Source organism: Vidua chalybeata, chromosome 2 (genome assembly GCF_026979565.1).
Source record: "Vidua chalybeata isolate OUT-0048 chromosome 2, bVidCha1 merged haplotype, whole genome shotgun sequence".
NCBI lineage: Eukaryota > Metazoa > Chordata > Aves > Passeriformes > Viduidae > Vidua > Vidua chalybeata.
In genome coordinates, this window is record NC_071531.1 from 412,776 (window position 1) to 545,000 (window position 132,225).

The window sequence follows — 132,225 nt, forward strand, 5'->3', positions numbered from 1 at the left end:
GCGCGCGGGCGGGAGCGGGGGCGTGGCCACGTGCCCGCCCCCTTGGCCCCGCCCCTGAAGGGTGTGGCCCGGCGGCGCTTGGCCACGCCCCCTGTCAGCGCGCGCGCGGCGGCGCCAGGGCCCGGTGCGTAGCGCGTAGCGCGGCGCGCGGGGGGGGGGGGGGCGGACGAGACCACCGCGGCGGCGGCGGGGGGGGGGGGGGGCGGGGGTGTGCGGGGCTGTCCCGGCACAGACAGAGCGGGGCTTTCCGGGAGGCACCGCTGCGAGGAGGCGGCGGAGGGACGGAGCGGGCCGCGGAGACGCTAGCGGAGGTGGCGGGAAGGAGGGTAATCCCGGCAGAGCCGCGAGGGGCCGGCGGGGTTATCCCGGGAACGGACCACTGAGGGCGGGGGGATTGGGGCTGTCCCGGCAGAGACCACTGCGGCGGGGGGGGAGGCTGTCCTGGGAGACACCACTGCGGGGCGGGGGGGGGGCAGAGGGTTCCAGTAGCCGGTGCGCGGCCGCAGCTCGCGGCGGTGCCGGGACGGCCGGGATAGCCGGGATAACCGGGATAACCGGGACACCCCGCGGCCCCCCAGCCGGTGCCCATGCCGAGGAGCAGCTGACGGCGGCGGGGACGCGGAAATGGAGCCACGGCCGGGCCGGGCCGTGCGGGCGCTGTGCGGCCTCTTCCTCCTCCTCCTCCTCCTGCAGCATCCCGGCCGCGCCGAGCGGGCCCCCGGCTCCCACCTGGACGACTCGGCCATCGCAGGTGAGCCCCCCGCCCGGGCCCCCGGCGCGCCCCCGCCCACCCCGCCGGGCTCGGGCGCTGCCCGGGCAAGGCCGTGCCAGCCCCCCCCGCGCTCCGTTTTGGGGCCATTCCTCCGCCTTTCGGACAAGAGCTGCGCCGATCCCCGCTTCGGCACCCCGCAGGGACCGAAATGACCCCCTGTTTGCTCCTGCGGCGGGCTGCGGCTGTTTGGGTCAAAAGTTTCACATTTCAGCTCATTTAGAACATTGCGCTCCGCTCCGTTAAATCGCATGGGCTGGGAGCGCTCCGCGGAATTCAGCGTTACTCGCGTTATGTTGCTGGCTCGCCCTGCGGTGGGCAGCTCCTGGCCGGGGGCTGGGGACGGCGCGGGGGTCCCGCGGGGAGCGGTGCTCGGGGCCGTTCGCGGCTGCGGGACCCCCGCGCCGCCGGGACCGGCGCGTCCCACCCGCGGGGCGCGGGCAGCGCAGCCCGGCCGCTCCCTGCCCTGCTGCCCGGCTTCCCTGCTGCCCGGCTGCCCGGCTTCCCGGCTTCCCATCCCTGAATCGCCTCCGCCCCAAAAGGGCAGCGGCAGCCGAGCCGCCGAGGTTTGTCCCCGCCGGGACCTGGTGGCACCTGCGTGGGCTCTGTGTCCTTGTGGCGGTGCCCGAGGTCAGCCGGAGCTGCCCGTAAACCCCGCTGGGAGCCCGGGCCGGCCCGGGCCGCCAGCCCCGGGGCAGCTGCGGGCACCGGGACCCCCGAGCCGCCCCCGGCCCGCCCGGCAGGCTTTCCCCGGGGCCGGGCTGCAGCTCGGGGGCTCGGGCTGGGGCCGGTGTGTGGATGCTGGTATTGGATGGAAGGCGCCGCGTCCTGCGAAGGGCTCGGCTTTCAGCGCGGGGCTGGTCGGTGGGAGCGGGGCAAGGAGCCGGCCCTGGAGCTGGCCCTGGAGCTGGCCCTGGAGCAGCAGCGCCACGGGCAGCTCGGGGCTGAGCCCCGGGCAGCGAGGCGGGCCCGGCCCGGGCTCCGGGACTCGCTCCGGCTGCCTGCGGGGCGAGGGCTCCTCATCCCCCGTCGCCGCGCTCCGGAGCCCTCGGGCCCGTTCGCATCCAGCCTGCTCCGCTAAGGAAACTGGATCTCCGCAGTCCTTCTGAAGCGAGGTTTGTGCCTCCAAGGAATTTCCAGCGCGGTTATTTTTGGCGGCCCTGCAGAAGTGTGGCAGCCTGGGTGATTCAGCTGCTGGCTCTGCTCTTGGCGAGCCGAGGCTGCCCCGGCGGCCCGGAGCTGGCCCGGCACTGCCGCTGCCGGAGCAGCGCTTTGGGGCGCTCCGGGCCGTGTTTGGGCTCCCCAGCCCGCGTGGCATTCCTGGCTGGCTGCGGCTTGGAGCCCCCCACGTGCAGGAATGTGGTCGGGGGGATTGGTGTCCCCTGCTCCGTGTCCCGTCCCGGGACAGCCGGGCAGGCTGGCAGGGCTCCTTGCCCTCTCCTGCCCCAGCACTGCGTGTCCCCGGAGCTCTCTGGGTTTGGTTTGGAGCTCTCTGAGCTGTTGCTCCCAGCTCCCAGCAGGGAATGTCCTCAGCCGGCACAGGAGTCGCTTTTCCTGATGTTTTCCCTGGAAGCAGAAGGTGTTGGCTGCTCGGTGTGAGGCAGAGGTGAGTGTTGGACAGTTTTGAAAGTGAAAGTGCTCGGTATTGACACGTTTTCCAGCGTGCAAAGGTGCTGCTTTTATTATTATTATTATTATTATTATTATTATTATTATTATTATTATTATTATTATTATTCTTTAATTAGGATGGCAGGATTTTAATGCTAAAACGTCAGCACTGGGGAAGTTTTTCAGGCGGTGCAGGGAAGTGCTTGCAGAGAGCAGGAGCCTGAGCTGCAGCGCTTCTTGGGCTGCTGAGGTTCCTCTGCACGCTCAGGGGGTGCATCAGCAGTTTTTATAGAGGGCTAGGGAATGACCCCGATGCCTGGGAGATATTTTTAAACAAGAGTTCCAAAGGGGTGGGTTTATCCATGCAGGAAAATCAGAGTGGGTGACTGAACCCCGGGGCAAACCAGATTTTCTCCTGGCTTTGACTCCCTCAGAGGCCAACCGAGGCCTTAATCTTTGATCTCTAATCCTTTTCTGGCAGGATCCCATTGAAGTTGGGTTCCACCCGGCAGCACAGGAGCCATTTACCCAGGTGTGGGGGTTTGGAGGCCAGGCCAGGCAGAAGGAGCCCCTGGCAGCCCCGGGCCTTGCCCGAGCCCAGGTTTGGGATCCTGCCGCTGTCACAGGATGTGTGACGGGCCCACGGCATTGTTTGCACCCGCCCTGGTTATTTTTAGCCCGAATTTGTCAGGCTGCAGCCCGGCCTGGGACCTTTTCACACCCCCTAAAAGGGGGCAAACGAGGCTCCTGGGGGCAAACTGGACTTCCAGGAATTTTTTCCCCATCTCTCTCTGCTCATTTGCTGTAATCTGGCTGTTGCCCGGATCAGCTGGCTTTTGGTCCTTTTTCTGGTCCTTATCAGAACATCCTTGGGGCTGTGGACAGTGTTTTACACAAGTTTTATGTGGGCTATCAAAAATGTGACCCATTGTTTGGTTCAAATGTCTTAAATTTCATCTCATTTAAATTGCTAATTTTGCTCAGCTGGCTCTTCCTCCTGAAATCACATCACCTGCAACCAGTGTGTGGGATTTAGGGCTGTTTTTTTTTAGTGGCTTGCCCTCTGTGCAGCCCAGCACAGGTGGGCACTTCCAGGTGTGTTTGTAGGAGATGCAAGGAAAGCTGACTGTGGAGAGGTGGGGGTTTGGATGGCTGGGGTTCCTCCCTGGTTCCCTCAGTGGTGACAGCTTCCCCCTGCAGATCCTGAGCTGCCCATCTCCCTGCAATAAGATGGAAGTGCAAGTGTGCATTGCCCTGAGCCTTGTTTCATTGTGCACAGGATTCCTTCCTGAGGTCTGGCACCCACAGGCATCTGGGGGGGTCCCTGTTCTGGCATCCTTGAGGCAGGTCAGGGATGGTGGTGTGGATTTTCCCTCTTTCCTGCAGCAGCTCAGAGCTGGGCTCTGAACTGTGTGTTGGGTGGAGGCATTTTTGGGGGATGTGGAGCTCGTGCCTCAGGGGTGGCGAGGGCTGGACCCTGGTGCAGGGCTGGCACAGGTTTTTCCTCTTTCACAGCAGCTCCTCTTTCTCTTCCTTTCTCCTGCCCCGTCTCCTGCTTCCCTGTCTTGTTTCCTTCATCACAACCTTTCTTGAGTCATCTCTGCTCTTATCTGAGTGGTTTAAAAAAACAAGTTAAAACCACATCCTGACAGTGCCGTGTCCAAAGCTGGGGGGCTGTGCCCAGGGCTGTTCCTGTGTGTGCTGGAACGCCTGGAGCTGCCCTTAAACCCAGGGAGCATCCTGTGGGACAAAGGCAGGGTGAGGAAGGGCAGCTGCAGCCACAGGCTGGTGACTGTCACTGGTTCCAGAGGGGGAGAACGTGAGTTTCTGGGTGGAGAGGCTGTGCCCAAGCCCTGTCTGTCCTTGCCATCCCAAGGCTTCATTGGAAGTGAATCCTTCGCTGCAAAACCTCTGCCTTGGGAAGGGATGGGTTTGGGCTCGAGACCAGCAGTGAGGGCTTCTGTCCTGTGAGCAGGACGTGGCCTCAGTGGAGCCATGGGGAGCTCAGTGATGGCTCGTCCTGCAGGGTGGGACAGGCTGGGTCTGTGTCCCTGCACAGCCCTGGGCGAGTTCATGGGCCACAGCGACCCGCTGCGCCCTCCGTGCTTTGATAAAATGCCTTGCAAAGGAGATTTTGCTGTTAAATCAATTCCTTCGGGGGTGCACGTTCACTGAGTAGAAGTTGCACCTGTGAGCAGCGGCTTTGGCTTGGGTGAGGGAGATGAAGCAGTTGTGAGAATACCTGGAGAGCTCTGCCAGGGAACAGCCCGTGTTCTTCCCCAGCTCCGCTGGACGCCCCGGTGGATTGCACAGCCTCAGCTTCCTTCGGGAACGAAACTCATCTCGAGGAATCGCCATTCTGAGAGCTGGAAAAATTGTGTTTTGGCAGCAGAGTGGCCTCATGCGGAGGAGGAGGAGGAGGAGCAGGGCCGACTGGGCAGCGCTGGGGCTGCTGGGGAACTCCTGGCTCCTTCCAGCTCATTCCCTTCCCTGCTTGGCCCAGAAACTTGGAGTAATGCTCAGCTGGATCCGAGAGAGGATCTTAATTTAATTTCTTGTTAGATTTATTTATTTGCTCCCTTGGAAAGCAGCTGTCTCCATGTCTGCTGTGCCCCTGGGGTGGTCCCTTCCCGCAGGAGGGTGCAGGGGAGCTGCTGGGGCTGCAGGGAGCTGCAGCTCCTGCTCCAAACTGGGCTCTGGGTTGGCCTTTCCCGCCGTGGGGCAGGGATACACGCACATCCACGTGGAAGTCCAAGGCAGCAATCCTTCTGTCCTTTCCATCCTTTGCTCTCAGGAGGGCATGGAGCAGAAAATGTGTGGGGAACGAGCCTCCTGACAGCCCTTGTGGTGCAGCTGCAGGGTCTGGGATGCTCTGGTGGTCCTGGAGCAGAGCCTTATCCCAGGAGGAGTGAGAAGGACAAGCAATTTGTGTTTCTCTGGCCTGCTCTGTTGGTGTTTGGCTCGTGGGCTGCCTGGGCGTGTTGGTACATCACCATTCCCTGTGGGAGCTCTCTCCTCCCCTGGGCAGGGGCTGGAGGGATGGCTGAGTGTCCAGGGACAGCCCTGGGGAGCTGAGGTACCCTCCAGTGAGGTGTGGTTTATGATCTGCCTGGCATTTGGGGAGGGAAGGGAGCTAAAAGGCCATCCTGGTGTTTAGGGGCTGCCCAGGGGGCTTTGCAGTGCCCATCCCTGCAGGTGTCCCCTGGAGGTGGCACTCAGAGCTCTGGGCTGGGGACAAGGTGGGCATGGGGCACAGCTGGCACTGCATGGGCTGGGAGGGCTTTTCCAGCCCTAATCCTGGGATTCTGGGATTTGTTAGTAAGAAATCCCTTTCTGTGAGCTGGTGGCTGAGCAGCAGCACTTTTCCCTGGGGTTGTCCCTGTCCTGCTGCTTGTCCCACTTGGAGGCTGTGCTGGTGGAAGAGGCGCTGGCAGTGGCTCGTGTCCCTGGCGCTTCCAAGCCCAGGGTCAGTGCCAGGCCTGGGCACCCGTCGGTGCTGGACTGTGCCCAGCCTGGCATCCTGCTCCCCAGAGCCCTGATTGCACAAACTTACTAGTGCTAAGAGAGCTGTTTCCTCCATTAATTAGCTTTGCTTTGAATCCAGAGAGTCAGAAACAAACTCCTGGCAGGCAGCAGAGCTGTGGCTGTCCCTGGGCAGCTCTGGGACTGCCACTGGAACGGCCCTTGGGGACCAGGGTGTTCCTGTTCTGGCTGGCCCAGCTGTGTGGAGCCCTGCTGGGGCAGGAAGGTGCTGGAAACAGGAGTGGCACCTTCACTGCTGTGGGGTGAGGGGCTGGGGATCCTCCTGCCCCCAGCTGGACAAGGAGATTCCGCCACCCCTCCTTGTGTCAGTCAGGTCCTACTGGGGAGAAATCCTTCCCTGGCACAGGGTGCCCAGAGCAGCTGGGGCTGCCCCTGGATCCCTGGCAGTGCCCAAGGCCAGGTTGGACACTGGGGCTGGAGCAGCCTGGCACAGTGGGAGGTGTCCCTGCCATGGCAGGGTGGCACTGGGTGGCTTTGAGGTGCCTCCCAGCCCAAAGCAGTGTGGGATGCTGTGGATAATGGGGGTTTGGGCCTCTTTTCTGCCTTCTCCCTGTTACCAGGTGCAGTCCTGGGACCTGCTGCTTCCCCCTCCCACCCTCCAGACTCTGCTGCTGGAATCTGGGGATGTTTCCTGTGGAGGCAGCGCTGTCATGCTGAGTCTGCTCTGCTCCCATGGCTGATCCAGGCTGGGCTCTCTGGAACACTTTTAATTTTCCCTCACCTTCATTTCCCCAGCCCCTGCAGCTGTGCCTGATTAATTTTCTGGCACCTCCAGAGCTCCGGTTCAGTTTTAGGAGCTGGTGCTGGCAGGGACAAAGGACTCTTTAATTAAAGCCATTGCTCTGTCACTCCTGCAGCACATGGGAGCCTTGAGGAGCTCCTGCCTCACGCTGTGCCAGGGCCTCACCACTCACAAGGAACAATTCCTAATTCCCAATCTCCCATCCAGCCCTGCCCTCTGGCACTGGGAGCCATTCCCTGGCTCCTGTCCCTCCAGGCCTTGTCCCAGTCCCTCTGCAGCTCTCCTGGAGCCCCTTCAGGCCCTGCCAGGGGCTCTGAGGTCTCTGCAATAATCCTAATAATACAATTAATGGTAAGGAGTGATGGCAGGAATGTGCCCAGGAGCTTTTCCTGTCAGTCCTGGCCAAAGTGCCCGGCCCTGCAGTGGATGGAAAACCTTGAGAGGAGCATGAGAAGTCATTGGGGAGCCACACATGGTTGTGTCCCAGGACTGTCCCTGCCTGCTTGTTTTCCCTCTGTGAAATAGTACCGGGATGCTTGTTTGTTTGGATTATGGACCTATTTTTAAGTAACCTATTTTTTCCACTTTGGAAAATGCATTAACTCACTGTGTGTCACGGACTTCTGTGGGGCTTGACTTTGGGAACCACCAAGTGCTCCTTGGAAGCCTCTCACCAGCCTGGGTGGCAGAGAGCTTGCCTCTGGCACATATATATATATATTTTTATCCACACCTTGCTGAGGTTTGCCATAAGAGACATTTGCAGGATCCACAGAGGTACCTCTTTGGAAGTGCTCTTTATCCCACCAAGGAGCTCTGCAGGTCCTCAGTTCCACCACCCCTTCACCTCCTCCGGGCTCTGGGAACTGCTGATCCCAGCAGCTCTCAGAAGGTGGAAGCAGCAGCAATGCAGTTGGAAACGGGGATGTTTGGTAACACACACACACACGTTTTGCAGGAAAAGGCACTATTTTTGTAGCCCAGTGTTTGTTTTTCCCTGAAGGATGGAGTTTTAAGGTCAGTTTAATTCTTCTCTGCAGGTTTGGAGCTCCGGTGCCGTAAATTTGGCTGTTCTGGGAGGATAAAAACGCAATAAACAGGAGAACTTGAGGAATGTTCCTCTCTGAGTTACAAAGGAACAGCTTGCTGGTTGGAACAGCCTGCCCCTTCCTAGGCAAGGGAGGCTTTGGATTGCAGGAAAGGGAGGAATAATTCAGGATTAAAGCTGCTAAGCAATGCATGTGTTTAGATCTGTAAGAGTGCCAGGACATAATTAATGGGTGAGTAAGCCAAAGGGAAAAAAAAGTTATTTTTTTAACTGGATAGAGATGGATGGAGGATAGAAACTAATTTTTGGGGGGACAGAAATAATTCTGGAAGCATTCTGCTCCAAGCAGCTGCTGTTGTTGAGGGTGCCTGGGTGGGTTTGTTCTGGCAGTTGGAAGGCAGAAATCCAGGTTTGGCACCTTGTGCTGGCCTGAAGGCCTCGTGCTTGTCACAGTGCAGCTCCAGGCATGCAGGTGAGGTGAGGAGACCTCCAGGCCAGGCAGGCTGTGGAAGGGTTATTCCCTCTTAACCCGTGTGTGATGGCTTTTCCCACCTGCTGGGGCTGAGCTCAGGGGTTGCTGCTGAGGGAACTGATCCCATCTCAGGCAGGGCAGATCCTTCTGGAGCTTCCCAGCTTCCTCCTGTGCTTGGCATTTCTGGAGCTGGATCCAAGTCCAGTGTTGGTGGGGAAATGGCTGATGGAAGGTCTGAGCACCTCGGAGCGTTTTGGGAAGGCGACAGCAGTTTGGTGTTCCTGGGGTTTCACGCTGGGTCTGGGCTGTAACTGCAAGATCGAGGAGATCTTGTTTTCTCTCCAAACCTGTGCAAAGGATCAGGAGGGATGTTCTTGTCCGTGCCATGCTTTTGTCTGTGGGATGTGTGGATCCAGGTGGCACTGCCTGGGGTGTCAGTTTGTCCCCAGCCAGCACTGGGGCACAAACCCAGCACAGCTGTCGATGCTGCCAGGAGGGGTTGGGCTGTGCCAGGCTGTGCCAGAGCAGCCCCATCTCTGCTTTGTCCTCATACCCAGGGTCTCAGACCTTTCAGCTTCCCAGCTCCCTCCCGGAGCCCAGGCTGGCTCTGCCTGGGGGTGTCCCAGGAGGAGTGAGCGTGCATCCCGCAGTGCTGGCAGGATGGAGAGGAGCCTCAGCTTCCTCAGGGAGTGGCACTCCTGCAGCCCGGCCTGCTGAGGAGAGAGTCAGTTAATCGATGTGTCCTGGAGGGCCCCTGGATGAAAGAGGGCATGCTCCAAAAGTGTGGATCTGGGAAGTGTGGAGGCTAAGTTGGAATGCTGATGGTTTTGTGGGGATGGTGATGGCAGCACACCTGGCAGAGGGACCTCTTGGTGGGGCAGTGATGGGGGCTGTCCTGATCCCATCTCCTCCCACCATGGGTGCTATCCCTGTGCCACCCCAAGGCTGTCCCCATCCCATCCCATCACTGCCCTCCTCCCTCTGGTCCTGCTGCTCTCAGAGGTTTCTCATGGACCACACTGTTTCCTGGAGGTTTGCGCACTGGGTTTTGGAGATAAACAGGGTTTCCTCTTCATTTCATTTGCTGTATCATTAACACAAAAAGAATGTGGAAAGGGATATTTGGGGGCATTCATTGCTGTTCTCCCACACTGCAGGATAATTCCTAGAGAAGTTTTCCTGACAGCAATTGGTGTGAGACGTGGGGTTGCTGGTTATTTTTTCTCCCATCTTTTATTTTTCCTCTTGGGAAACGAGGAAAAATGTTTCATGCTTCAAAGGGTGAGGCTCAGCCCTTGGAGTTTGCCATGTCCCTTGATGGGAATGTCTGGCATTCCTGTGCCATCCTGCAGATGGGTATCTTCAAAGGTGTGCTGGATGGGGCACTGCTCTCCCTGCCACCCCTCCCTTCCTGAGGGCTGGCCTGGGGGGATGCTCCAGTGGCAATGACACCTCTGGAGCTCCCTGGGCAGGGGGCAGGACAGAGCTCCTTGTGTGGGACAGAGCTCCCTGGGCAGGGGACAGGACAGAGCTCTGGGCAGGACAGAGCTCCAGACAGGGGACGGGACAGAGCACCAGACAGGGGACAGGACAGAGCACCAGACAGGGGACAGGACAGAGCTCTGGGCAGGACAGAGCTCTGCACAGGGGACAGAGCTCAGGACAGGACAGAGCTCTGCACAGGGGACAGAACTCAGGACAGGACAGAGCTCTGCACAGGGGACAGAGCTCAGGACAGGACAGAGCTCAGGATAGGACAGAGCTCTGCACAGGGGACAGAGCTCAGGACAGGACAGAGCTCTGCACAGGACAGAGCTCAGGACAGGACAGAGCTCGGGACAGGACAGAGCTCAGGACAGGACAGAGCTCTGCACAGGACAGAGCTCAGGACAGGACAGAGCTCGGGACAGGACAGAGCTCAGGACAGGACAGAGCTCGGGACAGGACAGAGCTCGCTCGCTGCTGGCCGGAGCCTCCCGCTGTGGAGAACTTGTCCAGCTGGTTTGTTTTTCATCCCGGGGCTATTTTCAGCTGCTCAGCCTAACAAGGTGAAATGGCTGAGATGCTTTCCTGCTCCCTGGGACTCTGCTGGGGGGAGGTATCCCGCTATCCCACTGTCCCAGCTCATCCCAGGCAGCAGCTCCGCGGTGCCCTCGGCTCTTCGCTGCGTTGGCAGCACTCAGGGTTTTGGAGGAGCCATCTGGGCTCTGCACAGGCACCCCGAGCACAGGGAGCCCCAAATCCCAGCAGTGCCATGGCCCTGGTGCCCTCCCCAGAGGCTGAGATTGGGAACATGGGGAGGATCCAGGACAAAGCCGAGCTCTACGTGGGAGAAGCAGCAGGAAAGGCAGGGATCAGCACAGGCCTGCTGTCCCCACAGGGCTGTGGGATGTGCTGCTCTGGGGTCCTGCCAGGAGCACTGGCACTGGGGTGGAGGTTGCCTGAGATGTGGAAAAAGGGGACATTTCACCCCAGCTCATCCTTACTCCCACTGACAATGTGTAATGGCTTCATTCTCGTGATTCCTTTGGGGTTGGGAGAAAGAGAAACTCCAGCTGCTGTTCACTCAGGGAACTGGAACTGTTAAACCAAACCCAAGTCTTGCTCTGTGGTTCAAGCTCAGGTGGCTTCTTCAGTGTCTGCCAAACACCTGTGCTGGGAATGTCACTTCCAACTCCTTGGAGTTCCTCACGGGCTCTGGATGTTTAAGCTCGTGGTGCTGTGGGCTGTGAAAGCACCAGGTTTCTGTTCCCGAGGCAGGAGTAATGTGCAGAGATCTCATTGCTGTGCAGAAGTCACCTGGCAGAGCAGGGACTCGAGATCCTCTCCAAGGGCAGCGTGGTGGCACATCCAGCATTCCCAGGAAGGCTGGGGCTTCACTGACACCTGGGAGTAAATCCAGCACCTTCTGTCCTAGAGAAAGGAGGGAATTTGTGTTGGAAAGGAGGAGGAAAAAGGCTTTATTGTTCACTAGAGTCTTTGTGTGAGCATTGGGAGAAATACTCCTGCAGGCTTTGGTGCACAAGGTGAGAAAGGGCTGGGTTTACTGGGGAGTATCCTGGAATTATTTATGTTGGGAAAGCCCTTGCAGAGTTCAACTAAGCCATGTCCCCAAGTGCCACATCCACAGGGCTGTTAAATCCCTCCAGGGATGTGATTCCATCCCTGCCCTGGCAGCCTGGGCCACTTGTAATTGGTTTGGACAAGAATTTTCAGGGAAGCTGCAGGGAAGTTCCCTGTTTGCAGCAGAGGAGGGAGGAAAGCTCGTGGCTCCTTTTCCCCTTTATGCTGCTGCTGGAAAGAATATTTTCTGCCTGGAGGACATAGAGTGTTTTTTTCCTGAATTAATGAGGTGTTAAAGAAGATCCAGAGGAGTCTGGGCTCATCCTCCTGAGTCACCTGGGTGTTTGTGTTAGGATTTGGCAGGGAGCTTCCCTGGTAGCCAGAGTTATCCCTTTGGTAAACACAGTCCTTCAGCGTGGCTGTGGCTGGTGCTGAATGCCGAGTCAGCACAGCCCAGCAGAAATAACCCAGAATTTCACACTCTGGCAGGGTTTTTGCAGCCCAGCATGCCCAGGTGTTGCTGCTCAGACCCCAGGGCTGCTGCTCCTCCGGTCCTGGAAGAGCTGCAAGGAGTTAGCCCTGAATAGTGAGTTTGAAGAGTCAGATTTGGGTGAATGCAGAGCTCTCTGTGGATGGTTTGGTTTGCTGGTGCCTCCTTGGCTCTGGGAGTGGATGGGGGTTAGGAGGGATTTATCTGTGGCCTAGCGATGGCTAAACTTAGTGCTGTGTGTTCTGGCTGGGCACAGAAGTGCTGCAGAGGTGACACTTCTGCTCTTGGGAAAGAAATACCACCAGGACAGCCAGTGGCTGTCCTGTGCTGGTGCTGGCCAGGAGAGTTGGTAGAGAGAAACTCAGCTTCCTTTTTTGGGTTTTGGGGATTTTTTCAGATCAGCTGATGAAGCCTGAAGATACAAGACGTACATGAAAAAGTAACATTTATTTTTCCTTACAAATGCTTTTTTACTCTCCAAATGAAGTGTCCAAAACTCTGGGCAAATAAAGCTTCCAGCCGGCTGATCTGGGAGTGGGATTGGCTGGGATGGGCTCTGCTCTCCTCCAGCAGGAATAGCAGCTCCAGCCCCAAAACCCCCTTCCCTGGGCTGACCCCACAGCAGAGCTGCTCCAGTTTGGGGGGCTCGCAGGAAAGACCTGGAGCTGCTGAAGAGAGCCCAGAGGAGCCCCAGAGCTGCTCCAGGGCTGGAGCCAGGCTGGGAGAGCTGGGGGGCTCACCTGGAGAGGAGAAGCTCCAGGGAGAGCTCAGAGCCCCTGGCAGGGCCTGAAGGGGCTCCAGGAGAGCTGCAGAGGGACTGGGGACAAGGCCTGGAGGGACAGGAGCCAGGGAATGGCTCCCAGTGCCAGAGGGCAGGGCTGGATGGGAGATTGGGAATTGGGAATTGTTCCCTGGCAGGGTGGGCAGGGGCTGGGATGGAATTGCCAGAGCAGCTGGGGCTGCCCCTGGATCCCTGGCAGTGCCCAAGGCCAGCTTGGACACTGGGGCTGGAGCAGCCTGGGGCAGTGGGAGGTGTCCCTGCCATGGTAGGGCTGGCACTGGGTGGATTTCAGTGTCTCTTTCAAGAAGAGACCAGGTGCATTTTTTCTAGGAATTTAACTTCTAAGCTGTTCGTGACAATAATAATGTTCTATTAAGTCTCTTTTTGGTGGTGGTTTTTTTTTTTTTTTGGTTTTTTTTTTGAGTAATGATAATATTTTATTTTTAATTTTCACACAGAAAGTGTGCTGTTTTCTCAAGTTTTGTGGCTGATGTCATGCAGAAAGTCTTGGTCCCTCCCACACGTGCTTGGGAACAGGAATCTTTTTAAATAAGCCAAGGCCACTTTCTGTGATTTGAAGCACATCTCCGAGGCAGCCCCAGCTGGCTGGAAGCTGTGCTGCTCTGTAATTAACTCTGCTAAAGGAAGTGTTCTGTGTCCGTGGCAGCCACGGGCACTGCGCTGCATTCCCGGGGTGCTCCCCAGCCTTCCCCAGCTGCTGTTGGGTGCAGCCTGAGCTGTGTCTCCTGTGCTCTGTGTGCTTTGTGAGGGGGCTGTGAGTCCCGAGGCCGCTCGGGGTGGGAGCTGTTAGTGCCAGGGCACTGCTCCCGTGGGGAATGTTCCCCGTGCAGCGTGCCCAGCCGCGGGATGGGAACGAGGAGTGGGCTCCTGTCAGGGTTACTTGGTGAGACCCCAGTCCTTGTTCCCCTAGCCCGGCAGCCGAAGAAGAGGTCTGGGATACGTGGAGTCGAGTTTTCAAGGTGGTTTATTTCTCCTTATCTGTAATATTTTCTTTCTGACCTGCCAAGGTCTGCCTAGTACAGAGGCCATGGCAGTCTGGCCTGAGTCTCGGGCAGTGTCTATCTTTTATATCAAAAGTTACGTACAGTCTGTTTATAACAAAGCACCAACAGTGTGTCCCTATCCTAAACCAACCGAAAAGTGTCACCATCACAGCAAGACAAGGAGGACAAGACAGAGGTGAAAAAGGCCAGGACACGCCTAGTTTCCTCCACCTTGTACCCCTGAATCGCGTTCTAAACACCCAAAAATTCTACTTTTTCACCCTGTGGTAGTTCAAGTATCACACCACTCAAACCCTCGTGGTTTGTAATTCCTCACACAGCGTTGGCAGCCTCCCCCAGGGGGTAAAATGGAAGCCACAGGTGTTTTTGCCTTGGTGCCAAGGTCTCTCAGGGTCTGGAGGCAGCCAGGGCAGCTGGAGGGATGTCGTGGACTCCGACAGGATCCCAGGGCCCTGTCGGTGCCTCTGAGCCCCCTCTGAGCCCCCGCAGCTCTTGGTTTGTGCTTTGTGCGGCGGTGCCAGGGCCGTGAGGGGAGGGAGGGCCCAGAGCAGGCCTGCAGCTCTGCTGGGCACGGCTCCCGTGCACGGAGCTCCCACCTTGTGCCCCCCGTGTGCCCGCGGGGTCTGTGGAGCCCTGTGGAAGGTGCCTGAGGGATGTGTTTGTTTGGAGCTGCTCGGAGCGCCGCCTGTGCCGCGGGTTCCTGCCGGCCCTCCCGGCCTGTGCCCTCCCTGCTCCCTGCCCAGTGATTTATCCCCTCATGGAAGCTCCGGGGGGCATTTCCTTACCGGGGCGCCGGCTGTGGGAAGGATCTGTTTGTTCAGCCTGGCTCCGTGCCCGGGGCGCTCCTGCTCCCTCAGCTGGGGAATCGGGGACTCTGGGGCTCTGTGGGACAGCGGGATCGGGGCGTGCTGTGGGCTCCGGGGCACGTGGAAGTGGCACCTGAGCCCCCATCCCACAGCCCTGGGGCCTGAGGGGCGCTTGGGGCACTAAAAGGTGCGTGTGCAGGTACGTGGTACAAGGGACGGAGGGCAGGGATGGATTAGGAATTCTTGGGAGTTAGGGATTGTTCCCCAGGAGGGCGGGCAGGCCCTGGCACAGGGTGCCCAGAGCAGCTGGGGCTGCCCCTGGATCCCTGGCAGTGCCCCAGGCCAGGCTGGACACTGGGGCTGGAGCAGCCTGGCACAGTGGGAGGTGTCCCTGCCATGGCAAGGGTGGCACTGGGTGGGCTTTGAGGTCCCTTCCCAACTCAAACCAGTGTGGGATTCCACGGCTCAGCTGTCCCAGTCTGACTCCCAGTGACTGGGGTTTGGAAAACTGCCCCTTTCCTGCCTTGACTTCCCCTAAAACCGGCTCCTCTCCGCACAGGGCTCAGAACAAGGGCACACTCCAAACCCTGCAATGCCTCTCCAGCTGCCTGGGGGAAGCCACAGCTAAAGCATGCTTTAGGAATGATGGGGAAAAGGTGAGCTGCCCTTCTCGGGGGGAACCCCAGATCTCCTCAAATTTGAGGATTTTCTGGACATTCTACGCTCGGTGTTCCCAGGTGACTCTGGGCAGTCTCAGGGAGGCTTAAGCTGGGTTTGGCACAGGCAGAGGAGCAGCAGCTGTGGGGTGGCACTGGAGCTGGGCTCAGGAAAGGTTTGGGGGTTTCCTTCGTTGGGTTTTTGCTTACACAACATCAGTTTAAAGTGCTGAACTGCAGCAGGGGTTGTATCACACCAGAGCTCTTCCCTGTGTGCTGAGGATGGAGAGGAGTCCAATGAGTTCCCAGCTTGTCTCTTGAAGCCTCTTTATTACTGCAAAGGATTTTAGAAAATCTGTGTCCAGGGAAGGAGCACCTGAGGTTTGGGATCAATCTGAAATCCCTGCTGTTCCTAAAGCACAAGTGGCCGTGTGTTTCCTGGTCCTCAGGTGTGGGAGCTGAGGACTTTTCAGACCAAGGAGGAGGTTTCAGGAGCTGCTGAGCTGATGGAATCACCACTTGTGATCTCTGGAAAGCATTCCCTCCATCCCGACATCCCTCCTTCCCTCTTCCCCTACTCCCTTCTTCTCTCCTTCCCCCTTGACAGCACAAGAGGGAACGGCCTGAGGCTGGGCCAGGGCAGGCTCAGCTTGGCCAGCAGCAGGAATTTCCCCATGGAAAGGCTGCTCAGGCCTTGGCAGGGGCTGCCCTGCCCATCCCTGCAGGTGTCCCCTGGAGGTGGCACTCAGAGCTCTGGGCTGGGGACAAGGTGGGCACGGGGCACAGCTGGGGCTGCATGGGCTGGGAGGGCTTTTCCAGCCCCAGGGATTTGGGGATTCCCTTCTGGTTTTGGCAGCTCCTGCTCTCACCCCCAGGTTTCATGGCCTAGAGGTGACTCCTCGTGTTTGGTGTCACCTTTTGCTGCCCCAACACTGCCAGGACCCTGCTGGGATGAGGAGCCTCAGGGTTCCAGTGCTGCTCTTGGTCTGTATCTGTTCTAGAAAGTTCCTCTTTCCCTGATTACCCTCAGGAAACAGCCACTTTAGGAGAGGTGTTTTTTTATCCGAGGAGTGAGTCTCCCCACTGTCTCCTCCAAAAGTAGCATTTCCATCTTCCAGTGTAGCAAAGCATAAAATTCCCAATTTAATCGTGGTTCCACAGTGACTCATTTCAAGACTTTCTTTTTAACTTGTTTTTTTAGTAACAACCTTTTCAGTGAGGCAGCTCCAGGCAGGCAGGGCTCCTTCACTGCTGGCACAGTGCCACTCAGAGCTGGGGGGGCTTCTCATTTTCCCATTGGATTAAAAACCAGCAGCTCTCACTTTGGGGCAGGTGTAGAATTGAGGAACACCTGCCTTGTACCGGCACGTTTGGGATCATTGCTCTCTGCCCATCCCATCCGTGGATGGTTTTTTCTACCTGGGTGAGCGCCTGGGGCTGGGCCAGGGCACCTCAGGCTGGAGAGCAGGGAAAGGCTCTTCTTCCCCAGAGGCTGCTGGCACTGCCCAGGCTCCCCAGGGAATGGGCACGGCCCCGAGGCTGCCAGAGCTCCAGGAGCCTTTGGACAGCGATGCCAGGGGTGCCCAGGCTGGGGCTGGTGGGGGTCTGGGCAGGGCAGGGCTGGCACTGGGGGGTCCCTGTGGGTCACTTCAGCTCAGGATATTCTGGGATTCTCTCATTCTCCTGGCCCTGATGTAACCCAAAGTGCTTGTGTGTGGCTGGCAAGTAAGGGAAAATATTTAAAAACTGCTGTTCTTCTAATGTGAATGATCTTTGCCTGCTAGAACCAGGATTTATTTTCATTTGTGCTGCTGGTGCTGCCCCTAAATTGCTGCTTTTCTCACTCTGCCACCCCGTGTGCTGCCTGGTGTCCCCTGGCAGTGACTGGGCATGGGGAAAGGAAGTACCTGGGGCTTGGGCTGATCTTTTGCAGTGACACTCAGTGGAAAAAAGATGTGTGGGGTTTTCTTGGAAGAGTGTTTCTCCTCCCCATGTGTGAGTGGAGGTCAGGATTCCTCCTGGGAGCCGTGTGCCCACTCTCCTGCAGCTTGTCCTGCAGAGAGATGTCACTTTCTTCCCCGTTCACCTCTAAACCCTTGTCCTGCCATGTCACTGAGCTTGTCCCATGTGGGATCTGGTAGCATTCCATTGCTGAGGCACTGCACAGGCTGTGCCTGGCACATGCAGGATCATCTTCTTATTCCAGGATTCCCAACTGTGGCCGTTTGTGCCTGGAACCGAGCAGGTCTGTGAGCTCCAAGCATAACGGTGCTCACAGACCGGTGAGCAAACGGTGCTCAGAACTTGGCTTTTTTGTGGACTTGTGTTATTCACCAGCTCCTTCCTTCCTTCCTCCTCCTTTCCTCACCCTTCTTCCCATGCCTTTGGCTTTCCCCTGCTCTGTGTGCCGGGATCCACATCGGCCTTGGGTCTCCTTTTGCTGCTGTCCTGATCTTGTGAGAAGGGAATTATACAGGAGAGTGGCTTTGCTTGAGTTTGGGGAAGTAGAGGATAACGGGATCACTGGGAAGGGTTTTTATTCCCAAAGAAGTCCAGGTGATGGCTGCAGGCTGTTGAGGTTGGGTAATTGAGGGTAGGGTTAGGATTTCCTGTGGGATCAGCTGTAGGAATCTGGGGACAGGCAGCACCTGGCCCTGGCAGGGCCTTGCCCTCTTGGAGTCCTGTTCTTCAGTGGAAGGGAAGGACTCTGCTGGGAAAGCCACGAGCTGGCTGCAGCAGGGCCACGTCCCACAGCGTGGGAGGTTTGGGAGCAGCTCATTCCTTCTGGCTGGGGGAAAGGCAGATTGTGCAGCATGTGCCAGGGCCAAGGCAGAGGCTGTTGTCACCCTGTTTCCTGCTCTGCAGGGCTCCTGTGAACATGGGAATCATCAGTTCTTGGTGAGACACAAGAGGGATAAATAAGGCTGGAATTGGGAGAAGCTGTCCTTGTACGGCAGCGTGGGAATGGTGCTGCTTCCCTTGGATTAGGCACGCTCTTCCCAAAGCATGTCTGGGAAGGGACCAGGGCAGTCCTTGGAGCCTGGGCTGCTGGGGAGGAGGAGGAAGAGCCCTTCTGAAGGTCCACGTTGCTCTTGGGGCCGTGGGCTCCCTGAGCCATCCTGTGAGGCTGTGAAGGTGAGACAGAACTGGGCTGTGAGCCTGGATTTTGGGTCAGCTCTGAGCTCTCCATCCTGAGCCTCCAGCTTGGAATGGACATGGAGCTGTGGGAACAAGTCCAGAGGAGGCCACGGAGAGGCTCCAAGAGCTGCAGCCAGGCTGGGAGAGCTGGGGGGGCTCACCTGGAGAGGAGAAGCTCCAGGGAGAGCTCAGAGCCCCTGGCAGGGCCTGAAGGGGCTCCAGGAGAGCTGCAGAGGGACTGGGGACAAGGCCTGGAGGGACAGGACATGGGGAGTGGCTTCCCACTTCCAAGGCCAGCTTGGATGGGGCTTGGAGCAGCCTGGGACAGTGGAAGGTGTCCCTGCCATGGCAGGGGTGGCACTGGGTGGGCTTTGAGGTCCCTCCCAATATGAGCCTTTCTGCCATTCTTTGATTTCTCAAATTCTGACAGCAAGAGACGAATTCTGTACTTTTGTTACCTTGTCAGAGCTACCAAAATTTTTGCTTCTGTATCTCGATCCCTTCCTGCTCCAGGTGTTCTTTGCCATGGGTATCACAGACCTGGTGCCCAGAGCTGGCCCTGGGAATGCCTGGCTTTGGGCAGGCAGTGCTGCAGGGATGGATCTCCTGGCTCAGGGCTGGTGGGATGGAACAGCAGCAATGGTGTGGGTTTTTCCTTGACTTCTACGCTTTCTTTGGTGTCTTCAGTTTTTCAGGCAGGGATGACTCACTCATCCATTATGTGGTTTCCTGACTTTCAGATTTCTCTTTCACTCCATGATGATGAGTTTGGATCCCAGCGTGCAGCAGCCGGCGCTCGGTGCCGTGGGCTGGGGCTGCCTGGAGCGGTGACTCACGGCTGGGACGGGGGCTCAGAGGCACTTGGATTCCTTCCCACCCCTCACTGGGAGTCTTTCAGAGTGCACTGAGCAGAACCTGGGGCTGCCCCTGGATCCCTGGCAGTGCCCAAGGCCAGGTTGGACACTGGGGCTGGAGCAGCCTGGCACAGTGGGAGGTGTCCCTGCCACGGCAGGGGGTGAGACTCGATCTTTGACGTTCTTCCCAACCCAAACCATTTTGGGATTCTGTGAAAATCACTGGAGAGCTGGTGTGGGCCACGGGATAATCCTGTCTCTGTGCAGAGTGGGAATGTTGATCCTCGTCCCTGAGAACTGGAGCAGGTGCCACAGGATTGTCCAGTCCCGTGGATTCCTCTGGTGCACAGCACTGCCAGGGCTCTGCAGAGCATTCCCAACACATGGAATCACAGAATCCTGCAGTGGTTTGAGCTGGGAGGAACCACAAAGCTCAACTGGTGCCACCCCTGCCATGGGCAGGATGCCTTCCACTATCCCAGATTGCTCCAAATTCCATCCTTGAACACTTCCAGGGATCCAGGGGCAACCACAGCTTCTCTGGGCCACGGCCTCACCACCGTCAGAGGGAAGAACTTCCCCCAGTCTCCAATGTAACTCCCCTCTCTTAGTTTCAAACCATTTCCCCGTGTCCTGTTAGTGTCTGCCCGTGTAAAAAGTCTCCCATCAGTTTTGGATGGGCCTGGCTGTGGCTGCAGTTCAAATGATTCAGTTTTGTTCCCCACAGTGGGGCAGGAATGTGTCAGCAGTCAGATTACGTGGTTTATGGTTATGAAGTAACCCAATCTCCAGTTTATTTCAGCTCCTTAGAACTTCCCTGCCCACGGGATATTTTGGCTTCTGCTGCTCCTCAGAGAAGGCCCTGACGTGGTATTTTGGAGCTGCCCGTGGGCAGAGCCGCTGTGCCTGGCAGGGTGGTTCCAGAACAACCTGTGTTATCTTATTTGTTCAGCCCAGGAGAAATGTCCCACAGGCCTTGGGCTGAGGAAAGCACACAGAGATCCTTCCAGAAGGAAATGGGTGAAGCTGGCACTTGGAGGCCGGAGCACCCGAGCCAGGGTGCCCAGACCTGCTCTGGGGAGGCTGGGGAGCCACAGCGAGGGTGGGGTCATTCCCAAAAACCCCGCTGGACACGGCGTGCTTGTTCCCAGATAGAGTGGATGGTGTGTTGGGACAGCATGGGCAGGAGGAGGGGTGGGCACTGCCAGGACTGGCAGATCCTGGGATGGGGATGGCGATGGCATGGGGGCATGTGTTCCCACTCCAACAGAAACCAGCCTTGGTTTTTGGGGGCTGTGCGGGATTTGGGGGTGTGTGTTGTTTTAATGGGGTGGAAAGAGTGAAGCACTTGATGAAAAGTAGGGTGACAAAGTTCTGGTGGGGGGACTGGGTGGAAGCCAGGGATGAAAGGGCTATGCTGCTGCTGCAGGGAAGGGAAGGGGGAGGATGTCTGGAAGCAATGGGCTGACATTAAATCAGTAAATTGGTGCATGGAGAGGATGAAAAAGGCTGATTGCACTCAGTGGTGAGAGAATTGATGGTAGTAAATAAATGCTGAGCGTGTGCCAAGGAGAGGAGCCATTTGAGGAAGGAATTTTAAGGTTTTAATTGAGTGTAAGTTCATGGCTGTACAATAACCTCAGTTTGCTGCTTAATTCATTCCTGTGGCTGTGTTCAGCTGTGGTGGTGCCGGGAGGCTCCGTGGATCACATAGGGCTTCCTCCTGTGACCCTGTGTGGCTTTGTCATGCTGATCCTGAGACACGGGGCACTCCCAGCACAGAGACAGCTTTAGCCCCAGGAGCTGGGTACAGCCTGTTTCCCTGGGCACTGTTATTAAATGGTCTGTGAACATTTAGGGTTGGCCCTTCCAGCAGAGACACCCGAGGGCGTTGGTACTTCTTTAAAAGTCTCTTGGAGATCAAACAGTTCAACCTCTGCATGGATTTACATTTTTTCTAGACTGTTTAATCTGACTTGGGTACAAGGGTTTGGTTTTTGCATTGTGCAAGGAGCAGCTCCCTTGGAGGAAAAGTCTCCTTGAACTCCTGCTAAAACTTCCACAGTCACTGAAGGTTGGAGCAACCTGGGGCTGGCACTGGATGGGCTTTAAGGTCTCTCCCAGCCCCAACCAGTGTGGGATTCCATGGAGTGGAAAACTGGCTGAGTGCAGCGAGTCCCTGTTGAACTGCTCCAAGGGTGTCCCAAGGTGATGGGAACCCAGGAGCAAGAGCATGGGAATAATTCCCTGTTGAACAGGTACTTGAATGCTCTCCTTTGTCTGCTCGGAGCAAACTCCCCTCAGCTGCCAGGTCCTACATCCCAGAACTGCTGGGAGAGTCACTCTAGGAGTTTCCACACTAGGGGGGTGGGAGCATGGATGAGGTCCGTGTTGGTCATGGAACAGGCTGATTTGGGTTGGGGGGGACCTTAAATCCCACCCAGTGCCACCCCTGCCATGGGGACACCTCCCACTGTGCCAGGCTGCTCCAGCCCCAGTGTCCAACCTGGCCTTGGGCACTGCCAGGGATCCAGGGGCAGCCCCAGCTGCGCTGGCAATTCCATCCCAGCCCCTGCCCACCCTGCCAGGGAACAATTCCCAATATCCCAGTATCCAGCCCTGCCCTCTGGGTTGCTGCCTGCCCAGAGCAAGACTCGGTGCCCTGGCTCTGCACCTCCCAGGGAAGGAGTTTGCCAGGGAAAGTAGGCAAAAGGTACAGGAGTATGAGCATGTGCTAAAATTCCGATCCTGTTTGGTAAATCCTTTTCTTTTTTTTTTTTTGGACAAAACGGATTTATGATTTATATGTGAATTTCCCATGTGTCTGCGGTCAAGTGTGGTGCATTACACCTGGAGTCTGACAGTTCTCTCTGTAGTAAACAAGCTGTACAGTGTCATCTTGAAGTATAAAACCACTCTGAGGGCTTTCCTGACAGTGGGAATGGCTGGATACTCTCGTAGCTCCATCAGGCTCTGATGTTTGGGAATCAGAGCTGCAAACCCAGGATTATTACTGTGCCCTTTTAGCCTTGCTCTCTGTGCTGCTGCTGTGCAGCCTTGCAAGATGTCCCAGGGCTCCCCTTGCTATTCCTTGCCCCTCCAGAGGGAATGGAAACCTCTGCATACATCCCTCACAGCTTAATGCCTTCGTTAAAATTCCTGAAGTTGTCCTTGGCATTTTTTAGTTGAAACCCAGAGTTCCAGGGGAGGAACCCTGAGCACGGAAGTTCAACCGAGCCCTTGTTTACACGGGTGAAATATGTAAACAGTTCTTTTTCCCCAAATATAGGGCTTTTTTCCTTGGCTGCCCTCCCGGTGTTTATAAAAGCCAGTTATGTAAATGACAATTGTAATAATTAAGCTGCTGTTCAGTGCTGTCCCCGGGGCTGCTGCTGCTGCAGAGCTCGAGCTGCAACGAGCATGGGGCATTATTGGAGATAATGGGACCTCGCAGGAGGAAATCAAGGGAAATTAAACAAACAAAATCCTCGTTAGAGAGACTCTGCCATGAGAAAGGAAAGGTCTGGAATAAAGTGATGTTACAGGGGAGCTCTGGAGATCGTCCTCTCCAGCCCTGCCCAGGCAGAGCTGCTGGTCCAGGGCCGTGTCCCGTTGAGTTTTGGGTGGCCCCGTGGCTGGAGCCTCCACAGCTTCTCTGGGTGGCTCGTGCCAGCCAGGACCACCAAAGGACACATCTTTGTCATCTGTTACAAAACCAACCCCAACTGCCTTCCATGGTAGGTGGAAATGGCTTCAAACTGCGCCCGCGAGGTTCAGGTTGGATATTGGGAAGAATTCCTTAATGGAAGATGTTGTCCAGCCCTGGCACAGGTGGAGTCACATCCCTGGGTGGATTTCACAGATGTGGCACTTGGGGACATGGTCAGTGGTGGCCTCAGCTGTGCTGGGGAGAACAGCTGGACTCGATGGTGTCCAAGGGCTTTTCCAAGCCCGACGATTCAGTGAAATTCCAGCTCTGCTTTAGCACTTGGGCCTCAGTGTCCTTTGATGGTCTGGGTGGTGGAAGCAGGACCCCCTGAGCAGAGGCTGCAGAGTGCCTTTGGTGGGGACAGCGAGCCCCGAGGAGGGAGGGATGGGAGGGCAACAGGAGGAATGTGAGGGCAGGAGGAGGGATGGAAGGGGCAGCAGGAGGGATGGGAGGGCAGCAGGAGGGATGGAAGGGGCAGCAGGAGGGATGGGAGGGCAGCAGGAGGGATGGGAGGGCAGCAGGAGGGATGGAAGGGGCAGCAGGAGGGATGGGAGGGCAGCAGGAGGGATGGGAGGAACAAACGACTCTTTGTTTGGAGCCTGTGAGTCAATGGTGGGGAGATAAAGAGCAGGCTGGAGGCACCAAACAGAGGGATGGAGACAGAAGGTTCCCGATGACTCAGAGGGGTGGGGTGGGAGTGGAGGTGATGCTGGCGCTCCTCAGGACTCCAGGAGTCACAGCCCTGGTGAGGACCAGGCAGCAAGTGTCTCTTGGGGAAACTGCTGGAGCAAAAATCAGGGCTGGACGTTCTGGAGAGGGAGATTCACTTAAAGCAAATTTCACACTCATTTTAAAGCTTTTCTTCCGTGAAGGTGTGTTGGAATAGCCTGCTTGAAGTATCCAAGCCTGCTAGGACAGGACTTGGAGCAGCCTGGGACAGTGGAAGGTGTGGATGAGCTTGAAGGCCCCTTCCCACGCAAAGGACAATTCTGTGCTATGATCTTTAGGTTTAATCTTCCATCAGTCTTAGGCAAAGTGGCTGGTGCTGGGCTTTGTTCCTTCATGTGGGTATTCCTGCAGCTGCAGCCCGTGGAGATAACAGGGAGAGGAAGGGAGATAAGAGGGAGGGGGGAATGCACAGCCCGTCGTGGCTGCTGAAATGTTGAGACCATTCTGTTATCACCTCAGGGTTGTCTGCTGATTAAATCACTTGTGCCCCATATTCAGGTTCTTTTTGGTCTTGATGAAAGCACCAGATTCCTCCCGGGTTTGGTTTGATTGCTGTTGATGGTGCAGTTGATTATCAGCACCTGGCAGCTCTTGAAAGCTTTGTTTTACTGCTCTTGCTGCTGCTCTCAGTTCATCTTCATTCCTGGCATTTGTGCTGGAAATACCCAGGGGTTGTCCTTGGGGTGGCAGGAAATCTTGACTCCCCAGTCCTTCCTCCCTTCAGGTCTCTTTCCCTGGTTGAACCCCTTGGACAGACGTGAGCCAGGGCTCAGGAGTTCCGTGGTCAGGAGGAGGTTAATCTGGATAAACCCACTTTTACAATAACACGACCTTCCCTTCCTATAATCCAAACTTTGCTACAGCGTTGCCACGTTCTTCCCTGCAACAACAAGCACAGGCTGGGAACAAGATAACCATGTAATATTTTGGGAGATATCGTTTAGCCTGGCTTCATTTTTCCTTCTGGAGTCGTGTCCAAGGGCAGCATAAACACAGAGACCATCTCGTGTCCCTGCTCGCTGCCTCGGCAATAACAGGAGCAGCCAGCACAGAAAGGCCCAGCCAGAGTTCTGAGCCACGAGAGAGCTCTTGCAGGGTAGGAGAGGACCCCAAATCTCTCCAAATCAGCCTCAGGGCATCCAGTGTTCTTCAAGATCCGTGTGGTTCTGGGTGTCCCTTCAGGAGTGGCCTGGGGGAGCAGAGAGCCCTGGGGAAGGTTCCCAGTTCACTCACTGGTTTGGTCACCAGTTCACAGCACTGCTGGACTCCCCTGGCCACATGGACAGACATGAGTTAGCATGGAGTAAACTTCCCGAGGTTTGGGAAGCAGCAGGACACCAGCCCTGCCTCTGCAGGAGGCTGCATCATTGTCCAGGCCATCTTGTCAGTGGGAAGCCTTTCCCTTGTCCCCAGTCCCTCTCCAGTTCTCCTGGCACCCCTTTAGGCCCTGAAGGGGCTCTCAGGTGTCTCTTCTGCAGGTGAACACCCCAGCTCTCCCAGCCCGTGCAGTGCCTTGCACTTGGCCCTGCTGAACTCCATGGCCGTGGCATGGTCCCAGCTCTCCAGCCTGCCCAGGTCCCTGAGGATTCCCCATCCCTGGGTCTCGTGTCACCACTGGCAGTGCCATGGAAGGGCTGGATCAGCCTGGTTTGGTGCTTGCATGGACGCGGGCACGCAGCAAAATGTGAAGCTTACTTAGAAAGTAGAAAATGATGTGAAAAGCAGCCAGAAGGGCCCGTTCCATAATCAGGAAGAGGGAAGGGTTTTAATTGCCATGTTTTATAAACACACAGCTCTTCCTCCCCAAACGCCCCGGCTGCACGCGGTGCCAACACCAACAGCCTCCAAGGGAGACGTGGAGCTGGGGCCGTGGGCAGGAGCCAGCCCCTGCTGGGAGAGCTGCCCCGGTGGAGAGTGGAGGGCTGGGCTGAGAGGAGCACCCTGCCCTGCCCTGCAGGAGCCAGCCCCTGCTGGGAGAGCTGCCCCGGTGGAGAGTGGAGGGCTGGGCTGAGAGGGGCACCCTGCCCTGCCCTGCCCTGCCCACTGTGGCTCCCCCAGCCCGGGCAGCTGCAGGGGCATGCCGGGGTTGGTGCTGCAGGGGCACACCGAGGGTCGGTGCTGCAGGGTGGTGCTGCAAGGGCACACCGAGGGTTGGTGCTGCAGGGGTTGGTGCTGCAGGGTCAGTGCTGCAGGGGCACACCGAGGGTTGCTGCTGCAGGGTCAGTGCTGCAGGGGCACGCCGGGGTTGGTGCTGCAGGGGTCGGTGCTGCAGGGACACACCGAGGGTCGGTGCTGCAGGGGGTCGGTGCTGCAGGGGTTGCTGCTGCAGGGGCACACCCGGGGTCGGTGCTGCTGCCTGACGTGCTGCCGTTCGCCCCAGCAGAGTTCTGCCGCATCGACAAGGCGCTGTGCCACGACGAGGACGAGCAGCTCAGCTTCGAGGCCGTGCGCAACATCCACAAGCAGATGGACGACGACGCCAACGGCAACGTGGACGTGGAGGAGAGCGACGAGGTCAGTGCGGGGCCCTGAGCAGCTGGAGCAGAGGCTGGATGGAGCTCAGAGGAATAAAGAGGAGATTCATTGAAGGGCCTTCAAAGGCCACACCCTGGCGCCACCTGAGCCACAGTCGTGGCTCTGCCCAGATGGCTCCAAGATGGGAGCACAAGAGGGCTTGGTCAGGAGAGCTCACATTTTTGTAAGTTTTAGTCCATTTGCATACAGGAGTTACCTGTCCAATTAATAGCTTCAAATAATGAAGTTTCATCCTCCTTGCTCACCCTCCTCTTTTCATGTTGTTTGAGCTTTGGGCCTGACGTTTGGAGAGATTGTCCAGCTGGACAGAGAGATTCCAGCTGGAATAGGATTGTTTTGTCTTCCCCACCCTGTGGAAAGACCCTAGTAACACTTCATATCAAGCTAAAAGCTGCACACCAAAACAGAGCAGAGAAACTTAGAACCCAAGGTATCACCAGGGCCTTGTCCAGCCCAGTGCTGGGGCTCTCTCACAGTCAGGCTGCTGTGGCTGGGGCTGCACTTGGGCTTGGTGCCTCCTCCTCAGCACAGAGGAAGCCATGTGTCACCTTGAGAGGATCCAAGTGGTGTCTCAGCACTGTCACCAGTTCCAGCTGGGGCTTCTCCTCGCTGCTGGGGATTTGTAGCCATTTCATTGTTGTCAGAGCAGCTGTGGCTGCTCCATCTCTGGCAGTGTCCAAGGCCAGGTTGGATGAGGCTTGGAGCAACCTGGGATAGTGCTAGGTGTCCCTGCCCATGGCAGGGGGTGGAATTAAATGAGCTTTAATGTCCCTCCCAACCCAAACCATTCCATGATTTTATGTTTACTGCATTCTTCCACCAGCCAACCAAAGCGGTTTCAGTCTGTGTGTGCTCACTGCTAAAAAAGGAGCAGCTTTTTGTTGTGTCAGCCTTGGACATTTTAGCTGTTAAAGGATTGAAGAGAAAGAGAGTTGTTGTTCTTTGTTTACACAAGCAGGGATGGAAATAAGTCTGCTGGAAAAGGGAAAGCTCTTTGTTTGCAGTGTTGCCTCAGTTGTGGTGGGTGCTCGTTGGAGGTGAGGAATTCTGTCTTCTAGGGAGGACTGGCAGCTAAGCAGGAAAGTCAGAGTGTTGGAAGCTGAGAGGAAGCACGTGGGTGCAGGGATCTGCTGCCACTCATGGGTAGCTCTGCAGTCCCAGGTCACAGAATCCCAGACTGGTTTGGCTGGAAGAGAACTTAAATCCACCCAGTGCCACCCCTGCCATGGTGGGGACACCTCCCACTGTCCCAGGCTGCTCCAAGCCCCAGTGTCCAACCTGGCCTGGGACTGTCCAACTGCCGGGGATCAGGGGCAGCCCCAGCTGCTCTTGCAAATCCAGCCATCACAATGTCCCTCTGGAGCAGTGACAGTCCCCAGGGACTCAGCAAAGGCCCTGGTGCCAGGAGCTGCTGGTTTTGGGTGACTGTCCCCAGCTTGCAGGGCTGTTCCCTCTGCCTCGATCCCACTTGACTGAGTAGTGAAAACAATTGAAAAGCTTCCAGTTGCATTTCCTGCACCACTTGAGGTGTTTTCCTGGAGGCACTTCCCTGCACTGGGTGGCTGGAGCTGCAACTCAGCCTCTCCCAGGGACTGGGGCAGCCTCGGGCAGCCCAGTTCAGCCCAAGTGTGCTGCTCCCTGGCATTAAATGAGGAATAAGCCTCGTGTCCTTAGGGCTGGGCAGAGCTGGCAGTTTTGTGTCTCTGAACAAATCTTGCCCCTGCTCCCACTGGAGTCATTGGGAGGTTCTGGTACAAAACTCTGCTGGGAACGTGCTCAGAGCCTTGGCACAGAGACACTGCCAGGGTGGGAGGATTCCATGGGTTTTTCCAAGAGGCCCCAAATCACTGCCTTGGTGCTCTTACAGCCACTCCCCAAACCCCTCTGAGCTGGATCTGAGCAGTGCTGAGCCCAGGCAGGGCTGCTCCTGCTCCCAGCACCTCTGCTCTGCTTTTAGGAGGCAACAGGGCTGGAAAAGGGTCTGGAGCACAAGAGAGGCTGAGGGGGCTCAGCCTGGAGAAAAGGAGGCTCAGGAGGAGAGGGAACTGCCTTAATTGAACCAGGGGAAGTTCAGGTTGGACATTGGGAAAGTTCCTCCTGGAAAGGGCTGTCCAGCCTGAGCGGGACACAGGGGCACAATCCCCATCCCTTTCCTGCTGCCCACACTGTGGGATCAGTCCAGGGCACAAGGATTCCAGGTCCCAGTGCTCGTGGCCAGGGCCTGTGGAGCTTCTCCCAGCAATGCCCAGCTCCTTCTCCCCAGGGCTGCTCCCAGTCCCTTCTCCCCAGGCTGTGTTTGTGCTGGCATTGCCCCCAGCCAGAGCACTCAGGTTGTTGCATTTACAGTTGGACTCCTCCATGATTTTGGAAGTCTTTTCCAACCTCGGTGATTCCCTGTGCCTGGCTTCTGTCCATGCAGTTGCTGCTTTACCTCTGCTAAGCTTTTATTGAAGTTGCATTAAGTTCACCTGTCAGTAAGCTCTGGAGCCACTCAGTGAGGTATTGCAGGAATTTCCCTCTCCGAGCTGGCTCCTGCTGCGTTCTCCCTGTCAAGGTTATCACTCTCCCCCACATGGACCCTGCAGTCAGGTTTAACTCTGAGCTGTGGGGGGACAGCTGCAGGGGGATTATTGGGAAGAATGCAGGAGGCTCAAATTTAAACCTTTTATGGGGTTCATGGACTTCCAGGATGGGCTGGGTTGGGAGGGACTTTAAACCTCATCCAGTTCCACCACCTGCCGTGGGCAGAGACACCTTCCATTATCCCGGGTTGCTCTAAGCCCGGTCCAGCCTGGATTGGAACACTTCCAGGGGTGGGCATTTTCCTGGTTGGTTGAGAACTTTATATTTTCATTTATTATTTTGGCCCCTACCCTTTGGAGGTAAGTGATGGGAGTATTTTGTTTGGACTGAAACTCCTGCCTGGGCAGAAGGGGACACACGGACAACAAAAGTATTTTTAAAATAAATTATGGGTGGAGTTTTGTCCCACAGCTTCAGGCTGTCCATAAATCATCCTCGCAGTTTTCCTGCTGGGAAGTGAATTTTCAGTGAAGTTTCAGATGACATCAGTGGCCTCGATTAAAGTGAAAGAACTGTCCCTCATGGGGAAATCTTCTAATGAGGGATCTATTCCTGTCTCCACGCTCACAGCAAAGGCAGCTCCGGCTCTTTGGGATGTGGGTGCCCGGTGCCAGGGCCCTGGGATGCTGCCAGCCTGGTTTCCTCAGGAAACACGGTTTGTGTTGCTGCTCAGTCTTTCTCTGCCTCTCCCCAGGGCCAGATCCTGCTGCCTGGGGTCGCTGGGCAGGGAGAGGCCTTGGAGACAGGAGTTTTCTGTTCCTCTGGAGGAGTTGGGAGCTCGGAGCAGCTGTGGAAGTTGGGGAGCACAGCGAGCTCCCGGCACGTGGCCGGCTCTGGCCCTTGGCTCGGCACAGCGGGAGCTGGTGCTCGGGAGGGAGGGTGGCACACGTCCAGGGATGTGGGAGGGATGGGAAGCTTTGAAAAATCACTTCAGTAGCTGGAGTTTCTGCAGATAAAAAAAACACAGAACAGCGTTCAAGGAGAGGTTGGACAGCACTCTCAGGCACAAGGTGGGATTGCTGGGGCTGTGCAGAGCCAGGACTTGGACTTGATGGTCCTTTTGGGTCCCTTCCAACTCAGGACATTCCGTGATTCTATGGAAAAAAACTCTCCAGAAAATCCCATTTTGCAGATCTGCTCATTTCTGAGTGTGCCTTCAGCCAGCAAGCTTGTCCCCAGTCCCTCTGCAGCTCTCCTGGAGCCCCTTCAGGGGCTCTGAGCTCTGCCTGGAGCTTCTCCTCTCCAGGTGAGCACTCCCAGCTCGGCTCCAGAGGGGCTCCAGCCCTGGAGCAGCTCTGGGGCCTCCTCTGGACTCTCCAGCAGCTCCAGGTCCTCTTACTGTTGGAGGCCCCAGAACTCCAAGATTAGCATTCCCAGGCTGAGTCTTCCCACTGTGATCCCAGCTCCTCCTGGGGTTTGTAGCAGTGGTTCTGGTCCTGTTGCTTTTGGCTGGTTTGACCAGGGATTGTCTTTCCCTGAACTTGGTGTGGAGACTTGGGTTTGACTCAGTTTCCTTGTGGATTCACAGCCTGGCTGAGGCTGGGGTGGTCTGGGTGGGATCTTGGAGATGGTCTGGTCCACCCTCTGTCCAGGGCTTGGAGCTTTGGGCGTCTCCAGGCCCGGGATCAGTGGGATCTTTAACACTTGGCAGTGCTGCTTTTCGGTGGCTTGCAAGCAGGACAGTGCTGTGTGCAGTGGTTCTTGTGCCTGGGGCTTGGACTACCTGGGACACTGGAAGGTGCCCCTGTCCACGGCAGGGGTGGGACTGGGTGGACTTTAAGGTCCTTCCCAACCCAAACCAGTCTGGGGTTCTGGGTGGAAAATGTGCTTTGAGGTCTCTGGGCTTTGGTGGGCTCAGCCCAGCCCCCCCAGCCCCATCCTGCATCCTCTCCCTGCTCACTTTTCAGGACATCCCAGCCCAGCTCCGTCCCCTCCGCCGAGTCCTTGGGTTTGTTTTGGCCGCCGTGAGCCCGAGGGAAGCTGAGGGATCACTTTTCCTTTCTCTGCTCCCGAGCTAAATATACAGAGCAGCAGCTGAGCGGAGCGGGGCCGGTGACACCGGTGACATTGCCGCGTTCCCGCTCGGTCACGGCGGCACCCACGGGGGGACGGCGCCCCTCGGCCAGGGACTGGCACAGCTGGAGCCCCGAGGCTCAGCCCCTGCTGAAACCACACGTTTGCCCAAATTCTCCCATTTCCTGCTTTTGGGCAGCAGGGCAGAGCCCCAGGCTGGAGCTGCCTGGGCAGCAGCTGCAGTGGGTTCGCAGGGAGCCTGGAATCTAAAGCTGCCCAGAGCTTTTCCGTGCCCTGTCTGATGTTAAAGCACCATCTCCAGATCTAAGGGTGTTTTTTGGGCCTGGAGCCCAAGGATGAAGCTGCCTGTGTGGGGATTGTGTCCTGGGGGATGGGAACGTGGAGTTATCCTTGAGCTTGGTTCCATCTGTTGGGCCCTGGCGTGTGAGTGGTTCTCTGTCTGCTGGTGGATTTCACAGCCTGGTTTGGGTTGGGAGGGACCTCAAATCCCACCCAGTGCCAGCCCTGCCATGGCAGGGACACCTCCCACTGTGCCAGGCTGTTCCAGCCCCAGTGTCCAACCTGGCCCTGGGCACTGCCAGGGATCCAGGGGCAGCCACAGCTGCTCTGGGCTCCCACTGAGCTAGGATACATAGATTTATCTGTATTTTTCAGTGGAACTTCCTCCCCTCCTGCCCATGGCACTTGTTCCAGCTTGTATTTGAAGGTGCAGATCAAATCCAGTAATAATTTTTGGGTTCTTAGACCATTGACACAAAGCTGGTTCCATTGTGCCACTTAGTTGAATTTTTGGTGTTGCTATAATTCACTATAGAAAAGTTACTATAATTACTATAGAAAAGTCTGGAATCCCAAGACCAAAGGTTCTAATTAATTATCCCTTCTTTGTATTAAAATGAATTTAACATATTTACTTACTGAATATTCCCTGGCTGGTCTCCCCAGGAACAGAAATATTCAGGGGTACTGCAGGGAATATACTTATATCTGTATAAAAGATACATGTGTATATCTTATATATCTAATATATCCATTATGGGGTTTTAATTCAGCTTTATTACGACTTCCCCATCAAAATTATTACTATTCAGAATTTTTTTTATGCTCCTCATCTCCCTAAAAAATGAACCAAAGCTTAATCCTGCTGTTAATTCCTCTCCTAGTTCTTGAGGGAAGACTTGAATTACCATGACCCAGCAGTCAAGCACAGCACTTTCCATGGAGAGGACAAGCTCATCAGTGTGGAAGATCTCTGGAAGGCCTGGAAAACATCCGAAGGTAAAAAAAGGGCAAAAAGCCAAGAAATCCTTTCCCAAGAGTGCCAAAGATTTCAGATGCCCTGGGCAGAGCGTGCAGCTCTCAGGAGGAATGTGCTGCTTTTTTCCTCCCTTGGACCAGGCCTTGTACTCTTCCAGCTCCCTTTTTGAGGTGTGGATTCCCAGGATTTCCTTGGAGTTGGTACTTCCAAACTGTTCCTGCTGCACCTGAGCGTGGCCACCAAAGGCTCAGTTCTTCTTTTGTTCCTCTGCCCTAGAAATGTGTGTTAAATACAGCCAAGTTCCAGGTTCCTCAAACACCCAGTTCCAGATGGAATTGTAATGGGGTGATAACATCCTAAATATTCAATAGAGCTGCCTGGGAGCTTTCCTGCAGGTTGTGTTTTCCTTAGGAGAAACTTTCTGAACCTGAAGAGCTCCTTCACAGTGAAAAGAAGGGAGAATAAAATCCAGGAAGTGACATAAATACAGTCCATGTAGAAATAACTTCTAGCTGTTCCAAAATGCTGTTATTCATCCCAGCACCCAGGGAGGTGGTGGGAGTTCAGCCTCTGCTGGGAAACTTCCTGAAACCTGGGAATCTTGGAACAAACTTTTCAGATTGGCAAGTTCTTCCCCAGTGCTTTCTGTGTGAAGAATTCTGTGGAAATTCCACAGAAATTATTAATCCATTTTTTTTTTCAGTGCTCCTCATCTCTAAAAGAGGAGTTCTATCTACATCCACTCATTGAAATACTGGATATTAATCTTCTAATCAGTTCACAGCCGTAGCAATTTCAGTTCCTCATTTGTGTTTGTATTTGACTTTTGTGTATTAGCCCTTCAGTTCCTGTGGTGGGATGTGCTCTGTGTTCCCAGAGCTGTGGCTGCAGCTGCAGGGAGTGCAGCAGTCCCTCCCATCCCCAGGAGCACTGAGTGGACTCTGAGTGCAGCATTTGCAGCGTGGATTGAACACACAGTGGGGTTGTGCATGAGGAGAGAAGGCTCCAGGCAGAGCTCAGAGCCCCTGGCAGGGCCTGAAGGGGCTCCAGGAGAGCTGCAGAGGGACTGGGGACAAGGCCTGGAGGGACAGGAGCCAGGGAATGGCTCCCAGTGCCAGAGGGCAGGGCTGGATGGGAGATTGGGAATTGGGAATTGTTCCCTGGCAGGGTGGGCAGGGGCTGGGATGGAATTGCCAGAGCAGCTGGGGCTGCCCCTGGATCCCTGGCAGTGCCCAAGGCCAGGTTGGACACTGGGGCTGGAGCAGCCTGGCACAGTGGGAGGTGTCCCTGCCATGGCAGGGTGGCACTGGGTGGGATTTAAGGTCCTTCCCAATCCAAAGCAGTCTCTGTGATATCCATGTGATGATTCCAGAGCTGTGTATCCCAGACCAGACTCTGCCATGGAGCTGGACAGGGATGTGTTGAAAATTCTTGTCCACATCACTTCAGGAGTGGCACAATTGCCCAGGACAGGGATGGAAACACCTCCTGGGGGGATACCACAGCTCTGTGGCACTTGGGAACATGGTCAGCAGTGGCCTTGGCAGTGCTGGGGATGGTTGGACTCTGTGGGCTCAGAGGGATTTTCCAGCCTCAGGGATCCAGTGGTTCCATGACTCCGAGTCCCTTTGCCTCCTCGTGTAAGAAATATTTATCCCATTACAGGGCTGTTTACACTTGGCTTTGCCTGGAGTGTATTTTGCTGTCAGCTGGGAAAGGGTAGAGATCGTTAGGGGATGGAGGAGAACATGCCTTGATACTTGCCAGGCCCCCTAATTACTGAGCTGTCCTGGCTCTGTCCCTGCCCCTGGCACACCGGGACCTGCCACGTCCCTGCCAGGGCTGCCGTGGCACTGTGGGTGTCCAGTGCTGGACTGAGCTCCTGCTCCTGTTTTCCCTTTCATCATCTTGTAGATCTGGCTGATAGAATAAGTGGCTGCTTTCTGAAGGGTGCTCTGATGTCATGGAATCACAGGAGTTTGGGCTGGGAGGGACCTCAGAGCCCACCCAGTGCCACCCCTGCCAGGCAGGGACACCTCCCACTGTGCCAGGCTCCCAGCCCTGTCCAACCTGGCCTGGGACACTGCCAGGGAAATTTGAAGCCTAATTTTGGAGTTTGAGCTGAAGTCGTGAATCAGGCTTGCAGGAAAGGTCTGCTCCCTCCTGTGGGTGTGAAAAGCAGCTGTGAAGGGCACTGCCATCCCGCAGGGATGGGGGGGCTGGGCCTGTGTCATTTGTTCTCAAGCCTTTGCTTTTCTTCCCTTCCATTGCTGCTGTTCCTGGTCACATGTGGAAAGTAAAAAGATATTTCTGCCCTTTAATTGTGACAGAATTTAAAGGCTGTGATGCTGTTACAAGGTGCTGGATCTGAGGGGTGGCACCTGGGTGAGCCTGGCTCTGCCAAAGCCGTGGAAGCGATGCCAGATCAGCCCCTGGGGTGAGGAGGCAGGCCAGAGTCCTGCTCATCTCAGTGCCTGTGGTTCTCAGGGACTTCTTCCCAAAATAAACACGGCTGCACGTGGAAGTGAGAGGAGCCAGGGGCTCTGGAGGAGCCCAGGGCCAGCAGTGCTGCTGGCTGGGCAAGTGGCCTCACGCCCTGTGCAAGGTGCTGGTGGTGTCACCATGCAGGGCCTGTGGCTTCTCCCGCCCTTCCATCGCTGGCATCCTGCTGGTGCCCACAGCCACAGGAGTCCCCCGGTGTGTGGGACAGTGAGCAGGACTGGAGGGAGCTCCCTGCAGCCAGGGCAGGTTGGTGGCCTCGTCTGTGCCACCCTGCAGCTGGGTCACCGTGCCAGCGTCCATGGGGATGGCACCTTCCTTTGGGGCCCTGCTGTCCTTGCTCAGTGCTGGGCTCTGCCTCTGCTTCATCCACTCAGTTAGCTCTGAGCTCCATCCCTGAGCTCACTGATCTCTACCAGATCCTTCATCTCCCTCATCTCTCTCATTTCTCTGAGCTCCACCTCCCTCATTTCTCTCAGCTCCCTCAGCTCTGTGAGCTCCCTCAGCTTCCTCATCTTCATCTTTCTCCATCAGCTCAATCAGCTCTCTGAGCTCGCTCATCTCTCTCATCTCCCCCATCTGTCACAGCTCCAGCTCCCTCATCTCTCCCAAATCTCTCATCTCATTTCTCTGAGCTCCATCTCCCTGATCTCTCTCAGCTCCCCCATGTTCCCCAGCTCCCTCATCTCTCCCAGATCACCCATCCCTCCTGTCCCTCGCCCCTCAGCTCCCCGTGGGAGGCTCCCTGGAGCTTGGGAAGATGTTTCTGTGCTCGTGGGCCCAGTCAGGGTTGGCACTGCAGCAGGGCCATGCAGCCCTGCCATGGACAGGGCCAGGGGATGATAAATTCAAGTGTAACAAAGCCCCTGTCCACTAAACACATCTGCTGTGTCCCAGGCCAGGCTGGACACTGGGGCTGGAGCAGCCTGGCACAGTGGGAGGTGTCCCTGCCATGGCAGGGGTGGCACTGGGTGGGCTCTGAGGTCCCTCCCTACCCAAACCAGTCCGGGGTTCTGGGACTGTGTTTGCCTTCAGAGCGTTGCTGTAAGTACAGCACAACAAAGTGGCAAAGGCAGGAGCTTGATTTCCTAAGGTTTCCTCATTTGTGGCTCTGGAGCTGCATGACAGCTCCAAAAATAATCCACAGATGCCCAGGGGAGGAGGTTAAGGAGCAAAGTTCAGCGGGTTCACTGGGGCTGCAGCACCTGCTCCACCTCCTCCCACAGCTCCTTTCTCGAGCTGCTTCCGATGGATTTTTCCCGGCATTGCTCCATACGTGCTTTCCTTAGTCAAAGCTCAGAGGGAATCCCAGAATCACAGACAGGTTTGGGTTGGAATGGACCTCAAATCCCACCCAGTGCCAGCCCTGCCGTGGCAGGAACACCTCCCACTGTGCCAGGCTGCTCCAGCCCCAGTGTCCAACCTGGCCTTGGGCACTGCCAGGGATCCAGGGGCAGCCCCAGCTGCTCTGGGCACCCTGTGCCATGGGTCTGGAGCAGGGTTGAGGCTTTGGGAGCTGCCCTCACAATCCAGGGCCTTTGGGCGTGTGCTGAGGATGAGCATTCCCTGTTGGGAGTGTGGAGGCAGCAGGATCACCTGGCTGGTAGAAATCCCAGTGATCCCAGCTGTCACCCGCAGTGCTTTGGGCGTTGGCCCTGCCAGGATGCCCGGCCCAAGCCCTGCTGGTGCCATGGCAGGAGGTGGAGCCTCCTCTGCTCCTCTATCTGATGGCCTTGATGCATGTTTTAATTTTGGGAACCGGGAGCATGGGGGCTAACCAGCCCTGGGAAAGGTGTGTTGTCACAGGAAAGCTCCAGGCAGCTCTTCCCATGCCATGTGGGGTCTGTGGGGGCTCAGGGGCAGCAGAACCTCAGGAGCTCCTGAGTCTGGGCAAAAATGGTCCCACGAGGGGGAGGCTGAGGTCCTGCAGGACTGCCTGGAGTGTCCCCCTGCCAGGGGGCAGGGCTGGATGGGAGATTGGGAATCGGGAATTGTTCCCTGGCAGGGTGGGCAGGGGCTGGGATGGAATTGCCAGAGCAGCTGGGGCTGCCCCTGGATCCCTGGCAGTGCCCAAGGCCAGGTTGGACACTGGGGCTGGAGCAGCCTGGCACAGTGGGAGGTGTCCCTGCCATGGCAGGGTGGCACTGGGTGGGATTTGAAGCTGAGTCCCTGGTATGTCGTGCACCTGAACGAGCTGTGGGCCTGTTGTGCTCTCTGCAGTGTACAACTGGACGGTGGACGAGGTGGTTCAGTGGCTCATTTCCTACGTGGAGCTGCCCCAGTACGAGGAGACCTTCCGCAAGCTGCAGCTCAGCGGCCACGCCATGCCCAGGTCAGTGCCAGTCCTGGTCAGTGCCAGTCCAGGTCAGTGCCAGTCCTGGTCAGTGCCATGCCCAGGTCAGTGCCAGTCCTGGTCAGTGCCAGTCCTGGTCAGTGCCATGCCCTGGTCAGTGCCATGCCCAGGTCAGTGCCAGTCCTGGTCAATGCCAGTCCCAGGTCAGTGCCATGCCCAGGTCAGTGCCATGCCCGGGTCAGTGCCATGCCCAGGTCAGTGCCAGTCCTGGTCAGTGCCATACCCAGGTCAGTGCCCATGCCCAGGTCAGTGCCCACAGTGTCCCCGTGGGATGTGTGCAGGGAAAGAACCAGGGCCTGGCAGGAATCAGCTGCTCTCATCCCCTGCAGTTCCTTGGCCTGTGCACTGCCCAGTTCTGCTCCAGCTGTGAGTGAAAAGAGGGAAATTCGGGCTAGATACAGGGAAGGAATTGTTCCCTGGCAGGGTGGGCAGCCCTGGCACAGGATGCCCAGAGCAGCTGTGGCTGCCCCTGGATCCCTGGCAGTGCCCAAGGCCAGGTTGGACACTGGGGCTGGAGCAGCCTGGCACAGTGGGAGGTGTCCCTGCCATGGCTGGGGTGGGATGGGATGGGATTTAAAATCCCTCCCAACCCAAATTATTCCATAATTCCATGGAAGAGGAGCACTGGCTGGGACTCAACCTAAAGTTGTAACAGGTTTGAAAAACCTCAGTGCGTTGTTTTTAGGTAAGGTTCCTGTTGCTGAGAAAGGGCCTTTACAACTGACTGGGAAGGAGGGATTAACTGGGGATAAAATGAGGATGTTTTTGAGGCAGCACAATGTGTCCACATTCCTTCCAAGGGAGAACTGTGGTTTGTGGTCTGTGACACAGGATGTAAAGGCAATGGAGATTTGCTTAAAAAATAGTTGTTAGTGATTGGTAGGACACCAAAAGATGGGTTTTGATGGGAAATCAGTCTCTCATGCTGTCAGGTTAATGAATTAGGCCCGGCCCTGTTTTTTCCTGCGCTCTCCCAGTCCTAAACATGCTGCTGCAAAGTGTTCAGAGACACCCTGGTTAGAGACCGCAGCAGCGAGGGATCTGCCCTGGTAGCAGGGAGCTCCCAGGCCCTGCTCTGCCTCCCCTCATGCCTGCTGTGTCTCGTGTCTCCCGTGTTCCCAGGCTGGCAGTGAACAACGCCACCATGATGGGGACGGTGCTCAAGATGACCGACCGCAGCCACCGGCAGAAGCTGCAGCTCAAGGCTCTGGACACGGTGCTCTTCGGGCCTCCTCTGTGTGAGTACCCAAATCCAGCTGCCAGGCTTGGCAGAGACCCCCCAGGCCACCAAGTCTGCTCAGACTGGGCACCAGAGCCAGGCTTGGGTGACCCAAACTGTGGCCTCAGCCGGGGAAGTCATCCCAGCACGGCTCCCCTGGAGCAGGAACGGGTTGGTCCTGGATTTATGGGAGCAGCTCTGTAGCCTGGAGCATCCTGGGCTGGCATTCCCATCCCAGAGGGCTCTCCCAGAAGTGCAGCTGGCATCTCCCACTGTCCTGCTGGGATCCCCTGTGTGCACAGAGTAAAACCTGCTGCCCTTCCATGGTGCTGATGGTGGGGGTGAGATTCTGGAGGGCAGCAATCCTGCCTGCTCCCAGGGCAGCTGCTGCCATGTCCTGGAGCTCTGTCATTGTGTCCTGGGCTTTCCTGGGGCTCCCCTGTCACGTCCTGAGGCTCTGCTGGTGACTCACCAGCTGTGGGTAGGCTGTGACCTACCCACCTCTGGAGGAGGGAAGGAGCAGCAGGCTGGATGGGAAGTTTAGGGTGGCTGGTGGGAGGCCCTGGGCTCCTTTGATGCTTTATCAGGATCTGAAGCTCTCTGATGTGTATCTCCACGCTCCAGGTGCTCCCAGTTCCCTCTGGCTCCTGTCTGCTCCCTTCTGAAGGTGCTTTTGTCTCTCTGCTTCTCTGGCATGGCTTTCTCCTGGGCTTTGGGTGCAGAGGAGTGGAGTCCCCCCCTTTCCTGCTGCCCGTGAGAGGGAACACCACAGGAATTTTGGGGTCCCAGTGCTCGTGGCTGGGGCATGTCTGGCCTCTCCCACTCCAGCACCCCCAGGTCCTTCTCCCCAGGGCTACTCTCCAGCCATTCCCACCCAATCCTGGGAAAACTGCCTGCACGGCGTGACCCACAGTGTGAGGCTTGGCAGAGCCATAGAAAGGAAATCACAAGCCTGGCTTGTACAATCAGCCATTTTTGCTCACAGTTATTGAGAAGCCTCTTTTTGCACAGACACGGTTTGGTTTTTATTTATTGCCTATGTTAAATGTGAAGGTTTTTGATGAGTTGGTGGCCTGGCCAGGCCTGGTGGAGCCGTCCTGGGTGAGCTCCTCCAGCAGTGGCTCCAGCCCAGCGACTCCTGCGCTGGGGGTGGAATTTTTCCAGAGTTGTTGTGCTGTGTAAATTGCAGAGTGAATGGCTTGTACTGGCTGGGAATTAATGTCTGTTGCCACGCTGGAGCTGTTCGTTCTGCCCTGCAGCTCCCTGGCCCTGCAGCCTGACCCTCCCTGGGGCCCGGAGATCAAAGTGTGCAGGGAACCGTGGTGCTCCGGAGCCAGGGCTGCTCACACACCTCTCAGCTCCTGCCTGGCCCTTTCCAGGCCAGGGCTGCTCACACACCTCTCAGCTCCTGCATGGCCCTTTCCAGGCCAGGGCTGCTCACACACCTCTCAGCTCCTGCCTGGAGCTTTCCAGGCCAGGGCTGCTCACACACCTCTCAGCTCCTGCCTGGAGCTTTCCAGGCCAGGGCTGCTCACACACCTCTCAGCTCCTGCCTGGAGCTTTCCAGGCCAGGGCTGCTCACACACCTCTCAGCTCCTGCCTGGAGCTTTCCAGGCCAGGGCTGCTCACACACCTCTCAGCTCCTGCCTGGAGCTTTCCAGGCCAGGGCTGCTCACACACCTCTCAGCTCCTGCCTGGAGCTTTCCAGGCCAGCCTGGGGCTCGGAGCAGCCCGGGCTAGTGGAAGGTGTCCCAGCTCACAGCAAGGGTGGAATGGGATGAGCTTGGAGGTCCCTGCCAACCCAAACCGTTCCATGATTCTATGACTGTATATTCAGGGTGTGTGAGAAGAGGAAATACACTTTAGATCTGCTGCTGAAGGAGAGATTGATCCCTTTTCAGAAGGTAAAATTTGCTGGTTTCTGGTCATCTGAATGGCTTTGTCTCCAGTCATGGGGAGAGGTTGTTTATCTAAACCAATTCCTTCAGGAGTGGATTGCAAAACACCTTTCAGGAGGCACCAGCAAGTGGCAGCTTTGGGCAGTGCTCAGTGACCTTTTAAGCTGCAGAAGCTGCTTTACACCTCCTTTCCCATGGTCAGGGGAGGTGGCTCTGGAGGGGAGCTGGGCTCTGGGGGTCTCTGAGCTGCTGACAGTGGGATGTGGTGCACAGGTGCAGAGTTCCAAGGGTTTGTCTCCTCTCTTGAGGCTCTGTTCACCACAGGTGTAAAAGTGTTGATAAAAGCAGCCTGCATTGGAGCCCCAGTCCTCCTGCAGGCTCCTAAATCCTGCTGCCTGTGGGGATCCCAGCAGGTGGACACAGTGCTGACCCTGCTGCTGGGTGAAGCTTTTCCCAACGCAGGGCTCCAGGGGTGGATGTCTGGCTCGTGGCAGAGGTTTCAGCCAGATTCCATGGCCAGTTTCCATGTGGATCTGCAGGCTCCTGCCGTCCCTCCAGGTCTGGTTCCTGCTGCCAGACTCCAGCCCTGCCATCTCCTCCAGCAAACAGGTCTGACCACTTGAGCTCTGTAATTAATCCAAGTGCAAGGGAGCGTGGTACAATTGTAATCTAAGCAAGATGAGGTGATTCCATCTGTGTCTGTCCCTTTGGGGTCCTGTTCCTGTGGTTCAGGGATTTATCTGGCACAAAATAGCACAACCTCAGGTGAAACATGCAATCCTAGAATGGCCTGGGTTGGAGGGACCCTAAATCCCACCCAGTGCCACCCTGCCATGGCAGGGACACCTCCCACTGCCCCAGGCTGCTCCAGCCCCAGTGTCCAACCTGGCCTTGGGCACTGCCAGGGATCCAGGGGCAGCCCCAGCTGCTCTGGCAATTCCATCCCAGCCCCTGCCCACCCTGCCAGGGAACAATTCCCAATTCCCAATCTCCCATCCAGCCCTGCCCTCTGGCACTGGGAGCCATTCCCTGGCTCCTGTCCCTCCAGGCCTTGTCCCCAGTCCCTCTGCAGCTCTCCTGGAGCCCCTTCAGGCCCTGGCAGGGGCTCTGAGCTCTCCCTGGAGCTTCTCCTCTCCAGGTGAGGCCCCCCAGCTCTCCCAGCCTGGCTCCAGCCCCGTGGCTCCTCTGGGCTCTCTCCAGCAGCTCCAGCTCCTCCTGCTGCTGGATCTCAGGGCTGGAGGCTCTGCAGGTGCAGCTTTGCTGCTTTTGAACTTGGGAGAGAACTTTCTGTGATTTCAGCTCCTTCCCTGCTGCTCCTGTGCCCTGGGCCAGGGCCCAAGGCAGAGCCTCAGATTGTTCCTGAGCAGCTGATTGTGATTTCAGTCCCTCTGGATTTGTCCCTGGCCCACAGCGGGGCTGGCACAGCCTGTTCTGCACCCGTGGGGCCGTGGCTGCTCCCAGCAGCAGGCAGAGCTGAGCTCACCCTACACCTGCAAAGGCTGCAGGAAAAGGCACGTACACCACGGAAAACAGATTTCTCTCCCTTTCTCATTTCCTTTTTTTTTTTTTTGGGGGGGGGGAAAGGAGGGAGAACAGGCACAGTTTGATCACAGACTGATTGTTCTGCTCAGCTGCAGGACTTGATGTCCTGCTGGGTTTGCAGCTTTGCCTGGGCTTGGTGTTTGAAAGAAGTGAAATGATCGAACAAGGGGGGAAGGTCTGGAGCTGCAGGAGGGTTGGTTGGGATTAGATACCAGAAAAAAGCATCTACAGTGAAGGTGAGAAAATGGAGATGCTCCCAGGGCTGGAGCCCCTCTGCTCCGTGGGGCCAGGCCAAGGGGGAATGAGGGATGGGAGATTGGGAATTGGGAATTGTTCCCTGGCACGGTGGGCAGGGGCTGGGATGGAATTGCCAGAGCAGCTGGGGCTGTCCCTGGATCCCTGGCAGTGCCCAAGGCCAGGTTGGACACTGGGGCTGGAGCAGCCTGGGGCAGTGGGAGGTGTCCCTGCCATGGCAGGGGTGGCACTGGGTGGGCTTTAAGGTCCTTTCCAACCCAAACCATCCTGGCATTCCATGCTTCTACATTTCCATCCAAGCTGAGTTTTCTCACAGGTTCCCCATCCCTGTGTCCTTGGGCAGTGCTGGTGCAGAGGAAGGGTGTGTGCAAGGCTGCTGTGCTGGAGCTGAGCACAGCTGGCACCAGGGGCAGCACAGGGACCAGCGTGGGCTGGGGCTGGCAGGGAATGGCCCCGGGGGGGGCAGGAGAGCAGGGCTGGGGTGGCTGTGGGAGGGTGGAACACAAAGCACCTGAACACGTCAGCCCCGCTGCTCTGCAGGTGGGAACTGCAGGGATTCAGGCTGAGGGATCTGCAGGCACTTGCCAGGATCTGCTCCCTGGGAAGAGGATGTTGTGATAATCCATCCGGAGGGGGAGCGGGGCCAGCGCTCACCTTGTTTAGCTCTGAGTGTTGGATTTACTCTGGGTGTTTTCGGGGAGTGATGGATCACAGGTGCTGGGGGAGATGGTGCTTGGCTGTCCCCTGGGCCTCTGGGGAGGGGTCCTGTCCCTCTCCCTCCTCAGGGAAAGCCTCTGCATCGTGGGCAGGGAGCAGCAGCCCTGTCCCCACATGTCCATCCAGGTCACTCCGTGCTGTGCCCTGCCTTCCCAATTCGGGTTTCCACCTCCCAGGTCCCCTCCTGTGTCCCCCCAGCTCTGCCAGTGTGACAGATGTGGTTCAGCTGGGGAGGGGCTTCAGCTCCTGTCCAATCCACCCCTGCCGTGGCAGGGACACCTTCAGAGCCACAGCTTCTCTGGGCACCCTGTGCCAGGGCCTGCCCCCCTCAGTACAGGTATTTTCCCCTGTCTCTGGTGTGAATTGCCTGTTGTTTGGTTCAAACCCAGTGGATACTGATCACTAAGCAGCTCACTGGACTGAGCTGCTCTTTTATTTGTGGCTCTTCCAGCACACACTTGGTTGAGTTACAGGAAAAAAATCTGCTTGACTCATCTTTTTGGGCTTTGTTTAGCACTTGAGCCCCCACTTAATTACTTTCATCCTCTCCCATGCGTCTACACCTTTTTTTGAATTAACTGTTGAAAAAGGGAATTTCCACACCGAGTTGTGAGTCTGATGGAAAGTTTGGCAACTCGACAGTTGGACACTTGAGCTGCCCCAGCTCTGTGATCTCAGCAGTGTTTTTCCAAGTGTTTATTTTGTTCTTAGTTACCTGTGCTGCCCTGTGAGATCACAGCCATTCTGGAGGGGTTCCTATGTGCAGTTTCCCCTGTAGCACTTACTGCCAGGCAAACTGGAGCTGGAAGATTTGGAATTTCATCTTTTCGTTGTTGTGGCTGTGTCTCCAAATTGAATAAATGTTGTCAAGCTTCTGGTTTCCCCCTGAAATGTCGACACAGCTCAACTTCTCCCTTGGTGCATCCTGTGCCGCAATTCCTTGTCAGACTGCCCTGAGTTCTCCTGTCCCACTCTGGAGCAGGCAGAGCCCTTTGGAGTTCTCCCCGTGGTCCTTGGGCTCCAGCAGTGCCTCTGTCTCTTGCAGTGACTCGTCACAACCACCTCAAGGACTTCATGCTGGTGGTGTCCATCGTCATCGGCGTGGGCGGCTGCTGGTTCGCCTACATCCAGAACCGCTACTCCAAGGAGCACATGAAGAAGATGATGAAGGACCTGGAGGGTCTCCACAGGGCTGAGCAGTCTCTCCATGACCTACAGGAGAGGTAGGTTCCCACTGTCCATCCAGCTGGAGCGCTCAGCTCTTCCTGCACGGCTCTATTCCTTCAGATTTCAGGAAATGCTTGTTTTTAGCTGCCTTCCTGAGGGACCTGGCAAAGCTGCCAGCAGCCTCTGGAGCTCGGATGGGGGCCTGGCTCCTCCTGCAGGGACTCCTGGACCAGGCTGTTCTTTCCCAGTCACAGAACCAGGGAAGGCTTTGGGTTCAAAGGGACCTTAGAGCTTGTCCAGTGCCACTCCTGCCCTGCAGTCCAGCTCACGTGGAATTTGTCATCCAAGGTTGTTTCACCTTGGCTTTTGATGGTGAAAAAGCGTGTTGGAGCAGTGGGAGCAATCAGGGATTTACACATCCCCTCTTGAATTCTTGGAGCTGTGTGGGGAAGCAATACCTGAGTCGAAGGGTGTTGCTTGGAAAGCGAAAAAAATACATAGTTTTGAAGTAAATAGGAATATCTGGGCTTTTGGCATATGGATCAAAACCTGCAGCCTCAGGAATGGGGTCTCTACTCCCAGGAATCACTGCAATGGTTCCAGTAGAGCTACTGATGGGAGAACATGCTCCAAGAGAGCCTCTGGACATAGGGATCTTCTGGGACAGGGAAGAGCCTTCAGCCCTGGTGATGACAAACCCGTGGGGTGCTCTGGCAGTGCAATATTTTAAGGGCAGATTTAGCAAATAACAGAGCAGGATAGTCTGGGGCTGGAACGATTTTCTGTGAGGTTTCAGTGGAGTTTGGGAGGATAAACCTTAACTACCCTGCCCTGCGAGCTGATGGCTGCATTTCCAGTGAGTTTGATGCCAGGCACTCGTCGTGGGGTGTGGTGAGTGCCCTGTGCAGGCACCAGGGTCCTGAGGATGTCAGGCTGCCCTGCAGAGCTGCAGCCAGCCAGCTTTTGGGAGTCTGTACGGTGTACGGCCAGGTCTGCAGCCCCACTTCTTGCCTACGAGCCCATTACAGCCTCCAGGGGTTCATCCTGCCCGTGAGGGTTGCTGGAAGGGCTCCTGGTCCCCAGTGAGGTGGCACCAGCTGGTATCTGTGAGGAGAGCGAGCTCCCAGGTGATGGAGAGTCCCCTGGCACTCCCCTCTGTGCCTCCAGCCCACAGCTGGTTCCACACAGCCTCGTGGAGTTTTATGTTACAGCTTGGGAGCGCTCCCAAAGAAAGTTTGGTTTGTTTTTCCTGCATCTGGAAGGAGACAGGGATCCCTTCTCCGTGTCCATCCCTGGAGCAGCTGGGTGTCACCTTCGAGCTCCAAACTGGGACTGTGCCTGCGGGGAACGACCTTGGGCCCTGCTGCTGAGGGCAGAGCCACGTAAACAAGTGGATGTTCCTGGGAAGTTCAACTAATGCCCTAAAGCCCCTCAGGAAGAAACACAAAACCACTGGTACTGGGCACAGCCTTAAGCCGGAGCAGCCTGGGAGGGCTCGTCCTCCACAGAGGGCACCGAGCAGGAGCTCAGCGACTGGGAGGTGAGCTGGGGGCCTTGGGAGGCCTCCTGAGGGGAAATACTCCTCCTTCACTTCCTCATCCTTGCCCAGCGGGGCCCAGCTGGGACTTTCAGCTGCCACAGGAACAGTGAAAACTCCAGAGAACCCCAGTGCTCCAGGGCTTGTGGAGGAGTTGTGCTGGAGTTCTGCTCAGAGATGACTTCTGCAGGGCTTGAAGGGCCCTGCTGTAGTGGCTGGGTGAAGCTCAGTGCTGAGCAGACCTCTGGAAGGCACGGAATGCCTCTCCAGTGCTGCTGGAATTTGCTGAGCAGCTCAGACACGCTCCTGGGGAGTCGGGAACGTTCATTGCAAACCCCAACCTTTATTCATCTTCAGAGCACCTTTGAGAACACCCTGCAGCACTGACACTTCCCAGTCCATTAAGTGACTCATCAAGATCATCAAGTCTTGGCACATCCTACTGAAGCCTGGAAGGAGCGGGCAGGTCTGTTTTGGAGATGTGTGGATCCTGTGGAAGAGCTGATTGTGCGGAATCTCCTGGAATGTGAGCCCCCAGAGCAGCTGGGGCTGCCCCTGGATCCCAAGGCCAGGCTGGACACTGGGGCTTGGGGCAGCCTGGGACCGTGGGAGGTGTCCCTGCCACGGCAGGGGTGGTCTCACTGCTGGTTCCTGGTGCTGGGGACGGTCTGTTCTGCCCGCAGGAGCCGCTGCCTCGGGCCCTGCCCCGGCCCCGCGGGAGCCTCCAGCTCGGCCCGGTGCCCGTGCATGGCCCCGTCCTTGCCCTGCCCTAACCCAGCCATAACGACCCCCGAGCCGTGCCCCCACATCCCACGTCCATCCCCGTGGCCAGGCGCGAGGGGCACGCGTCACCAGCCTGTCACTTGCGTGAGTGGGCATCGGCCGTGGGGCACGACAGGGCCAGGGCAGCGCCAGCAGGGCCTGCGGGGTGTCCTGGTGGCTGCAGGGCTGTGCCAGCCTGGGCAGGGCCTGTCCCAGCTGGTGTCAGACACGTGCTTTCGGTTCTGCAGCACCTCTTTGTCATCTTCACTTTGGGACAGCTCTGTGTCTCTGTTCAATTCCTCTTGGTAATGGTCTTGGCTAACTGCATCTTCCCCTTGGGACAGCTTTTTGTTGAATTCCCCCTGGAACAGCTTTTTGTTGAATTCCCTTTGGGACAGCTTTTTTGAATTCCCCTCGGGACAGCTTTTTGTTGAGTTCCCCTCAGGACAGTTCTTGGTCTCTGTTGAGTTCCCCTGGGGACAGCTCCAGGTGGGTGCAGTCTCCCCTGGCACAGGTGATGCTCAGATCCTCTCCAAGGGTCACTGGCCCAGCTGATGCCCTGCCAGCCTCACAGCCCTGCTGGGAGCCTCAGCGCAGGGCAGCTCCTCATGGAAGATCCCACTGATCCACAGAGATCCAGGGTTTCATTGCTGCCACAAATTCCTACTGATCCAGCTCTGTCACGAGGAGGAATAAGAACGTCCAGGCAAGATGAAGACATGTCTGAATTTGCAGGATGCTTTGGGAGGAACGTCTTCCCCTGCTTTGTTTTATCAAAGTCCTCACTGGGGTGAAAATACTGAAAATCGAGCTTCATTTGACACTCATTAGAGGAAATCTGGGTGTGCTGTGGGAAATGAAAACGCATCCGGAATATTTGATAAACGAGTCAAATTGAGATGAGCACTTGATAATTTCCTTTCTTCCCAGCCACGGTGAACTGTCTCCCTGCCATCCCCAAGGGCACAGCAGGGCACAGGGCTGGCTCTGGAGGGCACAGCAGGGCACAGGGCTGGCTCTGGAAGGCACAGCAGGGCACAGGGCTGGCTCTGAGCACAGCAGGGCACAGGGCTGGCTCTGGAGGGCACAGCAGGGCACAGGGCTGGCTCTGAGCACAGCAGGGCACAGGGCTGGCTCTGGTGGGCACAGGGCTGGCTCTGGGCACAGCAGGGCACAGAGCTGGCTCTGGAAGGCACAGCAGGGCACAGGGCTGGCTCTCATGGGCACAGCAGGGCACAGGGCTGGCTCTGGGCACAGCAGGGCACAGAGCTGGCTCTGGAAGGCACAGCAGGGCACAGGGCTGGCTCTCATGGGCACAGCAGGGCACAGGGCTGGCTCTGGGCAGAGCAGGGAAGGACACAGGGCTGGCTCTCATGGGCACAGCAGGGCACAGGGCTGGCTCTGGGCACAGCAGGGCACAGGGCTGGCTCTGGGCAAAGCAGAGCAGGGCACAGGGCTGGCTCTGGAGGGCACAGCAGGGCACAGGGCTGGCTCTGGGCACAGCAGGGCACAGGGCTGGTTCTGGAGGGCACAGCAGGGCACAGGGCTGGCTCTGGAAGACAGAGCAGGGCACAGGGCTGGCTCTGAGCACAGCAGGGCACAGGGCTGGCTCTCATGGGCACAGCAGGGCACAGGGCTGACTCTCATGGGCACAGCAGGGCACAGGGCTGGCTCTGAGCACAGCAGCGCACAGGGCTGGCTCTCATGGGCACAGCAGGGCACAGGGCTGGCTCTGGGCACAGCAGGGCACAGGGCTGGCTCTGGGCAAAGCAGAGCAGGGCACAGGGCTGGCTCTGGGCACAGCAGGGCACAGGGCTGGTTCTGGAGGGCACAGCAGGGCACAGGGCTGGCTCTGGAAGACAGAGCAGGGCACAGGGCTGGCTCTGAGCACAGCAGGGCACAGGGCTGGCTCTCATGGGCACAGCAGGGCACAGGGCTGACTCTCATGGGCACAGCAGGGCACAGGGCTGGCTCTGAGCACAGCAGCGCACAGGGCTGGCTCTCATGGGCACAGCAGGGCACAGGGCTGGCTCTGGAGGCCAGCCCTGGTCCTGGCTGCCTGCAGGGCCCCTGGAGCTGCAGCACTGGCCCTGGCTCCGTGTGTTGCAGGCTGCAGAAGGCGCAGGAGGAGCACCGCTCCGTGGAGGTGGAGAAGGTGCACCTGGAGAAGAAGCTGCAGGACGAGATCAGCATTGCCAAGCAGGAGGCACACAGGCTGCGGGAGCTGCGCGAGGGCACCGAGAACGAGCTCAGCCGGCAGAAGTACGCCGAGCAGGAGCTGGAGCAGGTGAGGGCTCACCTGGGGCAGGCACCTGCACTGAGCCATGGCACTGAGGGCACTGCTGCTGCATCCCTCTGGGGAAGCACAGAATGGCTGCATATGGGGGGGCTTTAAATCCCACCCAGTGCCACCCCTGCCCTGGCAGGGACACCTCCCACTGTCCCAGGCTGCTCCTCAGTGTCTAACCTGGCCTTGGGCACTGCCAGGGATCCAGGGGCAGCCACAGCTGCTCTGCTCTCATCTGAGCAGGGCACAGGGACACAATCCCCCTTTTCCTGCTGCCCACACTGTGGGATCAGCCCAGGGCACAGGGATTCCAGGTCCCAGTGCTCGTGGCCAGGGCCTGTGGAGCTTCTCCCAGCAATGCCCAGCTCCTTCTCCCCAGGGCTGCTCCCAGTCCCTTCTCCCCAGGCTGTGTTTGTGCTGGCATTGCCCCCAGCCAGTGCAGGGCCTTGCTGAGCTGCTCCTGCTGAGCTGCCCGAGGCTGGCACGGTGCCAGCTCTCCAGCCTGTCCAGGTGCCTCTGGGTGCCCCATCCCTTCCTGCAGAGTGTGCCCACAGCTCCGTGTCGCTGCCAGGGCGTGGGGCTGCCCTGGATCCGTGTCCCTGTCACCAACAAAGACATTTCCCAGTGCCACTGCCAGTCCTGGCTCCTGAGGGACAGCAATCCTCACTGCTCTCCACCCCCCTGAATCCAGTGATGCTGCTGCTCTTCTGCCTTTGCTTTCCCACTCCCCTTTGTGGAGGAAAAGCCCCAAGCCTCTTTTCCTTAGTGTCTCTTTTCCAGTGGCTGCTGTGGTGCTGACCAGGGCAGGTGCTGGCACCTTGTGACATCCCAGCAGGAGCAGAGGGCTTGGACTTGCCCTGGAGCTGCACCCTCTGGGATTTCTGGCCCCCTCCCCACTCCATACAGTCCTTCTTTATTTGTGTTCGTGGTTTTAGGGCAGATTTAGAATGAGTTCAGTTACGCTTTCCACGTTTTCTCGTGGTTCAGAGGGGTGTGTAAGGCTTGGGTTGGAACAGCCCTCTGAGACCATCAAGTCCAGCCATTCCCAGCACAGACAAGGCCACCACTGGCCGTGTCCCCAGCTGCCACATCCTGTTAAATCCCTCCATGGATGTGACTCCAGCATTGCCATGGGCAGCCTGTGCCAGGGCTGGACAACCCTTCCCATAAGGAAATTTTCCCAGTATCCAACCTTAACCTCCCCAAACCCACAGGAAGTCCAAACCCACAATCCCAGCAGCTGCTTCCTGTCTCGCCTGAGGGACAATTCTCACCTGGCTCCAAGTTACAGATCAGTTTAAACTGAACCTGGGAGCCAGACCTGCACGAGCCAGGCAGGTTCCTCGGCTGTTCCAAGGCCACGTGTGTGTGTGTGTGTCCTCCCAGCTGTGTGCAGTCTCTTTTGCCACCATGGAGGACGGGGACAAAACCAAGGCAGGAATCCAGGGCTTCCCCTGGCAAGGCAGGACCAAGTGTCCCGGGTTGCTCGTCTCACGCAGATCCTAGGGTCCGAAGGTAGCCAGCGACTCCCGAGGGTCCCTCGAAGCAGGTGGTCGAGCTGTCCAGCTGTCCGGGGGTCCTCTTTGGGCGTGGCTTTCCCGGACGAGCCCCCAACTGAAATGAACAGGGCTAATGCCTTTATTAATGTTCAGCTCTTTATTAAAGGGATCAGCTGGGCAGGGGGCTCGATGCAGAGCTCACCCCTGCAGTTGTAGCTTTCCCAGGTGGCCGAAAGGAAGGAGGCGTGCAGAGTCTGTCACTGGAGTCCCGAGCAGCAGCTGTCCCGGGAGCCCTGGGGCAGTGCAGGGGTGAAAACAGCAAATTCTCTTCCTGCCTGGGACAGCAGCAGCCCCGAGCCCCTCAGTGCCTGTTTCCAGGAGTGCTCTTACCCAGCCTCCCTCCTGTGGCCCTGCAGCCTCCCCACGGGGCCTGGGATGTCCCTGCTGGCACAGGCACACACTGGGGCAGTGTGTCACCAGAGGACACAAGGAAAAACAACTCACCACAGCTATGGTCACGATGAGGAGCCTAATTTATTTCCTCTGACTCCAATCATTTATAGTTCTCAAAAGGTGCCAGTGGATTGGAGGGTGAACGTGCCACCTCTCCAACAACACTGGACAAACTACCTGTACATCAAATTTCTCCGCCTCTATGAAAGAATGCAAAACAATAGATTGTTTACAGAAAGTGTGTGAGAAAGTTCTCTACAAGAATGTAAACTCAGAAGGCTTTAGAAAATCTTAAAGAAATCAGGGCGACAGGGCAGTGTGCTTTGGGCACCAGGTGGGGCTGGGTGGCCTCGGGTGCCCCAGCCCTTGGCCCCGGCTGGCTCCCAGGGGGCCCTGGAGCAGCCCAGCTCTCACCCCTGCCCTTGCCCTGCGTTCCCATAAGGAGCCCGGGAGCTGACGTGACTCTGTGTTGCCCAGGCCGTCGGGAGGTGAGTACTGCAGTGTCCCAGCAGCACCGTGTGACCGTAACCCCAGCACCGCCCCGCGCTCCAGGACACTCGTGACATTAACCTGCCACCCCCCTGGCCCCACAGCTCCTCCCAGTTCAGCACGGCCCCTGCTCCCAGGAGTAGTAACCAAGACCTTCTGCACCAGCTGGGTCTGATCACCTGAGCCACGCCGGAGGGTTTGGAGGGTCCTGCTGGAGTTGGGTGTACGGGATGGAGAAGTGTCCCAGGATGTTCATCCATCCCTCCCTGCTCACTGGGTCACCTTCCACAGAGCCCAGCCAGGCCACGGACCCAGAGAACACCGAGAGAATTGTGGAATAGAATCCCAGACTGGTTTGGGCTGGAGAGACCTTAAATCTCATCCCATCCCACCCCTGCCATGGCAGGGACACCTCCCACTGTGCCAGGCTGCTCCAGCCCCAGTGTCCAACCTGGCCTTGGGCACTGCCAGGGATCCAGGGGCAGCCACAGCTGCTCTGGCAATTCCATCCCAGCCCCTGCCCACCCTGCCAGGGAACAATTCCCAATTCCCAATCTCCCATCCAGCCCTGCCCTCTGGCACTGGGAGCCATTCCCTGGCTCCTGTCCCTCCAGGCCTTGTCCCCAGTCCCTCTGCAGCTCTCCTGGAGCCCCTTCAGGCCCTGCCAGGGGCTCTGAGCTCTCCCTGGAGCTTCTCCTCTCCAGGTGAGCCCCCCCAGCTCTCCCAGCCTGGCTCCAGAGGGGCTCCAGCCCTGGAGCAGCTCTGTGGCTCCTCTGGACTGGCTCCTAGAGCTCCACATCCTCCTGATGTTGGCCCCAGGGCTGGATGCTCTGCAGGTGGGGTCTCACCAGGGCAGAGTATAATTTTTATATAAATTTCCTTATAAATTGTTGCTCTTAGTGATCCAAATGGGGTCTTAAAGATCTTCCCAGGAGAATGGAGACACACAAAATAACTCCTGTTTGCATGGATTCCCTGCAGAACCACAAGAGTTTGGGTTGTGGACACTCATCTTAGCCACTGGTCCTTGCCTCTTCCACAGCACTTCCCTTTCCCACCATTCCCTGAAAACATTGTTCCTGTGAGTGGTACGAGCACTCCTCTACCCCAAGCAACCAGTGACAGATTTCCTACCCATGTTTTCTCTGTATTCCCAAACCCCAGGTGCCCGTGGGTGATGGTCAGAGTTCTGCTGAGGTGGGAGCAGCACCTGACAGGTGCCAAATTCAGTCCCAGACCCTGGGTTCTACCTGGCTCTTCCTGTCACACACCAGCAGCACCTGATGGGAAGAGCCAGGAAAAACCCGGGGTCTGGGACTGAATTTGGCACTCTGGGACTGATTTAGGCAGTTTTATACTGAACAACCCTAAATCACACACAAGTGGTAGAAGTGTTTGACCTCTTGTGTGTGGTGCCTCGGGGCTGCTCCTGGATGGGTGGTCCTTCTGGGTAAAATACAGAATTTCATGGATCTGCCTGTACCCCGGGGCTCTTGGCTCCCTGAAACCCCCCTGGGCTGGGCTGGGTGAGACGTGACCGAGTTACAGAAGAACACATCCAGGGAAAAGCTCCAAGTGTGAGCAATCCTTCACACAAGCGCTGCTCTGCACCCGCCCACGGCCGCCAGGAAAGGGCTGTGCCCGTGGGCTGGCGGCTGCAGAGCAGCGGGAGCTGCTCGGGGTGGGAGGCAAAGCTGTTGTGCAGCTTTGTGAAGCCACGGCCCCCCCGAGCCCCGGGGTGCTGCGGTGGCACAGCGCCCCATCCCTGCACTGTGTCCCGGGATTGTGGTGCCATCCTGGCCGTGCCCCGGGCTGGGACACCTTCCCTTCCTGCAGGGCTTGCCGGGCTCCCGGGCTGTGGGAGCCCCTCCACAGGGTGGGCACTGCAACGGGCGAGTTCATTCCTGGTGCTCTGCACCGCTAAAGGCTTTTCTGTGGGGCTGCAGTGTCCTCAACTGGCTTCTCACCCAGTCCCTTCTGGTCTGTATCTCTGTGGGGTGTCAGGGTGTGCAGGAGCCCGGGCTGGGGTGGAAGGAGAGGCCTCAGGAATGGCTGATGCAGCCAGGCTGTTTCTTTTCCTGACCAGCAGCACATGTTTTGTGTCTAAACATTTTTCTCACTTTCTCCAGTGTGGAAGTTGTCTCCTGACGAGCTCCCTGGGCTTGGCTCGGAGCTGTGCTGAGACAGGGATTGCCTGTCAGGGGTTCTGCCTCAGCAGGGGGATCTGGGGGATTTACAGACAGGCAGCAAGCTCTGCAGAGGTTCTAGAGGCTGCAGAACGCCCCCAGAGCGTCCTCTCTGCCAGCCTAATTCCCTTTGAACAGCCTCGTGCTCCGTGCCATCAGCTCCAGAGGGTTTTGCTGTGGCCCGTGGAGGGGTCGAGAGGGCGCTCAGCACGGCGCGGGCTGGGAATTTCTGGGGAAGGGGCTCAGCTGCAGGGCGGCAGGAGCCGTGCGCGGGAGGCTCTGGTGCTCGCAGCAGCAGCCTGCCGTGTGGGTGGCTCCTCTGCCGCAGCCCCCGGGATGGCAGCGCTGCTGCAGGGGAGGTTCCTGCTGCCAGGAGCAGTGCAGCTGCCCGGGAAGGGGGCTGGCAGCAGAGCGGGGGAGCCGCGGCAGGGCCGTGGCCCCGCGGGCGCTCACGGTGCCGCGGGCGCTCCCCCCAGGTGCGGATGGCGCTGAAGAACGCGGAGAAGGAGCTGGAGTCCCACTGCAGCTGGGCTGCCCCCGAGGCCCTGCAGAAGTGGCTGCAGCTGACCCACGAGGTGGAGGTGCAGTACTACAACATCAAGAAGCAGAACGCAGAGAAGCAGCTGCTGGTGGCCAAGGAAGGGGTGAGAGCTGCAGCGGCCTCGTGCTGCGTCCCTGGGGAGGTCTGGGGGGTGAAGCCTGCAGAGCTGGTTTCTCTGCATCTCCTTGGTTGTGTGGCATCGTGGAGTCCCACAAGGGCTTGGGTTGGGAAGGACCTTAAAGTTCATCTCATTCCATGGGCAGGGACAACTTTGGTCATATCCCAGGGTGCTCCAAGCCCCAGTGTCCAACCTGGCCTTGGGCACTGCCAGGGATCCAGGGGCAGCCCCAGCTGCTCTGGGCACCCTGTGCCAGGGCCTGCCCACCCTGCCAGGGAACAATTCCTAATTCCCAGTCTCCCATCCATCCCTGCCCTCCCTCAGCTCAAGGGCAGTTTCTCTCTTCATGCCTGAAATTTATATCTTGTAAAAGTACGGCACAAGCGAGGTGTGAGCAGGGGCTGAGGATGAGGATGAGGATGATGCTCCTGAGCCATGGGCTGTTGGGATGGGCAGCTCCCAACCTGGGTGCTGTTGGAGCCTGGAGCCCTGGGAATCTGGGGCAGGGATTGCTGTGCTGGGTGAGCAGGAGGCTTTGCACCTCTCAGCACCATCCCTGCTCCAGGTGAGGAGCATGCACAGGCAGTGGGATCCCGAGATCCTGAATCATCGCTGCATTCCTGAGCTGGGATTTCGTGTGCCAGCCCTGAGGGATGAGCCCAGGGAGCTGTTGTGACTCGTCCTCATCCCCATGGCCATATGGAGCAGAGCTGGCAGGAGGGAAAACTGTCTGCCTTAATCTGCTTTGATTGGGAACATTTTAACATTCCAGCAGTTTTCCTTTGGCTGTGTCAGTTCCTGCACCCACATCCTTGGCTTTCCTGAGTCCCATGTTCATGCCACTGGAGCTGGGAATGGAAGAGCTGTGGGAGGAGACTTTAATTTTTGATACAATGGCACAAACTCAACCTCAAACCAGAAATCCTCCTGGGCACACACCCTGGGGTGTGTTTGGTGATTATTCACGGGAGAGACCAGCCAGTGTGTGAGAGCCCTTCCCTGGGTGAGGTACCTGCTTCATGGAATCATGGAATGCTTTGGGTTGGAGAAACCCTCGGAGACCTTCAAGCCCACCTATTCCCCGAGCAGTGCCCAGGCCACCATTGCCCCGTGTCCCCAGGAGCCACATCCACAGGGCTGTGAAATCCCTCCAGGGATGGGGACTCCAACCCTGCCCTGAAAGTTCAGCCTTCCCTCTGATTTTTGGGAAACTGGGAGAAGGGAGCATGAAATCTCCAACCTGCTACTTGCTGCTCGGGAATCCCTTCACCCCAGTGTCGGGGAGAACAACATTCCTCAGTGACAACACCATTCCCACCATTCCCACCATTCCCACATGTGCAGGCAGCTGCAGGGACTGTTCCTGTCCCAGCCCATCCAGGATGTCCATGGCCTGGAGGAAACCTCAGGTTGTCTTCTTCCTGTGACCTTTCTCTGTTGATATTCCAGGCTGAAAAGATCAAAAAGAAGCGAAACACCCTTTTTGGGACGTTCCATGTTGCTCACAGTTCCTCTCTGGATGACGTCGATCATAAAATCTTAACTGCAAAGTGAGTGTCTGCTCAACAGCTCCCTTCAGCCCTCCCCTGTCCCAGGCAGGAGTGTCCTCACCTCTGCAGGGGCTTTGGGCTCCTTTTGCTGAACTTCTGTTGTCCTCAGTGACCTGGGGTTGGACTTGCTCCTCTTCATCAATGACCTTCTGATTTTACATGTGAGAAACGGGATCAGTTATGTGGAGCAATTAAAAGTCCTGCCAAAACGAGGTTCCAGGAGGCTGGAGGATACTTAAGGGATTGTTATGGAATGCTTTGGGTTGGGAGGGACCTCAGAGCCCACCCAGTGCCACCCCTGCCATGGCAGGGACACCTCCCACTGTGCCAGGCTGCTCCAGCCCCAGTGTCCAACCTGGCCTTGGGCACTGCCAGGGATCCAGGGGCAGCCCCAGCTGCTCTGGCAATTCCATCCCAGCCCCTGCCCACCCTGCCAGGGAACAATTCCCAATTCCCAATCTCCCATCCAGCCCTGCCCTCTGGCACTGGGAGCCATTCCCCCTTGTTATTATCCCTGGATACTTCAGCTTCCAGTGCGTTTTTTAATTGCTGTATTCCTGGAATTGGAATGAAAAGTGTCTCAAATTTCAGGATGCACAGCTGACCCCAGCTGACCCCAACATCTCTCCCTTCTTTTTAAACTATATAGACCTTTTTAATCGTTTTGTTAATTATTTGTTGAATGTATTGGTGAAAACAAGGTATTATGATTAGTACAACCATTATGATGACTAAAATTCATTTTTAAAGTCTTTTTTTATTTATGATGTTAAATTTTATTTATTAAATCAACTATTTAGCTAGGTTTTGTTACCAACTTTAGTTTTTGATACACTTTCATTGGGATGTTTTTGCAAATAGATTCTGAGCGATTAGATAGCTTTATATAATACATTTTTTTAATCTTCACGCGTGTGTGTCCATAAAAGAAAACCAGTTGTAGGCTTGTTTTGTAACAAACCCAAATCCACGGCAGGTGACGCGGGGGTGCTTTCCCCTCAGTGGCTGCCCGCATTGTCCCGTGTGTCCCGTCCCCAGGCAGGCGCTGAGCGAGGTGACGGCGGCGCTGCGGGAGCGGCTGCACCGCTGGCAGCAGATCGAGCTGCTCTGCGGCTTCCAGATCGTCAACAACCCCGGCATCCACTCGCTGGCCTCGGCCCTCAACATCGACCCGGGCTGGATGGGCACGCCCCGGCCCAACCCCTCCCACTTCATCATCACTGACGACGTGGATGACCTGGACGAGGAGCTGGTGTCACCCATGTCCATCCAATGTACGGCAGCCCTGGCAGCGGGGGGCTCCCGGGAATGGGGGATTCCTGGGAATGGGGGGTTCCTGGGAATGGGGGGATTCCTAGGAATGGGGGCTCCTGGGAATGGGGGTCCTGGGAACGGGGGGCTCCCGGGAATGGGGGGTTCCTGGGAATGGGGGAACTCCCTGGGAACGGGAGGCTCCCGGGAATGGGGGGCTCCTGGGAATGGGGGACCTCCCTGGGAATGGGGGGCTCCCGGGAATGGGGGAACTCCCTGGGAACGGGGGTGTTCCTGGGAACGGGGGGGTTCCTGGGAATGGGGGGATTCCCTGGGAACGGGGGGTTCCTGGGAATGGGGGGCTCCTGGGAATGGGGGGTTCCTGGGAATGGGGGGTTCCTGGGAATGGGGGGCTCCCAGGAATGGGGGAACTCCCTGGGAACGAGGGGGTTCCCGGGAATGGGGGGGCTCCCGGGGAATGGAGGCTCTTGGGGCTCCCTGGGAATGGGGCAATGGGGGCTCCTGGGGAACAGGGCTGCTCCCGGGGAATGGGGGCTCTTGGGGCTCCCTGGGAATGGGGCTCTGGGAGCTCCTTGGGAATGGGGCAATGGGGGCTCCCTGAATGGGGGCTCTGGGAGTTCCTTGGGAATGGAGGACTTTCTAAGAAGAGAGGAGCTCCCTGGGAATGCAGGGGCTCCCTGGGAATGGGGCTCTGGGAGATCCTTGGCACTGCGGGGTCTCCCTGGGAATGGGGGGCTCCCTGGGAATGGGGGCTCTGGGGGCTCCCTGGGAATAAGGAGCTCCCTGGGAACAGGGGCTGTGTCTGCTGGGGCTGGGGGCTGTGGCACAGAGCAGACCTGGATCTGTAGTTCACCTGCGTCAGGAGGGATTAATTGATCCAAGTTGGGGTTTCCATGCCCAAAGACCACCGTTGGTCCATCAGGGTCAGGAACATCCCTAACAGGCCAGGCCCCACTGCTGGGGTTGTTTGGAGCCTGTTCATTCCAGCAGAACTGGTAATTTAGGAATTGTTAATCATCATTTCATTCTATCTGTGCTGTTCTGGTCAACTCAGTGATTTAAGCATTTACCAAAAACCCCAACCAAAGGCATGGGTAGACATGGCAGTGGGACAGGAGGAGGGATTATCCCGATGTCCCCTTGGCCCGAGCACTTTTTTGGGATTTAAGGGACTCAAAGCTGCCCCATGCAGAGGCACAGCTGCATCCTGCAGCATTCCAGGTGGGAGCAGCAGTCTGCCAGCCTCAGGGACCTGTCCAACACTCCCTGGAGCAGAGGCTGCCCCACTTGCCAGCTCTGTGCATGGTTGGGGTCAGCCAGGGGCACCCCCTGTCCCTCTTTGTTGGTGACAGAGAGCAGCACTCCCAGGGTGGCTGTCCCTGCTCTGCCAAGCCCAGACCCCACGGAGGGAGGGCTGGGCATGGATCACCCTGTGCCTGTGACCCCCCAGCTGCTGAGCTCCGGGGCTGGGTGGCACTGTCACCTTCTCTGCAGCAGCTGGGGGTCAGCCCTGGCTGCTGTTCCTGCCTGCAGCTGGCCCAGGTCCTGCCTTGCTTCTCCCAAAAGGGCATTTTCCAAATAGTTTCCCCTTGGGTGTTGCAAGGGGAATACCCTTGCATTGGGAGACTGAGAGAGCTGAAGAGCAGGGACAGGGCCTGGGGGCACAGGAGCAGCACCTGGCAGGGCACAGCACCCTGATCCAGGCACTGTCATGGAATCCTGGAATCACAGAGTGGATTGGCTTGGAAGGACCTTAAAGCCCATCCAGTTCCACCCCCTGCCATGGGGACACCTCCCACTGTCCCAGGCTGCTCCAAGCCACTGGCCTTGGGCACTGCCAGGGATCCAGGGACAGCCACAGCTGCTCTGGGCCACTCTGGATGACTTAATCCAAGCCAGGGCTGCTTGGGGCAGCAGGAGGGAGGAGCAGAAGGGTCTCAGGGCTGGCACTGTGAGCTGCAGGAGGTACCCTGTGTGCCAGGGCCACGTCCCCTCAGCCTGGGGGAGATCCAGGGGCAGGGACCAGGGGAAGGCAGAGCTTGGAGGAATGGGGTACCTGTGTGTTCCCAGGGCTCTGCAGACATGGGGGCTGGAGCCACAGTTTGTGGGATCAGCTGTGACTGGGGACACTAAAGCTTCAGGGAAGGGAGACATCCTGCTCCTTGCATTACCAGTCGCCCTCAGAAGCGAGCTGGACATCCCTGATAAAGCCCTGGCACAGCCCCAGCTGGACACTGATGGCAGGGATGCTTGGACAGTCCCAGGTGACACCTGGGGACCTCAGCTGGGCCAGGTGTGAGCCCTCAGCCCCGATTTCAGCCTCAGCTTCTTGGCACTTGAGACTCCTTGAGTGAGAGATGTCCAGGGAGCACCTCCAGTTCCATCATCCCAGAGCTGGGCAGAGAGCCTGCCCACCCTCCTGCCCACCTGTCTGCCCAGCTGCTCACCTGCCTGCCCCTCCTGCCCACCCACCTCCCTGCAGGTGATACACCTCCAGCAAGCACGGGGCACTCCAGTTCCCAAAGCAAGGGAGCCTTTCCCTGTAGGATTTTCTTCCTTTGTGTACAAACCCTGTCTCAGGAGAGCAGTGCCGAGTTTCTCCTGCCCAGGTGTGTTGCTGAGGACCCGTGGTGCTTCTCCCAGTAAATCCCATCTCTCTCTTTCCTGTTCCCACCTGGCTGCCCCCTCCAGATGCAGCCTGGCTTTTCGGGCGCAGGTTCAGCGACCGCTCCTCGCTGTCCTCGGAGGATCAGTCCCTCTGGAAATACCCTGGTTTGGTTCTCTTCAATTTTATTTTCATATTTTTTATTCTGCCCTCTGGCCTTATTCTGGACTAAAATACATCCACCAGTTTTCCATCTTTCTGGCACGGGAACTAATGAATGTATGTGTCCTCACTGAGCCATCGCCACCCGTACTAACCCCGGGAAGAGTCTGGTGGGATGAAGAAGAATCTCAGCTGCAGCTCCCACGTGCTCCTGGGTGTAGTTAGGGAACCTGGGGGGTTGGACTCATTCCATTTTACTCCTGAGGTGGAGATGAAGGACCCAGTGAGGCCAGGAGGAGGTGACAGCGTTCCCTGTCCCATCCCACCTCCTTCCCTGCTGCCCCGTCCCTCCCCGCAGGTGCTGCTGGTGCCGTGTTCCCTCAGAATCCCTAAATAAACTGGGCAATGCCAGCCTTAGGGAAACCTGTCCCCGGGGCCCCAGTGCCCTGGGGGTGGCACACAGCCTCCTGGCCTTGGCTTCCTTTGGGAGCCTCCCCTCCGGAGCACGGCCGAGCGCCGGCTGCCGCGGGACAGAGCTGGATGTGCCAGCCTCGTGCAGGGAGGGCTTTTCCTTGGGGTGCTGGGCAGGGAGTCTGGGGAATGTTGGCAAAACGTGTGTCTGGAGGGAAGTGGTGGGTCTGGGAAGCGAGGTCCCCCTCCAGAGCTCATTGCAGGGTAGGTCTTGGAGAAGGAGAGCACAAAGGTGGGAAGTACTGAGTTGGGAAATGAGGGGTGGAGCACCGGGAAAAAATGGGGAATCCTTAGGGAAAAAAGCGTGGCCCAAGGGAAAAAGAAACCTGTAGCAGAAACCCATCAACCCAGTGGGTTACTCTGCAGTCAGATCCCTGTGAACCCTCCACAGTGAGATTCCCAAACTGGAATTGCAGTTCTGAAGCTGAAAAAAAAAAAAATCTTGCAATAGAATAGATGGTGTAAAATTCCAGGTGCATGGATGAGCACTGTAGGGAGCAAGGAGCAGTGGGAAAGACTGGGATTCACCTTAGGGCTGTGGAAACAGCCAAGTTGCCAGAATGATTCCTTCTTATTCCTTCTTCCACTGGAAATATGTCCCTGTGGATCTTTCAGTCCTGAGTCGTTGTGCCAGAGGAGCCCTGTGTGTCCAGCTGGGATTTTCCAGAGCAGGGATTGCTGGTTCTTCCATTCCCAAAGGAGCTCTCCTCCTCCTCCATTTCTGAGCTTTCCTGTCTCTGCATCTTTTTAACCCATTTGTACATTAATTTCTTATGCACAATCCTGAACACCTTATCTCCTGCCCAAGGAGGATCATCTTGTATGGAGTGGCAGCAGGGGGATGGAATAAAGCCAGCCTGGTTGGCTGGGGACGGGGCTGCAGCCCTGGCATCCCACTTTCCATGATGGAGGGGAGCATTCCCAAGGCTCCAGGCAGGTGAAGGGGCCTCCCCTGGCTCTGGGGGTGACCCTGGGGGCAGGTGTGGGGTCCAGCCAGCTGCTGGGCTCCAATTCCAGCCAGGTGTGACCACAGGGCTGGAGAGATCCCGAGGAGCTTTGAAGGCAGTTCAGGAGCTGGTGCTGGGACTCCAAAGGACATTCCCATGTGGTTCCCCAAACCAAGGGGAATTGGCAGCCAGAGGAGGATATTTCTCAGGTTAGGGGGGGTCTCTGATCAGTCACAGTGGTCATGGAAGAGGCTGGGAGCAGGTGAGGCCACTCTGGGGCCAGAGTCACCAGTTCAGGCATGGAGGAATCAGGAATGAATCCCAGAAAGCCTGGGTTGGGAGTGACCCTAAAGCTCATCCTGTTCCACCCCTGCCATGGCAGGGACACCTCCCACTGTCCCAGGCTGCTCCAGCCCCAGTGTCCAGCCTGGCCTTGGGCACTGCCAGGGATCCAGGGGCAGCCCCAGCCCTGTGCCAGGGCCTGCCCACCCTGCCAGGGAACAATTCCTGCCCAATATCCTCAACCCCAATATTTTCAACCAAACAGGGAACTGCCCCTGGATCCCTGGCAGTGCCCAAGGCCAGGTTGGACACTGGGGCTTGGAGCAGCCTGGCACAGTGGGAGGTGTCCCTGCCATGGCAGGGCTGGCAAGAGATGATCTTTAAGGTCCCTCCCAACCCAATCCCTGTATGATTCCATGCTGCCAGGGCTCAGCTCCTGGTGCTGCCCCTGCACAGTGAACCGAGCAGAGCTGAGCTCTGGGAGCAGAGCTTCAGGTGCCAACATTGACCTGCTCACCTGGGCTCCTGCTTTGGGCTGTGAAGGTCCCACCCAGGCAGCAGGACTGGAGCCATGAGATGTCTGTGAGGGTGGAATGGCCCTGGAAGTGCCCAGTTTTGGCTCTCCAGGAGCCGGGTGGTGGCTCCAGGTGGGATGAATCACGCAGCCGCTCTCTGCGTCAGGCAAGATGCTCAGATAAGGTGTTCAGAGGCACCTGCATCACCAGTGCTGGAGTTCTCCATGGGCTGGGCATTAATCCAGCATGTTCAGCACCAGCTTAAAGCTGCTTCTGCATTAAACAGGCCTTAACTGCTGGCACGAGGTGGGACAGTGCTGGTGGCACTGGGACAGTTGGGATGGTGCTGCTGGGATGGTGCCAGTGGGACTGGGATGGTGCCAGTGGGACTGAGATGGTGCCAGTGGGATGGTGCTGCTGCGGGGGTGCCAGTGGGACAGGGATGGTGCCAGTGGGATGGTGCCAGTGGAGTGGTGCAGCTGTGCTGGTGCCAGTGGGATGGTGCCAGTGGGACTGGGATGGTGCCAGTGGGGTGGTGCCAGTGGGATGGTGCCAGTGGGACAGGGATGGTGGCAGTGGGGTGGTGCAGCTGTGCTGGTGCCAGTGGGACAGGGATGGTGCCAGTGGAGTGGTGCAGCTGTGCTGGTGCCAGTGGGACAGGGATGGTGCCAGTGGGATGGTGCCAGTGGGACAGGGATGGTGGCAGTGGGATGGTGGCAGTGGGATGGTGCAGCTGTGCTGGTGCCAGTGGGACAGGGATGGTGCCAGTGGGATGGTGCCAGTGGGACAGGGATGGTGGCAGTGGGATGGTGGCAGTGGGATGGTGCAGCTGTGCTGGTGCCAGTGGGACAGGGATGGTGCCAGTGGGATGGTGCCAGTGGGGTGGTGCTGCTGTGCTGGTGCCAGTGGGACAGGGATGGTGCCAGTGGGACAGGGATGGTGCCAGTGGGACAGGGATGGTGGCAGTGGGGTGGTGCAGCTGTGCTGGTGCCAGTGGGACAGGGATGGTGGCAGTGGGGTGGTGGCAGTGGGGTGGTGCTGCTGCGTTGGTGCCAGCGCTGGCGGAGCTCCGCGGGCCGGTCGCTCTCTCCTGGCAGAGCTCCGCGGGCCGGGCCGTGCCCTCACTCTGCCCCGCGTGTCGTTGCAGCTCCGGCCTTGCCCAGCACAGTCCGGCAGCGCCTGGTGGAGCCGCAGCACGGCCACGGATCGCAGAGGTTGGTAGAGAGTCTCGTGCCGGGGCAGCCCGAGGCGGGCCCCGTGGCCCCGCTGCGGGCGGGCCGAGTGTCCCTGCGCCGAATGCACAGCCTCAGCTCCGGACAGTCCTTCAGCTCCGACCTGCCCGGCTCCAGCCCATCGCCTGCCTCCACCTCCTCCACCTCCTGCTCCTCATCCACCACCACCGCACCTGCTCCTGCTTGCCATGTCCACCCTATCTATTACCATCACACCACCTCTTATTTCCTCCAGATGGATTCCATCCCCGACCTGCCCCCTCCTGATGTCACCTCTGGAGTTCGCTGTCGCACTGGGAGCTTTGGGTATATTGCTGTTTCTTTTCTAGCTGCCTCCTGCCTGCCGTGCCTCAGAGCTGATGCTTGCTGGGGTGCTCTTTCTCTCACGTTCCTTCTGCCCTTTTCTTTTGGGCCTTTGTTCCACGATCTATCCGCTTTCGTTCCTTCCGCTGCTCTCCCGAGCCGCTGGAGCCTCTAAGGAGGATTCCGTGGGCCATCCCCACGCCCACGAGTTCAGTGGGGGCATTCCCAAGGTGCTCTGGTGTTGTTTTACTGCAGCTGAGCAAATGAGAATTCCCAGGTGCTCGGTATTCCCTAAACAAGGGGATGTGAGGAGGTAACAGAACTGATCACCAAACCTGGCTGATTTGAAGCCTGGACCTCCTTGGGGTCCTCACGAGTGAATTGCAAAGGGAACATGATGGGTGGGGACCACGAGGTAGCAGTTGGAGACATTTGGGATTGTTTTCAGAGGTGCTGGAGTGGCAGTTCAGGAATGTATTCTGGAGTGACTCCGCCTCTGGTCTGGTAGGGATGAGGAACGGGGGTGTTTTGGCTAAGGAATGTCTGAGGAGGGACTTGGAGCTGCTTTTGTTGGCTTTAGCTTGGTCCCTTTCAGCTGGCTCTTTGGAGAGCTGGCACATCCTGGGGACTGCTTATCCTCCATCCCTCGATCCCAGAGCTGTCCCAACTCACGGGGCTGCTGACAGGGAGGAGCAGGAATCCTGCCTGGTGCTCCAAGGGGGCCCTGACAGCCCGACAGGAATGTTGTGTGTCCCAAGCACAGCATCAGGCTCCTGGGGTGGCTTTCACCCGAGTGACATCCCGGCTGTCCTCATCCCACGGCGTCAGGGGTGCAGCCAGTCCCAAGGTGTTGTGTCCCCGTGGGATCCCCCTGGGATGTGTGCTCGTGGCCTCAGGTGTGCCAGGCACTCGATGCAGGCAGTGGGAAGGCTGTGATGGACCAGGGAATCCTGTCCCTGCCAGGTCATTCCGTTTCTGCTCCATGCTTTCTCCATGGCAAAATTAAAACCAGTCTGCTGATGCTCAGTACTGGGGAGCAGACTGCTGGGAGAAGGCTGCAAGTCTCTAGGTGAGGCAGAGGAGAGGGGAAATGTCCTTCCACCATCATTTCTCCAGGCAGGGAAACATTCCCAGTCACCACATCTTCACCCATCGCAGCACGTTGTCCCATTGCCCCCTTACCTGTGGGTGCCCCTGCCCTCAGGTGCTGGGATCTCTCCTGGCCTTGTTCACAGTCTCTGGTTTGGATGTTGCACCCCCTCCCTGCCCCGTGTGTCTCCAAGCTGAGCAGCCCCAGGCACATTCTGGAGTCTGGAATACCGAGGGGGAAATTCCTGCACCTGCTCCACAGTGGAGAATTAAAGAGCAGCATCTCAGTTAATTCCGTAATGGTTGATTGGGGATGATGAGAAGCAGTGTAATTAATTAACTCCTACCAGTGGGAGCTCAATTGCAGCTGTCCCAGTTTGACTGGTAAAAGCTGGGAATGCTGCTGGTCCCTGCTTCCATTGCCTCCCTCCCTCTGCAGGAGGGAGGGCTCATCCTGGCAGCCTGGGGCTCATGTCCTGTGTCCAAAGCAGCTGTTTTAATGTGATTATTCCCACTGAGGCCTGTGGCACGTGGAGTTCCTGCCCGGGACAAAGCCTGATCCCTGCAGCCCCCCTGAGAGTGGCAGAGGGAGACGGGATCCAGTGCAGGGAGCCCAGGGAGAGAAGGGGATAGTGGCAGAGGTCGTTAGGAGGGAATGAGTGGGGCCTGCCCTGGTCAGAGCCCAGCTGGTCACCACTGGGTGCCAGCAGGACAGTCCTGCCCCTGCTCCCGTGGCAAAGCCCGGCCGGTGCAGGGGAATGGTGGAGTCAGAACCTCCCCCTGGGGTTTGCTCCAGCTGCACCACAGCAGGCAGCTCCCCTGCCCCGTCACCCCTGCTCAGCCCAGCAGCAGAAATGAAGAGCTGGGTGCCCAAAGACGTGGCTGTGTGGTGTGCTGATAATTGTTTCATCCAGCTGCATCACTAGCAGACCCTGCTTTGATGCATCCCTAAAAGCGCCGCTGCCAGGCCCGTGGATTGCTGCTCCTCCTTGACATCCCCGGTCCTGGAGGCCTTTCCTTACACCCCTCAGCCTCCCGGGGAGGCAGGCAGGACAGTGGGGAGCCTCAGAAAGGCCTTTCAGGGAGTCACTCCAAGGACCAGAGCAGAACCCCAGAGAGTCCTGGCTCCCTTGGGAGGAGGAGTGTGCCACCCTGGTGGCGGGGGCTGCTGGAGCCTCTCCCCCATCCAGCAGAGCCAAGGCTGGGCAGGGCTCGCAGGAGAAACATCTCCAAGGAGCTGCCCCCGAGCGAGGCTGGGGATCGCTGTCTCCGGAGTCCTGCTGGGGTTATCCTGGCAGGGAGCCACTCCCTCAACTCCTCACTCTCTGCTTCTCTTTTGCAATTGGCTTCAGAGGATCCGGCGCCAATAAGGTCAGAGCGGTTCCGGGCCGGAGGTGGCTGCGGGATCGGGGGGTCCCCGGGGGGAGAGGGGCTGGAGGGGCTGTGTGTGCACAGAGGTTTCTGCTGCCAGTGCCTGCCTCGGGTGGGTAAAACCGATGGAGATGGGAGAGTAGCACCGAATGCCCGTGCCCAGGCCCTTCTCCAGCCGGGAAGGGAGGTGGCAGCCAAAGCTCAGGGAAGGGAGAGAGTCAGGAGTCCAGGGAAATGAGTAATTCACAGCTCTTGCAGGGTGGAAGGGAGGAAGCTGCTGTTGGGTCTTCATTTGAGGCTGCGCCAAGCTCAGCCCCACAGCAAATTTGGGACTTTGCCTTAAGAAAAGCCTTGGTCCCTGTTGCCACGTGCACGGAGCCCGGCAGCCGAGGGTGCTCCGAGAGCCAGACACAGAGGGTGAGGCAGCCAGGGCTCTGTGGCTGCTGGAGCACACCCAGGGCAGCTCCTGGGCCATGCCGGGCTGGAGCCCAGTGGGAACACCCAGAGGAATCCCTCATGGGCTGCAGGGCTGGGGAAAAATAGGTGTTGGTTCTCCATCCTCCTCCTGCTCCTCCCCTGCGCCTCCTCCACTCCCAGGCTTCCTGTACTCCAGGCTTTCCTTATTCCATGCTTTGCTCTCTGCTTCTTCTGTTCACCATCCCCATCTCCCCGCCCTCCCTCCCAGCTCGGGTGGATCCTGGTGGGGTGGGAGGGAGCCAGGAGGAAGCAGATCCATGCTGCCTTAGGCAGCTGAGCGCTGGCAGGGTCGCTCTGTGGAGCTGCTGGAGTGCCTGGATCCATGGAAAAGAGCAGGGAGCACTGCTGGCGTGGAGGAAGGCTCGGGCTCCCAGGTATTTCCTGTCCAGTTGCTGCTCTGTGGTTTCCAGGAGGGATGAGCTGTCGGGGGCTCCTGCTGCTCTGCAGAAACACTTCCTCTGATCCCTTCCTGGGATCCCATCAAGACCAGCCTGTCCTGGGATAGCTTTTCCTCTTGAAAATGTGCCAGAACAGTTCAGGAGCATGATCCTCATGGAAATCAGTGGGATATAGGCCAGGCCTAGGCTGAGCCTCATCTGGGATGATGGCAGTATCCTGGGAATGCTCTTTCCTTCCTCTTGTCCTGGCATGGACTCAGGAGTGTCCACTCCTCTTGCTGCCTCTGACCCAGCCCGTGTGATCCCAGGAATCCTGTCCCCGCTGTTGCGCACTTCCTTGTGGGATCCACCAGGAAAAGGCTCATTTGGGGCTGAAGAAAACCCCAGAAGTTCCTGGCCATTGGCGTTCAGCTCCCGAAATCAGCCCCAGTAGGAATGCAGGAGGTCTCTGTGCCAGGTGTCCCTTGGATTGTCCCCGGCGTGCTGGGTGTGTCCTGTGTGCCAGGATGTCCCCGGAGCCTGGCACAGCAGGGTGGGCACTGCTGCTGCTCTGGTGGTGCTGCTGTCACCAGCTCTTCCCTGTGTCCTTCAGGAATATATTCCTGACTTACAGCTGGAGAGATTGTGCATGAGCAGAGCAGGAATATTCGGGAGTTGTGCGCTCTTGGGCATCAGCTCCTTCAGTCCCCCCGGATGAGCCCCGAGGGGTGACCTGGGGCTCCAGGGAGGTGGAGCCCATGTGGTGCATCCACTGCAGGGCCGAGGACCCCAGAGAACAGCCACAGCAGGAGTGGGGACACGGACCCCGTGCTGCAGCAGGAGCGGTCCCAGGAGGTGTCAGCGAGGCCCTGCCCAGCTCCCGCGCTGTGGGACCAGCTGTCCTGGGATCGGGTTCCCAGCGTCTGCTCTCGGGCAGAAAATCCTCCTGGAGCAGGGCACGGCTCTCCATCTGCTGTCGTCATTTTCTGCACACGCTGCCAGCGCTGCAGGACTGCTTTGGTCCCTGCTGGACTGAAACCTGCCAGGCTTGCGGGAGAGGGAGCAGCTCTCTGGAGCCCAGCAAGGAACACTCACGCTCTTCACACATCCTTGAAGTCTCCTCAGTTGGAAAAAAATCCATTTTCTCCTGTATTTGCTGCCCTCTTGCTGTTTGAAAGGGTTTATATCACCGACCCTCAGCCGGATCTCTCCTGTGGGATTGTGGCAGCCAGAAGGGATGGGTTGGATTTCCTGGGAAAGAAGATTCTTTGGTGGAGCTGGGACACTGACTGTGCAGGGAGCAGGTGTTGCTGTGCCCCCATCCCCAGCCAGGGCACGCGGGGTCCCTCGGGGCTCTCCCACCTCCTCCACAACCCGAGTCCAGAGTGGACACTGCATTCCTGCCAGGATCTGATCCTGCCTGGCCCTGACCCTGGCTCTGACCAGCACCATTCCTGTGCCAAGGTTCTGCCCCACAGCCTCGCTCCTTCTCCAGCTCTGCTGGGACCCAGCGCCGGCCACTCCCGGCCTTGGCCTGGTGCCGACCCCTGCAGCCAAAGTCTGCTTTGTTCTCCTGGAAAGGGGGCACTTCCCAGGGGTTTGTGGAGGAAATAAACCTCCAGAAGTGCCACCCTGGTGGCATCTCAGCAAGGGCTCAGCATGTGCAGGTGGGGGCTTCTGCCACCTTCCCTGGGAGAGGAGTGTCCAGGCAGGAATTCCCCTTTGCAGGTGTGGTAAGCCCTGAGTGAGAAACATTTGGGAAGGGCAGGAGATTCCTGAATTCCTTGAGGGAGCTGGAGGCTGCGATGGCAGTGACATTCCGTCCGCGGGCACTGGCAGCATCCCGAGGTGTCCCAGCCCAGGGGTGTGGCTGTGTCCACGTTTTGGAGTTGGCTCCAACACCCTGAGTTCAGCCCCACTGTGTTCCATGGCTGCTGCTGTTCCCCAGTGACCCCAGTGACAGCCGTGGGCCACCAGCCATGCCCGTGACCTTCTGCAGTATCCGCTGGTGGCCCTGGGAGCTCGGTGCCTCCACACGTGTGACCGTGGCAGTTGTGTCCCTCGGAGGGGCTCCAGCTGCTCACTCGGAATATCCTGGGGTTTCACACCACTGGATTGTTCCATTCTCCCGGTGGCTCAGCTGGGATGTGGCACTCGGACACCGCCGGGCTGGGCTCCATGAGAGGACAAGGACCATGCCAGCAGTGCCCAGGGCTCTGTGCTGCTGGGGAAGAGGAGAGCTGAGGTGTTCTGCACAGCTGGGCTCCCCCAGGAGATCCAGGGCTGAATGCCAGCCACCCACAGGATCCCCTTTTCCTCTGTGTGTTCCTGGAGCTGCTCAACGAGGGCCCAGCTTTATTCCGTGGGTTCTGTTAAAGAAATGCTCTTGTTCCAGAACGAGGAGAATGTTCTGGGCCTGCCCAAGCTCCCCGTGCCAGGACAGCCAGAACTCCAGCGTGTGCCATCATTTCGTGGAGAGCAGCAAGGAGTGCCTTCCTCAGAGGGCAGGACTGGGAAATGTCTTTGTTGGTGACAGGGACACGGATCCAGGGCAGCCCCACGCCCTGGCAGCGACACGGAGCTGTGGGCACACTCTGCAGGAAGGGATGGGGCACCCAGAGGCACCTGGACAGGCTGGAGAGCTGGCACCGTGCCAGCCTCGGGCAGCTCAGCAGGAGCAGCTCAGCAAGGCCCTGCACTGGCTGGGGGCAATGCCAGCACAAACACAGCCTGGGGAGAAGGGACTGGGAGCAGCCCTGGGGAGAAGGAGCTGGGCATTGCTGGGAGAAGCTCCACAGGCCCTGGCCACGAGCACTGGGACCTGGAATCCCTGTGCCCTGGGCTGATCCCACAGTGTGGGCAGCAGGAAAGGGATGGGGATTGTGCCCCTGTGTCCTGCTCAGGTGAGAGCCCACCTGCAGAGCTGCCCCAGCCCTGTCCCAGCCCAGGGAGGAGCTGGAGCTGCTGCAGAGAGCCCAGAGGAGGCTCCAGGATGAGCAGAGGGCTGGAGCAGCTCTGCTGGGAGGAAAGGCTGGCACAGCTGGCATTGTTCACCTGCACAGGAGAAGCTTTGGGCTGAGCTCAGGGTGGCCTTGCAGGGCGTGGAGGAGCCCCAGGAAAGCTGGAGAGAGACAATTTCCAGGGGATGCAGGGACAGGACACAGGGAATGGCCTCAAAGTGAAAAATTACAGGTTTAGAGCAGATATTAGGAAAAATTTTTCCCCTGTGAGGGTGGGCAGGCCTTGGCACAGGGTGCCCAGAGCAGCTGTGGCTGCTCCTGGATCCCTGGCAGTGCCCAAGGCCAGGTTGGACACTGGGGCTGGAGCAGCCTGGCACAGTGGGAGGTGTCCCTGCCATGGCAGGGCTGGCACTGGGTGGGATTTAGGGTCCCTTCCAGCCCAAACCAGTGTGGGATTCCTGAACATCTCTGCAGTTCTGCCTGGACGAGTCCAGCTCTCTTGAGGAGGTTTTCCCTTGTCTGGCCGGTCTCTTCAGCTGCCTCCAGGCTGATGGTGGTGGTGGTACCGTAGCAGATGATCTGGGGGCTCCGTGCAGTGCCAGGCAGGTTTGGTGAGCCATGTGCAGGGGTCTGTGCCAGGAGCAGAGATCAGGGGGGCTCCAGGGCGAGGAACAGGTCAGCACCTCCCATCTCTTCTCACCCCTCTCGCTTCTCTTCCCCTCGCTCCTGTCCTTTCCATCTGCCTCCCATCCCGCTGTGCGTGGGGCAGGGCCGGGGCCCCTCTCTCACCCCATCCCGCTGCCCGGGCAGCCTCTGCCTCGCTGTGGCATCCCTGGGGAGCCCCGGAGCCCGGGGGAGGGGGGCCAGCAGCCATCCAGTCGGGAGGAGCGAGCTGTGACTTGTCATTTCCCTCGTCCTCCTGCCTCCCGCGCTCCAGGGAGCCGCGTTGGCCGTCACCGGTAGGCACAGGCTGGGCACAAACCACGTGCAGCGGCGGGGCTGGGCATGGCTTGGTGTGGGGACGCCAGGCTCTGATTCCTGCCGCGGGGATGAGAGGCTGGCCCTGGCTGAGCCGGGCAGGGGGCAGGGGCGGGGGGCTCGGGGGGCGCGGGCGCACACACGGACGTGGCGAGGGCTGAGGGACCCTCCGGGGAACCCGGGGGGACACCGGGCTTGGGGCGAGCTGGCAGCGCTCTCGGGTCCCCCTGGGATCCATGGGGAGGCACGGATCCCATCCCGGAGTGAGGGATCCCCTGGGATCCATGGGGAGGAGCAGATCCCATCCCGGAGTGAGGGATCCCCTGGGATCCATGGGGAGGCACGGATCCCATCCCGGAGTGAGGGATCCCCCAGGATCCATGGGGAGGAGCAGATCCCATCCCGGAGTGAGGGATCCCCTGGGATCCATGGGGAGGGACAGATCCCATCCTGGAATGAGGGATCCCCTGGGATCCATGGGGAGGAATGGATCCCATCCTGGAATGAGGGATCCTCTGGGATCCATGGGGAGGCACGGATCCCATCCCAGAGTGAGGGATCCTCTGGGATCCATGGGGAGGGATAGATCCCATCCCGGAATGAGGGATCACCTGGGATCCATGGGGAGGAGCGGATCCCATCCCAGAGTGAGGGATCTCCCAGGATCCATGGGGAGAACAGATCCCATCCCGGAGTGAGGGATCTCCCAGGATCCATGGGGAGGAGCAGATCCCATCCCAGAGTGAGGGATCCCCTGGGATCCATGGGGAGGAGCAGATCCCATCCCAGAATGAGGGATCCCCCGGGATCCATGGGGAGGCATGGATCCCATCCCAGAGTGAGGAATCCCCTGGGATCCATGGGGAGGAATGGATCCCATCCAGAATGAGGGATCCCCTGGGATCCATGGGGAGGAATGGATCCCATCCCAGAATGAGGGATCCCCTGGGATCCATGGGGAGGAGCAGATCCCATCCCAGAATGAGGGATGTCCCAGGATCCATGGGGAGGGATGAGCCTCTGTCCCGGTTCCCTGTCCTCGCTCCCTCGAGCAGCTCAGGCTGAGTCCCCGGCCGGGCATCCCTGACGCTGGGGGCACAGAGAGGGGCAGAGCCGGGGGTGGGCAGGGCCTCACCGCCAGCCTCTCCCGGGGTCTCTGGGGTCCCCTCGCCCCCTCAGCCGCTGCTGCCGTCCGTGTGTGCGGGCCGGGCCGGGTCGGGCCGGCGCTGACCCCTGTCTGTCTCCGCGCTCTCCACCGCAGAGATTTAACTCGCTGCGACTCCGACTCCTCCATCCCGCACCTGAGCGACCACCAGCGTATCCCCAGCTCGGCGCCCAAGCTGCTGGCTGCCCGGCCCACGCTGCTGACCAGGTCCATGGAGGAGGCTGTCCCCGGGCCCCCGGGCCCCGGCGCGCCCACCCCCAACGGCGGCAGCCGGCACGGGGAGCCCTCCGCCCTGGCGGCTTTGCAGGAGCGGCTGCCCGAGAGCCCCATGGTGATGAAGAAGATGATGATGGTGAACCACGGCATGGAGAAGTCCTCCAGCCTGGGGGAGATCAGCCACCCGACGGCCGGCAAGCCCAGCCACTCGGATTCGTCCCGGTCGCACAGCCCCAGCTCCACCGACCCCGACACCCCCTCCCCCATCTCTGACTGCCGGCCCAGCGGCGCCAGGAACACCCGCATCCCGCAGCTGGCCGCCAAGAAGAGCCCGGGGGACGAGGACAGCAGCCTGACGGGCGACGAGGTTGACCTCGGCCAGAGCAAGAAAAAGTTCCCCCTAAAGATCTTCAAGAAGCCCAAGAAGTAGGGGGGGGACACCCCCGGACGCGTCCCGCCGGGCCCGGGGCCGGCCGTGCACCGGGAACGCAGCGCGGCCCCGGCACCCTCCGCACCCCGAGTCACCCCAGCGCCGGCATGGGAGGAGCTATTTAAACTTATTTATTTCCTCATCTCCGAGACGAAGAAGCGCGACGCCGCCGGCTCCCCGCGAGAAGAGCCCCTGGCCTCCCTCCGACCGCTGCGGTCCCGGCTTTGCTGTGCATGGCTTCCAGTTACTCCTGCTCTGCTCAGCCACGCGGCCTTTGGGTTTGGTTTCAATGTGGTTTTATTTTTTTTTTTTTTAATTTTGTTTTATTTTTTTATTGTTGTTATTAATTTGTTTTCCTGCCTCCTCCAACTTTTGCACAGGCTGAGGGAGGGTCGGGGCGGCGCCGGCCGCTCCGCGCTCCCCCCGGGGTGACTCCGGTGGCAGCGGTTCTCCCTCATTTCCCCGAGTCACTTTTCCACCGCGGCCCTGGGAAGGGGATCCCCTCGAGAGCAGGAGCAGGCAGGGCTCTGCCCTTGCCGGTACTTGTGCGCTCCCCGAGGGGACGGCGCTGCCCCTGGCTGGGGAGGGACGGGACACGCGGAGCCCCCGGGCACCCTCCCCAGCGCCCCGCACTCCTCCCAGTGCCCTGCCCTCGGCTGAGGAAGGAGCCCGCTGACAGGGACAGCGAGGGAAGCGCCATCCCGAGGGGTGCTGGTGCACAGCCAGGTCCACACGGAGAGGAGAGGAGAGGGCTCCCGGGAGCAGGGCTCGTCCTCCGTCCCCGTGTCCCCTGTCCAGGCCGGGCAGGGCCAGAGGGAGGGACCAGGCCACAGCGGGGCTCTCCAGGGCAGGGGACAGGCTGTGCCTGGCTGGCAGGACCATGACAGAGTCCTCCCCTGGGGCAGGCCGGGGCTGGGGGCTCTGTGCCCCCGCAGGAGGCTCACTCGGGCAGTGTCGGTGTCCCCCTTGCCCTGAGGCCACACGCCGGGGTGTCCCTGGCTGTGCCAGCCTGACCCGGGGCTCAGTCCGTCCCGAGCCGCTCCCAGGGGCTCTCCCGTCCTCCCTCAGCACATTGGGGGTCACATCCTGCTGCTCACCTCGGGCTGTCCCCGGCACAGCCCCGGCCACTCAGGGGGTCCCCACTGAGGGCAGCAGCTGTGGCTGAGTCCTGCTCCCTGCGGGGGCCGAGCCTGTCCCGAGGGATGAGCCCTGCCCCATCCCCGGGGCTCAGCCTTGCCCCCCTCTCCCAGCTCCTCCAGGAGCATCCCCCAGCCCCGGGGCTGCCAGGGGAGCCCCCAAACCCCCTCCCAGCCCAGGGTCCCTGTCCTCACCACCCCTCCATCCCCGGACCACCATCCCACACGTCCCTGGGGGTGGGCGGGGGGCTGCTGCCGAGGCAGAGGAGGATGCACGATGGGGGGAGGAGGAGGAAGAGGAGGCCGGGCCAGATGCCGAGAGCCCCTGGGGCCTTGCTTTATGCCAGAGTAATATATTTGTGTCTTGACAATTCAGGAAGGGCTACAAAGGTGTTTTTTTGTTCCGTAGGTGGGAGTTAAACAATTCCACTGTTGCTTTGGGATAAGTGAAAAATTCCTCTCAATGACTTTTAAGTGCCTGCATTTCCCTGGGGACGGGGGGACGCGCTCGGCCCCACAACTGGGGCTGCTGCCTGGGCACCCCGATTCATGGGCACCCCGATTCGTGGGCACCCCAATCCGTGGGCACCCCGATTCATGGGCACCCCAATTCTGTGGCTACCCCAATTCCGTGGCTACTCCAATTCTGTGGGTACCCCGATTTGTGGGCACCCCAATCCATGGGCACCCCGCTGTCACGGGCAGGGCCCCACGGGAGCGGGGCCAGTGGGGTCGGGGCTGGAGCTGCTGGTGGTGGCAGAGACCTGTGGATGCTTCTGGAGAAGGGGTTGGGGATCCACCAAACGGCAAACTGTTGATGCATCTGCCAACTCTTGATTTAAGGTGGTTTTTGTTTTTTGTTTTTTTTGTCATTTCATAAAACTTTTCAATCCAATAAAGCATGTAGTCTATTTTACGAGCCCCTGGCTGCTGCTCTCTTCTTGCAGCCCTTCCCAGGCTTCCAGCACGGTGGGGTCGGGGCACTGCTGCCTGCTGGGGATGTGTTCCTGGCCAGGTCGGTGGGGACAGAGGGACACCACGGCTGCCCCCTGCACCAGGGCCCTGCCATCGTCCTCTGCCATGGGAACTGGATCACGGCTTCACAGGGACAGTGGATCCACCCCAGGGACATCCTGGCACTGCCACTGCCGTGGGGACACTGCTGGCAGCCGGGACAGGGACAGGCAGCCACCCCCAAACTGCTCCAGGAGACGGGACAGCTCCGTGGGCAGCGGGTCACAGAATTCACAGAATCACGGGGTTGGAAGAGACCTCCAAGAGCATCGAGTCCAACCCAGCCCCAACCCCTCAGCTCAGCCCTGGCACCCAGTGCCACATCCAGGCTTTGTTAAACACACCCAGGGATGGTGACTGCACCACCTCCCCGGGCAGCCACTCCACAACTTTATCACCTTTCTGTAAAAAACTTTTTCCTGATACCCAACCTGTGTTTCCCTTGGTGCAGCTCGAGGCTGTGTGCTCTGGTTCTGTCAGTTCCTGGAGAAGGAGCCCAAGCCCAGCTGGCCACAGCCACCTCTCAGGAGCTGTGAGAGTGCTGAGCTCAGCCCTGGGTCTCCTTTTCTCCAGGCTGTTCCTCTCCGGTGCTCTGACATCTCCATCTGCACTCCCTTTCTCGGCACCGCCCTGCTCGGGGGAGCTGCCGCTGCCCGCAGCCCCTCTGCCGTGTCTGGGAACTCTTTCTGCCGCTGCCCGCAGCCCCTCTGCCGCTGAAATCACATTTTCCAGGGCACAAATCCGCCTTCCCGAGCCCTCCCGGGGGCGAAGCTCCCGCACAGCCTTCGGCCTCATTCAAACCCCGCAGCCCCTGGGGGGGGGGGGGGGGGGCTCCTCGTTAGCCTGGCGCTCATTAGCGCTCATTAACGCTCATTAGGGCCGGCTGCCTCCGCGTGGGTATCCAGGGAATCTCCAGCGGGCTCTGGCAGCGCCGGGCAGGGCTCAGGAGACATGGACAGGTCTCTGGACACCCTGGGTGGGGCTCAGGACACATGGACAGGGCTCAGGACACCCGGACAGGGCTCAGGACACCCGGACAGGGCTCAGGACACCCGGACAGGGCTCTGGACACCCAGGCAGGGCTCAGGACACATGGACAGGGCTCAGGACACCCGGACAGGGCTCTGGACACCCAGGCAGGGCTCAGGACACATGGACAGGGCTCAGGACACCCGGGCAGGGCTCAGGACACCCGGACAGGGCTCTGGACACCCAGGCAGGGCTCAGGACACATGGACAGGGCTCAGGAAACATGGACAGGGCTCAGGACACACGGACAGGGCTCAGGACACCCGGGCAGGGCTCAGGACACATGGACAGGGCTCAGGACACCCGGGCAGGGCTCAGGACACATGGACAGGGCTCAGGACACCCGGGCAGGGCTCAGGACACATGGACAGGGCTCAGGACACCCGGGCAGGGCTCAGGACACATGGACAGGGCTCAGGACACCCGGGCAGGGCTCAGGACACCCCTGGGACGGTGGCACCGGCGTGTCCCTGCCCTTGGCGCTGGCAGTGGCTCTGTCCCCAGCCCTGCTGGCAGGGACAATGTCCCATTTCCCTGCGGGAGCAGGGCCCAGGGCTCCTGGGCAGGGCTCAGAAGTGGTGCCAGGGCTCTGGCCCTGCCGTGGGAGCTGTCCTGGGCAGCAGCGAGGCTTTCCTTTCCCCTGCAGCCCCCTGGGCAACGAGCCAGCTGCTCCACCTGCTCCTGCCTTCAGAGCAGGGTGGGCAGAACTCAGAGGAGAAGAACTTCAGGGCCAACATCTGGGGGTGCAGCTTGGGCTCCAGCCAGACCAAGATGCCATTTGGGATCATTTTCCTTCTGTAGGCCCTTTTCCCATAAAACAGAGGCAGCACCCCGGCCTTATTCCCATCTCCTGGTCGGCTCCAAACATTCCCTGTGTCCCATCCTTGAGGGGAGGGCTCTCTGGGCTGGCTCTGAGCAGGACCAGGCTCACCTGGTGCATTGGGCACCTTCCCAACCACCTGGGGGTGGAGGAACCCCCAGTGGTACCCGGCTTGGAATCTGAGTGGAGCCAGTGCCCCCACCTGGGAAGGGACAGAGGCCCATCCACGGGCAACAAAAAGGGGAATTTCCGGCTCCTTTGAGCCCTGGGATGTCTCTCTGAGCCTCTCAGGGTCAGCCTCAGCCCGGGGGCAGCTGCCCTGCCGATGGTTCATTGTCCTGTGCTGGAGCAAAGCCCAACATTTCCAGCGTGGTGCCACATTGGGCTGTGCCAGCGCGGGGAAGGGGCACCTCGCAGGCTGCAGTCACAGGCAGGAGATGCTCTCCTGCCAGCCTGGGCTCCCCAGGGCCACAGCTCCTGCTTCCCGGGGCGCCCCGAGCGCGGCTGCCGCAGTTTGGGGTCGGATCGTGCTCAGAGCTCGGCAGTGCTGCAGATCCGTGGAATGGTTTGGGTCAAAGGGACCCCAAATCCACCCAGAGCCACCCTGCCATGGCAGGGACACCTCCCACTGTGCCAGGCTGCTCCAGCCCCAGTGTCCAACCTGGCCTTGGGCACTGCCAGGGATCCAGGGGCAGCCCCAGCTGCTCTGGCAATTCCATCCCAGCCCCTGCCCACCCTGCCAGGGAACAATTCCCAATTCCCAATCTCCCATCCAGCCCTGCCCTCTGGCACTGGGAGCCATTCCCTGGCTCCTGTCCCTCTATCCCTTGTCCCCAGTCCCTCTGCAGCTCTCCTGGAGCCCCTTCAGGCCCTGCCAGGGGCTCTGAGCTCTCCCTGGAGCTTCTCCTCTCCAGGTGAGCACTCCAGCTGAAATGCTGGCACGAGGCTTTCCCTGATTCCACAGGGAAAACAAAGCAGGGAAGAGATGTCTCTGATGGCCTCCAGCACCTCAGGGATCCTCGTTTCTCTCCCTGGATCTTTGCTGTTTTTGGACTTGGGAGAGAACTTTTGTGATTTCAGCTCCTTCCCCGCTGCTCCTGCGCCCTGGGCCAGGGACCGAGGCAGAGCCTCAGATTGTTCCTGTGCAGTTGTTCCTTGGACACCTGCAGGGTCGGGGACGCCACCGCCTGCCTGGGCAGCGGGACCCAAAGTTTAATCACGCGTTTCACGCCGGGGCTTTGATTTAGGATAATTACAATTAACACAGTTACTGGTTTGGCGTTTCAGGACGAGGGTGTTTTGTCCCTTGGCGGCCTCTGTCTTTGGCGCCCTCGGCCCCGTCCTGTCCCTCTGGCTCCTCCCCCGGCGGGGCGGGGGGAGCGCTGGCGCCGCCATCTTTGAAGCGGGCGGGACTCGCGGTGTTCCCCGGCGGGGCGGCGATTCCCGGCGGGAAAGCGGGGACAACATCGGGATGAGGGCCGGGATTGGCGTCCGCCCGCGGCCTCGGGCAGCGCCGGGAGCCGGGCGCCGCGGGAAGGGGCAAGGCAGGGGGCCGTGCCCGGAGGCAAGATGGCGGCGGCCGCCTCAGCGGGGCGGGGCGCGCGCGGCGGGCGCGGGAAGCGGCGGGCGCGGAGGCACCGGAGGGACTGAGGGGGACCGAGGGCACGGGGAGGGACTGAGGGGGAGCCGCCGCCGCCATGCACGTCGTGAAGCGGGGTGAGCGCTCCCCCCCGGCCCGGGGGTGCCGGCGGGCCGCGGAGGGGGCGCCCCACTGCCCTGGGGGTACCGAGTGTCGGGGATGGGGGGGCTCTGTCCTGCCCAGGGCACCGGGGTGGGGGATCCCTCGGCTTTAGGGGTCCCTCGCGGCAGCTGAAGGGGAGTCCGTCCCCCGTTCTGGGGTTCGCTGTGCTTTGGGGGTCCCTTGCGTGGCACCCCGGGCGAGCAGATGGAAATCCCCCCCAGTTTGGGATGGTCCCTCACGGCACGGGAGGGACGGGTCCCCCTCAGCTTTGGGGGTGCCTTGTGGCACATGGTGTGGGGGGATTAGACGCCCCTTGGCTTTGGGGATCCCCCTCATGGCACCATAGGGAGCAGAGAGGGTGCCCCCCTCTTTTAGGGGAGTCCATGGGAGGATGGGATCCCTGAGCTCTGACGGCACCCGCTGGGAGGAGATGGGCCCCCCTCGGCTCTGGGGGGAGCCCAGGGTGCGAGAGCTCCCCCAGACACCCAGAGGGAGGGCTGAGACCTCTCCGCTGGCTTTGGGCCCCATGGCAGGAGCGCTGGCCTTGGTCCCCACCCTTGGGTGCCAGGGGTCCCCGGGCTGAGGTGGGGGTGACGCTCAGCTGGGTCCCCGCCCTGGGAATTGGGCTGGTGCAGTTTTGGGTGGGAATTCTTGGGGTATTCCAAAGGGGGAGCCTCCCCTTTCCTTGTACCCACCCAGGCGGGCTGGTGATTGCCACACCGAGTTCTGCCAAGGGAGGGGCTGGGCAGGGGTGCTCTGTGCTGAACTGGGGTGCTCTGTGCTGAACTGGTTCTTACTGGGCTGCTCTGGGGTGTTCTGTGCTGAACTGGTTCATACTAGGGTGTTCTGTGCTGAACTGGGGTGTTCTGTGCTGAACTGGTTCATACTGGGCTGCACTGGGGTGTTCTGTGCTGAACTGGGGTGTTCTGTGCTGAACTGGTTCATACTGGGCTGCACTGGGGTGTTCTGTGCTGAACTGGCTCTTACTGGGCTGAACTGGGGTGCTCTGTACTGCGCTGGCTCTTACTGGGCTGCACTGGGGTGCTGTGTGCTGCACTGGTTCTTACTGGGCTGCACTGGTTCTTACTGGGCTGCACTGGCTCTCACTGGGCTGCCCTGGCTCTCACTGGGCTGCCCTGGCTCTTACTGGTTCTTACTGGGCTGAACTGGTTCTCACTGGGCTGCTCTGCCGTGTCCCAGACGGGCGCCAGGAGCGGGTCATGTTTGACAAGATCACCTCACGCATCCAGAAGCTCTGCTACGGCCTCAACGGCGACTTCGTGGATCCCGTGAGTGCCCCTGCCCTGCCCTGGGGGTCCCTGGGGGTTCCTGGGGGTCCCCTCCCGCCCAGCACGTTCTGTGATTCCGTGAGCTCTCGGCAGACCATCCCAGAATGGCTTTGTGTCCAACCATGACAATTGTGCTCTGAGGGGCTTTGCTTCCCGGGTGCAGAGGCTGTGGAGGGGAAACTCCCCTTTCCCTGCCGTAGATCCCGTTCTCAAACCTCGGGGAAGGCACGGAGCCCCTGGGAGTTAAAAAAAAAACGAGTTGTGTTGCTCCAGTTCCCATATTTTGGATTTGGCAGGCTGTTCCCAGTGTCAGTGTGCAAAGCTGGAGCTCTGGATCCCCTCCTGGTCAAACACCAGGACAGAATTCCCTGCCATTGCCACATCCCTGGTTTTCTGAGCTGATTTGGGGTGGGCATTGATCCCACTCATGGAAGCTTCTCCTTCCAAAGCCTGTGACTCCCCGTTGGATCCGCTGGTGTCTGTAGGTTTTTGTGCAGGTTTCAGACCCAGTCTGGCTATTTGGAGTCACCAGTTGAGGCTCTTCCCATTTCCAAGGTTCTCATGATCCGTTCTCCAGTCTGAAATTCCACCCATCAGACAGTTTCCATTGGTCCTGTGCCCAAAAGTCTTTGGGATGGATGGCAGGAGGAGGACACTGGTGACTTGGTGACCACAGTATGAGGTGCCCTGACTTACCCCCTGTGACTGGGAGTTGATGGTGAGGACAGAAATGGTGAAATTCTGAGTCCTCCTGCCTCCTTGTGCCCCTGAATTCTTGTTCATTCTGCACTCGTGTGTGAGCTCTTTTCCTGGAGCTCACTTTCTCCTTTGGGACTTGGATCTGCTTGTGCCAGAAGCTTCCCAGGCCAGCAGTAACCCTCCCAAACCTGTGCTAATGTTCCCTGCAGGGCTGTAAATCCCACGAGCTGTGCAAAAGTAGCAACAGTTCACAAAGGTTCAGTAGAGACCGGTCAGTCCTCCTGCCTGGGAGCCATCCTTACACAGAGTCCCAGAAGGGTTCGGGTTGGAATGGACTTTAAATCCCACCCAGTGCCAGCCCTGCCATGGCAGGGACACCTCCCACTGCCCCAGGCTGCTCCAGCCCCAGTGTCCAAGCTGGCCTTGGGCACTGCCAGGGATCCAGGGGCAGACCCAGCTGCTCTGGCAATTCCATCCCAGCCCCTGCCCACCCTGCCAGGGAACAATTCCCAATTCCCAATCTCCCATCCAGCCCTGCCCTCTGGCAGTGGGAGCCATTCCCTGGCTCCTGTCCCCCCAGTCCCTGTCCAGGAGCATTCCCAGCTCTCCCAGTCTGGTGTTCCAGTCCGCTCTCCTCGTGCCGCACAGCGAGCGGTGCCGCGGGCGCCGGATCCACCTGAGCTGGGAGCTCCGGGGAGCTCCGGGGCTCCCTGAGCTCGGCATTTCCCTCCTGCAGGCACAGATCACCATGAAGGTGATCCAGGGGCTCTACAGCGGGGTCACCACGGTGGAGCTGGACACTCTGGCCGCAGAGACCGCGGCCACGCTGACCACCAAGCACCCCGACTACGCCATCCTGGCCGCCCGCATCGCCGTGTCCAACCTGCACAAGGAGACCAAGAAAGTCTTCAGTGGTGGGTGAACGTCTCCAGCTGCTGGGGGCAGAGACAGAGGGAGAGCTTTGGAGCACAGAAACAGGGAAATCTCTCCAGCGGCAGCTCCTGAGGGCCCAGGCTGGCTGAAAATGCCACCGGTTTCCCAAGGCAGAGGAGCTGCCTGGTCTATGAAAAGCGGTTGTAGAAATGGAATGGTGAAAAATGTGATGGGTTGAGATCGGGTTGTACCCGCTTTCCTCCCCATTTGTTCCTTTTTGCAGTGGGGTTTTGACAGAATTTGTAGAAGTGGATTGTTCAGGTTGGCAGTGCTGAGCAGCAGAAGAGCAGTTGTGTGTTTAGGGGCTGGAGAGGGTTATTCCCAAGGACTTTCCTGCCTTGTCCATCCCTGAATCCCAGTGCCACGTGCTGCAGGGACAGGCCTGGATATGCCCTGCTCACATCCCTTTCCCTCACAGATGTGATGGAAGATCTCTACAACTACATCAACCCTCACAACGGGAAGCACTCCCCAATGATCTCCAAAGAGACTCTAGACATAGTTCTGGCCAACAAAGATGTAAGTAGTGGGTTTTTTTCCACTTCTGAACTATTGCACTGAATTTTGAAAACTTAAATAATTTGCTTTTCTTATTTTTTAAGTGAGCCACATTTGTTTTAGGGTAAAAAGCCAACACAGAAACCAGTGCAGGGCATGAATGGAGAGTGTAAGAGAGGATGTAGGAGTTTTCTTCCTCTGTGGATGTTTTTGTAGTAAAAATTGTTTTCTTAGGTGTTCCTATTGCCATGATCAGCACAAGTAATTATTTTGAGAAAAAATACCTTGTGCTGGAGCAAAGTGAGGCAGCACAGGAGGGAGAGAAGTGATTTGGGTTCAGTTCCAGATCATTCAAGGTCTGTGTTCCGACCGGGAAGTTCCTTTTGCCCTTTGGTTCTGTGTTTTGTTTCTTGTTGTCCAATCAGATTTCAGTAAATTCAGCCAAAAAAACTGAGCGAAAAAACGTTGTTGAAGCTGTGCTTTTGTTGTTTTGGGGGAAGTGCTGTTCCTGCTTCATTCCTGTGCTCTGGTGCCCCTCACACACCAGAGCTTTGGGGCCAGGAATGCCAACAGGTATAAATAACATTGTTACACCTTGTAAATTTTGGTATTTCCTGCCAGCGCCTGAACTCTGCCATCATCTACGACAGAGACTTCTCCTACAACTACTTTGGCTTTAAGGTAAAGAGCTCCTGGGTCTGTTGGGAAGCATGGGAATGCTTGTGGAATCATCTGGACTGGGCAAAGCGGGGCACGGGAGGGGGTGGGACATCAGTGGGGCTGTGAAGATGAAGGGCACCTGCACAAAGCAGCTGCCCAGTGGGATAAATCATGGAGTTCTCTTGCTGCTGGAACATTTTTACTGTTGGGTTTCACAGCAGATCACACTGAGTGTCGTTGGATGCCATTCCTGAAGGAAATACTCTGATCCTCAATAAGCCACAGAAGGGATTTTTGCTCTTCCCATTGTTCAGTGGAGCAGTTCTCTCAGTGTGTCATCCCACACATTTATCCTGCCCGTGCTGCTGGAGCCTCTCCCCACAGCACCCCAGGGGCTGCTCTGCTGCCCTCTCACCCAGCTCAGCTGTGCTGCTGTGGTTTGGGTCTGCCTCAGGTTTAGGGCTCTGGAGGGCTCCTGTGGGTTCAGGACAGTGTGGAACCTCCAGCCCATGCTCCACACTCTGTAATCCAAAGCAGTGTTGGAATCTTCTGTCATTAATCACCTAATTAAGCTAATAAAGAGAAGCAGCAGAGTGCAGGGCTGGTGAAGCCTGGGATGAGGGGTGTGGAGATGATTGAGTTTGGAGCTAACAGGGTTTTTAAAAAAATGAAAATCTGCCTGTCTGCTAAAATCCATCCTCTCTTTAAAGACTCTGGAACGCTCCTACTTGCTGAAAATCAACTCCAAAGGTAAGGGCTGTTCCTAGTGCTGAGCACTTCTTAAAAAATTTGAGTTAATTTAAATTAAATTAAAGCCAAGTTTAGCTGCTGTGCTGCCAGTGATGCAGGCCCTTGGCTTGGATATCCTGGGACACCAGAAAGGTCAGAGATTAATTACAATATCATAAAGTTGAATTGGATTCTGGACTGCATATTTGATTGAATTTAGCTGTTAATAGAGGTAGAGGGTTTTCCCTCCTCCATGAGAGCAGCTGAGCATTGGAGCAGATTGTTCCTTGAGCTTTTCAAAGCCTGATGGGATGAAGTCCTGAATAAACAGTCCTGGTGCTCTCTGAGCAGGAGCTGGGCTGGAGAACTCAAGTTCCTTCCAACCCAAATCACTCTGTGATTCCATGAAAGCTCTGGCTCCCACATGTCCCATGGCAGCGTTTGGAGCTTGCTGCCGTGACCTCTGTGACTGTCACATGGAGTCTTCTTCCTCCCTGCCTTTCTGGCTCTGCTTGGGCATGCCCCAGCTACGTGCCTTGGCATCCCAAAATCCCTGTGCCCTGGGCACATTCCAGTGTGGGCAGCAGGAAAAGGGGGATTGTGCCCCTGTGTCCTGCTCAGGTGAGAGCCCACCTGCAGAGCTGCCCCAGCCCTGTCCCAGCCCAGGGAGGAGCTGGAGCTGCTGCAGAGAGCCCAGAGGAGGCTCCAGGATGAGCAGAGGGCTGGAGCAGCTCTGCTGGGAGGAAAGGCTGGCACAGCTGGCATTGTTCACCTGCACAGGAGAAGCTTTGGGCTGAGCTCAGGGTGGCCTTGCAGGGCCTGGAGGAGCCCCAGGAAAGCTGGAGAGAGACAATTTCCAGGGGATGCAGGGACAGGAGCCAGGGAATGGCTTTAAGGTGAAGCAAGGCAGGGCTGGATGGGCGATTGGGAATTGGGAATTGTTCCCTGGCAGGGTGGGCAGGGGCTGGGATGGAATTGCCAGAGCAGCTGGGGCTGCCCCTGGATCCCTGGCAGTGCCCAAGGCCAGCTTGGACACTGGGGCTGGAGCAGCCTGGCACAGTGGGAGGTGTCCCTGCCATGGCAGGGCTGGCACTGGGTGGGCTCTGAGGTCCCTCCCAAGCCAACCCACGGAAGTGCCTGGCTCTGTGTCCCTGCAGTTGCTGAACGTCCCCAGCACATGCTGATGAGGGTGTCTGTGGGCATCCACAAGGCCGACATCGACGCCGCCATCGAGACCTACAACCTGCTCTCGGAGCGCTGGTTCACCCACGCCTCGCCCACGCTCTTCAACGCGGGCACCAACCGCCCCCAGCTCTCCAGGTGCTCTCCCTCTCCTCAGTGCATCCTGGCCACAGGGAGGAACTCAGGGAGCATCACATCTGCTCAAGCGAGACGCTTGCACAGCCTCTGAAACGAGCAGCTGAGTTCCTGCGTGTGCTTTATGGAGTTTTGAGCAGCTGCCGCCAAGTTTTAGCTGTCCTTGGGGAAAAATACCCCGGTTTCTGTCAACTCTGGAGATATTGGAAGCCTTTGCATGGCTTTATTATATTGGAAAGTTCCTGATGTGCATAGTCTGCTGCAGGCTACCAAATTAATCCTGGTAATTTTTTTCTAAAAGCAGCAAGCATAACTGATAGGTTTTTGATATCGTATCTATCAGGAAAAGGATTATATTTTTATAAAGGTTTGTATCAATGTATTATTGGGAAAAGGCTCTTCCCCAGAGGCTGCTGGCACTGCCCAGGCTCCCCAGGGAATGGGCACGGCCCCGAGGCTGCCAGAGCTCCAGGAGCCTTTGGACAGCGCTGCCAGGGGTGCCCAGGCTGGGGTTGTGCAGGACCATAAACTGGACTCTGATCCTTGTGGTTCCCTTCCAGCTCAGGGTATTCCACGATTCTATGATTGAAAGTGTTTGATAGCAGAGGTATCAGCAGTACAAGTATTGCTCACGGTGTTGTCTGGTTTGTCCTTCATTCCACACCTGTGGGATTGCTTTGTGGAGCACGCTCAAGGTCCCATGTTTGCCCTGGTTTTTGCAGCCTGATGAAACAGGACTTTTCCTTCCCATCTTTGTCCGCTGAAACCGTTTGTTTCCTTCAGCTGCTTCCTGCTGTGCATGAAGGACGACAGCATCGAAGGCATCTACGACACCCTGAAGCAGTGTGCCCTCATCTCCAAGTCTGCTGGGGGCATTGGCCTTGCCGTGAGCTGCATCCGTGCCACGGGCAGCTACATTGCTGGGGTGAGTGTCCCATTGTGGGTCACCCAGCACAGGGACAGCACAGGGACACTGCTGCTGCTCCTGGAGAGGCCAAACCAGTGCTGCCTCTCACTCACTCCACACAGCACTGAGCCTCCCTCAGCAGGCCCGTGGCCTAAGGCAGGAAGGTTGGTTTTCCTCGGTGTTTTGGCTTCCTAATAGAAACCTTTCCAAAAAGAAGATCTTATTCCAGTGTTTGGTCAGACAATTCCAATGTTTGTCTGTTAGCAGCCTATGAATATGCCCAGAGACTTGTGCACTAGCCCCTTGCCTTTCTGTGTCTCTAATTGCCCCAGGCCTTCTGTGGACGTGTGTTTGGGGTTTCTTGTCACAGTGTGTGTAAACCCTGCAAGCCTTTAGGTGACATAACATAGGGCAAAGAAGTTAGGAGGGACATTTTATTAACTCTGGGACACGTAGCTGATACGTAAATTTTTGTCAGAGAAAGTGTGGGGAAGGGACTAGAAATAATTGGTGGTGATCAGTATAAGAGCTCTGCAGCCTGAGGAAAGACCCACAGGAAGTGCAGGCCAGCCCCTGAAGGAATTTGCTTTAAGTGATGGTTTTCCTGTGCCTCTACAGACAAACGGGAATTCCAACGGGCTCGTTCCCATGCTGAGGGTCTACAACAACACCGCCCGCTACGTGGATCAAGGTGGAAACAAGGTACCTTGAACCAGGGCCCAGAAGGGAGCCTCGGGTCATGGGAGAGCTTCCACACTGCCAAGGGCTGTCCCATGAACACCAGGGAGCTGATGGAGTGGATGATGAGACACATCATCACAAAAGGGCATTTTCCCCCTTGTGTTGGTATCTGGGGTTCCCCTGGTGCTGCCCCCCAGTTCCCAGCTAGTTTGGGGTGTTTTGGGCACTCGGGAGCAGGGCAGCAGGTTTTTTTCCGAGGACAGGTTGTTCTGATCTGGATTGTGTTCCGTGTCCCAGAGACCAGGGGCTTTTGCCATCTACCTGGAGCCGTGGCACTTGGACATCTTTGAGTTCCTGGACTTGAAGAAGAACACAGGGAAAGAAGAGCAGCGAGCCAGGGACCTGTTCTTTGCACTCTGGATCCCTGATCTCTTCATGAAGCGAGTGGAAACCAACCAGGTGAGAACTTGGCTGGCACAGAAAAGGTCTGGCAGTGGAGGAGCAGGTGAGCAGCCCTGGAAGGAGCTCAGCAAGGGCTGCAGAGCTGCTTTGCTCCTTGTTCCTTCCAGGACCTTCCTGGAAGAGCTGCTGCACCTTGTTTGAGAACTTGGCTGTGCAGGTGGAGAATGGAGCTGGGCAGCTCCAGCTCTGTGTTTTGCTTCAGGGCTTAATCTTACAGCCCATGACTTGTTCTTGGAATGTTGGGCTGTTTTGACTCTGGGGTTTCCTTAAGGCATCAGCATTTTCTCAGTAAGTTGTTCTTACGGCTGCTTGTATTTCACAGAATCCCAGACTGGTTTGGGCTGGGAGGAACCTTAAAACTCCTCCAGTGCCACCCTCTGCTATGGGCAGGGACATCTTCCACTGTCCCAGATTGCTCCAAACCCCATCCAGCCTGGCCTTGGACATTTCCAGGGATGGGGTAGCCACAGCTTTAATTAACAGAGTGCCTAAAGATTTCCTCTGAATATTTCCCCCCCGTACAGGACTGGTCCTTAATGTGCCCAAATGAGTGTCCTGGCCTGGATGATGTCTGGGGAGAGGAATTTGAGAAGCTCTATGAGAGGTAAGAAGAGTGAGCAGACCTGTAAGTGGTGCCATCCTCTCCCAGAGCTGCCCGTGTCCCGTGGGATCCGGGGCCGTGGCACAGGTTTGTGGGAGGGGGCTCAGAGGTGGCCACTGGGCTCATTGTCAGATTGGTAAAAATGTGAGGATGGGGCTGTGTCCTTCACACTGTGTCCTGTCAGCGTGGAGCTGGGTGTGGATGACCATTTCAGCCTGTTAGAGGGACAGTGTCCCTGTGAGAGGGACATCCTGGAGTGACCCCCGCTCGGGGCACTCCGTGGCTTGGTGTGGAATTGCTGTGTGGCTGCTGTGCTGAAAGACTGGCTTCCCTTAAACAAGGACAGTGCTGCTGCCCTGCCGTGAGGGCTCCCCGTGCAGGGCTCAGCAGTGAGCAGGGCCTTGGCTGCCCCAGGCCCCGAGGAGTCCAAAGGCCTTTCCCAGAGTTTGGGGCTCTGGGGCTGACAGGGCTCCGGGTGCGTTGCAGCTACGAGCGGCAGGGCCGCGTGCGCAGGGTGGTGAAGGCCCAGCAGCTCTGGTACGCCATCATCGAGTCCCAGACCGAGACTGGCACCCCCTACATGCTCTACAAGGACTCCTGCAACAGGAAGAGCAACCAGCAGAACCTGGGCACCATCAAGTGCAGCAACCTGTGCACCGAGATCGTGGAATACACCAGCAAGGAGGAGGTGGGTGCAGAGAGGGAGCTCAGAGTGCTGGGGAAGGCTGGGAGAGCTCCTGTGGCAGCTTTACCTGGCTGGGAGAGCTCCTGTGGCAGCTTTCTCTGGCTGGGAGAGTTCCTGTGGCACCTCTCTGGCTGGGAGAGCTCCTGTGGCAGCTCTCTCTGGCTGGGAGAGCTCCTGTGGCACCTCTCTGGCTGGGAGAGCTCCTGTGGCAGCTTTCTCTGGCTGGGAGAGCTCCTGTGGCACCTCTCTCTGGCTGGGAGAGCTCCTGTGGCAGCTCTCTGGCTGGGAGAGCTCCTGTGGCACCTCTCTCTGGCTGGGAGAGCTCCTGTGGCAGCTCTCTGGCTGGGAGAGCTCTTGTGGCATCACTGTCTGGCTGGGAGAGCTCTTGGGGCATCACTGTCTGGCTGGGAGAGCTCCTGTGGCAGCTCTCTGGCTGGGAGAGCTCCTGTGGCACCTCTCTCTGGCTGGGAGAGCTCCTGTGGCACCTCTCTGGCTGGGAGAGCTCCTGTGGCACCTCTCTGGCTGGGAGAGCTCCTGTGGCACCTCTCTGGCTGGGAGAGCTCCTGTGGCACCTCTCTCTGGCTGGGAGAGCTCCTGTGGCATCACTCCCTGGCTGGGAGAGCTCCTGTGGCAGCTTTCTCTGGCTGGGAGAGCTCCTGTGGCACCTCTCTGGCTGGGAGAGCTCCTGTGGCAGCTTTCTCTGGCTGGGAGAGCTCCTGTGGCATCACTCCCTGGCTGGGAGAGCTCCTGTGGCAGCTCTCTGGCTGGGAGAGCTCCTGTGGCATCACTGTCTGGCTGGGAGAGCTCCTGTGGCACCTCTCTCTGGCTGGGAGAGCTCCTGTGGCACCTCTCTGGCTGGGAGAGCTCCTGTGGCAGCTCTCTCTGGCTGGGAGAGCTCCTGTGGCATCACTGTCTGGCTGGGAGAGCTCCTGTGACAGCTCTCTGGGATATGTCTGACTGTTGCTTGGGAAGGGAGCAGGCAGCTGAGAAATTCCTGACCTGAGTACTCACAGCCCTTGCACTGACTGTGGGTTCCCTTCCCACTCCTGTGGAGGATTTGGGATGACACAAGATGCCCTTCAAAGGGGAAGTGACGAGGAACAAATCAGGCTTAAAAATTCCTTCCAAGCCAGACCTTTCTGGGATTCTGTGTAAGGATGTTTTCCAGGCAGTGGGAATGACCAGGGCAGGGTTTTTCTGGTAATACCAATTTCTACTGAACTTTCCTGAATTGTTATGACCTTTTGCACAGTGACCTTTTTCTGACATGCCAGAGGACCGAGGGGTGCACTTTCCCAGCCTGGCAGGTTCCCTGGCGGGTTGTTTCTGTGTTTGGGGCAGGGCTCTGTGTTCTGGGCCCGTTCCCAGTGGTCCCCTGCCTCTGCCCTCAGGTGGCTGTGTGTAACCTGGCCTCCATCGCCCTGAACATGTACGTGACCCCCGAGCACACCTACGACTTCAAAAAGCTGGCTGAGGTCACCAAGGTCATCGTCCGAAACCTCAACAAAATCATTGATATCAACTACTACCCTGTGCCAGAGGTGAGTGCTGGGCTGGGCTAGGCCTGAATCAAGGGAACAAGGGAAAGGACATGAGGAAATGGCCTCAACCTGTGGCAAGGGAGGTTTAAGTTGAACATTAGGAAAAATTTCTTAATGGAAAAGGCTGTCCCATCTCTGGCACAGAATGCCCAGAGCAGTGGTGAAGTCCTCGTCCCTGGAGGGGATTTAATATCCATGTAGATGTGGCACCTGGGGACATGGTCAGTGTGGCCTTGGCTCTGCTGGGGAACAGTTGGACTTGGTGGGCTCCGAGGGATTTTCCAGCCTCAGTGATTCTGTGACTCTGCTCTATTAAATGTCTTCATTTATCAGAAGGTGCTGAGTGTTCTCTTGGAAATCCTGGCTCCCTTTGCTGGGTTAAGCAATCAAGTCTGTGCTAAGGTCTGACAAACTCAGTCTGTGTCGCTATTGAGGCAGGGATGGGAATGAAGAGACTCCATCTTCAGAAGGCAAAGAATGATCTTTATTCAAAAGCACCTCTCTCTTTTATAGAGAACATCGTGAATATTCATTGGTCTTAAAGTAAAAACATTTCACCTGATTGGTACACGGGACTGGGGTCAGTGTGGCAGAACAGATCTATAAACAATATGAACGGAAAGCAAGATGATAGATTGTTTACATTCCTCCCGGACTTTCTCCCAGGCTTAGCCTGGCAGAAATCTTTCTCTTTTTCTCTCTGACTGAACCGAGACGCTCCACAAGTCTGGGCCTCAGCAAGCAGGGGCAGGGTGGAAGCAGTGCTGACGCGGAGCCCGCGGCACGTTGCAGCAGGAGGCTGGGCTCCAGAGGCCCTTCCCAGCTGTGCTGGGGCTGACCGTGTCCGTGCTGTCCCGCAGGCCGAGCGCTCCAACCGGCGGCACCGGCCCATCGGCATCGGCGTGCAGGGCCTGGCCGACGCCTTCATCCTCATGAGGTTCCCCTTCGAGAGCGCCGAGGCGCAGCGCCTCAACCGCCACATCTTCGAGACCATCTACTACGGGGCCCTGGAGGCCAGCTGCGAGCTGGCCAGGGAGCACGGCCCCTACGACACCTACCAGGGCTCGCCCGTCAGCAAGGGGGTGAGTGCTGGGGGTGGGACAGGGGAAAAAAGCTCTGGAAAGCTGATCCTCTGCCTGGGCTGCTGCAGGGACCTGCAGGGACCTGGTCCATGGGCAGCAGGATCAGAGTCAGCAGTGCCCTGGAGCCAGGAGGGACAGCCCTGGCCTGGGGACACCAGGGCCACCATCACTGCCCAGAGGGAAGGGATTGTCCCGCTCTGTTCTGGGCTGGGGCAGCCTCACCTCCAGCGCTGGGGACAGTTCTGGCTGTCTCAGTAAAAGATCAGAAGCTGTTGGAAAGTGTCCAGAGGAGGGACACGAGGATGGGGAAGGGTCTGGAGGGGCCCCCCGAGGTCCCTGGCTCAGCTCAGCCTGGAGCAGCCTGAGGTCAGAGCTCCCCGGGGCTGCAGCTCCTCCCGAGGGGCAGCGCAGGGACAGCTCCGATCTCTGCTCTGGGACAGGGACAGCAGCCAGGGAGCGCCTGGGGCTGGGCCAGGGCACCTCAGGCTGGAGAGCAGGGAAAGGCTCTTCTTCCCCAGAGCCTGCTGGCACTGCCCAGGCTCCCCAGGGAATGGGCACGGCCCCGAGGCTGCCAGAGCTCCAGGAGCCTTTGGACAGCGCTGCCAGGGGTGCCCAGGCTGGGGTTGATGGGGGTCTGAGCAGGGCAGGGCTGGCACTGGGGGGTCCTTGGGGGTCCCTTCCCTCAGGACATTCTGGGATTCTGTGATTTGAAAAGACAATCAGACTCAGCCTGTGCTGGCTGTGCCCTGGAGCAGTCACAAGATGGAGTGTTTGTTAGGTCATACCAGAGCTTCACTGAGATCTAATGGGAGGGAAGAATTAAGAGGAATAACAGGTCCATTTCCAATGGGGTTTATAAACATGGAGAAAAGAGTGCCCTCTCTAACTTGGACCAAACTGTGTTCCTCAGATCCTTCAGTATGACATGTGGAATGTCACCCCCTCTGACCTTTGGGACTGGAAGGCTTTGAAGGAGAAGATTGCCAAGTGAGTAACCCTGCATGGTTTGTAGTAGATGTCAGAAAAATCCCAGTCTTGGTTGGGTGGAAAGGACCTCAAAGCCCACCCAGTGCCACTTCTGCCCTGGACAGGGACAACTTCCATGTCCCAGGCTGCTCCAAGCCCCATCCAGCCTGGCTTTGGTTATTAATTTGATAGGTTCTGTCTAATGAGAACTAAAGGCAGGGTCCAAGTGTGAAAACATGTGTTCCCCCCACCCCAGCAGATCTTTCCTCTGAGCTGTTTTTTGGGTGGCTTTCTTTCCTTTTTGCTCTTCCAAGGCTGAGGAGCCCACCCTCACTGCTTTGCTTTAGCTGAGCTCTAATTCCATTTTGGATGCATCCAGCAGGAAGATTTGTGTTCCTATTAAACAAATTTAGTGAGGAGTGAGCCATGAGCTGGCCCTGGGGGCTCTTCCCTGCTTCCAGGGAAAAGCTGAGCCTTGAAGATCCTGAAGACAGGAATCACTGAAGTGTGAAGTGCCTGTCATGGACTAATTCTGTCTGTTTGGCTCTTAATTTTTAAATGTGGTAAATCTGTTCCCTGTCCTGTGTGCAGAGAGGTTTCAGCCTCTCCATGAGCTGCTGCCTCAGGGCTGTGGACTGTGCAGTGCCTGGCAGCTTGAATCCCTTGGGAAAGCCTCTGATGAGGGATGAGAACAGCAAAGTCCCTAATTCCCCTTGATTTGCCCCACAGTGCCAGTTCAGTGGTGCTTCCCTTTTCCCTGTGGGCGATGGGGGGCTTTGCAGGTTATCCCAGGTTTCCCAGTCCGTGCTGTTCCTGGCTCTTTTCTGTCCTGTGTCCCTTGGCTGCAGCTCCCTAACTTTGCCTGTGGTCCCCAGGTACGGTGTCAGGAACAGCCTCCTCATTTCCCCCATGCCAACGGCCTCCACTGCCCAGATCCTGGGCAACAACGAGTCCATCGAGCCCTACACCAGCAACATCTACACGCGCAGGGTCCTCTCGGGGGAGTTCCAGGTGAGCTCTGGGGAGGAGCTGTGCTCCTGCCTGCGTTTTTATGACTAAAGAAGAAAAGGGGGAGGCCTCACCTGGGGGCTCAGTTCAGCTGGATGTTTGTGTCCAAGCACCGAGGGGACCTGGAGCACTGGGTGCTGCAAGGAGTCCAGCTCTGTGTGTTCCACAGTCACCACGGAATGGGTGACATTGCAAACAAGTGCTGCTTTTGTCTGGGAAAAGCCTTTGTGGGCCCTCAAGGTGGGCTGCAGGAATAACTGCTGGGGGGATGTCATGGAAGGGACATAGGAAGAGTAGCTGAGACCATGGTCCTGAGAGCGAGCTGTGAAGCACTCAAGGGTCTGAAGGGGCCATGGAAGAGCTCCACAGGCTCAGAGGGGTCTGTCAGTCAGGAAAGGGAGTGAAACAAGTTGAGTTCTGGAGGCTGGAGTTAGCAAAGCCCCCTGTGGAGACAAGGGGAGGCTGTCCCTGTTTGGGAGGTGTGTCCATCCCCTCTGGGGTGTCTCAGTGCTCTCCATTCCTCCTGGCTGTAGGATCAGACAGGAGTGGGGAGGTGGATCAGAGGATCAACAGGAGGATCATTGCTCTGCCTCCCTGTGTAGAGCAGGTGAAGGCTGGGGGACAGGGACACCAGTCCCAGCAGGAAAATTTGGGTTTCTTCCCAATACTCAGCCTGCCCCTGTTCTGTTCTTTCCCCTCCTGACATCAGTCTTGATTGTTCACACCCTTCTTTAGGAACTCAGGTTGTGGCCAGTGCCCCTGCAACAGCAAGATCTCTCCTTTTCCCATCTTTTGGAGTTCCTCATGCAGGGCAGTTCCATACAGCCCCCTTCTAATTGGCCATGTCCAGCAGAATCCCAGAATGGTTTGGAGGGACCTTAGAGATCACGTAGTTCCAGCCCCTGCCATGCCAGGGACACCTTCCAGTACCCCAGGGTGCTCCAAGCCTGTCCAGCCTGGCCTGGAACACTTCCAGGGGTGAGGGAATGTGCAGGAGCTTGTTCAACCATTTAAAAACCTTTGGCTTCTGCCCCTCCCAGGTTGTGAATCCCCACTTGCTGAAGGATCTCACGGAGAGGGGCCTGTGGAATGAGGAGATGAAGAACCAGATCATCGCCCACAACGGCTCCATCCAGGTACAGGGGCAGCAGGGCAGGGACTCCTGCCAGGCACGTCCTGCTCCTTCTGGATTCCCACCTAGCAGGAAGATGATAAAGGGGTGGTTTCACAGCAGGGAGTATCATGGAATGTCCTCAGCTGAAGGGGACCCCCAGGGATCCCCCAGTGCCAGACCCCCACCAAGCCCACCCTGGGCACCCCTGGCAGCGCTGTCCAAAGGCTCCTGGAGCTCTGGCAGCCCCGGGGCCGTGCCCATTCCCTGGGGAGCCTGGGCAGTGCCAGCAGCCTCTGGGGAAGAAGAGCCTTTCCCTGCTCTCCAGCCTGTCCACATGCAACTGCTGAGGGGGAGCTGAGGGTGTCTGCAGGTGCTCACAGACACTGGATGTCCAGAGGAGGCCACCAAATTATCAGAGGGATGGAGCACCTCTCCTGCAAGGAAAGGCTGAGAGAATTGGGATTGTTCAGCCTGGAGAAGGCTCCAGGGTGACCTAATTGCAGCCTTCCAGGACCTAAAGGAGCCAACAGGAACTCTGGAGAGAGACAGTTTCCAGGGGATGGAGGGACAGGAGCCAGGGAATGGCTACCAGTGCCAGAGGGCAGGGCTGGATGGGAGATTGGGAATTGGGAATTGTTTCCTGGCAGGGTGGGCAGGGGCTGGGATGAAATTGCCAGAGCAGCTGGGGCTGCCCCTGGATCCCTGGCAGTGCCCAAGGCCAGGTTGGACACTGGGGCTGGAGCAGCCTGGGGCAGTGGGAGGTGTCCCTGCCATGGCAGGGCTGGGATGGGGTGAACTTTAAGGTGCATCCAGACCCAAACCATTCTGGGATTCTGTGTTTGGACTCAGGGATAGAGCTCAGCTGTACAGGCCTCAGTTCCAGTCAGGATTGCTGGAGCCCCAGCAATCACTGAAGGATTTCATTATATAATTAGGGATATCTGGGCAGTCAGTGCTTTCCAGCCTGGAAAACTCCTCCTGTTCTTCCAGAACATCCCTGAGATTCCCGATGACCTGAAGCAGCTCTACAAGACCGTGTGGGAGATCTCCCAAAAAACCATCCTGAAGATGGCTGCAGACAGAGGGGCCTTCATCGACCAGAGCCAGTCCCTGAACATCCACATCGCCGAGCCCAACTACGGGAAGCTCACCAGCATGCACTTCTACGGCTGGAAACAGGTACAGCTGGGCTATTCCCAAATGGGGCAGCAGCTGGGGTTATTGGGGTCCTTCCCCAAATGGGGCAGCAGCTGGGGTTATTGGGGTCCTTCCCCAAATGGGGCAGCAGCTGGGGTTACTGGGGTCCTTCCCAAATGGGGCATCAACTGGGGTTATTGGGGTCCTTCCCAAAATGGGGCAGCAGCTGGGGTTACTGGGGTCCTTCCCAAATGGAGCATCAACTGGGGTTATTGGGGTCCTTCCCCAAATGGGGCAGCAGCTGGGGTTACTGGGCTCCTTCCCAAAATGGGGCAGCAGCTGGGGCTGGGGCTTGTTCCCGACAAATAGGGACAGTCCTTGGGACTGGGGGGGCTTGTTCCCAAAAAACAAGAGCTGTACCAGGGACTGGGGGGGGGCGTGTTCCCAACAAATGGGGCCTGGTAAGTTTGGCACACGGGCACTGGTAAGTTCTGGCACAGCAAGTTGGTCTCAGCGATTCCAGGAAGGGCAAACGGCTGTTTCCTTCCAAGAATCCTGTTTTCCCCTGGAGTACCCCCAGAGCTGGGGGTGCCTGTGCTGGGGGGTACCCCCAGAGTTTGGGGTGCCTGTGCTGGGGGGTACCCCCAGAGTTTGGGGTGCCTGTGCTGGGGTACCCCCAGAGCTGGGGCTGCCTGCACTGGGGTATCCCCAGAGTTCAGGGTGCCTGCACTGGGGTGTCCCCAGAGCTGGGGGTGCCTGTGCTGGGGTGTCCCCAGAGCTGGGGGTGCCTGTGCTGGGGTACCCCCAGAGCTGGGGGTGCCTGCACTGGGGTGTCCCCAGAGCTGGGGGTGCCTGTGCTGGGGTACCTCCAGAGCTGGGGCTGCCTATGCTGGGGTACCCCCAGAGCTGGGGGTGCCTGTGCTGGGGTACCCCCAGAGTTCAGGGTGCCTGCACTGGGGTACACCCAGAGCTGGGGTGCCTGTGCTGGGGTGTCCCCAGAGCTGGGGGTGCCTGCACTGGGGTGTCCCCAGAGCTGGGGGTGCCTGCACTGGGGTGTCCCCAGAGCTGGGGGTGCCTGTGCTGGGGTACCCCCAGAGTTCAGGGTGCCTGCACTGGGGTGTCCCCAGAGCTGGGCTGCCTGCGCTGGGGTGTCCCCAGAGCTGGGGCTGCCTGCACTGGGGTACCCTCAGAGCTGGGCTGCCTGCACTGGGGTACCCCCAGAGCTGGGCTGCCTGTGCTGGGGTACCCCCAGAGCTGGGGGTGCCTGCACTGGGGTGTCCCCAGAGCTGGGGGTGCCTGCACTGGGGTGTCCCCAGAGCTGGGCTGCCTGCACTGGGGTACCCCCAGAGCTGGGCTGCCTGCTGTGCTGCTGCCAGCGCTGAGGCTCCCCCGTGTCCCCAGGGCCTGAAGACTGGCATGTACTACCTCCGGACAAAGCCAGCTGCCAACCCCATCCAGTTCACCCTCAACAAGGAGAAGCTGCGGGAGCGGGAGAAGGCGTCCAGGGAGGAGGAGGAGAAGGAGAGGAACAAGGCAGCCATGGTGTGCTCCCTGGAGAACAGGGAGGAGTGCCTGATGTGTGGCTCCTAAGGGATCGCCCACGGCTCCGGCAGAGCCGTTGCCCCTGGCTGGAGCTGCAGGGACAGGAGCATCTGGAAGAACGTGAGGATGCTGGGGCTGGGAGGGGGTGGTGTAGCTTCCCCATCCACAGGGATGGGGCACGTGGATGGGGTGAGCATTGCTTTAGTAGCTGGGCTTTCCAGGGATTTCAGCGCTCTGGCGTGGCCTTCCACGGAACCCTGCAGGTGGGACAGGACAGGGAGGTGCTGGTGCCACTCACAGGTCTGTCCTGGGCACTCCAGGCTGTGCCTTGCTGTCACCAAAGACTGCTCCTCGTGTGCCAGAGGGAGCAGCACAGGCTTGCTCCCTTTTCCTTGTCTGGGAACCCCCCAGGGTTGGTGTGTCCAGTGTCTGCCAGGGCACAGGGGCAGCTGTGTCCTGCTGACACACCTGCAGTGTCCCCACCCTGCCAGAGCCTCGTCCCACTGCTGCTCCCTCTCCTTGTCCTCTCCTCTGGCCTTTCCAGAACGCCTTTGGAAGGAGCAGATGAGTGGAAGGGGTGTTGCTTCCTGTGCTCTTCTCCCTCAGCTGGCCAGGACAGCCTGGCACTGGCTGAGTGTCCTCCAGTGAGGCCAGGAAAGGCAGAACTGCTGCCCTGCATTTTATTCTGCATTAAATTCACTGGTTTGATCTAATTGCTCAGGCAGTTTCCTGGCAGGAGCGCCAGTGCTGTCCTTGGCCACAGGTCAGGTGCCATTTTGTGAGGGCCACATGCCATTGGTGAAGGTCACCTGCCATCTCTTTTCAGGGAGATCCATTTCTCCACCCCAGGTAGTTCTTAGATTTTTTAAACCTCTTGTCAATTTACTGCTCCTGTACTCACTCCCTGCTCGAACTCGATGGGGTTTCAGGCAGTTCTGCAGTATTTATTGAACTCGTGAACCACACCCCACCCCGAGTCCAAACTCAATAAAACGTGAACATCGAAGGCAACGGGTGCTGCTGTTGGGAACACTCCTTTTGGTGATGGACAGTGAGCATCTGTGCTGGCAGGTGCGTGCTGCTTCCCACAGGGACACGGAGACATTGCTTGTCCCTCTGCACAGCTCCCTGCAGGAGGGACAGCCGGGGCATTGGCCCTGCACCCAGGGACAGGGACAGGAGGAGAGGGAACAGCCTCAGCTGGGCCTGGTTCTGTCCCGAGCTCAAAAACCCTGGTCCTGGTTCTGTCCTGAGCTCACAAACCCCGGTCTGGTTCTGTCCCAGTACCCGAACCCCCGTGCCGGTTCTGTCCCAGCACTCTGACCCGGTGCCGGTTCTGTCCCAGCACTCTGACCCGGTGCCGATCCCGGTTCTGACCCGGCACTCTGACCCGGTGCCGGTCCCGGTTCTGTCCCAGCACTCGGACCCGGTCCCAGTTCGGTCCCGGTTCTGACCCGGTGCCGGTCCCGGTTCTGTCCCAGCACTCGGACCCGGTCCCGGTTCTGACCCGGTGCCGGTCCCGGTTCTGACCCGGTGCCGGTGCCGGGGGTGGCGCGGGTCCTGCAGTTCCGCGCGGCGCCGCCGGGCGGCGCTGGCGCAGCGGGAGCGGGGCCCGTGGGACCGCGCCCCCCCCGGGGGTCCCGAACGTCCCCAAAGCTCCCAAAGCTCCCCTGACCTCCCCAAACGTCCCCAAACCTGACCCAGCCCTTCCCGAGCCTCCCGGCCCCGGGGCAGCGCTCGCTGTGGGTCAGTCCCGGCAGCGCTGCCCTTCTCCAGCTCGGCTTCCCGGGCCGCGCGGGGTCAGCCGGGGAGCATGGAGGTGGCTCGTGTTTTCCCGGTGTTGGAATTTCTCTTCAGCCGCCGCTGTCGTCCCCGGGCAGCTCCGGTTGCCCCCGGGGCACGGCTTTGTCACCGCAAACTGACGGGGACGGGCCCGGGGCAGCTGCTGGGCTACCGTGGCTGATCCTCATCAGAGCTGCTTGGCATGGGAACGTGGGGGAAATGGGGGAATGGGACAGCTCAGGACAGGGGAAATGGGACAGGGGCACTGGGGAAATAGCACAGGGGGGACAGGATGGGTCAGGACAGTTCAGAACGGGACAGGGCACTGTGGGGACAAGACAAGGGTCCTGGGGGTCAGGACAGGACCCCTGGGTCCTTGCTGGTGCATTCCTGGGAGCTTTGTGCCCCGGCTCTGGAGCTGCTGGGGCTGTCCCAGCTCGGGCAGGGGTTCCTGGCAGGGGATTCACTGTGCCTGGCTTGGGCTAAATGCTGAGGAGTTCCTGAGCCAGGAGCTGCTTGCAGGTTCCCCAGGAACTCCCCAGGGACCCCTCTCCAGGTTGCCAGTGGCCATTCCAGCAGTGACTCCAGCTCTCAGCCTCCCAGGATGGGCCTCGTGGTGGCCCCTAGGGCTGCACTGCTGCTCACCAACCCACTCCTTCCCTCAGCTCTTTTTTTTTTCCCAGATAAGAGGGTTTGGGAGGCTGGGAAGAGCTCACACCCAGGGCAAAGGGAATTATTAACAGGGAGGCACGAGGGAACAGAATGCTGCTACCTGTCTCTGGCTGAGCCTTTGGAGTTACTGGCTCGGGAAGATGCTGGCTTGGGTTTGTATTCTTGGAAGGAACAGGTAATGAAAAAAAAAATCAAAATAAAAGCAGGATTTCATGAAGACATTTCTTCAATGTCTTCAGGAGAAACACTGAGGGGCTGGAGTGTGTCCAGGGCAGGGAAGGGAGCTGGGAGGGGGCTGGAGAATTCCTGAGGAGCTGGGAAGGGGCTGGAGAATCCCTGAGGGAGCTGGGAAGGGGCTGAGCCTGGAGCAAAGGAGGCTCAGGGGGGACCTTGTGGCTCTGCACAGCTCCTGCCAGGAGGGGACAGCCAGGACAGGGCTCAGAAAAAGGGACAGGAGGAGAGGGAACGGCCTGAGGCTGGGCCAGGGCAGGCTCAGCTTGGCCAGCAGCAGGAATTTCCCCATGGAAAGGCTGCTCAGGCCTTGGCAGGGGCTGCCCAGGGAGCTTTGCAGTGCCCATCCCTGCAGGTGTCCCCTGGAGGTGGCACTCAGAGCTCTGGGCTGGGGACAAGGTGGGCACAGCTGGCACTGCCTGGGCTGGGAGGGCTTTTCCAGCCCTGGGCATTTGGGATCTGTGATCTGTGTCTGCTCCTGTGACATATCCAGCAGCAAACACCGGAATGAAAAGCTTGGAATAACGAGTTTAAGTGTAATGTTTTTTCTGGATGTGACCATTTTTAGGCACTTACAAGAACAGACTCAGGTTTATTACATTTTATTGGGTCCCAAATGTGCTCCCAGCAGCGATTCCCAACCAAGGAACAAACCCACCCACCAGGCTCCTGGTACAAATCCACCTGCCACAAAGAGTGAGGAGCTGAAATATGGACTGGGAATGGGAAAATCTCCAAGTTTCAGGGAACAGGTGGATCTTCAGAGAGCAGGAATGTTCCCAGCTGGAATGGGCTCACCCCTGTGTGTCATTCCTGCAAGTCAGAGGCAACAGTTCTGGAGAAAATGCCTTCTGCAGAATGAATAAACCACAGTAAATGGACACAAACATTGTACAGACGTGGGGGGTTATTCACAGAGTCTGTCAGGAGGAAAATCACTCAAAAGCCCTGGGAAAAAACCTCAGGACTGAACATGATCCTGACTTTCCTTCAGCTCCTGCACTGGTGTGGAGACACACACGGAGCCTGGTGCTGCTGCCGTGCCTTATCAGCTCCTTGGACCCATCCAGCCTTTATCAGCTCAGCTGCTCATTTGGGCACAACTTCTCCATTTCATTCCAACAGATTTGCTTGATGGTTTTTTGAAGACGTTTTTCCTTCCTAAAATGAAATCTCATCTATTCCCTATTTGCTTGTCAGGGGTGGATCCCAATCCAGCAGTAGGGATTGGCTCAAAACCGGTGAATTGTGAGGATTTGGGAAGAAATGGGTGAGATTTGAGTTTGGGTGATTTTCACATTTGTTATTGTTTCAAATTATTCCCTGGGAATAATACTCAGCCCGTGCAGTGCCAGCTGTGCCCCATGCCCACCTTGTCCCCAGCCCAGAGCTCTGAGTGCCACCTCCAGGGGACACCTGCAGGGATGGGCACTGCAAAGCTCCCTGGGCAGCCCCTGCCAAGGCCTGAGCAGCCTTTCCATGGGGAAATTCCTGCTGCTGGCCAAGCTGAGCCTGCCCTGGCCCAGCCTGAGGCCGTTCCCTCTCCTCCTGTCCCTTTTTCTGAGCCCTGTCCTGGCTGTCCCCTCCTGGCAGGAGCTGTGCAGAGCCACAAGGTCCCCCTGAGCCTCCTTTGCTCCAGGCTCAGCCCCTTCCCAGCTCCCTCAGGAATTCTCCAGCCCCTTCCCAGCTCCCTTCCCTGCCCTGGACACTCCCAGCACACAAGAACTGTCCTGGTGCTTCCAGCCACTCCCATAACTGATAGTTACCATGAAGCCCCACAATTACCCCCAATGCTGCCCTGAAAAATGAACATTTGGAGAGGTGCCAGGCTCTGAACTCTGATGTTTATGATCACGCCACGCAGGCGATGCTTCCTTTCACCAAGGGGGGACAATGAGAAGCAAATGACAAAAGCATTTGATTTTATGTGTGTGGTCTTCATCAAATTAGCAAAAAAAAAAAAAAAAAAAAAAAGCTGGGCGTGCAGGGGGAGTTTGCAGGAGCATTAAAGAAATGGATTTTTAAAGGACCTTGAGAGAGGCTCTGTGAATGGGGGAGCTCCTGACGGGGTTTGCAGCCAGACCAGGGGAGTGAGGAGCTGCTGTTTCAGCTTTGGTAAGCAGCCCTAAACCTCTGGGAATCCCTGGCTGTGCAAACAGGATCTGTTTGGGAGTCCCAGAGGGGGAAATGTCCCCACACGCTGCTGTTTACATGTGGAAATCTGGGACAGCATCCGGCCGCTGCCCTCTGAGGGGTTTGGGGTTTTTGCCTTTCTTTTACATGAAAAGTAGCTGGGATTGGCACGTGCAATAATTCCAACTTCTCCTCTTCCCCTGGGGTGGGAGTGATCTGGCACTGAGGCTGCTCAGTGCTGTTTTCATGGCACTCTTTAAAGTTTTCTGCACAAGTGAAAAAGGTAAATACTGATGGATGATTTAGAAAAAAAGATGCTACAGGTGCTCTCTGTACAAGGCCCTGCACAGCATTTTCCTCTAATGAACTCCACACATGCCAGGGCTTCTCTTTGTCAAAATTAAACCCAATTAGTTCCCTCATTCCACATGCAGAAAATGTCTAATGAACGTGGGAGTGGCTCAGGTGCTGTAAACACAAATGAAAGGTCAGGGTAGAAGAGCTTCTGGTTGTGAAATCCTCGTTTAAAAGGAGTGATGTTCCCACTGATCTTTTCCTTGTCCTTCTGGAGATCAAATTCCCAAACCTGAGCAGCCACTCAGGCCTCCCAATGGTGCAGGTGAAGGGTCAACCCCACCACTCGCTAAATAAAAATAAAAATAAACCAAATGATTTCTTCCACGGGCTCCAGCCAAAACATCTTGAGCTGCTCTCCAGAAAAAAAGATGGCAGAGGAGAGGAGGATTTTTCCAGATTCAAAGTACATGGAATAAATATTTCACTGTTATCCCCTTTTGTCATCTCATTAGGAGAACCAAAGGCTTCCCCCTTTCCCAGTCTCCATTTGCATTTATAATAACGCGTTGCCATGGCAAAATCTGATAATCCCGGACTTGTTGGGTGGAACCACATCCTTGCAGGAGTACCAGGAGGGAAAAAAGCCCAACCAAACCGGGTGCTCCGGGGGTGGCCCAGCTCCAGGCCATTCCAGGAGCGTGTCCAGTGTGGAGCTGGAGCCTCCTCCCAGCCGGATGTGTCACAGGGAATGGGGGCACAGGAAGCTGGGGAGCAGCCTTTTGTCCCTGGATGTGCTATGAAATGTGGGATTTAGGAGAGAACAGCCCCCCCCCCCCCGCTCGCTGGGGCCGTTCAAGAGCAGCTTGCTCCCAGATTTTGTGACAAGGGGGCTTCAGCTGAGGGCCCCACTGACAGCACCGGCCGCACAAAGGGCTCCAGGGGTTAATTAAAAGCAGGAGATGGGGAGAGCCAGTGGTGACACTGCCCCACATGGCCCCGTGGCAGGGAGAGCAGCGTCCCCACTGTCACCGAGCCCCCCAGCACCGGGGGATTTGTCAGGTGGGATTTGTCATTGCCTTCCTTCTGCTGGGGAAGGTGAGCGGGATCCCTCCCCAGGCAGCCTGGCAGGGATCAGCCCCAGGGAACCCCCGAGGGTCCCCCCACATCCCTCTGTTCCTCCTCATTCATCCCCAGGGTGTCAAATCCAGCACTCAGGGACTGTCCCCTCCTCACTCCAGGACAGAAGGAAAGATTGTCCCTGGGTCCCTGGCAGTGTCCCAGGCCAGGCTGGACACGGGCTGGAGCAGCCTGGCACAGTGGGAGGTGTCCCCATGGCAGGGCTGGCACTGGGTGGGATTTAGGGTCCCTCCAACCCAAACCTTTCCCTGTTTCTGTGATTTCACTGAAAATAACAAACCATCCCCCAAAGAAGGCAGTGTTGGTATGGATAATTTGAAGGCTGGTGACAGAGCTGGGCAGGAGCCTCATCTCTTCCATTTCTCATCCCTCCCCCCTTGGCTGTGCTGGGCGCTAGGGCCTGCCCCAGCACCTGCAGAAGAGAGCTGGGATCCCCCTGTGACTCCAGCTGCCTCTGAGGGGTGGCCCCGAATCCCAAACATTCCTGTGGGGGAGCTCTGGGCTCTCCTGGGCCACTACGACTCTCTCTGGACACTCAGCTTGGCCAGCAGCAGGAATTTCCCCATGGAAAGGCTGCTCAGGCCTTGGCAGGGGCTGCCCAGGGGGCTTTGCAGTGCCCATCCCTGCAGGTGTCCCCTGGAGGTGGCACTCAGAGCTCTGGGCTGGGGACAAGGTGGGCACAGCTGGCACTGCCTGGGCTGGGAGGGCTTTTCCAGCCCCGGGGATTTGGGATCCGGGGTGACTGCAGGACACTGTGACTGTCCCACCACAGCCTCCAGTAGCCACGAGCCCACTGCAGGTGGCCACCTCACACATCCCCTCCCATCTCCAAAATCCCCCAAGGCAAAATCCCACCTTTTCGCTGGACAAGTGTGCAAAGTCTCGCTCCTGCTTGGACGGGAAGTTGGGAATTGCAGCACGGGGAGAGGACAGGGAAAGGCAAGGCCTTACCTTCGGTCCAGGGGAAAAATCATCTCCCCTGGTCTCTTTTCCAGCGGGTTGGGAGGAGGAAAAAGGTCTTTTGGGAGCTCTTTTTCATCGGAGAGTGAGTCGGCAATTAAAGCTGACTCTGCTTATTCATTAGATCACATTAAAAACCGCAGCAAAAGTGGAGGGGGAACTCTCTAAACAAATTTGGGCCGCTCTCCCCTCATTCATCGCCAGTTAGGAGCCGTCAATGTGCTCCATTTGTGCTCTAACTGCTTCTGAAGCACAACCATATGGTTGCGTTAAAACATCTTTTTTTCGTGCTTAATTTGAGGCACTGATGGCCCCTAATCAGCCGTGTGCGGATGAGCCCCCTAATTGATGACTAATGAGTCACGTGCATCCCGAATTAATCCCGTTAATCACCGGCGTTGGTTGTCGCTTCCAACGGCCGCGTCCCGGCGCTGCAGGTGGAGGGGCTGGGGCTGCTCCTGCTCCTGCTCCTGCTCCTGTTCCTGTTCCTGTTCCTGTTCCTGCTGCTCCTGCTCCTGTTTTCTATTCCTGCTCCCGTTCCTGCTCCCGTTCCTGCTCCTGTTCCTATTCCTGCTCCCGTTCCCGCTGCTGCTCCCACTCCTGTTCCTGCTCCCGTTCCTGCTCCTGTTCCTGTTCTCGCTCCTGTCCCTGCTCCTGCTTTTCCTGGGCACGGGGAGGCTCAGCAGGACTTTGGGAAGGGGCTGTAGCCGTGGTGGTACAAAGGGATTTGTGTTCCCCCCGGTGTCAGCTCGGCACTGTCATCCCTGTCCCTGCTTATCCAGGAATGCTTTGGGTTTGGAGGGACCCTAAATCCCACCCATTCCCACCCTGCCATGGCAGGGACACCTCCCACTGTGCCAGGCTGCTCCAGCCCCAGTGTCCAACCTGGCCTTGGGCACTGCCAGGGATCCAGGGGCAGCCCCAGCTGCTCTGGCAATTCCATCCCAGCCCCTGCCCACCCTGCCAGGGAACAATTCCCAATTCCCAATCTCCCATCCAGCCCTGCCCTCTGGCACTGGGAGCCATTCCCTGGCTCCTGTCCCTCCAGGCCTTGTCCCCAGTCCCTCTGCAGCTCTCCTGGAGCCCCTTCAGGCCCTGCCAGGGGCTCTGAGCTCTCCCTGGAGCTTCTCCTCTCCAGGTGAGCACTCCAGCTGAAATGCTGGCACGAGGCTTTCCCTGATTCCACAGGGAAAACAAAGCAGGGAGGAGATGTCTCTGATGGCCTCCAGCACCTCAGGGCTCCTCGTTTCCCTCCCTGCATCCGGGGTTGCTGATCCCTGCTCTGGGTTTGTTCTCCCCCGGGTGCCACGGCCAATCCCAGTGCCAAAGGCTGAAGGAATTTTGATGCACCCAGGAATTTTGATGCAATCCCAGTGCCAAAGGCTGAAGGAATTTTGATGCACCCAGGAATTTTGATGCAATCCCAGTGCCAAAGGCTGAAGAAATTTTGATGCACCCAGGTCTGGATGTTGCCAGCAGGAGGAGAGCTGGGCTGCTGCTGTTCCCCTCCACGACAAACCAGGCTGGGATGCTTTCCTGGGGTTCTCCTGGCAGTTCCCTGAGCAGACACTGCAGCTGCCACGGGGAGACTTTGCTGCATTCCCAAATTAATGTCCTCGCTTAGATCAGGACAGAAACTGAACTTCAGGCAAAATACTAAAGTTCCATTTAATCAAAGCAGATACTTGTGCTCTGGCACTTAAAATAAGTAAAAACCAGTTAATAATGACTTGTCTGGTGTTCATTAGGGCACAGAAACATTGGCACTGTGTTATTTTTCCATTGCTACCTCCGAGCCTTTCATATGGAGGCTGGATTGATTATCCCTATCTGTCAGAAGCATCCAGCTCTGGCATTATTGACCTTATACCGTTAATTGCACAATTATCTTTCAACTCTGCAATGAAGTGCTGCTCATTCTTATGTTTTGAATTTTAAAAATCCTACTGTTGAAGTCCTGTGCACAGACCTTTAGCTGCAGTGAATAAAAATCCCTATTTCGCTTCTTCCTCACACTAATAAACACCCCTGGGCTGTGTTGTCTTTCTGTTTTTAATGGGAACAGGGTACCAGAGTGGTTTAGCAGCACAGAAACATTCCAGGTTCAGGTGCTGCTGCCTGGGGGTCTTGGAGAGCTACAAACAGGAAGGTAAATGTACATCAAGAGGGTCTGAATGCTTTCAATTAAAAGGTGAAAAGCTCAACAGCACTGGCATGGAAAATGGTTCCAAAATGTTTGTGGTGACCAAGGCTGGACTTCTCCCCCTGTGCTGAGACCCCTCGAGGGCTGTGCCCAGTTCTGCTCCTGCAGGAGAGACCTGGAGGGGCTGGAGCGTGTCCAGGGCAGGGAAGGGAGCTGGGAAGGGACTGGAGAATCCCTGAGGGAGCTGGGAAGGGGCTGAGCCTGGAGCAAAGGAGGCTCAGGGGGGACCTTGTGGCTCTGCACAGCTCCTGCCAGGAGGGGACAGCTGGGACAGGGCTCAGAAAAAGGGACAGGAGGAGAGGGAACGGCCTCAGGCTGGGCCAGGGCAGGCTCAGCTTGGCCAGCAGCAGGAATTTCCCCATGGAAAGGCTGCTCAGGCCTTGGCAGGGGCTGCCCAGGGAGCTTTGCAGTGCCCATCCCTGCAGGTGTCCCCTGGAGGTGGCACTCAGAGCTCTGGGCTGGGGACAAGGTGGGCACTGGGCACAGCTGGCACTGCCTGGGCTGGGAGGGCTTTTCCAGCCCCGGGGATTTGGGGATTCTGTGCAGTGTGCTCCCCTGACACTGCTGGGGTTGCAGAGGAACAGGGACAGCTTTTCCAGCAGCCCTGGAATTGCTGTGAAATCCTGGAGGGGTTGGGACCAAACATCTCCACATCCCCCACAGCCGGGGGCTCTGCCCCACTCCCACCCGGCCCCACCTGGTGTGGGGTGTCAGGGCCACGTGCAGGACCTGCACCTCACCGAGGGCTTTCTTTGTGCTGGCTGTGAATTCCCTCCTCAGAAACAGGGGCCGTTCCCTCTCCTCCTGTCCCTTTTTCTGAGCCCTGTCCCGGCTGTCCCCTCCTGGCAGGAGCTGTGCAGAGCCACAAGGTCCCCCCTGAGCCTCCTTTGCTCCAGGCTCAGCCCCTTCCCAGCTCCCTCAGGAATTCTCCAGCCCCTTCCCAGCTCCCTCAGGAATTCTCCAGCCCCTTCCCAGCTCCCTCAGGAATTCCCCAGCCCCTTCCCAGCTCCCTTTGGGCTCTGATCAGGAACAGCCAAGGCACTGCTCTCTCCACACCTCGGGCTCTCCCAGCTTTGAGGGAATGAGGAGCTCCGGTGGGAATTTCCATGGAATGAGGAGCCCTGGTGGGAATTTCCATGGAATGAGAAGCCCCGGTGGGAATTTCCATGGAATGAGGAGCCCCAGTGGGAATTTCCATGGAATGAGAAGCCCTGGTGGGCGTTTCCATGGAATGAGAAGCCCTGGTGGGAATTTGGATGGAATGAGGAGCCCCAGTGGGAATTTCCATGGAATGAGGAGCCAGGGTGGGAATTTGGATGGAATGAGGAGCCCTGGTAGGAATTTCCATGGAATGAGGAGCCCTGGTGGGAATTTCCACGGAATGAGGAGCCGTGGTGGAGAAGCTGAGCACAAGGCCCAGCCTTGTCTCTGCCCTTGTGTGGGGAAGGGGCTTTTCACCCCCTGTCCTTGGGCCTCCAGCCCGGCTCAGGTGGGGCCGGAGCTCACAAGTTATTTCAGACACGTCCCGGGATTATCCTTGTTTGTTACTTCCAAACCATATTCAGCTGCTATTTTGGGGCTTTGTGGAATGATGGTCATTATGTGATATTGCAGCCAGCTATTATTCCTGCTCTGGCTTTAATGAATGCCTGGCAGATTTAATAAAACTGATCCAGATTTAAAGTGTCCCTCCGGTGATAAATCACCTGGTAAAAATTTCCCAGCCCACTCCTGCTCTGGGATTTCTGCTCAGTTCAATTCATGAAGTGAAGTAAGTCACTCTGACTTATGAAAATCCAGCTGTTTCCATCGAGTTTGTGCTTAGCTGCTGAACAAAGGAGCTCCTAAATCGCAATAATTACAGCTAATGATTAATGCAATTAAAAACGTAACAAAATATTGCAAACAGTTTTAATCAGCAGGTATTAAAAATCGTTGAAATGAATGCTGCAAATCCCCAGGCTTTGGGAATTAACCCAGTGAGGGTGTTTCAGGGCAGAGAGAGGCGAGAAGCAGCTCCGGGGTTCTGCCAAACCTCTGGGCAGCCTTTGCCAGGGGAGGTGCTTCCCCCTCCACCTTTTCTTTCGGGAGGAAACAGCCCTGAACCAAACTCATTTTTGGTGGTTTTCCCCCTTCAGCAAACGGCTCGAAGCCGCTTTGTCCTCACAAATGCGGCCCATTAAGGGAGCCCCTAAATATAATACCCCTAAATCCCGCGGCACGCAGCAGTAACTGTTTGTGTGCCAGGCTGTCCCCGAGGCTGGCCCTTTGTCCCTGTCCCCTGGCCGGGCCTGGGCGCCGCTGTATAATGACCAGACTGTTTCATTAGGAGCACAATTCCCTCGCCAAACCCAGCCCAAACAACTTGTGGGAGCGTTTGTGAGCAGAATGCCACCGGGGGGGCTGAGTGGCACACAATGGGCACCGCCACAAGTGCCCCGGCCGGGCCGGCCGCGCATGCAGAGCGGGGATTAGGGGGTCCCACTCGGGGTCAAGTGTCTCGAGGGGAGCTGATAAACACCCCAAACCTGACAACAGCTTTTCCTTTCTTCCTGCCCCGCTCGTTGAGTGCCGGAGCAAATCTCCTGAATGGCTCGGCGGTTTGCTCGGGGGCCTTTTCTCGCACAGGACACTCTCTCCTTTTTCTGAGCGCCGCTTCAGGCGCTCTCCGGAATAAATTTGCTCCGCACCCCGCACCCCCCCCCCCGCCCTCCCCCTCTGCCTCTTTCCTGCAGCCTTTGTCTCAAGGTGTGTGAACAAGGGGGGAAAATCTGGGGCTGAGAAAAGCAAGATCGAGTCCCCCCGCGGATTAAGTCGAGCACTTTGAAGGTTGGCTGAATGACTGACTTTTCATCTTAAAAAAGAGGTGGGTTTTGGGGAAAAAAAAAAAAAAAAGTGTTGGGTTCCCCCCCCCCCCGCCCTTGGTTCTACTTTCAAATCAGTGTAATAAATATATTCTTTTCTGGTATTTTCACCAGCAGCGCCAGTTGCTGGGCTGGGAATCCGGTGGAGGATTCTCTGCGGGAGGGATTCGCTGGCACAAAGTACCTGAAGTGCCTTCAGCTGCCCTGCTCTGCTGATGATCCCAGCTCCCTCTGAGGGCAAGTGCAAGGGCAGGAAACGGACCCAAAATATCAGCCACCGAAGCCCAGGTGTGCCACAGGAAGGGCTTTGGGGGTGCCGGGGCAGCAGGAATTCTGCAGCCTTCCTGCTCTGCTGGGCACAGGAGAGCCCGGAATATTGCTGGAATGGGATGATCTTTCTGCCCCTCCCAACCCCGGCCAGCCCGGGGCTCCACGGTCACTCCGCTGGGGTGAGAGGGCTGGGGACAGCAGGGGACAGGACAGCACAGGGGACAGCAAGGGACAGCAGAGGGGACAGCACAGGGGACACCAGAGGGGACAGCAGAGGGGACAGCACAGGGGACAGCAGAGGGGACAGCAGGGGACAGCACAGGGGACAGCAGAGGGGACAGCACAGGGGACAGCAGAGGGGACAGCAGGGGACAGCACAGGGGACAGCAGAGGACAGCAGAGGGGACAGCAGGGGACAGCACAGGGGACAGCAGAGGGGACAGCACAGGGGACAGCAGAGGGGACAGCAGGGGACAGCACAGGGGACAGCAGAGGGGACAGCACAGGGGACAGCAGAGGGGACAGCAGGGGACAGCACAGGGGACAGCAGAGGACAGCAGAGGGGACAGCACAGGGGACAGCAGAGGGGACAGCAGGGGACAGCACAGGGGACAGCAGAGGGGACAGCACAGGGGACAGCACAGGGGACAGCAGAGGGGACAGCACAGGGGACAGCAAGGGACAGCAGAGGGGACAGCACAGGGGACACCAGAGGGGACAGCAGAGGACAGCAGAGGGGACAGCACAGGGGACAGCAGGGGACAGCAGAGGGGACAGCAGAGGGGACAGCACAGGGGACAGCAGAGGGGACAGCAGGGGACAGCAGAGGGGACAGCAGAGGGGACAGCAGAGGGGACAGCAGAGGGGACAGCAGGGGACAGCACAGGGGACAGCAGAGGACAGCAGAGGGGACAGCAGGGGACAGCAGAGGGGACAGCAGGGGACAGCAGGGGACAGCAGAGGGGACAGCAGAGGGGACAGCAGGGGACAGCAGAGGGGACAGCACAGGGGACACCAGAGGGGACAGCAGAGGACAGCAGAGGGGACAGCAGAGGGGACAGCACAGGGGACAGCAGAGGGGACAGCAGGGGACAGCAGAGGGGACAGCAGAGGGGACAGCAGGGGACAGCAGAGGGGACAGCAGAGGGGACAGCAGAGGGGACAGCAGGGGACAGCAGGGGACAGCAGAGGGGACAGCAGAGGGGACAGCAGGGGACAGCAGCCTCCTCCTGCACTGCTGCTCCTTCAGCCTCCCTGCCCGCCTGGAGGTGCAGGCACCGGGATGATCCCAGGCTCTGGGATGGGCAGGGGTCACTCCCAGGTTCAGGTGACAGTCCTGTCACCTGTGGGGAGCACTCCGGGGGGGAAGCACAGATCCCAGAGCACCCATTGGATCCCAGCTCCCTGCCAGGGGCTCTGGCCTGAAGTCCTGAGGGGCTTTTTATCTTCACCCGCCTCGTTCCCATGGGTGGCAGCTTTGCCAGGCCGTTCTCCTCCTTGGCAGGGCCTGGGTCCTTCCTGCCTGCAGAGGCCCCCGAGGTGGCAGAGGAGCTGGGAGCCTCTGGGAAGCTCCAGGGAAGCCCAAACCTCCCTGCCCTGCTCAGCCAAAACTCCCTCGGGAGTGACTTGGGTTTGTCTCTGGTTGCAGATGACAAAAGAGACACAGGCACCTCCCAGATGGGCACAGAGACTGGCACAGCAAACTGTCCCAGCGTGAGGGGAGGTGGCACTCAGAGCTCTGGGCTGGGGACAAAGTGGGCACGGGGCACAGCTGGCACTGCCTGGGCTGGGAGGGCTTTTCCAGCCCCGGGGATTTGGGATCTGTGAATGTGCTCTGGTGTCGCTGCCACACGCACTGGGGATCCTGCAGTGCCACAGCTGTGGGTGCTGTGGGTGCTGTGGGTGCTGTGGGTGCTGTGGGTGCTGTGCCAGAGCTGTGGTCTCGGGGTCTGTGTGTCAGGATGACCCCAAAAGTGTAAAATTCCTCATTTCCCAGCCCCACAGCCAAAGGAGGAGTCTGAATGTGCAGGATCAGCTTCTCAAGGGTGTTTATTTTCCCTTCTCTAGAACATTCTCTCTCTGCCCTGCTGAGCTCTGTCCAGCAGCTCGGCCATGGCATTCTGTCTGCCCTCAGGGCAGTGTTCACATTTTATACCCAAAACTCCGTGTGCCGTGGTTACAATAACGTGCCAATGTCTGTCATTGGTGTTGGACAGTGTGTCTGTGCCTGAAACCAACAGAAAAGTGTCACCAGCACAGCGAGACATGGAGGGCAAGGAGAAGGAGAAGAAGGTCAGGACACGCCCAAATCCCTCCATCTTGTCCTCTTTAACCCATTCTAAAAACCCCAAAATTTCACTTTTCCACCCTGTGTTAATTCACCTACCACACTGCTCAAACCCTTGTGTCTTGTAATTCCTCACACAGAGTTGGCAGCTTTTTCCACAGGCTAAAATGGAAGCCACAGGTGGTTTTGACTTCATGCCAGGGTCTCTGAGCCCCTGCAGGGTCTGGAGCCAGCCAGGGCAGCCAGAGGGATGTGCTGGGCTCTGACACTGTGGGTGCTGTGAGGGGACAGTGGGTGCTGTGCCAGAGCTGTGGGTGCTGTGGGTGCTGTGATCTGCTCCCCTGGAGCTGCCCCAGCACTTCCCCCCATCCTCCTGCAGCTCCTGCAGAGCTCCTTTGCCCCAGGAGCTCAGTTTTGATCCCTGGGTGTGTTCCCAGGCCCAGCTCCCTGCGTGTGGCTCCCCTGCTCAGCAGCTTCCTTTTAGGATTGTGGGATTCCACACTGGTTTGTGTTGGGAAGGACCCTAAATCCCACCCAGTGCCAGCCCTGCCATGGCAGGGACACCTCCCACTGTGCCAGGCTGCTCCAGCCCCAGTGTCCAACCTGGCCTTGGGCACTGCCAGGGATCCAGGGGCAGCCGCGGGGTGCCCAGAGCAGCTCTGTGCTGTGCTGTCCTTCCAACACAAACCTTCCACGACTCCACTCCATCCTCTGGATTTCAGCCACTGCCTCTGGCAGAGGTTCAGGGTGGCTTTGGGGCTGCAGGGTCAGCGCTGGCAGATGGGACCGGGGTGCCAGGGAAGTCTGGCACTGCTGCTGTGAGCATCCAGTCACACCCGGAATCAGGGGTAAGGCTGGGCCCTGCTCTTTTCAGTGAACCCAGGGACAAAGGGAAGCGGGACCCCCCGTGTGCAGTGCCTGCACAGGGCCTGGTGCACAACCCACAGCTTTAGCAGAAGCTTCCAGGGTGAGATTCAGCTTCCTCTCCTCGTTACTGAATTAATTGTTTTCCCAAGGAGGGGATTATGAGCAGGTTGGTCTCACCCTGATTCCTCAAATTGTAAATCCTGCGAGGAGCGGCTGAGGGAGCTGGGAAGGGGCTGGAGAATCCTGAGGGAGCTGGGAAGGGGCTGGAGAATTCCTGAGGGAGCTGGGAAGGGGCTGAGCCTGGAGCAAAGGAGGCTCAGGGGGGACCTTGTGGCTCTGCACAGCTCCTGCCAGGAGGGGACAGCCGGGACAGGGCTCAGAAAAAGGGACAGGAGGAGAGGGAACGGCCTCAGGCTGGGCCAGGGCAGGCTCAGCTTGGCCAGCAGCAGGAATTTCCCCATGGAAAGGCTGCTCAGGCCTTGGCAGGGGCTGCCCAGGGAGCTTTGCAGTGCCCATCCCTGCAGGTGTCCCCTGGAGGTGGCACTCAGAGCTCTGGGCTGGGGACAAGGTGGGCACGGGGCACAGCTGGCACTGCCTGGGCTGGGAGGGCTTTTCCAGCCCTGGGGATTTGGGGATTCTGTTTTGGTGCAAGACAAGCAGGGATGTTCTCTGGATCCACCAAACCCCCCGGGGGTGCACGGCGGGGCCCTGACCCTCGGCAGGAGCAGCCCCGAGCTCCCCTGATCTCCCCTGATCTCCCCGAGCTGCCCTGAGCTGCTCCCGCCAGGCCAGGGCAGCATTCCTGTGCCAGGGCAGCATTCCTGTGCCAGGGCAGCATTCCTGTGCCAGGGCAGCATTCCCGTGTCAGGGCAGCATTCCCGTGTCAGGGCAGCATTCCCGTGCCAGGGCAGCATTCCTGTGCCAAGGCAGTCTGTGCCTCTGAGTGGCCTCACCTTTCCCACTGCATCCCAGCAGAGCCGTTAGAAGAGCTCAGCCTTTGATGGGGAGTGTGAGCTGCACACAGGTCAGAGCTCATAATGAGATAAACTTTCACTTGAAACTAATTCTTGAGCTTATTATGCTGTAATAGCTTCGGGGAAATCACTTTCCACGGACACACTGCAGTCTCTGAGGTACAGCTAAGCCAACGAGGTGATTTTCCTCTTTATTTCCAAATGCAGCAGCTTTAAAGGATGCTTTCATGGATTAGGAAAACATGTTTTGGGTAAATGGTGCTACCCACGTCGAGGCTGCAGGCAATTAAATCCTGCCATTGAGATTACCAATTATTAGATTATATATGGATTTTTAAAAGCGGCAAGCTCGTGTGGCAAGGGGCTGCAGGAGGAAAACAGCGGAATGTGCAAAGAATTGTTAAATAACTGATAAATAGGCTTAAGTTCTTTAAACTGGCAGCGCGAGTAGCTTAAGCAGTATGGTTTGGATCATCTAAATTTCCAAATACCTGGAGTATATTTGTAAACATGGCAATCTAACATTTTGCCGAGCGGCACATTCACATTCCAATTAGCATAAATGAGGATTTAACAGCTGATTGCACAGTGTGAATGATAGGGACTAATTGTCAGAGCGGGAGGGGCGGGAGATGATGGTCCCGAAGGGCTGGGACGGCCGGGCAGGGCTTGGGATTGCTGCGTGCCTCGGGGAGGGGATGCGGGAGCGAGCCCGTGGTCCTGCAAACCTGCATCCCCCCCTGCATCCCTCTGCATCCCCCTCTGCATCCCCCTGCATCCCTCTGCATCCCCCCCTGCATCCCCCTGCATCCCCCTCTGCATCCCCCCCTGCATCCCCCTGCATCCCTCTGCATCCCCCCCTGCATCCCCCTGCATCCCCCTCTGCATCCCCCTGTGTCCCCACCCAGGGCTGGCAGGGATTCCCTGGGGATGGGCTGCAGAGGCCGATCCTGCTGGGAAAGTGCTGGAACCCCTGGCTGCTGGGAATTCCAGACTTTCTGTGCTGCCAGGCTCTGACCCCCAGGAGAACACTGCACTGACCTGAGGCCCTGGAGAAGCTTCCAAAATTCAATAATAAAACTGAGATGATAGGTGTGGAGTTAGAATAGAAGTGTGTGATAGCACAGGGTGGGAAACTCAGAGTTGAAGGGTTTGGAATGCAGGAATAGATAGAAAGCAAGGTGGAGGTTTTAGGGTGGAGGCTGCTCATTCTTCTTCACCTCCTTCTCCCTGGCTTTGGGTGGTTTTGTGCAATTGGATCAAAAAGTCCCCATTGTGGGCACGGGTGGTTGGGTATTGGGTTAAAAGTGAAAATAATTGAGGTGTCATTTCTGAATTGCACAGTTTATCCTTAAAAGGCCTTGCAGAGAGAGAGATGGGCTCCATTTTTAGTTTGTTGGAGTGAAGTGCTGCAGAACTCAGGGTTTGTGAGACTGTGACAGAGACAAGAACTGATAAACACCTGAGTACCAACAAGAAATACTGTCCACACATTTAATCCTGACCCTGGCTGAAAAGAGCAGAATAATCCACAGGAAAAGCTCTCTGGGAGCTCGAGGCCACCGTGCTGCCCCTCTCCAGGGCTGCTCCCCGCGTTTTCCACCCTGGTTCCCGCAGGGATTCCCGTGGCAGGAGGGGCTGTGGGCTCAGCTCGTTCTCCACGGGCACACCTGGCAGGAGCAGCTGGGTTACCTGGGCAGGTGCCCTCAGAGGGAGGGGTCATCGTCCCCGGGCAGCCCTGAAGCATTCCCTGAAGGATCCCTGTTCTCTCCACGAGCTGGGCGTGGAGCTGAGTTCAGAGCACAGATCCCCAAATCCCTGGGGCTGGAAAAGCCCTCCCAGCCCAGTTTCTTAAGGCACTTAGAAGGTGTTTCTACTTCCTTAAAACTGTGACTTACACTTCTACTTCCTTAACACTTAAACCTACACTTCCACTTCATATCCGTGTGGTTTAATAATCTTAATTTCTGTAAATGCTTTAATCCAACCCCTGCCTTTCCTTCTCTCTCTGAAGGATTCAGAGAGGCTCCGACTCACACACTCCAACATCTGCCCCAGCCCGTGCAGTGCCAGCTGTGCCCACCTTGTCCCCAGCCCAGAGCTCTGAGTGCCACCCCCAGGGGACACCTGCAGGGATGGGCACTGCAAAGCTCCCTGGGCACCCCTGGCCGTGCTGACCCCCACGTGCTGCTGGATTTGGTGTCCCTCTGGGTCCCAGCGCAGAGGGATCCTTCAGCCCGAGCTGTTTGAGGAGCCAGCACATCTCTGAGTCAGCAACAGCCCCGTCTCCACCTCATCCTCACCCCTCCCAGGAGCCAGGGGATCCCTGGGTGATGCCTTAGGTTTGGCTTTTCTATTTTTCAGTTTCTGTGCTGCTTTCATGTGCAGTTCTGAGCTTCATATTATGGGATGCTGAGCTCTGGTCACAGAGCAGGGAGACAAAACAATTCCTGCTCCAGCTGGGCACCAAGGACAAATGATCCAAAGCTCAGGCCCAGGAGCACAAACAGCGTGGGCTGGAGAGAGAAAAACAAGCAGGATGGGAGTGCCTGGGCTAAAGCTGGAATGGGACAATGAACTGCAAGGTGCAAATGGAGCAGAGCTGATCCCAGTGAGAGCCCCCGGGAGCGCTCGTGCATTTTGGGACCATTTTGGTTCCTCTTGGCTGCAGCCCTGGCTGGGCTCTGGTGCTGCCCAAGGTGGATCCGTGGAGGAGATCCTTTCCATAAATCCCTGTTTATTCTGTGACTCCATCCAGCCTCTGCTCCAGGGCAGCCTCACAGGGCATCCCTGTCCCTCCATCCCTTGTCCCCAGTCCCTCTGCAGCTCTCCTGGAGCCCCTTCAGGCCCTGCCAGGGGCTCTGGCCAAAGGGTGGCTGCAGGGAGTGGACAAGAGGGTCCCAAACCCGAGCTGTGGGGACAATTAATGCCCCAGCTGTGGCAGCCACGGAGGAACTCGGATTCACTTCCTCTCCGCTGGGCTCATGGTGGGATTTCAGCCTCTGGAAACCTCTCTGTGCTCCCTCTCTCTGGAACAGCTCCAGATAATAAAAGAATAAGACATAAAGGAATTCTAAGTGAGAAGAGATGATGGAGTAGCTTTTAACTAGACTTTTCTTGTATAACCATAGACTAAACCAATCTCTGTTACAACAGAAACTGCATTTTTAGAGAGATGCAACAGTTAGAGCCAAAAAAGTACAAGAGTAGCACTAACCTGCTTCAGCAGCTACAAGTGCAAGAGTAAAGAAAAAAATCTCTGTTCTTAAGACCCTCAGGCCCAGGGGAGGGAAAAATAGGGAAAACTGTCCCAAAATAAGAAACCAGACTGTTGTTCTTTTGGTTCTTAGCAAAACATCCTTAAAGGAGCCCCATGAGCAGTCTGTCCGTGCCCAGCAGTGAGAGCACTGTGACATAAAAAAGAGAGTGTCACACTGACGGATTTGCTCCGGGCGGTGCCGTGTGTGACACAGAACACAAGAGCAGCAACTGTGTTTCCTGAGAAGTCTGTGACACGAGAGAAGCTCCTCTCTCCCTTCATAGACTGAATATTGATTAACTAAAAGGTAAGCACCTAATTAAAAACCCGAGTTGTGTCACACTGCAGTTTTGTTAAAATTAAAAGGGGGAGGGAGAATGTTTTAGAAAGTTTTCATCCTAAATGTAGTGTGTGTATCTTTTATAGTAGTAGCAGTTTAATAAAGTGTTTTTTCCCTTTGTTATTAAACTTAAGCCTCCTCTACTCTATTCCTGATCACATCTCACAGCATTTTTTTTCCAACACCAGAGCCCCTTCCCAGGCTGGCTCAGCAAGGGAGGGAATTCTGGGCACACTGCAGGTTTTCCTTTTTAACCAAGACCTCCAGGACAGCCCCGTGATAATCAGCATTATTCAATGCCTTTTATTGGGAATGATCCCTTTGGGACATCTGGAGACCAAAACAAAATAAATTCCGGGGCCAAAAACCTTAAGGAGATCTCTGGTTTCTAATAAAGACATTTTGCTGCACCAAAATTCAACCAAATGGGCAAAATCCTGCCCACAAAATGAAATGTTTCGTTCGAAGGAACAGCAAAAAAATAGGTCCAAAATGACAAGAAAGGGAATTTAGAAGCAGGCCTGTGTCACCAAACACTGGCAGTGCCAGCCTGGTGTGTTTCACCTGAAAACAAAGCACCTTTGGCTTCTTTTGGGCCCCGAAGGGTTCAATTCCACATCTGCCCTCGGGGTGTGGCCACGGGCACATCCAGGGGGAGCAGCCAGGGCAGCTCTGGTGGAGAGGGACTCCAAAACCACAGCTCAGCTCTGCCACCAGCTTTAGGCTTCTCTTGGCACAGCCCCAGCCCAGCAGGACAGGGTTAATTGTTCCTGCACGGAGCAGGGGCTGAGGCAGTGGTTCCAGCACAAAATTCCCTTCCAAGGGCTGGAGCTTCAGGAATAACCAGTGTGTCCCACACAGGGGGGAGAGCTCTGAGCCCAAAGGTGCCCAAAGGGCTCAGAATCAGCCTGTGAGCTGCAGCTGGACACGAGGGGAGCAGCCAGGAGCCAGGGCTGTCCCGGATGGAGCTGCCCCCAGAGCTGGGCTGTGCAGGGACAGGGGCTGGGGGCTCCTGGGGGCTCCTGGGGGCTCCTGGGGACACCTGGGGACACCTGGGGACACAGCCTGGCCTCAAATCCCCCATGGACGGGGATGCAGCACCCTGACCCAGGGAGGGGCAGCACTGCCCATGGCAGGGGTTGGGGTGGGCTGAGCCTAAAGGGCCCTTCCAGCCCAAAGCATTCCCGGTTTTATAGGACACAGCAACCCCGTGGAACTGTCCAGGCCGGGCAGAGGGGCTGGGAGGCTGCAAACAGCCCTGGGGGTGCTGGTCACAGTGGCTGGATGTGCCCAGGTGTGCCCAGGTGGGCAAGAGGCCGATGGCACCTGGGCTGTGCCAGCCCCAGGGCAGGGATTATCCCCCAGGGCAGGGATTGTCCCTTGTGCTGGACACTGGGTGACACCTCGAGGTGACAGCCCTGGGTGTCCAGTTCTGGTCCTGTAGGAGAGACCTGGAGGGGCTGGAGTGTGTCCAGGGTAGGGAAGGGAGGTGGGAAGGGGCTGGAGAATTCCTGAGGGAGCTGGGAAGGGGCTGAGCCTGGAGCAAAGGAGGCTCAGGGGGGGACCTTGTGGCTCTGCACAGCTCCTGCCAGGAGGGGACAGCCGGGATAGGGCTCAGAAAAAGGGACAGGAGGAGAGGGAACGGCCTGAGGCTGGGCCAGGGCAGGCTCAGCTTGGCCAGCAGCAGGAATTTCCCCATGGAAAGGCTGCTCAGGCCTTGGCAGGGGCTGCCCAGGGAGCTTTGCAGTGCCCATCCCTGCAGGTGTCCCCTGGAGGTGGCACTCAGAGCTCTGGGCTGGGGACAAGGTGGGCACTGGGAGTCACAGATTGCTGCCCTTCCTTTCTTCCAAATGGCATCCAAACACAGCGGGGCTGGTCTGCTCCAGCTCCCTGGGCACAGCAACTGGAAAAACAATCCCGGGCAGATCGTTTCCTGAGAGGACTTCTGAGCAGGGGCTCGTGATGTGGCGCTGGGAGCAGGCCAGGGCTCAGGGCCATCTGCCCGGGCTGCTCCTGCCATCTGCTGTCCCCGCTGGCCCCGGGGCAGGAGCGGCCCCGTTCCGTCCAGCGCCGCGGGAGCGCGGCCAGCCCTGCCCCGCTGCCGGGGTCACCGCGGCTCCTTACCAGCCAGACCCAAAGGCGCGACCCCGGCAAAGTTCAGAGCCCAGACCAGCCCTGGCCTGACCTCGGGAAGGGCCCGGCCTGCTCTGCAGGGAAGGAGGGTGTTCAGTAACCTTTTGGGATTCTGGGGGTCTGGGTGTCGGGATGACCCCAGAGTGTAAAATTCCTCATTTCCCAGCCCCACAGCCAAAGGAGGAGTCTGAATGCGCAGGGTCGGCTTCTCAAGGGTGTTTATTTTCCCTTCTCTAGAACATTCTCTCTCTGCCTTGCTGAGCTCTGTCCAGCAGCTCGGCCATGGCATTCTGTCTGCCCTCAGGGCAGTGTTCACATTTTATACCCAAAACTCCGTGTGCCATGGTTACAATAACGTGCCAATGTCTGTCATTGGTGTTGGACAGTGTGTCTGTGCCTGAAACCAACAGAAAAGTGTCACCAGCACAGCGAGACATGGAGGGCAAGGAGAAGGAGAAGAAGGTCAGGACATGCCCAAATCCCTCCATCTTGTCCTCTGTAACCCATTCTAAAAACCCCAAAATTCCACTTTTTCACCCTGTGTTAGTTCAACTACCACACTGCTCAAACCCTTGTGGTTTGTAATTCCTCACACAGAGTTGGCAGTTTGTTCCACAGGCTAAAATCGAAGCCACAGGTGGTTTTGACTTCCTGCCAGGGTCTCTGAGCCCCTGCAGGGTCTGGAGCCAGCCAGGGCAGCCAGAGGGATGTGCTGGGTTCCCACAGGGATAAGGTCTGCCTGCTCAGGGGGGCTGTCCCTGGGGGGTGGCTCCTGTGGGAGAGCAGATTCCCGTGGAACTGCCGGGAATGAGGGATCTTCTCACCTGCAGGGCTCAGGGAGGCACAGGGGGACTGGGGGAGGCACTGCTGGGATGTGACCGCCCCTGAGGGGGACGGGAGCCCAAAACCTGCCCGAGTTCAGGGGAGTGGGGAGGGAAAGGATGGGCACAGGGGGAACCCCCCTGCCTGGCCACCAGAACGGGGCACTGGGGCACACACAGCACCTGCCTGGCGGGGAGTGGCACCTCCAGGTGCTCACTGGGGCTGGAAAAAGAAACAAACAGGGAGGGGAAGCCCGGGCTCCGTGTGAAATACCTTGGATTTTGTGCTGGAGTGAACATGGCCATACAAAGGTGGTTTAAAAGAGGTGGGACGGGACGGAGCAGCTGGGCTGGGAGGGCAGCACTTGGGGACGCGCTTTTGCCAATTTTGGGAATCCTCCCCAGGGGTGTCGGAGGGGATGGTGGCCTGGAAGATCCCCTCCAGCTCCGGGCATGCTGCGATTCCACAGCTGCGCAAAGGGAGGAAGAGCTGGGAGGTGCCCAGGAGCTGCGGGAGGCCCTTGTGGAAGGAGAGAGGGAAGTTCCCTGCGGGAATGAGCTGGGAGAACCTCGGGTCACACACACAATGAATGGAAAGGCAAGGGCAGAGCCTGGCTGTGTGTCCAGCCCTGGGGACAAAAGGGACAGCAGAGCCCCCAAACACCCCGTGGCCCTGGGGAAGGTCGGGGTAATTCTGAAATCTAGCAGGAAAGCCCTGGCACCGATCAAAAGCTGCTCCTTGGCCCGCGAGAAGGATTCTCCCTTCAGCTCTGCACTGCAGCAAGAACCAAACCCTGTCTGGAAGCACCAAATCCCATATCCCCCATATCCTAAATCCCCCAAATCCCATATCCCCCATATCCTGTATCCCATATCCCCCATATCCCCTGTATCACATATCCCATATCCCACATCCCATATCACCCATATCCCAAATCCCATTTCCAATATCCCCCATATCCCATATCCCACATCCCCCAAATCCAAAATCCCAAATCCCATATCCCAAATCCCATATTCCATATTCCATATCCCCCATATCCCAAATCCCAAATCCCATATCCCAAATCCCAAACCCCAAATCCCACATCCCATATCCCACATCCCACATCCCATAACCCATATCCCACATCCCACATCCCATAACCCATATCTCCCATATCCCAAACTCCAAATCCCAAATCCCACATCCCATATCCCAAATCCCAAATCCCAAACTCCAAATCCCAAATCCCAAATCCCAAATCCCACATCCCGTAACCTATATCTCCCATATCCCAAACCCTAAACCCCAAACCCCGAACCCCAAATCCCAAACCCCACGGGAAGGGAGCACCCGTTCCCCGCAGCGTCCCCAGGGATTCCCTCGCTCCCGTCCCTTCCTCAGCCCCTTGGCCCAGCCCGGGCTCTGTCCTGGCAACGTTTCATTATTTCGGAAATAAAATAAAATCAAAAGCGATCTCCCGCCTGCCCTGGCACCGGCAGCACCTTGCAGCCGCGGTTTTTGTGGCATTCTGGTCACCCATCGCCACCCCAAAGCCGTGGCCGATTTTTGGGGGTCGGTGGCACTGGGTGGCCCCGGGGCTCTCTCCCGGCCTTGCTGACTCTGGGGTTGAAGCTCCGGCTGATGCGTCCAGCAGACAGCAAATCCCAGCCTGGCTCCAGGGGCCGGCCACGCGGATTTTTGCTGCGGTTTTGCTTCAGGAGGGAAAGTTCCAGCAGCCTTGGGTATCTGGGGCTTCTTGGAACGGAACATTCCCGGGTTTTATTGGGTTCTCAGCAAGGCTCTGTGCGAAACACCCTGGATTTTGTGCTGTTGTGAACATTGCAACACAAATGTGGGTAAAAGGAGGCGAAAGAGGATGGAGCAGCTTGGTCAGAATGTTCCTTTTGATTTGATTTCCTCTATTAATTATTTTGTTGTTGGTTTCTTTTAAGCGGCCTCAAAATCAAGGCTTCTTTGGATCCTTCCTTTTAATGGAAGTGCCACTGTCTGTACAAAATCTCTGGGATGGGATGGGATGGGATGGGATGGGATGGGATGGGATGGGATGGGATGGGATGGGATGGGATGGGATGGAATGGAAGCTCTATTTCTCCTGCCCCCAGCACAGTGATCTCCCCAATTTATTAAATTTATTAAATTTACCATCTCCTGCTGTGTCTGCAACCAACCCATGCCCTTCTCCTTCTTTTCCTCCCCACAGGCAGGAAAGAGGTGCCACATCCCCATTTCCTACAAGTCCTTCAGGACTGGGTTTTTCAAAACAGCAGAAATTATTCTTTTGCTGAGGGCGAGCCTGATGGATTTAATTCCAGTTTAAAACATTCCTCCCTGTGCAGGGAGGATCCCCCCCAGCCAGGCTCTGGGCGTGGGCAGGATCCACGTCACACATTTTTGGGCACCGGTGCCAGGCAGGAGGAGGCAGATCCTGGTGGGAAACAGCGTATGGGGCAAGGCAGGTCTGAGCTCAGGGTCCTGAGCTGCTGAAGGAGCTCTCTGCTGCTCCCAGCAGGAGCAGTTTGGCTCAGGAGGGAGGTTTGGAACAAGTCCCCATCCCTCTCCACCTCCTGCCCAGCTGCTGGGGCCCGGCAGGCTGGGTGCGTAGCTGCCTTTCCTTGGATAAACTAGGCCTGGAACTCGGTTTTTCCCCTATGTTCATTCATTCCCTTCATTCCTTTTCCACTGTCCTGATGCTTCAGGTTTAAATTTTATATTTTCCACATTCTGTGCTGCTTTCGTGTGCAGTTCTGAGCTTCATATCAGGGGATGGTGAGCCCTGGTCACAGAGCACGGAGACAAAACAATTCCTGCTCCAGCTGGGCACCAAGGACAAATGATCCAAAGCTCAGGCCCAGGAGCACAAACAGCGTGGGCTGGAGAGAGAAAAACAAGCAGGATGGGAGTGCCTGGGCTAAAGCTGGAATGGGACAATGAACTGCAAGGTGCAAATGGAGCAGAGCTGATCCCAGTGAGAGCCCCCGGGAGCGCTCGTGCATTTTGGGACCATTTTGGTTCATCCTGGGTGCAGCCCTGGCTGGGCTCTGCTGCTGCCCAAGGTGGATCCATGGAGGAGATCCTTTCCATAAATCCCTGTTTATTCTGTGACTCTGCCCAGCCCCTGCTCCAGGGCAGCCTCACAGGGCACCAGTCCTTGATCACCTTTCCCCCCCTGCTCTCCCAGGAGTGCAGACTGCACACCTGCACCCAGGGGTGTCCCTGGGCCGTGCCTGGGCTCTCCAGCCAGCCCTGCAGGACGTGGCTGTGCTCTGGGGGACAAAGCTTTGGGGTCCTCCTGATTCCAGCCAGAAATCAAGCAGATGCTGGAGAACTCAACACCTCTTGTTCTTTTCCCACAAATTGTCTGTGTTTGCAATGCCAGCAGAGCCAAATGGAATTTTATCCACTTCAGCTGAAGAAGGAGAAATTCAGGGGAGATGTAGGGAAGAATTGTTCCCTGGCAGGGTGGGCAGGGGCTGGGATGGAATTGCCAGAGCAGCTGTGGCTGCCCCTGGATCCCTGGTAGTGCCCAAGGCCAGGTTGGACACTGGGGCTGGAGCAGCCTGGCACAGTGGGAGGTGTCCCCATGGCAGGGCTGGCACTGGGTGGGATTTGGGGTCCCTTGAACCCAAACCATTCAGTGATTCCCTGAATTTGAGTGTCCATCACACAACAAAGCTTTTTTATCAACACCAACCCCAAACCCTTCGCCCAAGCCATGGCAGGGCAGAGCCTTTGCCTGCACATCCCTGAGCCCTCCATCCATGGCAGATCCTCTGCCTGGAGCTCCACGATGAAGAATTCCCAGCCCAGCAGTGCAGAATTCCCAGTGGCCCTGGGGGAGCAGGGCAGAACCTTCCTGTGCATTTGGAGAAGCTGAAATGTCCGTGGCACTCTGGGGAAGGATGGGAAGCCCTTTGGAATGAGAAAGTGCCATGAAAAAAAATGGGATTTCTCTGTAACTTCTTATTCCCAGGCTTTTCTTGTTCTCAGCTCCACCCAGGTTCATCTGGAAATATCCCAAAGAGTCAGGAAATCCAGGCTTGTGCCCATCCCATCCTTGTGTGGGAAGGTGTTCAGGGTGTTTGGCTCTGTGGGTGCCTCCTGGTTCTCTCTGACCCAGGGGATACAGAGACTCAGCTGCAGCAAAATCCTTTTTTTTTTTTCCAGTGGAAAAGAGGCTGTGGAGTCGGAGCCACCATTTCCCAATAGAAAGCACCGAGTGAAGAAGAGAAATGAGCTCCAGCAGGGGCTGACTTCGCTGAGGGGATGGTGACTCCTCACATTCCCTTTGGGATCCAAAGGAAACAAACATTTCCTTTCCATGAGGGATTCTGGCAATTGCGAAATTGCAAAATTTGAGTGTTTCATCCTAGAAACATCCCATCCCCATGGCACCAGTGCCCCTGGGTGCCCCTTTCTGAGGCTCAGTGGTGCTGCCAGTGCCTGCAGACTCCCTGCCCCAGGACACTGCCAGGGATCCCACAGGGTTTGGGGAACACCTGTGCCAGGGCTGCCCACCCTGCCAGGGAACAATTCCCAGTTCCCAATCTCCCATCCAGCCCTGCCCTCTGGCACTGGGAGCCATTCCCTGGCTCCTGTCCCTCCAGGCCTTGTCCCCAGTCCCTCTGCAGCTCTCCTGGAGCCCCTTCAGGCCCTGCCAGGGGCTCTGAGCTCTCCCTGGAGCTTCTCCTCTCCAGGTGAGCACCCCCAGCTCTCCCAGCCTGGCTCCAGAGGGGCTCCAGCCCTGGAGCAGCCCCCTGGCCCCTCTGGGCTGTGTCCAGCAGCTCCAGGTCCTGGCTGTGCCGGGACCCCCGGCCTGGCTGCAGGAGGGGCACAGCAGAGGGGCAGGACCCCCCTGCCCTGCTGCCCACACCCGTTCCACAGGTATTTCACTGGTAAAGAACAGATCTTTAAACGGGTGCTTGTGGTCACACTCAGGTGCTGCTGGGGCTCAGGTGCTCCCCAAGCCCTTCTCCGTGGGGGCGGGACCCCTCTTTCCCCACGGGACCCCGCAGTCCCTGCCCCACATCCCAGCTCCTGGCAGGAAGGCACGGGGTGCTGCTGGGCAGGGCTGGCACCCTCCGTGCTGGGTGCTGCTGCCAGCTCAGGCTCCTGGGCAAGGTCCTGGTGCCCACCTGTGACATCCAGGACAGAGAGACACGGTTCTGTCTCTCAGGGTTTCTTGGAGAAGCACAGAGAGAGAAGAAGAAGGGAAAGCAATCTTTCTCTCTGCTCCTTTGCTTTCCCCATGTGGAATGTGGTGTGGAGATTGTTCACCTGCAGTGGTTGCTGGGCTGGGTTCTGGTGAAGGTTGTTTGGGGTCAGTGCCCAGTGGGGTCCAGCTGTGCTGGGCTCTCAGCAGAGTCACAGTTTGAGTTAGTTAGAGAGGGGAGTAAGAAGTGAGTATGTAGATTAGGATAGCCTCTCTTTAAATAGTATATTAATGTAATATAGTATAGTTTTAATAAATAATAAATAGTTTTAATAAAGCTATCCTTCAGCCTTCTGATCTGGAGCAGACATCAGCACCTCTTCCCTGCGCCGGGGTCTCCTGGTTTTTCACTACAGCCGTCAGCAAGCTGCTCCTCGGGGCTCCCTTCGCTCTGCTCCCCCGGGTCCTGGGAGCACCAGCCGAGCCCCTCCAGCTCAAACCTCCCCTCCAGCAAGAACAACCCCCAGCACCCAAACCCAGGGCCCCGGAGCTGGCTTTACTGCTGGGCTGGGCTTAGGGCCCATCTGGATGTGGGATCCAGCAAAGCCGAGCTCAGCGCCGGCAGAAGGTGAGGGCGAAAACCCACCCAACAGCAACCAGCAGAAACAAGCGAAAACAAGTGTTTTTATTAAACTTGCATGCACTTAAGGCACTCCTTTGAACCTTTAGAGCCCAGCCCAGTGTTCAGTGGCGATGAATGTCCTCATCTGGCTTTAAAAGGTGGGGACAATGTCGTGCACTTAAATCCCTTCACTGGAAATTTCGTGCCTTTCATTTGTTTAGCCACAGTGGAGAAAAGCCCAGTCACAAAACTTTCCTGTGGGCTTAAGGAGATTTCTCCTTTGAAGCAGCCCCAACAATAATACTGTAATAGAAGTAAAGCCCGCTCCTCTTACCCCAAGCAGATTTTCCCCTGCACAAACGCGCTGCCAGCGATGACAAAGTGGCTCTGCCTGAGCAGGGCTGCTCCCCCCCACCAACCCCGGCTACTTTGTGTTGAACTTTTTCCGAGCCAGCCGTAAATACAGAGATACCAAAGAGTTAATTTGCGTTTTTAAACCTCCTTCCCAATATCCTCTCTCATTCCTGCATAAAATCCCCATGTCCAGACATCAAATCAGTAAACCCTGTTGCCTGTCAGCGAGGACAATGTCAGGCCATTAGTATGTTAATAAGTCCGGAGGGTGACAGGTGGCCTAGTAGACAGCTCAATTAAGCTGCTCATTAAACACACGCTAACGAACAGCCAAGGCAGGGCCTGAACAGCACCATTCTGTAATGACATGATGTCAGAGCGAACAAATGAGGAAAAATAACAAAAACATTACAGCAGTGACAGACGCCACTAATAGGGACCCCTTGCACTACATCAGCCCTCAAATCAATGAGCAACAGGGATCAAAAAACTCGACCCAACATTCTCAGGGGACTGAATGCAGCGAGATTTTTTTGGTTGGGTTTTTTCCTCTCTCTCTCTCTCTCTTTTTTTTTTCTTTTTCCCCTCTCCCCCTCGACTGAAATTATCACAAAATATCAGGAATTAATAACGGGCGGGAGGGAGGGCGATGAAGGGGCAGAGTTTGCTTCCCCTGGTTTTTACCATAAAAATGTGAACATTGCGGAAGGTGAGGCCTGAATGAAAATCATTCTTTAATGGGCTCATCATTTCAATTTGACTGGCATTTTTTTTTTTTGCCTTTATCCTGCCTTTCCCCCCCCTTTTCCTGGAGGCTGCAGGTTCCATCATCTGCCGTACCTGCTCGGCCTCCTCGTTCACCACAGGTCACCCCACCAGTTAAGAACTTTGAACGTGCAGATTTGTGGCTATTATTTTGAAAAAGGGGACTTCCAGCAGCTGGTGGAGAAGAAATCCTATCGTTTTCAAGTCAGGAGCTTCCCGGGTAATAAATTCAAGCATCCGACGGGTGCTGAAATGACATTTGAGCCCGGCTTTGCTGAACTAATAGGCTGGTTGGCCATTATAAGGTCACGACCCGAGCTCTCAGCGCCGCTGCAGAGCTGTGTTAAGTTAACAACTGACACCTCTCTGCCTTTCCTTAAAGGTCCAACTGGAGATTCCCGCTAATAACTGGGATAATCGAGTCCCACCACGCAGCCACGTCTGGGGAGAGGGGGAAAGGAGACAGAAGGAAAGGAAAACACAGCTGAAAGAATCACAACTGAAAGAAACACAGCTACAAGGTGCCTTGGAGGCTGCTCCCGGCCAGGTGTGGGAGTGGCTGTCGGCAGGCTGTACAAGCAAAGCTGCTGTAATATTTTGGGAGCCACTGAAGCGCTCCCCCAGTTTAACTCACTGGTTGAACTGGTCGAACTCAGCCCCCCATGTGCCAGGGGGCAGCAGCACCATCCCCACGCTGCTCCCCCTTGTACCTGCCCGTGCAGAGCGGGTGCCAGGGGCCGCTGCAGCAGTAATTGATTTTTCCCAGCCCTTTTGGCCTCCCACAAACAAGGCCCCGAGCGCTGGGAAATGAGAATTAAAGGGTGCAAGTGCGGTGGGTGTTGCTGGGCTGGATCCAGCTGTGCCACGGACAATGATGCGAGGCAGACATCAGATGTCAGATTAGTGCGGAGTGACAAAACAGCCCGGCTTGCCCCAATATGGTGACAAAAAATGAGCACAGCTGAGGGCGAGCTCAAAGGGCCCAACGGCGCTGGCACCGCGCGCGCCAGCTTTCCACAGCTCTGCTTGAACTGCTCCAGCCCCAGCCCCCGGGCATGGAATCGGGGTGGGAAGCGGTGCCCAGGGCAGCTGGCACAGGCCAGGGGCTGAGTGAAAGGGGCACAGCCCAGAGGGGAAGTGGGGGACCAGCAGCCCCTCAACCCCTCCTTCCACGCCGAGCACAGCAAGGGTGAGGGAGCTGCCCAGCCCGAGGGACGTCACCTCAGGGCTCCTTCCCTTTTCCAGGGAAAGCCCCCCGTGTCCCGGTGTCCCCGCACACACAGAGCACTGGCTGCGCTGCTGCAGGTGGTCTCGGTCCTGCCCTGGCGTGCAGAGGGACCTTGGCTTGCCACCCACCCCTGCCACTGACTCTGGAGAGCTGCTTTGGGTCTCCCAGCTCCTCGCTGCAGCTTGGTTTGGATTTAGGGCTGGGAAAAAAAAAAACAAACATTCATGCCCGGGAGTTTCTGTGGTGCTTCAGTGCTGCGTCAGCTTTGGGTGCCAGGGTGTGACAAAGACCTAAAACTCTCAGAGGGTGTCCAGAGGAGGGACATGGGGATGGGGAAGGGGCTGGAGGGGTGGGAGGGTGTGAGGCACAGGGTGCCCAGAGCAGCTGGGGCTGCCCCTGGATCCCTGGCAGTGCCCAAGGCCAGCTTGGACACTGGGGCTGGAGCAGCCTGGCACAGTGGGAGGTGTCCCTGCCATGGCAGGGGTGGCTCTGGGTGGGATTTGAGGTTTTTCCAAACAAGTGAGAAAACAACACAAGGCTTGCAGTGAGCCCTGGATTTGCTCCCAGGCTGGCTCTGAGCTGAGCTTTGCCCATCCCAGCTGTTGAGTTTTATCTCCTTATTGCCAGGGTCAGGATTAAATGTGTGGACAAAATTTCTTGTTGGGACTCAGGTGTTTATCAGTTCTCATCTCTGTCACAGTCTCACAAACCCTGAGTTCTGCAGCACTTCACTCCAACAAACTAAAAATGGAGCCCATCTCTCTCTCTGCAAGGCCTTTTAAGGATAAACTGTGCAATTAAGAAATGACACCTCAATTATTTTCACTTTTAACCCAATACCCAACCACCCGTGCCCGCCATGGGGACTTTTTGATCCAATTGCACAAAACCACCCAAAGCCATGGAGAAGGAGGTGAAGAAGAAGGAGCAGCCTCCACCCTAAAACCTCCACCTTGCTTTCTATCTATTCCTGCATTCCAAACCCTTCAACTCTGAGTTTCCCACCCTGTGCTATCACACACTTCTGTTCTAACTCCACACCTATCATCTCAGTTTTATTATTGAATTTTGGAAGCTTCTCCAGGGCCTCAGGTCAGTGCAGTGTTCTCCTGGGGGTCAGTGCCTGGCAGCACAGAAAGTCTGGAATTCCCAGCAGCCAGGGTTCCCACACCCAGCCTGGAGCTGGAGCCCTGGGCCCAGGAGTGGAGCAGCCCCGGGCCGGGGTGTTCGGGGCCAGCTCAGAAGATGCCACAGCTCCAGTTTCCCAGCCCTGCTGGGGATTGTCTGCCTGCTGAAATTCAATCAGCAGCTGAGCCTTTCCAGCTTGCTGCTCCGCAGTGGACACAATATTCCCTGTGACTGGAGCCTGGAAAATCAATGTGACCTCTGCAGCATTATTAAAAGGTGCTGCTCAAGTCAGTGCTGGGGGAGCTCCCCGGGCACCACGGACACCGGGTCGGTCACTTCTCCTACGTGGGGTGGGCCCTGGGATGGCAGCTGGAGTGGCCTGGGGACCCTGGCTGTCCCCAGAGAGGTCACAGCTGCCACCACAGTCCCCATCTGCAGGGTGGGTGGTTATGGGGACCGTTCCCCCTCTCCCCTCTGCCCTCTCTGCTGCCTCTGCCCCTGGGCTGTGCCAGCCCCAGTGTGGGCACAGCCCCAGGGCAGGGATTGTCCCCCAGGGCAGGGATTGTCCCCTGTGCCGGGCACTGGGTGACACCTCGAGGGCTGTGCCCAGTTCTGGATCCTGCAGGAGAGACCTGGAGGGGCTGGAGCGTGTCCAGGGCAGGGAAGGGAGCTGGGAAGGGGCTGGAGAATTCCTGAGGGAGCTGGGAAGGGGCTGAGCCTGGAGCAAAGGAGGCTCAGGGGGGACCTTGTGGCTCTGCACAGCTCCTGCCAGGAGGGGACAGCCGGGACAGGGCTCAGAAAAAGGGACAGGAGGAGAGGGAACGGCCTCAGGCTGGGCCAGGGCAGGCTCAGCTTGGCCAGCAGCAGGAATTTCCCCATGGAAAGGCTGCTCAGGCCTTGGCAGGGGCTGCCCAGGGAGCTTTGCAGTGCCCATCCCTGCAGGTGTCCCCTGGAGGTGGCACTCAGAGCTCTGGGCTGGGGACAAGGTGGGCACGGGGCACAGCTGGCACTGCCTGGGCTGGGAGGGCTTTTCCAGCCCCGGGGATTTGGGGATTCTGGGGTTTCAGCTGAACCTGGAGAGCACTGCTGTTCCCTGGAAAAGCAGATGGGAGCTTTGCCAGGCTCCCCTCGTACACAGGCAGTCCCTCAGCTGTAGCAGGCAGATCCTGAACTCAGGAATTCCTTCCTCAGGAATGGAAGAGAGTTTTACACCAACTCACTTTTCCAGGTTTGTGCAGCTCTGGGGACCCAGCAGGCTCCTGGTGGGAGCAGAAGGGGAGATGTGGAGGCTCCAGGAACAATCCTTTTCCAGCCCCAGGACCAAGGACACCAAGGCATTTCTCGCTCTCCTGGGCTGCCTCCAGCAGAATTTACAATAAAGGTGCAGAGGGTTAACAGGCTGCATTCTCCTCTGTCACTCGTGCCTTGGTTAAAGTCGTCTTGTCCCTAAAAGAAAATGATCTCACCACTTAGAAAAGCATATTTAAACATCAAGGATATGCTTGTTAAAGTACATGTACACATATAGAGTGTGTACTATATATATATTACCAAAACATGCTCAAGAAAACTTAAAGATGACATTACTGACACTGAACAAAAATTAATAAAAATGGAATAAAACATGAAATCTTAAAATAACTAAGAATTAGACCTGACCCTGAATAAACTTAAGAACAATCAACCTTAACAGAGATCAATCCTAACAGAAAAATGCTCTCCATTAACTCAATGGAATAATAAAACATAACATTGCAATGAAAATAACAACACGATAAATTTACTGGAGAAACTAAAAAGGGAATAAAAAGCTTATTATGGTTTTAGGAGATCTGGTTTTGCTTGGGGCTGCAGCTTCAGCCCCAAAAAGTGCAAACAGCAGCAAAATGAGGGGAGCAATCTGGGAGGGTGGGACTGCACCACCTGGGGCTGGAATTGGACAATGAACCCCAACAGGGAAGTGGAAAACCTATAAAAGTGTGAGAATTCCTGACTCTGAGTCCATTTTGGGTGTGCCCTGGCTGGGCTCTTGCACTGCCCAAGGTGAATCCTGTGAAGGCTTTTTAATAAATCCCTGCTTTACTGCTTTAGCTCTGTCCAGCCTCTGCTCCAGGTCTGCCTCTCAAGGCACCAAATGCGTCAGGCACAGCTTTCCTGGGGAAAATAAAATAAACTAAAAACTCTGCCATTAAGGCTTTGTGGTGGAGCAGCTCCTCCAAAACCTCCCATGGCTGGCACGAGGCTCTTTGCTTCCTGCAGGAGCACGCGGGGTTCTGGTGCCTCCCCTTCCACAGGTGGCCCTGGGAGGGTCTGGGTCACCTGCAGGGAGGGGGGCACTGGTGCCCTGTGAGCTGCCCTGGAGCAGGGACTGGGCAGAATCACAGAATAAACAGGGATTTATGGAAAGGATCTCCTCCATGGATCCACCTTGGGCAGCACCAGAGCCCAGCCAGGGCTGCACCCAGGAGGAACCAAAATGTTCCCAAAATGCACGAGCGCTCCCGGGGGCTCTCACTGGGATCAGCTCTGCTCCATTTGCACCTTGCAGTTCATTGTCCCATTCCAGCTTTAGCCCAGGCACTCCCATCCTGCTTGTTTTTCTCTCTCCAGCCCACGCTGTTTGTGCTCCTGGGCCTGAGCTTTGGATCATTTGTCCTTGGTGCCCAGCTGGAGCAGGAATTGTTTTGTCTCCCTGACCTGTGAACAGAGCTCAGCATCCCATAATATGAAGCTCAGACCCACACACTAAAGCAGCACAGAATGTGGAAAATATAAAATCCAAACTGAGGCAGCAGAGGGATAACGCCCAGGAGTGCACCATACAAGAAAATCCTAGAAAAGCAAAGCCTCATCATGTCCCAGCCTACTGATTCACCAAAGTACAGCTAACAGCTGTTCCCGTGAAAAAAAACATAAAAATAAAAATCAGTTAACAATTTGTTCTTGTGACAAAAATAAGTTTACACCTACAAAACCAAGAAATTGATCCCCTAAGAATCAATAACAGGATGTGTAAACAGTCCAAGAATAAAGAGATTTCACTTGTAAAATGCCACTTACTAACCAATAAATGGGGTAACAAGAAAACTACTGGCCAATTAAACACAGAGTATGTAAACACTTCGTATGAAAATGAATTATGTAAATAAATAATAAACTTCTCTACCTAAAAACGAATCTACTTATTCATACCAAAAATGAATCTACTTATTAACACAGCACAGGAGGAGCGGGCTGAGGACAAGCCCAGGGCCCTGTGGGTGGCACCTGCAGCCTCCAATTTGGCTTTAATTAAGAATTGTGACTTAATGAGCTGCCACTCAATTCTACGGGAGGGAAAAATCCCCTAAAAAATTCCAGGTGCACGTGGAAGGAAAAAATAAAATAAATAAATAAAACTGCAAAAGTTGGAAAATTACCTCCAGGACCAAAACCCCATAAATTCAATATTTGAAGTGGCCTGAAATTGGGATAAAGGCCAAGGCCAGAGCCCTCCCCTCCTCGGGAGGAATTATTGCACCTCCAGGGGTTTGGGTTGGGTTTGGCACGGGGGGAACGGCGCTGCTGGAATTTCTGCTCTAGATTTTAATTTTAATTTTAATTTTAATTTTGATTTTGATTTTGATTTTGATTTTGATTTTAATTTTAATTTTAATTTTAATTTTGATTTTAATTTTGATTTTAATTTTGATTTTAATTTTCTGGTCCTAAATTTTAAATCCAAACCCCCACGCGAAAAGAGACAAAAAAAGGAGCCAGGTTTGGTGAGGTTGAAAGCAGTTGCAGCTCATGGTGTGACTCCTCATAGGAGGATGGGAAAAGGGGGGGAAATTAACTGGTGACCTTAACTGGTGACATTAACTGGTAAAATTAACTGGTGAAATTAACTGGTAAAATTAACTGGTGAAATAAACTGGTGACATTAACTGGTGACATTAACTGGTGACATTAACTGGTGAAATTAACTGGTGAAATTAACTGGTGAAATTAACTGGTAAAATTAACTAGTGAAATTAACTGGTGAAACAAACTGGTAAAATTAACTGGTGAAACAAACTGGTAAAATTAACTGGTAAAATTAACTGGTAAAATTAACTGGTGAAATAAACTAGTGACATTAACTGGTGAAATTAACTGGTGAAATTAACTGGTGAAACAAACTGGTGAAATTAACTGGTGAAACAAACTGGTGAAATTAACTGGTGAAACAAACTGGTGAAATTAACTGGTGAAACAAACTGGTTTGCCTTACTCGGGCCACTGATTTTGGTCAATTTTTGGAAGTTTTGGAAATTTTGTCAGAACGGTGAAGTTTAGGTGCAAACATCAAATGTAGCGACTCCAGCCCAAGCCCTGCAACCCCCACCCAAAGAGGACCCCC

At 57.3% G+C, this 132,225-nt stretch overlaps 2 protein-coding genes across 12 annotated transcripts; both read left to right on the forward strand.

Annotated features, from left to right (window-relative positions):
* Window positions 1-248: 248 nt before the first annotated feature.
* STIM1 (stromal interaction molecule 1) lies at window positions 249-73,825 on the forward strand. Of its 11 annotated transcripts, XM_053934209.1 has the most exons (14): window positions 472-751; window positions 25,817-25,950; window positions 31,752-31,866; window positions 36,566-36,677; window positions 37,821-37,936; window positions 43,375-43,552; window positions 47,905-48,082; window positions 53,186-53,353; window positions 54,818-54,918; window positions 55,957-56,192; window positions 62,320-62,386; window positions 62,640-62,710; window positions 65,149-65,167; window positions 71,221-73,825. In XM_053934209.1, exons 1-14 carry the CDS (start codon window positions 625-627, stop codon window positions 71,768-71,770), a joined length of 2,172 nt encoding a protein of 723 aa, XP_053790184.1. In that variant the 5' UTR covers window positions 472-624; the 3' UTR covers window positions 71,771-73,825. The 11 variants fall into 11 exon arrangements, with proteins under 11 accessions (XP_053790180.1, XP_053790184.1, XP_053790189.1 ...); XM_053934205.1 differs by lacking the exon at window positions 65,149-65,167 and adding an exon at window positions 249-326 and having other exon boundaries at window positions 579-751; window positions 62,320-62,710; XM_053934214.1 differs by lacking the exon at window positions 65,149-65,167 and adding an exon at window positions 58,882-58,962 and having other exon boundaries at window positions 62,320-62,710.
* A 3,570-nt stretch (window positions 73,826-77,395) lies between these two features.
* Window positions 77,396-96,372, forward strand: RRM1 (ribonucleotide reductase catalytic subunit M1). The gene is made up of 19 exons (XM_053934283.1): window positions 77,396-77,485; window positions 78,711-78,799; window positions 80,235-80,412; window positions 80,850-80,950; window positions 81,551-81,610; window positions 82,300-82,339; window positions 83,476-83,638; window positions 84,419-84,560; window positions 85,161-85,244; window positions 85,521-85,682; window positions 86,210-86,289; window positions 86,773-86,974; window positions 88,363-88,512; window positions 89,373-89,594; window positions 90,505-90,581; window positions 91,436-91,571; window positions 92,609-92,704; window positions 93,673-93,861; window positions 95,221-96,372. Exons 1-19 carry the CDS (start codon window positions 77,467-77,469, stop codon window positions 95,407-95,409), a joined length of 2,379 nt encoding a protein of 792 aa, XP_053790258.1. The 5' UTR covers window positions 77,396-77,466; the 3' UTR covers window positions 95,410-96,372.
* Window positions 96,373-132,225: the final 35,853 nt, after the last annotated feature.

What these genes read in the sequence shown, in the direction of transcription:
- STIM1 (XM_053934214.1), top strand. Translation starts at nt 625, where the DNA reads ATGGAGCCACGGCCGGGCCGGGCCGTGCGGGCGCTGTGCGGCCTCTTC. An exon ending in GGACGACTCGGCCATCGCAG is followed by an intron (nt 752 to 25,816) that starts GTGAGCCCCCCG and finishes CGTTCGCCCCAG; the next exon opens with CAGAGTTCTGCCGCATCGAC. An exon ending in CTCCATGACCTACAGGAGAG is followed by an intron (nt 43,553 to 47,904) that starts GTAGGTTCCCAC and finishes CGTGTGTTGCAG; the next exon opens with GCTGCAGAAGGCGCAGGAGG.
- RRM1 (XM_053934283.1), top strand. An exon ending in GACCAAGAAAGTCTTCAGTG is followed by an intron (nt 80,413 to 80,849) that starts GTGGGTGAACGT and finishes TTTCCCTCACAG; the next exon opens with ATGTGATGGAAGATCTCTAC. An exon ending in TCCTCTCGGGGGAGTTCCAG is followed by an intron (nt 91,572 to 92,608) that starts GTGAGCTCTGGG and finishes TGCCCCTCCCAG; the next exon opens with GTTGTGAATCCCCACTTGCT.